Source organism: Bos taurus, chromosome 18 (assembly GCF_002263795.3).
Source record: "Bos taurus isolate L1 Dominette 01449 registration number 42190680 breed Hereford chromosome 18, ARS-UCD2.0, whole genome shotgun sequence".
Classification (NCBI taxonomy): Eukaryota; Metazoa; Chordata; class Mammalia; order Artiodactyla; family Bovidae; genus Bos; species Bos taurus.
The window spans coordinates 2,121,895-2,254,090 of NC_037345.1; the positions used below are offsets into that span (position 1 = coordinate 2,121,895).

General features: G+C 47.5%; 2 protein-coding genes across 8 annotated transcripts; both read right to left on the bottom strand.

Moving 5' to 3' along the window:
* Positions 1 to 1,013: 1,013 nt before the first annotated feature.
* On the bottom strand, positions 1,014 to 24,559 carry MLKL (mixed lineage kinase domain like pseudokinase). 6 transcript variants are annotated; one of them, XM_059877358.1, is made up of 12 exons: positions 24,472 to 24,559; positions 19,938 to 20,403; positions 17,917 to 17,979; positions 16,621 to 16,816; positions 15,500 to 15,597; positions 14,306 to 14,462; positions 11,842 to 11,926; positions 8,428 to 8,579; positions 8,044 to 8,093; positions 7,671 to 7,811; positions 6,268 to 6,382; positions 1,014 to 1,281 (listed from the first exon to the last, which is right to left on the bottom strand). In XM_059877358.1, coding segments are annotated over exons 2-12 (1,512 nt in total). In that variant the 5' UTR covers positions 20,392 to 20,403; positions 24,472 to 24,559; the 3' UTR covers positions 1,014 to 1,280. The 6 variants fall into 6 exon arrangements, with proteins under 6 accessions (XP_059733341.1, XP_059733343.1, XP_059733340.1 ...); XM_059877360.1 differs by lacking the exon at positions 24,472 to 24,559 and adding an exon at positions 24,041 to 24,124 and having other exon boundaries at positions 14,306 to 14,441; XM_059877357.1 differs by lacking the exon at positions 24,472 to 24,559 and adding an exon at positions 24,041 to 24,124.
* Positions 24,560 to 29,276: 4,717 nt separating this feature from the next.
* Positions 29,277 to 83,791, bottom strand: FA2H (fatty acid 2-hydroxylase). 2 transcript variants are annotated; one of them, XM_005218348.4, is made up of 7 exons: positions 83,372 to 83,791; positions 54,728 to 54,820; positions 41,955 to 42,097; positions 40,970 to 41,076; positions 33,625 to 33,797; positions 32,053 to 32,305; positions 29,277 to 30,688 (listed from the first exon to the last, which is right to left on the bottom strand). In XM_005218348.4, exons 1-7 carry the CDS (start codon positions 83,738 to 83,740, stop codon positions 30,609 to 30,611), a joined length of 1,218 nt encoding a protein of 405 aa, XP_005218405.1. In that variant the 5' UTR covers positions 83,741 to 83,791; the 3' UTR covers positions 29,277 to 30,608. The 2 variants fall into 2 exon arrangements, with proteins under 2 accessions (XP_005218405.1, NP_001179384.1); NM_001192455.1 differs by having other exon boundaries at positions 29,947 to 30,688; positions 83,471 to 83,786.
* Between the last annotated feature and the right edge of the window lie 48,405 nt (positions 83,792 to 132,196).

The window sequence follows — 132,196 nt, forward strand, 5'->3', positions numbered from 1 at the left end:
CCTGGTGGGCTGCCGTCTATGGGGTCGCACAGAGTCGGACACGACTGAAGCGACTTAGCAGCAGCAGCAGCAGACCTCACAGGTATTAGAGTTTGCAGTCTCTCTTGGGAGCACTCTGGGACCAGATAATGGAGATGAGGTTGGTGTCAGAGATAAAGGCCTTGGGGATCCAAAGGGAGATTCTGTACTTAGTTCAGTGGGAAAGAGGAAGGATCAGTGTTTGCCCAGCTGTTTACTGCTGTCACAGTTCACCCCGGAAGTTAGTGGCTTAAGACCACAGCCATTTATTTAGCTCATGGTTTTGTAAATGGGCCGTCCGGGCTGCTTTTGCTGTGTGGTTCTTCTGGTCTCAGCTGGATTCATCCCTGTGACAGCTGCTGGCCTGGCTGGTCTAGTATGACGGCTCCATGTAACCTCTCCTTCTCCAGCACCCTTGCGCAGCTTGCTCCCGGTGGAGGAGGGCTCCAAGAGACAGGGTGGAAGTTTGTAAGGCCTCTCGAAGCCTGGGCTTAGAACCAAAACACGATCACTTCAACATTCTATTGGCCAAAGCCAGTTACAGCACCAGCCCAGGTTCAAGTGGTGGGGATGTAGATTCTACTTCTTTTTTTAAAAAAAAAAGTTGTTTATTTTTTAATTTTTAGCTGTGATGGGTCTTCATTGCTGTGCAGGTCTTTCCTCTAGTTGCAATGAGTGGAGGCTACTCTTCGTTGCAGTGAGCGGGCTTCTCATTGCAGTGGCTTCTCTTGTTGCAAAGCACAGCCTCTAGGGTGCGTGGGCTTTAGCGGTTGGGCTCAGTAGTTGCGGCTCCCAGGCTCTAGAGCACAGGCTCAATAGTTGTGGTGCACAGGCTTAGTTGTTCTGTGGTATGTGGGGATCTTCCCAGGCTAGGGATCAAACCCATGTCTCCTGCATTGGCAGGTGGATTCTTTACTATCGAGCCCACCAGGGAAGCCCTAGATTTGACTTCCTGATGGGAGGGGCTGCTAAGTCACAATGCCAAGAGGTTTGGATCCAAAGAGAGACACATTTTTATAAAACTATCAGAGTTATTATCAAAGGTGTATTTTTGACAGTATCATTGGGAGTGGGATGGATTACTGGAGTTGTTTTCTATTTGTAACAGAGAAGTGCTGCTCCCCTGTATCCATAAATAAATCCATGCTGAAGGATTTGAAAGAAAAAGATGCCCAGCTCATGTTCTTCCAGCTCCTTGTTCAGGGACACAGTTTCAGTTTCAACACTTGGCTTAATAAAAGGAAGACAGTCTCTTTAAGATTTCTGTGAATGAATGAACAGAAAGTTAGACAAGCTCAGGAACTGACAGTCACGTTAGAAACAAAGATATTTCCATATTACAAAACAGTGTAGCAACTGCACTCCCCTTGGTCTGGCTGGAGTCTAAAACACCATCAGCCTTCACGCCTTTGGAATGCGATGTTCCCTCTCACGTGGACAACTTCTGCTAGTTTATTTTTATTTTATTTTTGTAATTTTACTTGGACAACTTTTAAAATACAACTACCTTGTGGGAGATGTAAGCTCACATCTTAGTGTGAATTAGTCTCAGGTATTAGATTCTCTAACACCAGGAGGACCTGGGTTTAAGGAAGCCTGGAAAGAAGAGGAAGAAGACAAAGGAGAATTTGAAGGAGAAGAAGCTACTTGTAGAAAATACTGTCAGCTTCTCATCCACCCTGAAGGATAATTCTTCAGGAAGCACCATTGAGTCTGCTCTTCTGTGCTATGAGGGCAAAGAGAAAGTTTCAGGTAGAAGCTAGGCCAAAGTTTTGATTTTGTTAGGGAAATTAAAATGGAAGTAGTCTTGTTCAGGCTTCAGAAGCAGGAGAGCGGGCCGCAGACTGACTTCTGACCCTGCCTGGACCACGTGCCTGCTTGCAAACACACCAATTGTTACCAGGAAGCCAAGCGGCACTTTAGATCAGAGAGGGAATGGGTCTTGGATTTCCTTGAGCCCTTGGAGGTCTGGCCTGCTCCCTAGGGTTTCAGAAAATCTTGTGACTCACGAAGTGAAACAAACAACATTGTAAAAGTTCAAGAAAAACCATCACTGCATTTTTGCAGGCAGACCGATGCTCACATCAGTGGGCAGCCTGGGATTATAAGCAGGAGCTCCCCAAACTGCAATTTGAAGTCTCACCCGTAGGGTAGACACACTGCCAGGGACCTCTTCCCAACTGGGACTCCAGATTGCTGTTAACGAGGGACTTCCCAGCACTTCTGAAGTCTGGAGGTTGTTTGGCCTAATTTGGTGATGTATGTGCTGTTACTTTTCTCTGTTGTTTTTCTCTTCTTTTAATGACTATATATTGAAATGAAATCAGTCAGTCCTCTATTAAATATTGAAATTGTTTATTGTGTGTGTAACGAGTGGTTTCTTTTGTTAATGAATCTTTTGAACTAAAAAGAAAAGTAAAACTTTCGGCAAAATGGATTTTCATTCCAAAAGGTAGGGATGGGGGCAAAGGAAGGGGAGGGATGAGATACCCTCTCTAACATGACTGTTAGAGTGATTCCCAATGGACCACCAATGAACAGGCCAGAGACTTCTGTAAATAGTGGCGCCGTCCTTGGGGGGACTGCCCCCGAAGCCTGGACACCTATCTCTTTAGTTTCTCTCTCAGGCATTTAATCTTCATTTACCAATGCCCTCCACCCCCAGGTCTCTAACTCAGGATATTCTCACCTGTGTGCCTCAGGATACATGCACAAGAATGTTTACGGGTGAGGTTCCTAAAAGGACGATTAAAATATCCGTAGATAGAGGAAGGGGTAAGTAACGTGCATGGTTACCTAAGTGGCCTACTATACAGCAGTGGAAAAGAATGAGTTTAAACCATCACATTAGCATGGATGAATTTCAAAACATTTCTTTATACTAACTGATCAACTGAAGAAAGTTGTGGTAGAATATAGCATGATATCACTTACAAAAGGTCCTTATACATTTGTGCTAAGCTGCTTCAGTTGTGTCTGACTCTTTGTGACCCTATGGAATATAGCCCACCAGGCTCCTGTGTCCATGGGAATTTCCAGGCAAGAATACAGGAGTGGGTTGCCACTTCCTCCTACAGGGGATCTTCCCAACCCAGGGATCAAACCTGCATCTCCTGGGGCTCCTGCACTGCAGGCAGATTTTTTACCGCTGAGCCACAGGAAAACCCATAATTTAGTGTACCTTTGTTATAAAACCATAGACAAACCTTTACCAGAAAGTTAGGATAGTGGCTCCTCCTGGAAGAGGGGAGAGGAATGTAAAAGCAAGGGATGCGGAGGTCCCTTTCTGAGTTAGTGGTAATGTTCAAGTCTTTAACTAGGAGTGGATATGTGATATTCTTTATCTTCGACTTAAAAAAATGCACATATATATTTAATCATTGCTGTACTGTTATACATATCACAATAAAGATAGGAAAAACATGATTTTGTTTCCTTGAATACTGTAGCAACTTCAGTGGAAACACTTCCCCAGTATCTAGATACACTGCATGTGAATCATGTTCTCTTGTATCTGGAGCTTTGTGGAAAGCCTGAGAGATCTGGATCTAGAGTAGGGGAGGGAAACATTCCCATTGAAGGAGATGGTGTAGGGAAACTACAGAGGAGCAGCTGATAACATGGTGAAATAAAAGTCTCAGTAGAGGAAATTACCCCAGGGTGTTGATAAAAGAAAAGGAAGGAAGGGAGAGAAAGTCTCAGTTCATTCGCTGGGTCCTGTCCGACTCTTTGCGACCCCATTACTGCAGCACACCAGGCTTCCCTGTCCATCACAAACTCCCCGGAGCTTACTCAAACTCATGTCCATCGAGTTGGTGATGTCATCCAACCATCTCATCCCCTGTCGTCCCCTTCTCCTGCTTTCAATCTTTCCCAGTATCAGAATCTTTTCCAATGAGTCAGTTCTTCACATCAGGTGGCCAAAGAATTGGAGCTTCAGCATCGGTCCTTCCAATGAATACTCAGGCCTGATTTCCTTTAGGATTGACTGGCTGGATCTCCTTGCAGTCCAAGGCACTTTCAAGAGTCTTATCCAACACCACAGTTCAAAAGCATCAATTCTTTGGCACTCAGCTTTCTTTATGGTCCAACTCTCACATCTGTACCTGACTACTGGAAAAACACAGCTTTGACTAGACAGACCTTTGTCAGCAAAGTAATGTCTCTGCTTTTAGTTTTCTTCCAAGGAGCAAGGAGTGTCTTTTAATTTCATGGCTGCAGTCGCCATCTGCAGTGATTTCGGAGCCCCCAAAAATAAAGTCAGCCACTGTTTCCCCATCTATTTTCCATGAAGTGATGGGACCAGATGCCATGATCTTAGTTTTCTTAATGTTGAGTTTTAAGCCAACTTTTTCACTCTCCTCTTTCCCTTTCAATAAGAGGCTCTTTAGTTCTTTACTTTCTGCCATAAGGGTTGTGTCATCTCCGTATCTGAGGTTATTGATATTTCTCCCAGCAATCTTGATTCCAGTTTGTGCTTCATCCAGTCTGGCATTTCACATGATGTATTCTGCATATAAGTTAAATAAGCAGGGTGACAATATACAGCTTTGACGTACTCCTTTCTCGATTTGGAACCAGTTTGTTGTTCCATGTCCAGTTCTAAGTTTTTGACCTGCATACAGATTTCTCAGGAGGTACATAAGGTGGTCTGGTATTCCCATTTTTTAAAGAATTTTCCACAGTTTGTTGTGATCCACCCAGTCAAAAGCTTTGGCGTAATCAATAAAGCAGAAGTAGATGTTTTTCTGGAACTCTCTTGCTTTTTCGATGATCAAATGGATGTTGGCAATTTGATCTCTGATTCCTCTGCCTTTTCTAAAACCAGCTTGAACATCTGAAAGTTCATGGTTCACGTACTGTTGAAGCCTGGCTTGGAGAATTTTGAGCATTACTTTGCTAGCGTGTGAGATGAGTGCAATTGTGCGGTAGTTTGAGCATTCTTTGGCATTGCCTTTCTTTGGGATTGGAATGAAAACTGACCTTTTCCAGGCCTATGGCCACTGATGAGTTTTCCACATTTGCTGACATATTGAGTGCAGCACTTTCATAACATCATCTTTTAGGATTTGAAATAGCTCAACTGGAATTCCATCACCTCCACTAGCCCTGTTTGTAGTGATGCTTCCTAAGGCCCACTTGACTTCACATTCCAGGATGTCTGGCTCTAGGTGAGTGATCACACCATCATGGTTATCTGGGTCATGAAGATCTTTTTTGTACAGTTCTTCTGTGAATTCTTGCCATGTCTTTTTAATATATTCTGCTTCTGTTAGGTCCATACCATTTCTGTCCTTTATCGAGCCCACCTTTGCATGAAATGTTCCCTTGGTATCTCTAATTTTCTTGAAGAGATTTCTAGTCTTTCCCATTCTATTGTTTTCCTCTATTTCTTTGCATTGATCACTGAGGAAGGCTTTCGTATCTCCCCTTGCTATTCTTTGGAACTCTGCATTTAAATGGGTATATCTTTCCTTTTATCCTTTGCCTTTTGCTTCTCTTCTTTTCTCAGCTATTTGTAAGGCCTCCTCAGACAGCCATTTTGCCTTTTCGCATTTCTTTTTTCTTGGGGATGGTCTTAATCACTGCCTCCTGTGCAATATCACGAACCTCCATCCATAGTTCTTTAGGTACTCTATCAGATGTAATCCCTTGAATCTATTTGTCACTTCCACTGTATAATTGTAAGGTATTTAATTTATGTCATACCTGTATGGTCTAGTGGTTTTCCCTACTTTCCTCAATTTAAGTCTGAATTTTGCAATAAGGAGTTCATGATTTGAGCCACAGTCAGATCCTAGTCTTGTTTTTGCTGACTGTATAGAGCTTCTCCATCTTTGGCTGCAAAGAATATAATTAATCTGATTTTGGTATTGACCATTTGGTGATGTCCATGTGTAGAGTCTTCTCTTGTGTAGTTCGAAGAGGGTATTTGCTATGACCAGTGCATTCTCTTGGCAAAACTCTATTAGCCTTTGCCCTGATTCATTCTGTACTCCAAGGCCAAATTTGCCTGTTACTCCAGGTGTTTCTTGATTTCCTACTTTTGCATTCCAGTCCCCTATAATGAAAAGGACATCTTTTTTGGGTGTTAGTTCTAGAAGGTCTTGTAGATCTTCATAGGACCGTTCAACTTCCACTTCTTCAGCATTACGGGTTGGGGCACCGTCTTGGCATTCTGTGGTATTGAATGGTTTGCCTTGGAAACAAACAGAGATCATTCTGACTCAATGAAACTATAAGCCATACCATGTAGGGCCATCCAAGACAGACGGGTCATGGTGGAGAGTTCGGACAAAATGTGGTCCACTGGAGAAGGGAATGGCAAACCACTTCAGTATTCTTGCCTTGAGAACCCCACGAACTGTATGAAAAGGCAAAAAGATAGGACACTGAAAGATGAACTCCCCAGGTCAGTAGGTGCCCAATATGCTGCTGGAGATCAGTGGAGAAATAACTCCAGAAAGAAGGAAGAGATGGAGCCAAAGCAAAAACAACACCCAGTTGTGGATGTGACTGGCGATGGAAGTAAAAGTCCTATGCTGTGAAGAACAATATGGCATGGGCGTTGTGGCCAGCACAGCAGGCAGGGCTCGAAAGTGGCTGACGCACAGTTTGGGAAAAAGAAACTAGAGACAGAATTAAAGTTTTAAAGATGGGGCTGGGGGACCAAGACCTCTTGGGTCAAGAGCCCTGTTCCTTGGAGCCACACCACTTTTACTGAGTGTCTTGGCAAGCAGAAAGTACCTGTTGTGCTACAATGAAGTCAGCCTCCTGGGTCCCCGGTCACGTCTCCCACTTTACTGATTACTTTAAACTATCTTTGTTATTTTCTTGTACCAGGACTCTCACCTAGCTGGAGGTCATAGACCTGCATGTGCCTTGGGAAAACATCTTAGTGTGTGCACAGGCAGCGTTCTGAACTGGCACTGACCAGGCATTCCAAGGTCCACTCTATATTTTTCCTTAGCTTAGCAGGGTATGATGACCCAACTGATCAACCCAATGTACTTTCATTTGTGTTACGCTGTATTGCTATATTTTGCTTTTATTCTTTTCCCATGGTGATTTTCTCATGGCTTAGCCAGAGCAACAGGTGGCTGACTATTAACCCCTGCACATAGGAACCTGGAATGTTAGGTCCACGAATCAAGGTAAATTGAAAGTGGTCAAACAGGAGATGGCAAGAGTGAACGTCAACATTTTAGGAATCAGTGAACTACAATGGCACTAATATGACACTGAAAGATGAACTCCCCAGGTCAGTAGATGCCCAATATACTACTCCTCTGAGCTACAGAAAGTGTATAGGCTGGAATAATCTGCCTTCCCAACCCACTTTAGACTAGACAATGCCCTTCGGGCAGGGTTTCTGAACTCCAGTGCTACTGATAATCTGGGCCGGATAATATTTGTTGTAGGGGTTGTTCTGTGCATCCTAGGATGTTGAGTAGCTTCTGTCCACCAGATACTGGTGGATATGTCCATGCCACCCCACCTCCCCTGAGCTGTAACAGCCAAAAATGTCTTAAGACATTGTCAGTGTCCCCTGAAGGGCAAAACCACCCCTGGTTGTGATACACAAAGAAAACCTTTCACAAATGTTAAGTAACACGTGTGGTCCATGCTCTTTAGACCAGAAAGAGCCCTACCTTTAACAGAGGGCCTCCTGGAGGGTTCGTAGGCACGGCAATCATCAATGATCTCCTGCAACTCTGAAGGGCAATCTTCACCCACTGGCTCCCGGTGCCGGGACTCAGCCACCAGCTGGTAGATCTTCTTGGAATCACAACCTGGAGTGGAAATGATATGACGGGAGGCTTAAAGATTGTTCTGCACCCACACATCCCTCTGGATGCTGCCGGCTGGCATCAGACCTAGGGACTCTGAGAACTGGAGACATAGGAGCTTCCAGTGACCCCACTGACCAGCGCAGGCAGTGCCCACATTGAAGAAGAAAGCGTCCAGGACAGCATTGATGTTTAACTCTAGTCTACCTTCTAAGTCAGCTTTCACAGTGCTTACCTTCAAATGGGCTCTTCCCAGTGGCGATCTCCCAGAGGACAATTCCAAAGCTAAAAGAGAAGCAAGAAAATGAACAATGATAACAAGTTTCCTTTTTTCCATGCCCCTGTAGCCATTTCCAGAAAACATAGAGAATTTTCTTTTCTTTTCTTTTTTTTTTTTCGCACTGTGTAGCTGGTAGGATCTCAGTTTCCCCAACCAGGGATTAAACCCAGGCCATGAAGTGGGAGTGCTGAATCCTGACCACTAACCCACCAGGAACTCCCCACAGTGAACTTTCCCATTACCATCAATTACATTCCAGGGATGCTCCTCCCTAACGGCATTTGACTTGGACTTTCTTGTCAGGTTCATCTGAGAACTGGCATGAGAACATAGACATACCTGTATATTTCAGCTTTTATGTCGTATTTATTATACACATTTTCCAACCTCTGGGGTGAGATGTATGCGGCAGAACTGACCCTCTCTGCTGCTTTTCCTCTAGTTTGTCGGCTGATGGAAGTCTGTGTTTTGCTCAACTCAAATCCTGCAAGCTAGAGAGAGAGGTGACTCAGAGGCAGAAAGAAATGGCACGATCTTGGGTGGGAAGTAGAGGGCAGGGACTGGTGCTACACGTGACTGTCAGGGGATGGTCTTTTTCCTTTAGGATGTTTCCAGTGAGGTCTCCTGGCCATGTGGCTACTCTCCTGGCTGCATTCTGGGTTCGATCTATTATGGTGCATTGACCAAGAGAAACACAAAGAGGTTTCTTCTCTGTAAAAATGAGACAGTGAGGATTATTTGAAATGATGGTTGTCAAGCACCTGTAAAACTTGGTATTTTTTTTTTTTAATTAATTGATTGATTTTTGGCTGTGCTGGGTCTTTGTTGCCGCGTGTGGACTTTCTCTAGTTGCAAAGAGTGGGGGCTATTCTCTAGTTGCGGTGCTACTCTCTAATAGCGGGGGGGCGGGGGGACTACTTTCCAGTTTCGGGCTTCTCACCGTGGTGGCTTCTCTTGTCAGGAGCACAGGCTCCAGGTGAATGGGCTTTAGGAGCTGCAGCTCGCGGGCTTCAGCAGTTGTGGCTCACAGCTTAGTTGCTCTGCTGCATAAGACTTGGCATGTTGTAGTTATTCTAATATTACTACATTAGATATGCACAAGGCTTCCTCAGTTGATAACTCAACTCCACTGTGTTAGGATGGAGAGGGGTGCCTGGAACTACCGATGGCTCGTTTTCTCTTGGAGGCAGACAAAACAAAAACAAAGAAACAAAAAACCTCCAGCAACACGGGGGATCCTCTCTGTTGTATCTGACCCTATATGGCCAATGCCATGCTCTTAAAGAAGGCACAGAACAAGTCATGGGAGAGGGTGTTCTTGCTCCGTGTACATCTGTCATTAGCACCATTTGTGTGCAGAGGGCTGTCTGTGCCAAATGCAGCTAGGGAGCCAAAGCTAGGGGCAAGAATTAGATGCTTATGTGGCTCCTCCCTCTTATTCACAAGTTCAGGGAGCGCTGACATCCTCTGACATCTGGCTCCACACTAACCACCAGGGGTGAGAAGCTGAATAGCACATGTTACAGTCACACGTGATGAGCACCAGGAGAGTGGTATAGACACCATGCTTTGGGAACACTTACTTATATTACACCAATGGTGGGGAGATCCAACCAGTCCATCCTAAAGGAAATCAGTCCTGAATATTCATCGGAAGGACTGATGCTGAAGCTGAAGCTCCAATACTTTGACCACCTGATGCAAAAAACTGATTCATTGGAAAAGACCCTGATGCTGGGAAAGATTGAAGGCAGGAGGAGATGACAGAGGACGAGATGGTTGGATGGCATCACCGACTCGATGGACATCAGTTTGAGCAAGCCCCAGGAGTTGGTGATGGACAGGGAAGCCTGGCGTGCTACAGTCCATGGGGTTGCAAAGAGTTGGATATGATTGAGCGACTGAACTAAATTGAACTGAGTGGTGGGGAAAGACATCTGAAGGGCAGAAGAGACCTGTCTCTTGTTATTCAGAGAAAGCTATCTATAGATGACAAAGAATATATTCTTTTAGCATTTGGGAACTGTGGACATGGGGTTAACAAAACCCTTTCCTCATCTACAGGACAATCTGAATGTCAGTGAACTTTTTAGTTCTATTCCCCTCGAACCTGACAAAAGCAGACTGTTACTTATGCTCCTAAGTAATATATATTGCTGTTGATTAATAAACGACCAGTGACCAGTAAGTCATTTATGGACGAGAGGTCGGGGCGGTGGGGACTGTGAAGAACTACAGGGGTGCTGGGCTATGTGGTGACTCACACCTGGCCTGCCCCTTTCGGGGACACTGGAAGGCATGCCTGCGGAGTTGCTATAAAAGAATATCGAGGACTTCCCTGATGGCCCAGTGCATCAGAATCCACAGTGGATAAGAATGCAGGGGACACAAGTTTGATGCCCGGTCCAGGAGGATCCCACATGCTACAGGACAACTAAGCCCTTGAGCCACAACTACTGAGGCCCGTACCTAGAGCCCGCAGGCTGCAACTACTGGAGCTCGAGTGCCTGGGGCCTGTGCTCCACAAGGAAGCCTCTGCAATGAGAAGCCGTCACTCGCTGCAACTAGAGAAAGCTCTTGCAAAACAACGAAGACCCAGTGCAGCCATAAATAAATAAAAAACACAGTGATACCACACACACACACAAACTCCTCCAGTTAAAAAAAAAGAATATTGACTCCTGTGAGTCATGAGGCTTCTAAGCTTCTCCTGCACCCACAGAGACGAGCCTCTTTCTCTCGCACTTGGGCTGAGGGCAAGGAGAATATCTCCTGGAGGATTGTGGGGGCTCCCACTGGATGGAAGGATTTGATGCTGCCAAGGAAAGTTATGACCAACCTAGACAGCATATTGAAAAGCAGAGACATTACTTTGCCAACAAAGGTCCGTCTAGTCAAGGCTATGGTTTTTCCAGAGGTCATGTATGGATGTGAGAGTTGGACTGTGAAGAAAGCTGAGTGCCGAAGGATTGATGTTTTGAACTGCAGTCTTGGAAAAGACTCTGGAGAGTCCCTTGGACTGCAAGGAGATCTAACCAGTCCATTCTAAAGGAGACCAGTCTTCGGTGTTCTTTGGAAGGAATGATGCTAAAGCTGAAACTCTAATACTTTGGCTACCTCATGTGAAGAGTTGACTCATTGGAAAAGACTCTGATGCTGGGAGGGATTGGGGGTAGGAGGAGAAGGGGACGACAGAGGATGAGATGGCTGGATGGCATCATTGACTCGATGGACATGAGTCTGGGTGAACTCTGGGAGTTGGTGATGGACAGGGAGGCCTGGCATGCTGCGATTCATGGGGTTGCAAAGAGTCGGACACAACTGAGCGACTGAACTGAACTGAGGTGGCATGCTGTGTTTTCTGCATGATACCCTTCTGATTGCCTCTAGGTGCCAAGTGTGGGCCACGGCCAGTCTGTGAGTCTGGATGCCTCCTTGGACCTAAGAAGACGCCCTCGTGGGTGTTGCAGGGACACAGAAGTGGTGTCCAGGCATCTAAGAGGAGACGACTCTTAGCCTGCCCCTGGTGGGTGGACAGTGGGGGAGACAGGGATCAGAAGGGCAGGGAGGACTGAGTCTGTCCAGTGCAGGGCGTGTGGGGCGCTGTCCAGGCATAGGAAGCGCTGAGTTCAGTTCCACGGTGAAGGCAGAGAAACAATCAGGCACAGGCTTTCAGGGAAACACGCACGCCTCTCCCAGCACCAAACAGTCATATAGGTCAAACTCAGAGGGTGCCCGGAAGGCCACGCTCACCTTCACGTTGTAGTCTTTCGTCACCAGGAAGCTCGTGCTACTGATGTTCCTGTGGAGTTCTGAGGGTGTTTCCGAATGGTGCAGCCTAACGTGACCAAAGGCAGGGTACGTTAGTGACCTTTGCACAGACTTTTTTTTTTTTAAATAACCCTTTTATTTTATTTTTGGCTGCGCAGGGTCTCTGTTGCTGTATGGGCTTTTCTCTAGTGGCGGAGAGCGGAGGCCACTCTCTAGGTGCAGTGCTCCTCTCTAGTTTTAGGCTTCTCACTGCAGTGGCTCTCTCGCTGCGGAGCGCAGGCTCCAGACACGTGCGGGCTTCAGTAGTTGCGGCATGTGAGCTCAGTACTGGCGGCTCCCAGGGTCTAGAACCGAGGCTCAGTAGCTCTGCAGCATGTGGAATCTTCCTGGACCAGGGATCGAACCCATGTCTCCTGCATTGGCAGGTGGATTCTCTACCACTGAGCCACCAGGGAAGCCCCTGCACAGACTTTATTGAAAGGCATGACAGTCACTACCAGGATAATGAGGTTGGTTAGTACCAAGCCTTCTTCCTGGGTAGGTATCCACGGGTTAGTGGGAGAACCAGGATGCAGAGGTGAGATCTGACAACTGTGTGCTGCACGCTTCTGTGGGGCTCTGCATGGGAAGTGCTGAGCAAAGAAAGGGCTGAGGCGTGGCTGGATGGTTGGGCCATACCTAGGACCCTTCTGCTTGAAACAGAATGGAAAGCTGGGGTTTCCACAAACTCAGTAAGTGGTGGGGACTTCCCAAGTGGCACTAGTGGTAAAGAACCTGCCTAAGTTCTTTGGATGAACGGAGCTCCTGCCTCCCATTTTGGGCTTCTATCATAGAGTCAGCCTCAGATTGGGTTCTCCCAGAAGCAGATCATGAGCATGGACTGTACAAGTGACTGATTAGGAAGGTATTTCCAGCAATTAAGCCCTCATGCCACAACTACTGAAGCCTGAGGTCTGCAATGAGAGAAACTACCACAGTGAGAAGTCTGGGCTTCACAACTGGAGAATGGCCCCCGCTGTGCACCACCAGAGAATGCCCGTGAAGCGATGAAGGCCCAGAGCAGCCAAAGATAAATTAGTGAAATTTTAAATGAGAAGATAGTCCCAGGAAACCAGTGAGGGACCTGTGGAAGCAGGGCAGAGAAGGAGGAGAAATCAAGCAAGGGCGTGACTTCAGGTGAAGTTCCAGGCTCAGCCTAATCCCACGGGGACCTCTGGAGAATAACTACCCCTCAGGGTTTGTTCTGCATGAAGCAAAGGAGCTGGACTTCTGTACCCACACTGGTTGTTCAGTGACTATGGGTTGGAGTGAGGGAGGGGAGGAGAGAGACAGGGTCAGGGACAGGGGCTGTAAAGTTCCCGGGCATTTTCAGCTCTCAGGGCCTAGAGGCTCTAGCACCCATGAATGTTCCTCTACAGATGGCGGTGAGGAGCTGTTAGCAGCACATATGCTGAACGGTGGATGAGAGTGCAGATCAGGTAAGGAGGGTCAGCGGTCCTCTGGATAGGCACTAACAGTGTCCCCTACAGTCCAAATCCTTCTCGCAAAACCCACTAGTGTACGAAGTTGAGAAGGATAAACTGTACGATTTCCAAGAAAGAGTAAGGAAGTATTTCCCAAAGTATGGGATAAGTGGCATGCAAGGTGATACATTAAGAAAGGTATTCTTCTTTTAATTCCAATCTTTCTGATTATGTCAAGAAGAAAGTCTCTGTTTGGTGCTGGATGTCTTTGACACTTCTCTAAATCTGCTAACATCTCCTCTGTGAAAAGATAATGCTGGTCTGAATTGTAGATCTTTTGCTAGGCGGCAACATTTAACCAGAATTTAATAACTTTATTTTGGTTTTATTTGTGGTCACCTATTTGTGCTAAGTGATTCTGGTCTCCAATTTATGGTAGTAATAGAAAATGTCCCCCGTTTTTTCCTAACTTATTATTAATATTTTTTTTTACAAAGTGAGCTAATCGAAAGAAAAATATTAAATAAATAATGGCATTAATGTGAATACGGTAATAACTACGTATGTGGTCTGTTAGTGACTGACTTTTGGGGGCCCTTGGGCTAAAGGAACCATAGAGTATATGTGAGAGTAGGCAGAGCTGGTGGATAAAATATAGGACATCCAGATGATTTTGAATTTTGAAAAATCAATACTTAAAAAAAAAGAAAGTACTAAAAAAGTGTAGGGTTTATATGGAACTCTGTATATCTGAAATTTCAGTAAAAGTATATCTGGTGTCATATTTGGAACATACATTGTACTAAAATTGTTTATTGCTTATCTGAAATTCAAGTTTAACTGGACCTCTTGTATTTTTATTTGCTAAACGTGGTGATTTGCTCAAGGAGGCTTCCAGCCTCTTCTCTGCTTCTCTCTGGGTCAAGCAGAAAGGAAGGCAGACTCATCCTCTCCCTCTGGGCGCCCTCTCCCCACGCTGGTACCTGTACAAGCCTCTGGCTGCCTCCACGGCCAGGATGATGCGCTTGGCCAGGGTGAGGTCCTTTTCCCGATCCAGCAGCTCCCTCAGGGTCCCGAGCTCACAGTACTCCATGACGATGGATAACTGAGGGGGCGTCACTGATGGAAAAGAGCCGATCGCTGTGAAGATCCATCCGTGCTCAGAGGTCCTGCTTACTGTAGCCCATCCCACCCTCTCTCCAAGAGACAGACGAAGCTCTGCTGTGTTTCTCCATCTCCATCTCACATGGTTTGACTCCCTGAATGAGTCCAATACCCACAGAGTCCCCATGCCTCTTCTCTGTGGCATTTGGCATGTCAGAACTCTACACTTCCCCTAGTTACTTGAGTAACTGACTCCCCGACTCAACACTACAACCCAGGAGGGCGGGGCCTGCTTTGTCCAGACAGTGCTCACAGGAAGTTGAATAAATATGTTGAGTAGGGGAGCTCAGACAGGAAGCTGGGGCCTCAGGGCAGGGCCATGAGACGGGCAAGAACTGATGTACACAGAGTGAGTCAGTCACCCTGGCTGTCACCCCGGAAGATAAATATTACTAGAGGTTTCCCTTTACCCTGGGATTCTGTGCTCCAAAGTCAGGTCACCTGAGCCTGTGCAGAAACTTCCAGAGGGGACAAGAAGGGAGCTGCTTTGCCCTCTCTGTAGGCAAAAGCAGCAAAACATAACCAGCAGGAGAAGCCACATTGTGAGAGGAAATGCAGCCACATTAAAAAAATAAAAAACAAAAAAGAAACTGAACCTGACAAATGAAGTTCTTGGTAAAAGGGCAGGTTAATTTAGCTTTTAGATTCACTCGACACTAATGATCAAGGTTAGATTCCTTGTTTGGGTCAGTCAGCTTTGCAATGTTTTATTGCAACAAAATACACTCATCACCCAGGTCAGCATCTGGACAAGCATCTCCTTGGTTCCCAGTGAATCAGCAGGAAGAGATGTGGTTGCATTAGTGCAAACCAGCCCTCAGGCTGAAGCCAACTTCAAGCCTCTTCACTTGAAAGAAGATGGGAACCTGCATCGTGAGATGCGAAAAAATAAATGTCAATAATAAAAGCACCGTGCAGATGCCACCCTTTGAGCTGTTGCAGTAAAACAACGCAGTAACGCACAAAGATATAAGACAGACCACAGCATACCCAGTCCTAGAGGCACCTCTTACCTGTTTCATCAATGCAAATCCCAAACATGCGCAGGATGTTGGGGGAATCAAATTTCTTCATGGTTCTGATTTCGTTATTGAAAGTATGCCTCACTACTCTATGAGAATAAAAAGGGAAAATAGGATTTCAGGTTGGGGAGGTCCTTCAGAAAACATTCAGTGTAGTGACCGTCTGTATATGCATGGGGCTTGAGGGATCATCGGCCATTCCTTGGTGGCTCAGATGGTCAAGTGACTGCCTGCAAAGTGGGAGACCCAGGTTCAATCCCTGGGTCAGGAAGATCCCCTGGAGAAGGATATGGCAACCCACTCCAGTATTCTTGCCTGGAGAATCCCATGGACAGAGGAGCCTGGTAGGCTACGGTCCATGGGGTCACAAAGAGTTGGACACGACTGAACGACTTCACTTTCACTTGAGGGATCATCAGCATCTCCCAGGGGTGAGGATAAGGCATATACAACCTGTTCTAAAGAGTCACCTGGTAATTCTTAGTCAACTTAATATATGCATACCCTATGATCCATCAGTTCCTCTCCTGGCAATACAGCCCCAAGAAATTCCCATACAGGGCCATAAGGGATACCTATGGCAGCATTATTTTTGATGGGCAAAAGTTAGAAGCAGGTTGTGTTCCATCATTGGAAAAAGAGGCAAACTGTGGATTTCCACCATGGATAGCAGTCAGAAGCAAAGGACCACAGGCACAGTGTAAGTTTCACGACGCTGAGTGAGAATGGTAAGGAAGCAGGCGGCAGACGTGACGCACTGTCGTCTGTGAACATTTAAAACGCACATATATGATAACAGCGAACATTTTGCAAGAACACATACAAACAAAATATTTTATCGTCTGTGAAAGGGATGGGAACCCAAGAAACAGCAATGAAAGGGAACCTGCCTTTAAAAATATCTAAATACATGAATAAACAAGAGACGTTTCTAGAATTGACTTTGGAAGACGTACCCTTAAGTCTAAACTGTGTTCCTTAATAACAGAGAGCAAATATTTAACCCTCTGGGGTCTGAGTTCCCCCATATCAGAATATGGAGACAGTCTGCCCCTCTCCTTGAGTTACAGACAGGAAGTAACTAGGGGAGAGAACCGTACAAAACAACTTACCCAATGTCTTTGGCCTGGGAGTTGTTGAATACTTTTATGGCCACTGGAGATTCGTGGTATTTTCCTTCATAAAGTGTGCTGGATTCATTTTCCTTTAGTAGGATCCAATCGGCTTCTGGAAGCTCCTCCTTCTTAATCTCCTTGATTTGATCTTGTGGGAACCCCTTCTTGGGTTTCTGTGAATCTGACCTCATCCCTAGGAGAGAAGGTAATAAAGAGTGAACAGCTGAGGAGGGTGTGTTATGAGGGAAGAGGCATCTTAGCAACGCTTGAGGGGGAAGCCCCCGCTAGTGAACCAAAGCTGGGTCTGCCTGGAGCTTCTGATTGCCTCCTTCCAGGAGAGAGGTCCCCGTGCCTCTGAGTGACTGGTAGAGACACAGCCAGTGGTAACAGAAACATCTTGTGTACTTCTTTCTCCTCTTCTTCGGATCCAGCCTGTCTCCAGCCTGCACCCCATCTCTATCCATCTGTCTCATCTCCTCCTACTGCACAACAGCTTGGCGCCTGAGCATTTGGCATCTTGTCTAGTGAGTTCAATTCTAATAGGTAGACACGGAGTTTAAGCTCAGGAACCCCACTGCTGTTGTGTGTCTCTCCTCTCCCTTACTCCATGCCATGGCTGGGAACTCTCAGAAGGCCTTTCTCTGTATCTTAGTTTCCTCTACACTCAGGCTCTAGCATAAAGCAGAGACTCACAGATGTGTAGAATGGATAAGCGTTTTTAATTTGATTTGAATTTCTTTTTAATTTTTAAAAACTTTTAACTTCGTATTTGGGTATAGCTGATTAACAAACAATGTTGCGACAGTTTCACGGGTACAGCAAAGGGACTCAGTCATACATATACATGTATCAGATTTTGAATTTCTTCTTGGAAATTCAGCAAATGAATTGAAGCTTTGATGCTATCTAGAGGAAGTCATCAGGGGACTTCCCTGGAAGTCCCGTGGTTATGATTCTGAGCTGCTACTGCAGGAGGCACGGGTTCAATTCCTGGTCAGGGAACTAAGATCCCACAAGCCACAAGGGGAGAAAAAAAAGAGAGAGAGAGAGGAAGTTGTCAGCACTCTAACAGGTGCTGGAAGATATCTTGCTGGTCAAGAAATCCCCTTCAAACACGACCCCATGCACAAAAGCCTAGGCCAGCCGTGAACACATCCCCAAAACCTGCGGGCTGCTTGCAGCTATCCAGCCCAGAAAATGGACCAGGGTGGGGCGGGGGAGCCCAAAGTTCCTAACAAACTCATGACTTCTAGTTTGGGGCAGCCAGAGGCAGCAGGGCACACGGCAACTCACAGTTCTTCACGGCTTCGATGGTTTCCTCCAGTTGCATCAATAGAGTTTTTACAGTTTCTTTCTCTGCAAGAAAAACAGCAGCAAATACTCAAAAACAGAAATGCTCAGAGAAAGCACACCAAGATACCCTTTTCTCATCTCTCGTGTTCATTACAGTAGAAATGATTACTGGTCACGAATATCTGGCTCTCCACTTCCAAGCAGACAGGAAGTGCCCTGATGCATGACTGTGTGCCTTGCTTTGGCCAAGAAATGAAGCGAAAGAAATTTTCAGGGAAGTCTGTGTCAACATGAAAGTGTCACAATACTGAAACATCCTGGAAAGATGACAGCTACCTTAGAGAGTCTCCTGGACTTTTCTCTGAATGAGAAAAAGACATTTCCTTCTCTAAGACACTGAGGTTTTTTTTTTTTGAACCATGGTATAATCATATCTATCCTGACTTATACATTCAGAAATATGTTAAAAATTGATCATATACTAGATAGGGTGACCAACCATCCCAGTTTTCTCAGGACTGAGGAGCTCTGAGGATATAAGACCTTCAGTGCTCAAACCAGGAAAATCTCAGCAGACAAACACATACATGGTTCATAGCAGTAATATTTCTAAAACCTATGTGGAAGTTAATCTGCCAAACTGTTTCAAAGTTTTAAAATGTCCATACTCTTTGATCTAGCAATTAGACCCAGTAACTCAACTTCTAGGAATTTTCCCTAAGGAGATCCTGAAATACATGCAAAAAGACTCACTGTAGAACTATTAACAATAGTGGAAAACTGGACACAATTTAAATATCCATCAATAGAGAGCTCCTTGAATATATCTGGTCCCTATAAACCAAGGATACTAGACAACTCTAAGGGTATTTATATGCAAGAATATGTAATGAGCTTATTTAATGAGAAAAACAAGAAGGAGGACAGTGTGCTTAGTATGCTATTGATTGTACAACAACAAGAAAGAAAATATATACTTGACTCTCCCAAAGGCTATTCAAGAAACTGGCAAGAGAGCATGTGTCTGGGAATGGAACTTTGCTGTCAAGGGTGAGAGGCAGATTTCCACCTCATGCTGGGTCTTTTTGTGCCTTTTGAATTTTGTCCTATGTGAAAGTATTACCAAGTCCAAATGTTTTCACACAATTGCAGGAAGTATATCCTTTCCTCCAAGTTGATGACACGGAGGTGCCTCCTTCTACCAGAAAGTGGACCAATGAACGCTGAAGATGAGGAAGGCCAGGGACCACTCCTGCTCTTTGGCAGGATCAGCTGATGCAATGCTTTCAACATCACTTCAACCCAATTCCTGACTCCAGTTTTCTTGTGGTAGGTGTTTGGTTGAGGGAATTAAAATGCCTCACTTTTCCTCATCAAAAAAACAAACAAACAAAAAACCATTTGCCTACAGGTCTCTTCCATATCTGGTTTGTGATGCTGGAGAGTCTCCTGCGGACCTGACTGGGGATGCACCGTCCTCCACACCAAGGGTGAGAACGGTTATCCCTCTGAGTTCCAGTGCCTGGACGGTTCATCGAAACTCTACCCTAATTCCTCTCCCTCCACCCACAACCCTAATAAGAGGGAAGGATCTGGAATTAACATCACCACGATCTGCAAAAGTGTAAAGTCATATCTGTTTCCCTTGTTTCCTCTCTAGTCCAGCGCGTATCTCATTCCCTTGGAGCCCTGCCCTCCACTCAGTCCAGCCCCGGCCACTTGGACCCAAGCCACTGCCATGTCTGCACAGCCTCTGACGTGGTCTCCTGACAGCACTCACACGTCCCCTCTTGCCCCTGGCTCTGCTGAGTTATTGGCCCCAAGTCTTCACTCCCATGTAGTCGTATCATACATCCACACTCCGGCTGCAGCCTCATGGTGGGCACCCCTCTCCACTCAGACGTCTGAAATTCTGAGTCTCGTCAACAGATACCTGCCAAAACCACTTCAACCTTCCTGATTTTCCAAAATGAGACGAATACACCTGTATGTGCATCCCCCCACCTGAAAAAAGTCCTCACCACTCAGTCCTTGGATAGCTTTCCTGTCCTCCTCTGCATCCTGTTGATCTTCCTGTTGCCAGGACACTCCTAGGCTGAGGCTTGAAGTATGCCTCCACTGATCCACCTGGAGCAGCAGAGAGAGCTCTTCCCAGACATCGCTCAGCCTCTGGTTCACCCCACCAAAGATTATGCTGTCATGCCCTGCTGTTAGAAACTTCTGGATATTGGACTTATTGCTGAACTTGTCTATCCGCTCCTTAGCTTCCTCTAGGGCATCCTGGAAACGGCTCAGCGCGGCAGTTATCTGGGGGGGCAGGTTCCTCTCTCCTTGGTCCTGGAGCATTTGCAGAGGCTGCAGCAGGCTCTGGACGCGGTTCCCTAGACGTCGGCATTGTTTCTGGCAGTATTTCATCTCCTCACACTGGTTGTAGATAAGCCGGCCTAAGGAGATGATCTGCTTCAATTGATCCATACCTGGAAGAAACTGATGGAATCTGTTTAAGTTCCAGGAATCTCCTTCATATTTACTACTGGGATAAGGGAACATCAAGGGTGTCTGTGATTTAAATGGTTGAAGAGGTCTTCCTATTGTTTTCATGTAAGGTAGAGATGGCTTGCGTCCACCAAAACCTTCCAGTTTTAGCTGGGAAGTACTGGCTTTGCCAGGGGCTTCCCCGGTGGCTCAGCGGTAAAGAATCTACCTGCAATGCTGGAGATGTGGCAGGAGCTGTGGGTTTGATCCCTGGGTCAGGAAGATCCCCTGGAGGAGGAAAATGGCAACCACTTCACTATTATTGCCTGGAAAATCCCATGGATGGAGGAGCCTGGAGGGCTACAGTCCACAGGGTCACAAAGAGTCCGATATGACTTAGTGAATAAACAACAAATTGGCTCAGCTAGGACTACATCTCCCAGACTTCCCTGCAGCTTGATGGGGCCATATGACTATTTCTCACAGAAGGGGTATGAGCAATAAAGTGTTACTTTGGGTTTGAGTCAGGTTTGTCTCCTCCACACACTGTCAGCTGGTTGTATAGGAGGATGTAGCCCTGGGTGTGGTGGAGCCCAAGAATGTAGAATCCTGGATCCCTGGAGGAGAGCCGCTCACAAACCTGGAATGACTGCCATGGACTGCTAAGTGAGCATGGAATAAACAGCTATTGCATTTGAATCATTACATTTTGGGGTCAATTTGTTAAAGCAGGTCAGCCTATTCTAACAAGCATATCCTGCTAAAGTATAGAGCTGACCACAGGACAGTGGGTTGAAATGCTCAGATCCTGTCTAAAGAAGGTAAGGATTACCTAGTAAAGTCAACAGCTGCTGCTCTTCAAGGATAAAGGGCCCAGTGGTAGAAGATCTTCTAGTTTTTAAAGAGCAGTCAGAAATCTGGATTTTTATATTTAATCTCTCAATTTAAAATCCCACAACCAAGTCAAAAAATGTTTTAAAAACTATGCAGTCCAACACTGTGTTGGTCAAATACATTTTGTTTGCCAACCAAAGATTGCCTTTGAAGCCTCAGTTTACAACCTTGGCCACAGCCAGCAGAGGATGTTCAGGACTGTAATAGAAGCCAGCTTCTGTAATCTCAAACTTTTCTTTCTGTCTCTTTTTCCAATGCTTGAGCATGCCTGCCTCCGTGGTCCACACCTTCATCCCTCTATAGTGTGTTTTCAGCACCCTGTAAATCTGCTTCAGCCTCCCCACTGGCCGATGCATCCGTAAGACTTCTTGTTATAAGTGCTGGTCCCTCAGAGGCATTTGCGTAAAGACTAAAAAGCTTTCCAGGCTCAGCAGAGGTGCGGGAGACATTTGTGTTGCCTACACAGTCTCCACTTCTCTGCTCCTAATGCACTGTGTGTGCTCAGCTGTGTCCTACTCTGAGGCCCCAGGGACTGTAGCCCACCAGGCTTCTCTGTCCACGGGATTTTCCAGGCAAGAATACAGGAGTGGGTTGCCATCTCCTACTCCAGGGGCTCTTCCCAACACAGGGGTGGAACCTGAGTCTCTCGCCTCTTGGCAGGCGGATTCCTTACCACTAGTGCCACTTGGACTACCTTCATATTTTCTGTAACAATCAACAGCAATCCGTTTGTGGATTTGAGATCTATCCCATTACTCAATTATGGGCTTCAAGAACCAATAACTTTCTCTATTGCTTAAGCCAGTTTGAATCATATTTGCTGTACATGCAACCGAAAGCAACTGGGTTCAGTTGAATGATGAATGATGCTAACAGCGAAGACCACGACTCGCTCTATTCACCTGCTGCAGGCTAGTGATTCGGAACCAGGAGGTCACAGCGTTATCTTAATTTTGTAGATGAAGACACTAAGTTAGGGAGAAGGTTGCATTTAAATAAGTACAGGGCCACGGAAACACTTTCCAAAGCAGTTTTAAACAAAGCTAATCTCAATAGTTCAATGAAACAGGTAGGAGTAGTAGTACTAGTTTGGAGAAAGTAGTTGGCCTGGAACCAAATCTGGCTTAAAAACTAGTAGAAGTGAAACCAAGTAAGCAACTAATTGATACTTTTTGTTATTGTCTTAGTGTTATATTGATCTAGGAAGGGAAGTAACAGGTGTTGCTGCTGCTGCTAAGTCGCTTCAGTCATGTCCGACTCTGTGCGACCCCATAGATGGCAGCCCATCAGGCTCCCCCGTCCCTGGGATTCTCCAGGCAAGAACACTGGAGTGGGTTGCCATTTCCTTCTCCAATGCATGAAAGTGAAAAGTGTTAGGGCTTGCCTAAAAAAGACTCAAGGGGTCTCAGGCTACCCAGATATTCCTAGCTGCTAAGCAGAGAGATTCAGGGTCATTTGTGGGGACTCCTGGGGGCAGTGAACTTTATGCCTTTCTCTGATCCACTGGAGACAGAAGCAGTGGTCATGCTTCTGTCAGTTCCCCCAGTTGCTCAGGGAAACTTGAGGATTTCAGCTTCATAGCTCCAAGCTCCAGTTATCTTATTCAAAAAAGCCATATCTCAGCAATAACTAGTCAAATGATAATGGGGGAAATATCCAACTCATCAAAACAATGACTTAAAAGAATACATTTCACAGGAAAAGTGATGACGTGGTATGAAGAAAACCATGGAAAACAAATCCTCAAGAAATGGAGAGAACTATTATTTATTTTGGCTGGGGAGATTAAAAATTACAAACCTGGCAATCCTTTTTCAAATATAAATCTAATTTAATGCAGTTCCAGTAAAACTCTCAATGGTACATTTTGGTATTGAAACTAAATGATCCTCAAAGTTCATTTGAAAGAGGAAATTAGTAGGAATAGTCAGGATTTTTGTAATAAAATAGGGACCCATCTATCAGATATTAAAATTATAATAACTAAAATTGTTTAGGGCTTATTGAGTATAGGATAAAGATATCAAAAGGATGAAAGGGAATATAAATACATATACACTTTTACTCAACAATGTGAATTTCTAGGAATTTGTGCTGTAAAGGAGCTCGTATGTGTATAGATAGATGGATGCTAAGGATGCGCACTGAGGTGCTATTTATAATATGTAAAACTGCTAACATCCCTAATAAAGATATGTTCATAGGTTTCTTGCAGGAAAACAATGAGGGGTAAAAGTCACTAATTTTAAAAGTGAAAAATCTTAAAATGGTTAGTAACAATATAAATCCATGAAAAATTCTGATGCCATTTCCCTCTCTCCTCCAAAAACTGGCATCAAGCAACCTTTTCTGATGAGACTTTTAACACAGAGTTATTCCTCTTGTGCCTAAAACGGGCTCTGGAAAAGGAAGGGGGCATTAACCATTAAGACGTGGGATCAGCTCCCGGCAGTTTCCGCACTGACTGCTCGCAGCGGTGCTGTGCAGGGCAGTGGGCCGGCTTCAGGAGGCACCTCCACGGCGACCCCCACGTGTCCCCTCTCCTACACCGCGCCTTCCTCAGCAGGAAGCGGCGGGAGAGGGAGGCCGCACCCTCGGGGCCGAGGAAAAGAAACCAACCTGGTCCTGAGTTCCGGGAAACGGGCCTGTGGCTCTCCCCTCACCGCCCAGGATCCCGGCTGCGCCCTGCAGCCCGCGCGCCCCGGGCACCGCGCGCCCCGGACACCGCGCGCGCCGGGACGACCGCCGGACTCACCCCGCCCTTCCCGAGGCCATCCAGTCGGTCCGGGGCGCGGTTCCCGGAAGGTCCGTCGGCTTCTCGGACGTTCAGCCCCCCGACACGAAGTCTGCGACTGGGGACCCCGGGGAGGTGCCGGGTCGCGCGTCTTGTGTCCCGCCGGCCGGCAGGCCCGGAACGGACGCCAGCGGCGGGGTGCGGGCGTGCCCCTCGGAAGTCCGGCGGCCTTCTGCTCGCCGGCCCTGCACCCCGCCCTCCCCGCGGGCCCCGTCAGCCTGTCGGGCGGGGAGTCTGACGCGCCTCCTGTAGCTGTGACAGGGACCTTGCAGCCGCCCCCCCGGCTCAGGCGCCTTGGTTTCCTAGAGCTCTTTCCAGGTGGTTCAGGCAGAAGGCCCCTCGCTTCCTCTTGGTCTTCTTCCCCCGCCCTGTCCACCTCTCCCCAACCTTACCGAAATTTCTCAGTAACTTTATGGAGTACTCCTGGTGCCACGTCCTCTGCTTGGGGCTGGGGACTCAGGAAAGAATAAGGTCCCGGAAACTAGTATAGCGAGCACCCAGTATGGGAAAGATTAGATGAGCAGAAAAAACAGAACTAGAGAGAAGGTTCTCGTGTCTGCTTCTCGGTGCCTGAAAATACCGAGTGTGGCGGGTAGAGAGCCAAGGGAGACACACAGCTGGGATGGGCTCAGGAGAGGCGTGGGCCGCGGTGGGTGCGGCTGAAGCCAGGTTCCTCCTCTAAGGTCGCCGCAGAGACCTCTGCTTTATTAAAATAGGTTAGCTGGGTCCTTAGCTAGGAAGTCTGAGCAATGTCATTCATTACCTCATCAGACTCTTCCCTCCAAAGGGAGAGAAGACTTTTTGAGTAGGGAAGACCCGGGTGGAGGATGTCTGCGGTGTTTATTCATTTACATTCTGTTGCTACTGTTCTTCGCCTACTGCATTGTCAGTTTTCTTCTTAGGTCGGGTTCCCTAGAAGTCTGAGGAAAAGAACCGGGGACACGTGATTTACTGAAGGAAGCCTCTCAGGATCGAGGGTAGGAGGGGCAGTGGGGGAAAATTAGCTAAGCAAGGACAGCTGGTCTCCGTGGAGACTAGCTTCAGCCAGACTCCATGGAGAGGTCTGGAGCAAGCAGCTCTGCAGCCAGAGGGAGCTCTGCTCTGGATACATCAGAAGTTAGGTCACAACATGTCTTAACAAATTGAAGAGGACTGAAATCATACCAAAAGATGACCATCCACCGTGGTCATCTTTTCTGACCAGAGTGGGATGAAACTAGAAATCAATCGCAGAAGGAAAACTGGAAAGCTCATAAATATGTGGAAATTAAACAACTCTTGAACAATTCCGTCAAAAAAAGAAATCCAAAGAAAATCAGAAAGTACCTGGAAACAAATGAAACACAACATAGCCAAACTTAGACAGTGGGACAAAAGCAGTGCTGAGAGCACAGCGATATGCACATGTGAGTCCACAGCAATACACGCCGACATAACGCAGGAGAAAGCGCCGTCCCTGCTGCTCCAGTGGTTAGAACCTGCCTGCCAACGCAGGGGACAAAACTCCAATGCCTGATCTGGAAGGATCTCACATGCCACGAGGCCACCAAGCCTGTGCGCACAGCTGCGGAGCCATGGGCCCTGGAGCCTACGCTCTGCCTAAGAGAAGCCACTGCAGTGGGAAGCTGAAACACCATGAGGAATAGCCCCGTTCACCACACTGGGCTTCCCTGGGGGCTCAGCTGGTAAAGAACCCGCCCGCAGTGCAGGAGACCCCTGTTCAATTCCTGGGTCGGGAAGATCCGCTGGAGAAGGGAAAGGCTACCCACTCCAGTGTTCTGGCCTGGAAAATCCCAAGGGCTGTCTAGTCCACGGGGTCACAAAGAGTCAGACACAGCTAAGCGACGGTCACTTTCACTTTCTCACCACAACTAGAGAAAGCCCACGTGCAACAAGGAAGATCCAGTGCAGTCATAAATTAAGAAAAGGAGAAAGATCTCAAACAACCAAACTTTACACTTCAAGGAACTAGAAAAATAAGAACAAACTAAGCCCAAGGCTAGCAGAAGAAGGGAAATAGCAGAGTAGAAATAAATGAAATAGAAAAATAATAGAAAAAATGTGAAATGGAGTTTATTTTTTAAAGATAAACTCTACAAACCCTTAGCTACATTAAGGGGAAAAAAAGAAAATTTAAATAGAATCATCAGTAAAAGACATTACAACTGATGTCACAGAAAAAATAATCAAAAGAGACTGTAATGAGGAATTCCATGGTGGTCTAGTTTTCACTGCCATGGGTCTGGGTTCGATCCCTGGGTGGCAAACTAAAATCCCACAGCATAGCCAAAAAAAAAAAAGACACAGAGAGACTCTGATGAACAATCAGTTATATGCCAACAAACTGTGGAACCGAGAAGAGACAGATAAACTCCTAGAAACATACAGCCTCCTAGGACTAAATAATGAAGAAAGAGAAAGTCTGAGCCTGGTGGCTCAGTTGGTAAAGAATCTGCCTACAATACAGGAGACCCGGGTTGGATCCCTGGGTCAGGAAGATTCCCTGTAGAAGGAAATGGCAACCCACTCCAGTACTCTTGCCTGAAGAATACCATGGACTGAGGAGTCTGGTGGGCTACAGTCCATGGGGTCACAAGAGTTGGGCACAACTTAGCAACTAAACCACCACCACCATAATTAATAATGGAGATTGAATCAGTAATTAAAAACCTCCCAACAAAGAAAACCCAGGGCCAAATGGCTTCACTAGTGAATTCTACCAAACATTTAAAAATGAATTAATGCCAATCCTACTTAAACTCTAGCAAAATACTGAAGAAGAAAGAACACTTTGAAGCGCATTTTATAAACTCAGCATTACCCTGATATCAAACCAGACAAAGACTTAAGAAAATTGCAGGCCAGTATCCCTGATGAATATAGATACAGCAATGCACAACGAAATACTAACAAATCAAATCTAACAACACATTAAAAGGATCATACACCATGAGCAAGTGGGATTTATTTCTGGGATGCAAGAATGGTCACATATGAAAATCAGGTAATGTGACACACCACATTAACAGAATAAAAACATATGATAATGTCAATAGGTGCAGAAAAGGCATTTCACAAAATTCAACACTCTTTATTGATAAAAACTGTCAACAAATTAGGAATAGGAGGAAATTATCTCAGTATAACTAAGGCCGTGTATTACACTCACAGCTAACGTCATACTCAATGCCGCAAAACTGAATGTTTTTCCTCCAAGATCAGGAATAAGGCAAGAATGCCAGCCTCCACCACTATTAATTCTCCCACACATTCTAATCCTTCACGTCTGTAACTCTTTATTTCTTCAATTGCCTCCTAAATAAACCACTTGCATCCATATTCTTGTTTTAAGATTTGCTTTTTAGGGAAACTTAATGAAGACAGGCTCCCACCTTCATGCTTTCATCAAAACGATATTTTTTCTTCTTTTTCTTATCACTCCTTTCCCCCGGATATAAGATGATAAGGTGTTTCAGATGGAGAGGAGATGAGAGTCTTGGCATTTTCCAAATTTCACATTCATCCCATAGCATCCTTTATTACTTCTCTGTAAAGAAATCTCTCTCGATTTTTTGCAGCCATCATATCTTTATAGAAAGTTGGAACTGGAAAGTTCATATATATAGATTCAGCTTTTTCTCAAAAATAGTAGATGAGATAAAACAATAAGTGAACAGGTAAGGTGGAAAAGAGATGAAAATTTACAATCACCAGTTCCCAGTCACAAGGGCGCAGAGCATCATGCTGTCATCAGGGGGCAGCAGAGGCCAGGGGACAGGGGGAAACCAAAGCCCAACAATGTACCCTGCCTGAGATCCGACAGAGACAAAATAAGGGAATCTCTCAGTCATGTCTGACTCTTTGGGAACCCATGGACTACAGCCTACCAGGCTCCTCTGCCCCTGGAATTCTCCAGGCAAGAATACTGGAGTGGATGGCCATGCCTTTCTCCAGGAGATCTTCCCAACCCAGGGATTAAACCTGGGTCTCCTGCCTTGCAGGCGGGTTCTTTACTAAGCCACCAGGGAAGCGACAGAGAGGAGACCAACGTTTACTGGGGCCTGTTACAAATTGGGCTCAGTGCTGGGTACAATGAGAAATAGTACAAAGTTCAAGGGCAGAGAAAAAAATCACATGCTCCAAGTTTCAGGCTTTTCCATCACCCTAGATGTGTTGGCATCTTGATAATGTCCCCTGCTGGCTTTAGCATCGAGTCTTTGACTCCTCCTTAGGCCTCTTGCACTTGATGAAATTCTCTAGCTCCAGCAGATGATCCCTGAGTAGGGATGACACTTTGAGTGCCAACTGACTTAAGGTTAAGGGCACTTGCTATATTAGCCTCCTCTATAGGGTGGGGCTCATTCTCTTTCTTCCCAAGGCCTTGTGGAAGTTCCTAACACCCTGGAAAGTTGTACCAGGCACAGCAGGACGCTCTGAGAGACTCAGTCTAATATTCACTGAGTGGACATTTTCATTAACAGATTGACTTCCCCTCTCCCCAAATCTTCTCATTGCCATGCTACAAACTCACATAATTTTGGCATTTCTTCCTAGTTCCGTTTCAATCTCTTTAAAGAAGGTTTTTGTTTTTTTCTCCAATTAACTTTTTGCTCAAACATGCTCATTTTAGACCTGCCTCCAGTGAACTCCTGTAATTTACAACTAGTTGGTCTTCTCCTTTCCCTGGGGGGTGATGCCCCGTGGTTGGATTCCCAGCACGTTCCAGGGAATGGAGGTCAGATTTCTGCTGCTTGGACTGCCCGGGTCCAGCAGCTTGAGGGATGAGTGGCTCAGTCAGGTGGCCCTAACCTTCAGGCTGGGAGCTGCTCGAGCAGGGACCGGCAGAAGGAGCGGGTGTCCCCCCATGGGCCGGAGCCTCGCCAGCATCAGCTTGTCTCTTTCATTTTTGCCTCTGCATGCTTGGGCAGGCAAATCCAGAGCCCACCTCTGCCAGACTACTGAATCAGACCCTGAGTGATGAGGACTTGGAAAACAGTAACGAAACCCAGGAAGAGGATAAGGATTGGTCTGCTTTTTACCATCAACTATACCCCAGCACATCTGCACAAGCTGGTCAGTGACCAAGCCAATACTCCTTCCTGTGGCCCTTGGCCGCCCCCTCCCACCCTTCTGCGCCCCCCTGGCCTTGACTAAATCTGTGAGTTGCCATCAATAACTTGCACCTCATCTTTGGTGGTTTCTTTTCCAATGTTTTTATTTTTCAAAATATACAATTTATTTACACCTTTATTTCACAATGGTAGTTTGTATATTTATTCCAAAATCTTTAAATAACTCCGCAGTAAACACTACAAATCACAGGATCGGTCCAACTGCTTCCCTTTAACCTTTACACACGTTGAGTTTCAAGTAGTAATGGTTTGTGGGTAAGAAGGGAACAAAACTAAGACCAAAAAAAATTTTTTTTTTTTTTTACATAAGCTTGACATGTAGGATTAGAAAGGGCAATCTGAGCAGCTACTTGGTCCGGGGCCCACTAAGGGTATTTATATAGTTTATAAATAAGACCCTCTATGGGCATCGAGGGTTTTGGTTACAGGAGGAAAGGGTGGGAACACACCCGGGGGGCTGAGGCGGTGTTGCTGGGAGATAAGGCACCGTGTCAAGGCTCCTTCTCGGCTCGAGGAGGCACCGGCTGGAAGGGTCCTGAGTGAGGCGGGCGGGGGCCCACCTATGCCAAGGGGAGGCTGAGAACGCCTGGGGACGGGAGCGGGTTCCCACACACGGAGAGGTCTCTTTACCCTCCTTTGGGGAAAAGCTTTGTGATTCTGGAGGCCAGGAGAGATGGGAGAGCCGGTTCCTAAAGAGAGGGCTGGGGGCTCCCTCCAGCCTTGAGCCCACCTGCACAGACAGCTGAGGGCCGCTGTGTGGACGCTGGAGGTGTCTCTGCCCAAGGCACCTGGCGGTACAGCTGGAGTTGGTCATTGGCAGGGACAGAGGCATCGCCCCAGGACTGGCTGTGGGCCGCGAGAGGCTTCATGCTTTCTCTTCTGAGACCGCTTCATCCATCTCCGTGTTCTCCAGTCCAGAACTGCCACACCCTCTCCAGGAAGGGAAGGTGGGCCCCGCAGACCCCCTCTTCGCTGTGCATGTAGCAGCTCCAGGGCGGCAGGGGACAGCTCCTAGGGAGCCCAAGGTGCTAAGACACAGGCCTGGGCCCAGGGGTCAGTTGCCTTCACTCCCCTCAGGAACGTCCCCGCCAGCCGGCTCCTGGAGCAGTCCTGGGGACTGGGGCCCTAGGCGGATGTTGGCGGAAAGGCTGGGGTGCTCTAGGGAAGAGCCGGTCCCCGAGGGCTCTTAGGCCACCCAGCAGACGGGGCACTCCTGCACCGGGTCAGGAGGGCAGGCTCAGGGTCATCCTTGGTCAGGGTCTCCCCAGGACCCTCCACCAAGCCCGAGGGCTGGTCAAAGCCCGCGCTGTCCAGCCAAGCAAACCTTCCTTGCAGGATCTGGGCAGGGTGGACTGGGGTAGTGGCCATGGAAGGGTTGAGGGTGGGGCGGGGCGACGTCACTGTGTCTTCTGGTGGGGCTCTTCCGGAGTGAGGGTGTGGAAAAAGTGATCCCAGAGTTTGCTGCTGATGCCGAACCCTAGGGCGGGAGACATGGGGAGAAGGTCAGGCGCTCTTGAGGAGTGGGATCTCTTTGCTTGGAGGGAGCCCAGGCGGGGCGTGCCCGTGGGCAAGTTTCAACATCACCCCCGACGACCTTCCTAACTCCCAGGGCCATCCTGGCAAAGGTCAGAAGCAGGGTACCAGCGTGCCTAGACTCCCAGGTGTGCTGTGGGAAGAACCTCAAGGCTCTTATCTGGCTTGCCTTCCTGGGAGAGCCTGGCACTGCCTGCCTCTTCCTCTCTCCCCCAACAGTCCAGTCGCCTCCTTCTCTCTGAAGATGCCAACTTCACTCCTGCTTCAAGGCTTCGGACCTATTGCTCCTGGGATGCTCTTTCTCAAGGCGTCAGATGCTGGCTTCTCCTAATTTAGGTCTCAGCTCTAATGGTGTCTGTGTAGTGACGCCTTCCTAGACCACTTCAGCTAGCATTCTGCTCTCCAGTAGGGTAGCCACTAACCCATGTGACTCCTGAGCATTGGAAATGTGGCCCCGGGCTACAGAGGAACTGAATTCCTAATTTTATTTAATTTTATTAATAATTAACTTACATTCCAGTGTAAAAACCTAAACTTGGTTCAGTTATTGGAAAACCTATAGGCACATTTGGAGCAGTTCATATATGTGAATCTACTTTTTTGACTGTCAATTTTATAAATTCTAAACATGGACGAAGTATTTCCAATGGAGATTTAGCCCTTGAATGGAGATGAGCTTGTAAAGTGCAAGATACACACCAGATATCAAAGACTTAACAGAAGGACAGAATGTAAAATCTCTCATTAAAAATCTTTTTAGCCACGCTGCACGGCTTGTGGGATCCCAGTTCCCCAGCCAGGGATGGAACCTTGGCCCACAGCAGTGAGACTGCTGAGTCCTGACCACTGGACCCCCAGGCATTCCCAACAGTGTTTGATCACATGCTAAAATGATGATATTTCGGTTATATTTGGCCTGATAAAGTGTATTATTTACATTAACTTCACTGCTTTAGTTTTACTTGTTAACGTGGCTCCTCGAAAATGTACAATCCCATCTATAACTCACACTGCATTCTATTCGCAAGTGTGGGACCCCCTCCCACTGACACGGTTTCCTGACGGTCGCCTGGCTTTCTTTTCTTGCTGGCACTTATCGCTGCTCTGGAATGATCTTTGCTCTGTATTGGTTTCCTGGTTTTTCTGTCTCTGTACAGCCCCCTGCTCCAGGGCCTAGGATGGGCGTCCCCGGCTTGCCTTTCTGACTGTGAACCCCAGAACCCAGGCTGGCCCCGGCTGGAAGCTCAGCGGGGGCGGTCAGACGGGAAATGAGCAGCTGGGGGAGGGGGTGGCGTGGTGGGTCCTCACCCGACCGATGGTGTGCAAAGTGGTGCTTGACGTGGTGGGCCTTCAGGTGGTACAGGTAGGAGCCCTTGTGAGGGGAGCCGAAGTGCAGGTAGTAGTGGGTCAGGTCGTAGATGACATAGCCCAGGAGGCTCCCCGCAAACACAGTGCCCGCCACGGCCGCGGACAGGATGAGCCGTAGCACCAGGTAGAAGAAGGCTATCACCAGGGAGGCCGGCACGGGCGGGAAGACCAGGCGGAAGGTGTCGAAGGGCGCCTGCGGACAGAGGCTCACGCGTCAGGACTCGGCCCGGGGCCCCGGGGCCTGCCTGCGGTCACACACCGCTCGCTGGCTGGCGACGCTCCTTCGGGACAGGGGCTGGAGCGGCCCAGACGGGCCAGGGAGGGCGCAGGCCCCGTCGGCGGCTTGGGGAGGGCAGGCCACCAAGCCTGAAGCCCTGGAGAGCCTGTCTGGCCCCAGTAAGTCAGGACAGGAGCCGGAAAGCTCCAGGAACGTGGGGGTGGGGTGGTGTGGGCAAGATGCTCACAGGTAGGAGCAGCTTGCCTGAGATGCTCCGCTCTGCGCTCAAGAGGCCACTCTGGCTCTGGAACTTGCTAGGTGTGGAGAGGAGCCCCCACCCCCACCCCAAGGACCATGCAGGGCATCGAGCTCGAGGCCTGAGGGTGATGAAGGCACACATGCTGGGTGACCCTGGAGCTGCTAACAGGCAGGTCTCCCCCCAGGTGGCCTTCTTTGCTCCAAGTGGGTGTTGTCACATTGAACCAGACCGTGAAAGAGCCTAGCCTTTGGTCCTGAGGCTTCACAAGCCAAGGGCCTGGCAGAGGTAAAAGTTTAGAGACTCTGCGAGTATCCCAAGACCCTCTCTGGACTGAAAGAGGAGAGAGCGAGCGATCAGGTGACTGAGACAGAACACTACACTGACGTGGGCCCCGCTCCCCGCTGACCGGAGCAACAACAGGACCTGCGGGGCTCTGTGCCGGAACCCCAGCTCCTGGTCAAAGGGGAAGGCGGGCAAGGGGAGGGTGGGCACCCTGCACCAGGACGGGAACAGCGTGGGGCAGGGACATCCTCTGGATGGACCTGGCTTCCAGTCCTGACTGCCGGGACCCTCGTGTGTTGCCCTGAAGGAGCCCCAGGGTGGGTGGATGACCAACAGTATAGACTCTGGCATCCACAGGGGACGATGTGCTAGGGTGACCTTGGGTGAATGGCTTAGTTCCTTTATTTCCCCAAGCCTCAGTCTGCCACTCTGTGAAACGGGGAGAACGGCAGTACCCGCTTCAGAGGGAAGCTCCACAAGGTCAGTGATTCTGGCCTGTTTTGATCGATGATGTTCAGAACAGCACATGGCACATAGGGAGTGCTCAGTGAGCATTTGTTGAACGAGCAAATGAATGAGCTGTTGTGAGGATTAGCATTGGACACGCATGCTCACTCTGTCCACAGCCGGTTCAGGCTTGGACCCAATCACACGCCCTTGACTTCTCCTCGCCTTCAACCCAACCCCCACCGAGATGGGAGCTCCTGAGGGCGGGCGTCAGCAGCATGGCCTGGGGGGGCCCTGCACCGCTCACCTTGTGGTGCTGGCCGTGCAAGGCGAAGTGCAGCATGATGAGGTAAGCGCTGTCGCTGGGCGGCTTCATGTGGAACAGGAAGCGATGGATGAGGTACTCCAGGAGGCTCCAGAGGAACAGCCCCAGCAGGAAGAGGCCTGGGAACGCTGACTCGGGCATGGCCACTGAGTACTCTGCATCAGGTGCGAGACAGGGAGGTCAGGGGCTGGAGGCCCCAGAGGCCCAGCCCGGTCACCTTGGGGGCTGCCCACAGCTGCAGAGCCCAACCCCACCACTGGGGCCCGACAGTCAAAACAGGAGGGAGACTGTGAGGATGTGTGTGGGCTTATTTATGAGGAGTCCTGTCAGAGGATGACTAATGTGGTGGATCCCATTGATTTCAGGTATTGAACCACCCTTGCGTTCCAGGAATAAATCCCATTTCGTCATGGTGCATAATGCTTTAATATGATTCAGTCTTCTAGTATTCTGTTGACGACTGCTGCATCTTGATCCATGAGTGATAACTGCTCTGGAGTTTTCTTTCTTGTGGTATTTTTGTCTGACTTTGGTATCACGGTAAGATACGACTACAGATCTGAGATCTTCCTTAAAGGGACCGTAAGAGGAACAGCCACGGCCAACGCTGGACCCCTGCCTGGTGCTATGGTCTGCGTGTGCTCTCTCAAATTCACATGCTGAAACCTAACCTGCAAGGTGATGAGAGGTGCTCAGGTCATCAGGTGAACAGGACTAATTCCCTTATAAAAGAGGCTCAAGAGAATCCTCCCCTTTTCGACATACAAGTATTCAAGGAGTCTTTGACCTAGAAGAGGGCTCTCGCCTGACTATGCTGGCACCCTGATCTCAGACTTCCAGCCTCTAGAATCATAAGCAATCAATTTGTTGTTTACAAGCCACCTAGTCTATGCTATTTTGTTACGGCAGCCCAAATGGACTGACACCAGAAAAGACTGACCTTGCTTCAGTGGCATGAAGGAGAGGGCAGGGTGATCCTGATGAAGCCAGCAGATCTGGGGGCTGTTGATGGAAGATGTTAACAACCATCTTCCAAGGGAAGATGGGACTGGGGGGCCAAGAGGGTCAGGAAAACCCAAGGAGAGAAAGGTTCATTGAGAACATCTAAAACCACAGCATATGAGGGAGATGTGAAAAAACGGAAGATGATTAGCCTGGAGACCAGAAGACTGGAGTGATGTCATCATCATCAAGTGAGGCCCCCGCGCCCAGCTCCTGGAGGAGAGCCTACAGTCCGCACGGCCTTTGTTCCTTTTCTCCACTTCACTGATTCTCTAACCTCACAGGGACTTCAGCTCTCACTGTTTCTTCAGGTCTACCATCACCCTCTGAGTTTGACTTCTTTTCTCCACTAGCCACTGCTTTGGTTATACTTTCTCTTTAAAAAAGTGGCAGCTTTATTGAAATATAACTCACGTATCTTACAATTCACTACTTTCAAGTGTACAGTTCAGTGATATTTGGTATATCTACAGTTGCACAACCATCACCACAGTTTTAGAGCCTTTTCATCACCCAGAAAGAAACCCTTTACCTGTTAAGTCATTCCAACCTTTGTCATTTCCCAGAGCCGGGAAACCTCTAATTCACTTTCTATCGTATTTTCTGATTCTGGACCCATCATACCAATGGAATCACACAATATGTGCTCTTTTGTGACTGGCTTCTTTTGTTTACAATATTTTTAAGGTTCATTCATTTGTAGCACGTATTAGAACTTCATTCCTTGTTAATATGGATGCACCATAATTGTTTATCCACTCACCAGCTGATGGACAGCTGGGATGTTTCTTTTTTTTTTTGGCTATTCTGAATAATGCTGCTATGAACAGTCGTGTTTTTAGTTGTCTTGGGTATACGCCTGGGAGTAGAATTTCTGGGACTTTACTGCAACTATGTTTAACTTTGGGGGCACCACCAAACTATTTTCTAAAGCTAACCTTGACTTCAGCTGCCCCCATGACCTCCCAAGCCTGGATGAGCACAAAAGTCTGTCTCTCCACCCCAGACCCAAGCCGCTGAAGATGGAGGAGGAGCCGTGTGTAGCCATGAGTCTGGTGCCTTCAACCTCAGCTAGGCCTCAGACACTGCCTGGAGATCCTTTCCTGTCTGCAGGCCCAGCTCCCTCCTCACTGCCGTCAAACACCCCATTTCCCTCCCATCCAGCCTCCTACTTCACACGAAAAAGACTCCTTGGGGTAGAAGAAAGGAAGGGGGAGAATGGCTCCTCCATAAGCGTCCACCTTCAACCAGCCCTGATTATGCTTCAACCCTGTAACTTCGTGCTCCTCCGAGAAGAAGTGTGCACTCGGGTGCCTGGGCCCTGGATGGTGGTTGGCAATGGTAATAGCAGCAGCAGCAGCAAATGTGTATTCACCAGCCCCTACACGCCAGGTGCCACTCAAGTGCTTTACACGTCACGTTCGTCTCACTCCAACTTGATGAAGTGCTGGCATTGCCCTTGTCACTGAGGGTGTGGAAGTACAGACAACTTATTACATTACTGACCAGCTCACCCTCAGTCTGCCCCCCACCACCCCCTTCATGCAACTCCTCTGGGCATCTTCAGCTTCTCCTCCACTGCTCTTCTGCTCATATTTAAGACTTTCTCGTCATAGACGCAGTCCCTTCATAGCCAAACCCCCTGAAAAGGTCAGTTAGACTTAAGTCTACTTCACCTCTTTCCATTCGCTCAAGCCTCTAAAGTCTGCCTTCTTCAAAAGAACTATGAAAGCCATTTGTGATGTATTTCTTGGCAGATCAAAGTAATTTTTTCAATTCATCTCTAAAATTGGCTGTGGCATATGATGCTGGTGACCACTCTATTTTTGAACCTGTAACCACAGAAGTTCCCAGCCTGAGGTTTAGGAACGCCCAGAGAGTCCCTGGTTGGATTTCAGAGTGAACCTGTTGACATGGTATTCCAAACAGTGCACCTGTGTGCGTCCTTCTGGGGCAGATCCCCGCCTTTTCAGATTCGCAGAGCGCTGGGACCCACACGACCTGAGCACAGAGCTCCGCTCCCTGCCTGCCGGAACGCTTGGCTCTTCTCTTCCCGCCTTTTTTCCCCTTTTCCTTTTCTTTCTTTCCTTTTTTTCCTGCCATGGGGCTTGTGGGATTTTTAGTTCCTCAACTAGGGATTGAACCTGGGCCTTCGGCAGTGAGAGTGCAGAGTCCCAACCACTGGGCCTCCAGGGAATGCCCTCGCCTCTTCTCTAGGGGCCCTCTGTCAGGCTCCACTGTGGAAACTGTCTCTGTCTCCAGGGTCAAAACCTTGACCCTCCGCTCCCAAATGCCCCCGTTTGATCTAGGATGTCAGTCACACCCACCTGTTGACAACCCCCAGATCTGTGTCTCCAGCCCAGCCCTGGATAGCCACTTGCTACTGGCCATCTCCACGCAGCTGTGCACAGCCCCGCCTGCAAGGTCAGCAGCTTCCAAATGAAGCTAATCATCCTCTTCTTCCTTCCCACCCAACCGCACCCCAGGGGGAGGTTAATGACTCCACACATTACCAAAGCCTTGACTTATTCCTCTCTCCCATGTCCAATCTGTGTCACCAAGCTCTGTCAGCTCCCTCTCCTTAATATCTTTTGATAGGTACAGTTAAAAAAAAAAGCCAGACACAAAAGACCACGTACGGAGGAGTCCATTTACATGGCACGTCCTGAAAAGGCAAGTGTCCAGAGAAGCAGGTCGCTGGCTGTCGGGGCTGGAGGAGGGGGAATGAGGAGCAGCTGCTCAGGGGAATGGGGTTCCTTCTGGGGTGACGAAAACATTTTGGAACTAGACAGAGTGGTGGACTGAATCATTCACTTCAAAATGGTTAATTCTGTATGTATCTCATCTCAGTTAAAAAACATCTCTTGGGTCAGTTCACCGCTCTGACTCCCCCATCACCTTATCAGCACCCCACAGAAGCTTCCTGCTCCAACTCTCTGCCCCTACGTGCTGCTAAAACCCTCTTCTGGTACCTCATTCTCAAGTAAAGTCCAGCCCCCGAGCCTGGCACTCAGGGTCCCTTGAGACCAGCCCTGTCCACATCATCCCTGCCTCATCTCCCCGCCACCCCGTCTGGGGTCCACTGAACCACGCTCCCCTCCCCTCCCCACACTCCCCTCCCCATACATCTTTCCTTCACTGGAATCCTCTCCCTCCCTTCCTCCGGTAAGAAATCGCTGCAGATGCCCTTTGCCCTGACCTGGGCAGGGTTTGAGCAAGGCCTTCCACATCATCCTTTCTGTTTCACTCTTTCACCCCCACCGGGTTATGAGCAGAGAGGGTATTTCATGGGCAGAGAGGGTATTCTGTTCTGTCTCCTGTGCCCTTAACACAGCAGATGCTCAGACACTTGTGGGAGACTCATGGGCCAACCCACGCCTCTCTAGAGGGCTGGACATGGATAAGATTTGACCTGTGCTGTTCCAAAGGCAGCCTCTGGTTCTGTTTAAGGAAACAGTTCTGAAGGGCTGTGCCCAGTGTGAATGGCCACAGGGAATCACTGCGGAAGGAGAGAGCCCAGGAAGGTGGTGGGGAGGAGAGGTGACTTTCCAGCTCTCTGGACCAGATTCCGGGCCACTATGACAAACGGTTCCAAATGAGTCTCTAAACTAAGAAGGATTTTTCATGCCTCACCTGGAAACTAACACATAACTCCGCCAAGATTCAACCCCCCAAGGACCCGTCTCTCTCAAATCAGGTGGTAAGCTGCTCTGATGTCTCTCATCAGCAGGGCCTGCGGTGTCCACACCCAGGCTGACACTTGCCTGTCAGCGCTGCCTTGCTGGGCGGCTCTGGCTGACCAGGTCCCCCTCTGAGGGATGGCTGGCCACTTCCAGGGTCCTTCAGGACACCCTGCTGAAGGGCAGGGTTCAGGTCTCCGCCCTGTACTATCTACGTGCTTTCTCAACAGTAAAATATCCTACCACCTGTGAAGGGCTGTTGCTAGAACACAGGGAATATAATACGTGGTAGTGTGATAAGTATGTATCTCGGAGGAGCCTGGTGGGCTACAGTCCATGGGGTCATAAAGAGTCAGACATGACTGAGCGCCTTCACTTTCACTTCACTTACATGTAAGAATAATATACTGTGTATGAACATATCATAATAAATAACACTCTTCATATGTTACAGGTCGCTGCTATGATCTTTAAATGTTATCTGCCAAATACATCCAGCCACAGTCCTCCCCGGGTGGCATCTTCTCAGTTCTTGCAGGGCTCTGGAGGGTCCCTGGTTGGGGGAGGAGTTTCCCTCCTAAAGTGCAAGAGTCCTTTCTTGCTGCATAGCTCACTTCTCGGAAAGGACTGGACATACAAAAGCATTCCCTGGCCCCAGGCTGTGGTCCTGACCTTTGCTGGGGCTCCCACCACAATCCCTGCCTAGGATGTTCCTTGGAACCCACTCTAACGCACCTCCAGGAACCGTGCTGGGGGCCAGCTGGGAGGTGAAGACCCTCTCTGCTTTCCAAAGCATTTTCACACACGTGCAGCTGCGAGTTTCAGCCTTGAACTGCTGCCTGCGCGTGGCTCCCACTGTTCCTTGGCACCCTGAGTTCCTGCATTTCCTGCAGCCTATCTCTTGTCCAGGAGCTGTGCTGGGACCCTGCCGAGTCTCCATTCGCCTCACTTCGTGGCTCTGTTTTCCCTGCCTGGGCCTGGGCCTTGCCTGGCAAGCCGGGGGTGAGGGAGGCATGTGCGGCTCTCTTGCCACCATTGCTGGCATCCTGGTCACAAGCCTACTAACCCTACACTGGACCTTTATTGGCACATTTCAGCTCTCCGCAGCACCGTCAAATCACCCGCCCAGCCTTGCACCAGAGTTGCCTCCTATAGGTCAAGGTTCTGCCCGCCCCCTCACCCCAGCACCACCCCTCTCGGCCCATCAGGCCGGAGCTGGTACCGAGTGGCATCTCCCGAGGACTCCTGCAGAGGGACCTGGGCCAAAGCTCCAGCATTCCCTTCTCCCTCTGGCCCCAGCCCTGTCGGGCCCGCCACTGTTGGCGATTGTTCGGGGAGCGCTGGGCAGAAACAGTGGGCGATTCAGTGAGCAGGCCGTCTGAGCAACAAGCCCTGTGCTGTGCCTGAGCTATTCAGCGTGGGCAGAAGTGGGTAACCTTGGCTTGAGGGGTGCACTCATTAACCCTTGGTGTCTGGGAGCAGCCTTAGCTCTGGGGGACTTCCTACAGTTGGCTCAGCCCCACCCCATCCTGGACCAGGTGGGAAAACTGGGGCTCCCCGCACTGTGGCTGTGGCCCCTCTCATCTAGACCGTTCAGCCCTCAACTTGTCCTCCTGGAGGAGGTGGGCAGGAGAGAGCCCTGGAGCGTGGAGAGAAGGAGCTTGCGTTTGGCGCACACAGGGGTTCAGAGGTTCATAGTCAGGAATGTGACGTGTGATCAGGAGAGGTACCTCTTCCACCTGTCCCCCCCTCCTGGCTTCTGTCTGAGCCACTCAGCATGGGCGAGCACTTTCCCAAGGCAGACTCTGCCAGGATGGGCAGGTTACCTGGGCAGGTGGTCCAGACCTGGAGGCCTGAGGTAGGTGATGAACTGGTGAGGCAGGCTGACAGCAGAGGCCATGCCCACACGGTGCTGCCCTGAGACTCAGCCTCACAGGCTCTTCTCTCTCTCCCCTGCCTGCCTGGGTGACACCTGGCAGCTACATCCTAGCCACGTGAAACTAACCTGCTTGTTTAACTTCTTAAGGTTCCATTTCTTTATCTCTAAAAAGGTGTAATGATAAGTCCCTTGCTTGCAGGCTGTTGGGAGGGTTAAATGAGATGGTCCCTGGCAAGTCCCAGGCACGTGATGAGTGCTCAGCAGAGGTTACTGGAGTTACTCCGAGTCAGGCTTCTGCTGATGGCCCTTTGCCCGGGGAACACTAGGACGCCTTGGATCTGATCTTTGTTTCCAATCTTTCTCCTCTAGGTTCTAATCTCCGTTTTGTTCGTGAACCATTCTGAGTTCAGCTCTGCTGTCCTACCTGGTGAAATGACTTCATTTAGCTTCCTGACAAACAACACCAGGTCATACTTTTTCTATTCTTTGACTCAATGGAAATCCCCTTCTTTATTGCTATACCACTTGATGAAATGATTTAATTTAATGTGTGGCTATTTTTTTTTTTTTTTTAAATTCCTCTTTTGGAGGGTGGGGAAGTCTGACCTTTCTTTCGGAAGAGTATTTCTACAGATAGACCTCATTTTAAAATGCTTGTGATGTGGTTCAGGGTTCTAAGGTCTCAGAAACTCAGGAGCAGGGAGAGCACCGAGGTCCACGCCCCCAGGAGCCACGGGAGCTGCACAGCAGGAAGACCAGACATCACCTGTGGCGAAGGGCGCCAAGAGCTGGACGTTGCCCTGGGCAAAGGCGCCGTAGTAGGACCAACTGCAGTACAGGACCAGGGGGATCCAGATGATGGGGACGCTGTACCTGCAGGAAGACCATCAGGGTGAGAGAGATACATACACAGCAGCCTGAGACGGCCCAGCTTCCCGAGAGACATACCTCTCCACTAGAGGGGGGACGAGAAGGAACTAAAGCAGGTGCAGAGAGCACATGGAGACCTGCTGTCAAAGGGACACTGCTGCGGGGGTGGGGAGGGGGCAGGAGGAGGAAAGAAGAGAGCAGCTGTGAGTCTATCTCCCTCAGTCTCTGAGTTACTGGAACGGAAAACAAAAAGAATCCCTGTGGCTACTGACAGTGCAGTTGTATAGGTGCTGCCCTCTCATGGCAGAGGAGGCAATTGCAGGCAAAACAGCCCCCCAAAGGCTGCTGCTGCTGCTGCTGCTAAGTCGCTTCAGTTGTGTCCGACTCTGTGCGACCCCATAGACGGCAGCCCACCAGGCTCCGCCATCCCTGGGATTCTCCAGGCAAGAACACTGGAGTGGGTTGCCATTTCCTCCTCCAATGCATGAAAGTGAAAAGTGAAAGCGAAGTCGCTCAGTCGTGTCCAACTCTTTGCGACCCCATGGACTGCAGCCTACCAGGCTCCTCTGTCCATGGGATTTTCCAGGCAAGAGTGCTGGAGTGGGGTGCCATTGTCTTCTTGGGCAGCAGAGGCTAAAAACGCCTCATAGGAGTCTGAAACAGAACAGGAGGGACATTCAAAGCAGCTTCTGGCTACATGTTGGGTTGCCACTCGGTGGAAAAAACCATGCACAGGAATAGATTATGCCCATGACATGTTCCACCGTTGCCAAGAACTTGCAGTACCACTCTGGGCTCCAGGGACGGACCCTTCCCCTTCGCATCTGGCTGGCACCATCAGGAGAGGGGACAGCCCACCATGACCCCAGAGCAGGACTCACCAGACGGTCTTGCTGAGGGCCTCGACAAAATCTGAGTGGAAGAGGCGGATGGGCCTGGACACCGGCTGGTGGACCCACTCATCGTACTTCTCTCCCAAGTGTCCGACCTGCCACAGGAGGGGCTTCTGCCAGTCCACCAGGTCCTTCAGGAGACAAAGCCAAGCGAACACTTGAGACTCACACCTCTTTGTTCCCCTGGTTACGGCATCCATCCCCAGCTCCACCTCAACTCTCATGGTCTGTATGGAGCAACCCACACTCCCTACTGCAGAGATCAGGAACTAACCGTTCATCCCAGCCCTTGGGCCACAGAAATGGGATCCAGGACAGGCCTATGGCCTAAGCTGGTGCAGTGAGCCATCATACACCCTTTCCTCTTGCTGGGATGGCTAGGTTTGTGGGGCATGACCCTGGAGTTGCCAGGGGAGCCTGTCTGAGGACTCAGTCAACACAGAGGATGGTCAAGCCAGGAACTGGAGACACCAAATTCTGTTGATGACATCGGAGTGCCCAGATTCAGCACCGCATGCCTGAAGCTTGAAGTCTTAACCAGGATTCTTCAAGTACAGGAATCAATACATTCTGTAGGAAGAATCAAGTAGGCCCTTTCTCCTCCACCAAGGCCTTTTTTAGTGGTGGCCTATGCAATTCATTCATGCATTCAAACAATCATTCATTCAGCACTTTGCCTGATGCACATGCTGGTTGCTGGGGAAAATAAACAACAATGTAAAATATCATCTTTGCTTTACATAGCTTGGTGCAGAAGCAGAGCTCAGGCTCCAGGGGTGGGCGCTGTCGCTTCCTGTGTGACTCTGAGGAAATTACTTGGCTTCTCTGAGCCTCGGTTTCCCTGGCTACCAAATGGAAGTAATAACAGTGCTACTTGCATCAAGTACTCAGCAAGGTGAGACAAGCCAGGCAGGATAATTTAATGGTGATGCAGACAGGCTGAGGTTCGGAGGCAAATGATTGGTACAAATGTCTGAGTCTAGGGTGGGAGAGGAGGGCTTTGCACAGAAACTGGGGTTTGGGTTTGGGTTCATACAGTATGGAAGACTTAGCAAGAGGGACAGGGAAGTGGAGATGTGGAGGAAGCATGGGTGCAGAAGTGGCGTTGAGAATGACTGGGGCCCATTTGGTCCCCTGACTTTGATCTGTGGGGCAGAAGAAAGAAATCTGCTGAGGGCTTTAGATGACAGAACACCCAGCATCAGGCCCAGAGGCTGCCACTTCATCCTCCAGGCTAGCTGTCCCCAAGGTGAGGATGGATGTGTACCGCAGAGGCACACACAGGCTGATTCCCCAAGGTGGGGAGGAAATACTAGAGACTGCTCTTGATATATTTCTCTCATATACAGACCATATTTGAATGCTTTCTAATGTACCTAATACAAGAATACATAAGTTTATGCAAATAATTTGTGGATAATTAAAATGGACATATAATGAAGAATATGCTCAAAATGTTTTACTTATATGGACGCAAGATCAAAAAAGTATGGAGGCCACAGCTCTGGGCAATGAGCAGCCCTTGAAGATTTCTGATGAGTTGGTGTAGTGAAGATTAATCTAGACCAAAATCAGTCAAAAAAAAAAAAAGACCTTGGAGTCAGGTGACCCCCTTCAAAGCCCAGCCCTGCTGTTTATGAGCCGTGGGATCCTGGGCAAGCGTCTACCTCCCAGAGCCTCTCGCCTCTCGTGTCTGTGAAGCCAGGTGTGCCTGGACCCCCACGCGTGATAGGAGAGAGGGGTCCATGCACCCTGTGTCTGGTGCTCAGGGGGTTCAATGAACCTCCAGTGCAGGGGGTCAGGCTGCCACCGCGAGTGAGAAGGGAGGTGGTGTCCGGAAAGGAGTGGAGAGAACAGATGTGGATACGTGTGGAGGACAACCACGGAAGCCAGGGAGGAAGCATCAACTATAGTCCACAAGCCCACCTTCCCACAGCCCCAGCTGGAACCTACTCCTTGCACAGGCCTCCGTGCCACAGCTGGCCCGGGCCCAGCAAGGGTCCCCGCCCTGCCATGACACCCTTGTAGCAGGGGGCGGAGGGTCTCCGGGCACGTGGGGAAGGTCCCCAAGCATTCTCTCTGTGCCTGAGCCCAGGGGGAAAGGCCCAAAGATGCCGTGGTTCTGGCCACGTGAGCCTGGCAGGTCCCAGGTGCTGACAGCCTTCATGCCTCTCAGGCTGGAAGATGACCCAGGGCAGCCCAGAGCCATCCCACACAGCATCAGTTACACCAGGCGACCGTCCAAACCCTGCCCGACTGTGACACTCCTCCTGGCCCCAGTCCTCACGCCTCCTTGCCTTGGGTCTAGCAAACAGATCACTGGGCGCCGACTGACTCATTCCTGCCATTCCTCGGCCTCTTGTCTCACACACACACATTCTCTCTGTGTCTCCCTCACACATACCAGCAAAGAACTGGAGGAACCAGCTAGTGGCCTGTGTTTACATCTTATCTTGCAACAGACCACAGAAGCCTACCTCAGAGTAGCTCAGTCAGGAGCACAGCAAGCACATGGGGCTTTGTCCCTGCTGTGCCAGCACCGAGGGCAGAGCGTCACAGAGCCCTGGTTGCGTGCCGAGCGTGGCTCTGGACCCTTCCTGGGAGCTCAGCCCTCTGATCCCCGCCGAACCCCTCACGAGGAAGGCGCGGCGTTGCTGCTGGCACGCAGATGGGGAAATGGGAGCAGAGGAACTTGCCAGAGACGGCTCGGTGAAGACACTGTGATGAATTGGCCCCTTTATCACTGGGAAATACAGGCTCTGGTAGGACTTCTTGTCCTGAGCCCATTCCGTCTGATTCTCGTAGAAGCTTCCTCATGCTTAGCGTCTGCATGACCTGCCTTGCCCACCCTTTCACTTTCACCTTGCTCACACTGCGTCCCTTGCAGACAGTGTATAGTCGAGTCTGACTTTTCCATCCAGTCACTCTCTGCATTCTTAATTTTTTTGATCCTGCTGCACAGCATGTGGGATCTTAGTGCCCTGACCAGGGATGAAACCCGCACCCCTAGGATTTTAAGTGGGGAGTCTTACCCTCTGGACCACCAGGGAAGCCCCCACTCTAACTGGAGTATTCAGTCCATTTACCTTTCAGGTTGTCTTGCTATTCGCCTGCTCTGCTCTTCACTTCTTGACTTGTTTGTACTGACCAAGTATTAAAAATATTCTAGATTATCTGCTCATCTTAGTGATGCCTTTTTTTTTTTTGTATTTTTCTTAGTTGCTACCACCTATCTCTGGTTTTTATGTGTTCCACTTTTGCATACACATGACAATTAATTCAGACTCAGCTACCTTAGACAAGAAAAGTTTCCAGCTGTGGCACAGCACTGCGAACAGGTAGACCTCTTTCTTAGCCAAGAAGCAGTTTAGGCAAATTTTTCCTGTTTTCCCTTTATTTTGTGAAGCGCACAGAAAACAGCTTTGGATTTGTGAGCTTAATTCACCTGAGACCCAGGGAGAAATATCTAGGTGAGCAAAAAGCAGGGATTCCAGCCCAAAGGGGAAGGAAAGCGACCCTTCCATCTTAAGCATAGAAATTCAGCTTGGCTGACTTCCTCCCCACTTTGAGAAGGAGGACTCTCAGGCCCAGAGGGGTTAGGTGGCTCTTGGGCTGGAGCTGGCTGGTGCTGTAGCAGGAGCCTCCCTTCCCGCCTCCCCCAGCTCACAGCGTCCCCCACACACTCTAAGAGACCCACGTGTGCCGTCCCAGTTCTCTTCCAGTCCTGCTCACCGAGGCTCCCCAGGTGGTGCTTGCAGTAGAGAACCCGCCTGCCACTGCAGGAGACGTAAGAGACACAGGCTCCATCCCTGGGATGGGAAGATCCCCTGGAGAGGACATGGCCACCCATTCCAGTATTTCTGCCTGGAGAATGCCAGGGACAGAGGAGCCTGGCGGGCTACAGTCCATGGGGTCGCAGAGAGTCAAACAGGGCTGAGCAGCAGCAGCATCCTGCTCACTGATGAGCGTCTTAGGTGGGTGTTGGAATACACTCAACACCGCTCACTTGCTGGTCATTTCCAACAGGCAACTGGCCCAGAAGCCAGGACAGCAAGACACGAAAGAGATGACAGCTTGGACCCAGTGAGGTGGGAAGGGACTCGGGATAAATGTCACTTCCTGCTCTACCTGGCCAGGACAGCTTGGCCACTTCACACACGTACACACACACGTGCGCACGTGCACACACACACACACACACACGGCTCTCTTCCTCCGGAGCTGAACCTGCTCCTGGCCCCTTCGCACCCCTACTTCCTGAGGCTTGGGACACAGGGAAGGTGTCAGCAAAAGTCTCCCCGCCTCAGAAGAAGGTTGGGTGAGGGACAGGAGGGGGGACCAGCCCAGGTGCATGAGGGGCTTCCATTGCCCGCCTCACAGTAGCAAATCCTCCTTTTACAGCAGTGGAACCTGATGGTCAGAGAGCGTGGCATCGACTCAGTGCAGCCACCTAAAGCCAGACCGCACGGATGAGGGCGAGGACCAGCCCAGACACCGCTCTGGAGTACGCTTGTTGGGGGACCTGTGTGTGTTGGGGGGAGAGGCTGGGATGAACGCAGAGACCTGGGGCCACAGGCCAAGCCCCAGGAAGCGCACAGCAGTTAGTGTGAGCGTGGCCCTGCGTCCCCCTCCCTGCCCCACCAGCAGGCAGAGGGCGGGAGTTTCCTGAGTATGCCAGGAATGCAGCTGCAGCAGGGCTGGCAGGGGGACAGGGCAGCCTGCTGCCCGGAGGGCGGGTGCAAGGGTGCTGCCAGGGTGGAGGGGGCTTCTCTTCTTGACTCATCCTCTCCCCAGTGGCCCCTTGTCCTGGGCGGTGCGGGGCCGGGTGGCACAGTCCTCTTTCCGGGGCAGTTCGCGCTCGACAGTGGGAACCTGCTCATCCCCGGCGAGGCGAGGCACAAACGGGGTAGGGGGTTGGGGGTGAGGGGAGCGCCGAGGGGGCAGCGGCTCTGCGTCAGCAGCTCCGCCCACCACCCGACAAGAGCCGAGGTGATTGTTCCCGGCAACACGCACCCAAGCCCGAGGCGCACCGCTCCAGGGCAGCTTTCTGGGCCAAGGAGGCGGGAACGGGAGAAGGGAGAATTCCGGGGAGAATTCCAGCTCCTGGGCTCAGACTCCAGGTGTACTGTTCTTGGAAGCCAGAATGTTGCTAGTCGACGCCTTTGATGAGCCCATCTGACAGATGAGGAGACTGAGGCTACAGCCCAGCTGTACGTGCCGCTCAGCTCCGGGCCGAGGTCCTAACCTCAGCTGGCTCAGGACCCCCCCAGGGCAGTGAATTCTCCGGCACAGAGGCTGTGAGGGACCCAGCACTGGAGTCTAGTGTGTGACCCACGGGGGCTCTTGGTGGCCTCACAGGGGTCGCTGCAGGCCCGTCCCATGAGGTCTAATTGGGGTCTCCCAGATGGACAAGCTCCAGCCCACAGGAGGGGTTCTGCCCTGCATACAGGCTCCCTAACCTCCCTGAGCCAGAGGAGGGGACCTCAGGCTCGCTCTGCGCGCTCCAGGAGAGGAGCGCTGGGAGGCCCGCAGAGAGTTGGGACAGTGCACAGCGAACACACCAGCGCCCTGCAGCCCGGCCCAGGCGCCCAGCCCACACCGGCCGGTGAGAGCACACCAGTGCCCTGCAGCCCCGCCCAGGCGCCCAGCCCACACCGGCGGTGAGAACACACCAGCGCCCTGCAGCCCTGCCCAGGCGCCCAGCCCACACCGGCGGGTGGACTTTCACCAGCAGCTCACTTTCTGGTCCCCGTTTGTAGGTTCTTCCAGATCCTCCCGACAATCCCACACAACACGGGGCAGGAATAATCTCCTCCTCTTGTTGATGGGAAAACAGACCGGAATTGTCTGTGGTCACCGGGCGGCTGCTCCTGCCCCCAGCCTGCCTGGTCCAGTGCCCCTGCAGGGACAAAGAGGGCAGAGCCCAGCCTGCCTAGTGTCTCCCTGGCGATAGTTTTGAGCACTGCTGAGCTCTTAGGTGAGTGTTTCCTGGTGATTCAGTGGTAAAGAATTCGCCTGCAGTGCAGGAGACCTGGGTTCGATCTGTGGGCTGGGAAGATCCCCTGGAGGAGGGCATGGCAACCCACTCCAGTATTCTTGCCTGGAGAATCCCACGGACGGAGGAGCCTGGCGGGCTGCGGTTCATTGGGTTGCAAAGAGACTGAGTGATGGACAATGAGCATACGGGGCGGATCAGAGGTGGGGAGGGGAGGAGCAGGGAGAAAACTGGGCCGGGAGGACAGTCTTGGGGAAGCCCCCATGGGTTCCTCCGCAGCCAGGCCCTCCAGACTGCTACTCTGGGTGGGCCAAGGGAGGGAGGAGGCTCACTGGGGCCTGGGGTGACTGGGGGTCAGAGTCCTGGGGAGAGAGACTGGACCATGATGTCAAGACTGGCCCTCTCCAGGGGAGCTGCTGGGGGACCCTGGTTCCAATCCAGGCTCTACTTGCCCGAGTTCTCAGTGACTTACCTGGGGGTTGTGAAAGGATAAAACCCAGGTGGTCAACATCAACATCTTTGCCAGGCAGCCCTTGATGCCAAGGGTGTGTGTGTGTGTGTGTGTGTGTGTGTGTGTAGGGGCAGGGAGGTTGGGGGCCTGCTGGATGACTCTACCTGTCTTTTAAAGGAAGAGAGCGGCTCACTCCCACTGGAGGCCTCCAGGAGCCTGAGGGAAGCAAGCGCTGCTGGAGTCTGGCTTAGCCTGGGGAGGGATGGGAAAAGGCCTCCCGGAGGAGTGCCTGCTCAGACACCCCTCACCTTCTGCCACCCCCTCTCCCGGTCACAGGCCTCAGGGTCTTTCTCTTGGCCAGCTGTCAGGGTAAAAGTGTTCTGGGACCCATGGAGGGGGCAGGTCAGGGGGCTCAGCTGTGACCCCTAAGCTAACCAGCAGAGTGACTTTGACCTTGGGCAGGAGACAAGCTCTTCCTCATGAGTTAAATCAGGATCATTATCTCTGTGTTGTTGGAAGAATGAAACCAGATCTTTGTTCAGTTGCTCAGTCAAGTCCAACTCTTTGCGACCCCCTGGACTGCAGCACGCCAGGCTTCCTTGTCCTTCACCATCTCCTGGAGTTTGCTCAAACTCTTGTCCATTGAGTCAGTGACGTCGTCCAACCATCTCATCCTGCCCTCACTCTTTCCTAGCATCAGGGTCAGCTCAGACTTGAACCAGATCCCTTCCAGCTAAGCTAGAGGGGTGTCCATGAGTGCTCAGTTGTATCCAACTATCTGCGACTCCATGAACTGTAGCCCTCAAGGCTTCTCTGTCCATGGGATTCTCCAGGAAAGAATACTGGAATGGGTTGCCATGCCTTCCTGCAGGGGATATTCCTGACCCAGGGGTTGAACCTGAGTCTCCTGCATCTCCTGCATTACAGGTGGATTCTTCACCCATTGAGCTACCCAAAATTAGATAAAAAATAATATTTTTAAGGAACCTCCATACTCTTCTTCATAGTGGCTGTATCAATTTACATTTTCACCAACAGTGTAGAAGACTTCCTTTTTCTCCACACCCTCTCCAGCTTTTATTGTTTGTAGATTTTTTGATGATGGCCATTCTGACCATGCGGAGAAGGCAATGGCAACCCACTCCAGTGCTCTTGCCTGGGAAATCCCATGGATGGAGGAGCCTGGTAGGCTACAGTCTATGGGGTCACGAAGAATCGGACATGACTTCATTTTCACTTTTCACTTTCATGCGTTGGAGAAGGCAACGGCAACGGCAACCCACTCCAGTGTTCTTGCCTTGAGAATCCCACGGATGGGAGCCTGGTGGGCTGCCGTCTATGGGGTCGCACAGAGTCAGACACAACTGACGTGACTCAGCAGCAGCAGCAGCAGCGTTCTGACCCTGTGAGGTATTTGCTTCATTGTGTTGCATTTCTTTAACAATTAGTGATGCTGAGCAACTTTTCCTGTGCCTCTTGGCCATCCAGATGTCTTCTCTGGAGAAGAGAAGTGTCTAGTTAGGTCTTCCACCCATTTTTTGATTTTTTTTTTAATTTAATTGCATGAGCTGTTTGTATATTTTGGAGATTAATTCCTTATCAGATGCTTCATTTGGAAATATTTTTTCCTATTCTGTCAGTTATCTTTTCATCTCATTTATGGTTTTCTTTGCTGTGAAAAAGCTTTTAAATTTAATTAGGCCCCATTTGTTTATTTTTGTTTTTATTTTCATTACTGTAGGAAGTGGGTCAAACAAGATCTTGCTGTGATTTATGTCAAAGAGTGTTCTTATATTTTCTGCTAAGAATTTCATAGTGTCCAATCTTACATTTAGGTCTTTAACCCATTTTGAGTTTATTATTATTTTTAATAATTAATTAATTTGGCTGCAGTGGATCTTTAATTGTGGCATGTGGGATCTAGGTCCTGGATTAGGGATCGAACCCAGGCCACCTGCACTGGAGCACAGAGTCCTAGCCACTGGACCACCAGGGAAGCCCTGAGTTTATTTTTGTGTATGGTATTAGAGGGTGTTCTGATTTCATTCTTTTACATGTGGCTATCCAGTTTTCCCAGCACCAAGAGACTATCTGAAGAGATATTCTTACTGAAGAGACTGTCTTTTCTCCATTGTATATTCTTGGCTCCTTTGTTACAGATTAGCTGACCATAGGTGCATGGGCTTATCTCTGGGCTTTCTATCTTGTTCCATTGGTCTATATTTCTGTTTTTGTGCCAGTACCATACTGTCTTGATGACTGTAGCTTTGTAGCATATTCTCCAGCTCTGTTTTTCTTTCTTAAGACTGCTTTGGCTATTCAGGGTCTTTGTGTTTCCATACAAATTGTAAAGTTTTTTATTCTAATTCTGTGAAAAATGCCATTGGTAATTTGATAGGACTCGCATTGAATCTGTAGATTGCTGAACTACCATATGATCCCACCACTGGGCACATGCCCTGAGAAAGCCGTAACTCAAAAAGACACGTGCACCCCGATATTCACTGCAGCACTGGTTACAACAGCCAGGACATGGAAGCAGCCTAAGCGTGTACTGACAGACACATGGGTAAAGATTTGGCACATATACACAATGGACTATTACTCAGTCATAAAGAAGAATGAAGTTGTGTCATTTGTAGAGATGTGAATGGACTTGAAGTTTGTCATACAGAGTGAAGTAAATCAGAAAGAGAAACACAAATATTGCATATATTATGGGATCTAGAAAAATGGTACAGATAAACCCACTCATTGGGAAAGACTGATGCTGGGAGGGATTGGGGGCAGGAGGAGAAGGGGGCGACAGAGGATGAGATGGCTGGATGGCATCACTAACTCGATGGACGTGAGTCTGGGTGGACTCTGGGAGTTGGTGATGGACAGGGAGGCCTGGCGTGCTGCGATTCATGGGGTCACAAACAGTTGGAAACGACTGAGCGACTGAGCTGAACTGAAGGCAGGAGGAGAGATGCAGACACAGAGAACAGATGTGTGTAGACAGTGGGGGGCAGAGAAGGCAGGTGGGATGAACTGGGAGATTGAGACTGACATATATACACCATCATGTATAAAATAAGTAATTAGTAGGCACCTGCTGTATAGCACAGGGAACTCGGCTCAGTGCTCTGTGGTGACCTAGATGGGTGGGATGGCGGTATGGTGGGAGAGGAGGGAATATATCTATACATACGGCTGAGTCACTTTACTGTACAGCAGAAACTAACCACATTGTAAAGCAACTATATCCCAATAAATTAGAAAGATAAATAATAGACATAATTGAGAATGACAACTTCAAAACAATAATACCATCAAAGTGTTTAGCGTACAGTGTTTGGCGCAGGGTAAGAGCTTAATAAAAGAAGAATTAATTTGGTGCTAACCCCACTGTCCAGGGGGATCTGGGCAGGGGGTTCTGCAAGTCTCTCAAACCACACTAGCTCAATCTGGTTCCCAGGATGCTGGCACTCCAAGTGGGAAGCCCTGCCAAGGACACAGCGAAACAGCAAGGACAGAGGGACAACTGGGGCAGGTGTGCCCAGAAGCCAGGAGCAGCGGCGCTCCAGCAGCTGCCGCTGGGCAAGGCTCCACACAGGCCTTACCGGGGAGGAAACAGGGAGCTGTGCAGGACACAGTGTGACGTGAGGAGCTTACCTGGTATCTTGTCCCACAGGGAAACCTGGGTTCCTGCCCAAAAGGTGACGGAAGGTATGATTTAAAAATAATTCCAATAAAACCTCAGGCAGAGCTTGAAAGCCAGATGATGCTGCAGCTCTAAGCAGGGCAGGGCCTGCTGGGCTTGCTTCCTGGCCCTTTCCTTTCAGAATCTTTACCCGATGCCTCAGCACCCCATCCCTGTTCCCCTCATTCTTCTCAGCATGGCTGACTCTGTCCCCAGCTTCCAGGGCCGGGTGGCCGGGCCAGGCGACCCGAGACGCCCTTCCTTAGCATGAAGGGTTAGCTTTGGCAAGTCCACCCCAGATCCCTGGCTTCAACACACCTCCTGCCCTTTCCACCTCTCTCGAGAATTCCTCGAGGCCCCTGGACTGGGTCAGAAACAGATGGGGATCTCCCAGAAGGGCTGGGACGGACCACACGGTAGGTGGACAGTTCGTTCTCCCTGGGAAGTGAGCTCCTTGAGCTGGGTCTTCTCGGTGCCTGGGGGAGGCACGAAGCTGACCCCCCATTGCTCGCAGCGGGTCTCCACGGCCTCTTGCGCCCCAGTCCTTGTCCCCCTCTCTCAGCCCAGGGACGCAGGAAGAGGGACAGGAGGAAGAGAGAAAGTGTGTGCAAGAGAGAGACAGACAGAGGCGGGGTGCGTGAGTCAGGTGTGACCTGGGCATGCTGGCGAGGGGCCAGGGGCTGGGCCTGGGGGACGGGAGCGGGGGCTGTCTTCACCTCGATGGGGGCAGGGGTGGCGAGACAGGCCTGGGGGACGTGACTCCCTGCCTCAGGCTAGGGGAGCCCAGGGACACCGGGAGGACCCCTCTCCAGCACAGGGCTGTGATCTGCCCATCCTTAGCCAGGCTCATGTGACAGCCCCCTCCCTTCTAGGGCGATTCTTTCTGGCCACCCACCCCAGGCCCGGTCAGCTCTCTAGAGGGTGCTTTCCTTCCGACATTCAGTCCCTAAGCCAAGCCCCACGCGCTGGCCCAGGGCCCCCTCCATGGGGTCCTCTGAGCACCGCCCACCGAGCGCAGAGCCGGATGTGCTGTGGCTTCCCCGCCCCGTCCTGCCTCATCCACAGCCTCCTCGGCTCCCACTGTAGCACCTCTTCTCTCAAGCCCAGGTCCTGACCTCACTAGCTTGAAGCCCTTGTCTCTTCACACTGGCTGTCTCCCCCACCATCTTCGTCACGTCAGAGCAAGCCCAGAGCCCCAGAGCTTCCAGAGAAGCCAGCCATTGGTACCGAGAACCCCATCCTCTGCCCCGGCCTGGGCGATGAGCAGTCGTGCCTGAGTCTGGCGTCAGGGTCAGGAGACAGGTCCAGTGGGTCCTCTGGGAACATCCTGCCCTCGACCCCGCTTTTGGTCGCAGGCCTCCTTGAAGGGAACGGGGCACAGGGCCACTTGTCCTGGACTCTCCATCGAAGGACGCACAAGCGCCTTTGCCCTGGGCTGATGGGCTTCCCCAGAGGCAGTGCCAATGCCATCTCTGGGCCCCTGGGGTCAGGGCCTCCGGAGTCCCGGCCAGATGGCAAACCACCAGTGGGCCCCTCCGGCCAGCTGTGCTCCTTGGGTGTGCTCCTCGCATCTCCTCACACTGTAATAACACGTTCTGGGGGAGATCTGCCCTCCTCACCAAACTGAGCTCTTTGAAGGCAGCGGCCTGTCCTGCCCATCTTTAGTTCCCAGTGTCGAGCACGGGTTGGGAACATGTATGGACATAAACACTTGCGTCTATTCCAGGAGGAGATGCCAAGATGACAGCGGGCAAGTCCCAGGAAACAGGCTGGAGGCAAGTGCACCCAGTTTGTTTCCCTCCTGCTGCTGCTGCTGCTGCTGCTGCTGCTGCTGCTAAGTCACTTCAGTCGTGTCCGACTCTGTGCGACCCCATAGACGGCAGCCCACCAGGCCCCGCTGTCCCTGGGATTCTCCAGGCAAGAACACTGGAGTGGGTTGCCATTTCCTTCTCCAATGCATGAAAGTGAAAAGGGAAAGTGAAGGCGCTCAGTCGTGTCCGACTCTTAGCGACCCCATGGACTGCAGCCCACCAGGCTCCTCCGTCCATGGGATTTTCCAGGCAAGAGTACTGGAGTGGGGTGCCATTGCCTTCCCTCCTGCACCCCTGGGCAATGCCACCCCGCACGTCTTGGCTCCACCGCCACTGGCGACCACCCAGCCCCTCCAGGAGCCCCTGACCAGCACATGGGTGCGCCTAACCAGGGCCGGATGCTGGTCTGCGAGCGAGCGCCGAGAGAAGCGAGGGGCTGGGCTCCGCACCCGCCTGATGCAGAGGGCTCCCGCCCATCCCGGCCTCCTGCCAGTGGTCACCAGCGCCTGGGCCGCTCTGCCTCGTGCACTGGTCAAGCTGGGCGTGTCTGCCTCATCCTCGGGCCCTTCTCAGCTTCAGGGATCCCAGTGGGGGACCTCCCTCTGGGGTCTTTGCAGCCAGACCTTGCATGTGGTTTCCAGGGACCCACCACCACAGTGGGCTGAGTTTACTGCCTCAGGTCAAGCTCGTGAGCTGTTGGCGCCTGTCCCCGGGTCCTCGTCTACCCTCATCATGACCAGCCACGCTGGTGGCTCCACGCCCCCCCTCCTTGGCTCCTCGAGCCCCAGGTGCCACCCCGCCCTGGCCCGTGCCCGCTACCTTTTCCCAGTCCACCGCCTTGAGCTTTGGCTCCATCACAGGGTCTGTCTTCTGAGTGCTCGCAGAGGCTACAGGCCCATTCTCCACGGGACCCTGGGGAATGAAGACAAGAGCAGATTACCGATGGCGGCAAGGGAAGAGAGCCCGCGCGGCCCTTGCCGAGCGTGGGAGCACAGTGCGGGGCAGGGTGGGCGGAAATAGAGGGTCCTGAGCGCACTGGAGAGCGGGTTAGCACTGAGTGGGCGGTCTTATTCCCGACACTCGTCTTCTCCTTAGAAACACACACTAAAGCAAGAGGCAGAAAGATCCATGGGAGAAGAGAAGCTGGCCAAGAGACTGGAAGGAAACGAGAGCCGTCAGGGGGAATGTTCTGGCCCAGGGGAGCCCTGCCAGCCCCTCCCCAGGCTCCTGGCAGTTGCCAGGCCAAGAGTCGCAGGGTGGCACCCAGAAGGCTTGCCAGGTCACACCTGATGATGACACACCGTGTCTGTTTTCCTGGTGAGTCTACAGGGCTGGTGAGCCACAGGTGGGCATCTAGGGCCACATGCCCGCAGAAGGAGAGCCCACAGGGCACACGGACCAGCCCTCCAGGAACTCCCAGGTGTGGGTCAGCAGCTGGACACGGGGTGGGGCTGGCAGAGGAGAGCCCAAATGGCCTCAAGGTCAAACGCAAAGGGTGCAGAGGCAGAGAAAGGAGGAAATGGAATGTACCTGGAAACTCACATGCTCCCAACTGGCCCTGATGTCATGTGGGGTGAGTCGGAGAGGGCTGGCTGGCACGTAGGCGCGGAGCACATTTCCCTACAGGAAGGGTGGGGCGAGCCCTCGCCAGTAGGAGAGGCCTGTCCTCTGAGTCCCTGAGACCAAAGGAAGGCGTGGGGCTGGGGGCCATGGGGAAGGGGGCCTGAGAGGTTGGGGAATTGCAAGAAGCTGAGAAGACTGCTTGAGCAGCCAGTTGGGGTTTCTGCTGTTACGATTCTTGTATTTTCGCTTCCAAATGAACTGACAGAACCTGATGGCAACAGTGATGCTGTCGTTTACTGGGAAAACCCACGTACAATCAAGTAAAAGGGGCTTTTGTGATCCTGTCTTGGTCTGGGTATCTCAGTATTTTTAATTTGTGTCACCACGTTAATATTTGAATTCTTTTTTTTTTTTTAAAGCATCTCTGAAGATCTCTTGAGGACAGAGAGAATTTTATAGTATTTCATACAATGAAATTCCCTAACTATCCAATATAAAAATGTCATATAATAATCTTGTCCCTTTCAATTTTGTGCTATCCTCAAAACACCCTCGAGCGCCTCTAACCATGGTTCTCTCCCTCCCGGATAGCTCCTGTCTCCCGGTCCCTCCAGGTCTTTTCTTAAGTAGGGTGATCGAATCCTTCTCTGCACCCCAACCCCACTCACTCACTCCAACTCCATCCATCTCTCTCCACAAAAGGCTTGTCTTGGGGTCCGCCCATCCCAAGCAGAGAAGGGGTTATCATTTGAATCAGCGTGTGATTTTTTTGTCTGCGCTACACTTTTCAGACATCCCTGAGTGGCAGACACAGGTCTATCTAGGGCATGTGCCTCGAAACAACCCCCGGAAGCAGAAGGAAGGGTGTCCGTTTACCAGTACTGGACACAACACTCATCTACCCATCCCGTGCTTCTGCTCACGGAGGCCTTGGGGAAGTCTTCCCTCTGCTCAGCAGCCGCAGTGTTCAGGGACAACTTCTGGCTCTTGCCCTCTAGGACTGTACAGGCTGTTTTCACCTGGTAGCTTATATATACACCCGAGAACAGACCACTGCCATCTGCTTTTCCCTAAGATTCTCTCAGGACATAATAGGGTCTCTACGCATAATGACTGGTTCCTGTTCCTCCTCCAAGGTGGGTGTGATTGGGGATGCGGACAGCACACAACAAGGCCCGTGCCTCCCCGTCATGGAACGTCCTATTTCAGGCCATGGGAACAGAGCTCCCATCAGCACTCTGACCACCATCTCATCTCATCTAACTTCTGGCCACCTGAAGTTGTTTGTTTGTTTTTTTTTAAACGGACTGCTGCTGCTGGCATGTGTTGAGAGCTGGTGTGGCCCGGAGGTGATTCGGACCTGCAAACCTGTTCACTGTGAGGAAGACTGGGATGCCTGGAATGGTGATGAACAGGAGGGCATGAGGCAATGGGAATCAGAGGGACCCTAAGAAATGGGGTCATCGAGGGGAGTTTGCAGGGATGGAAGCCCTGGCTCCATATCTGCCTCCTCTTCAGGGGCTGGCGGTGTCAGTGAGCATCACTATGGTCGTTTCCCCTCCTACGCGGATCTCATCCACACCCACTGCCCTCACTGACTCATCCACAGACAGGTGTCTGAACATCTGCAGCGTGCCACCCACGCATCAGCTCAGAAGACTCTGCAACGTCCCTGTCTCTAACACTGGTCCTGCTCCTTATCCCAGGGAGGATGTTCCCAAAGGCTGACAAGATTGTCTGATCCTCTGACCACTTTCCTAAGAGTGACCACACTAGTATCCTCTGCAGGTTGGCTTGTCCTTGACTTCCCTGTATTTCACATCTTTCCCTCATTATTTCCAAACTCTTCTCCCGTATGTCCTTGAATTAACCCAGACTTTTCCCTTCAGCAATAGGGATGAGTTGCCTTTTGCCTTGCATTTTTCTCCTCAAATGTCATCCTACCTATCATGACAACAATGGTTAATGTGCACGAAGCCTTACCATGAGCCCAGCCCTTTCATCTTCATAACAACTGAATGAGAGAGGCATGATTATTCTTCCTACTTGACAGGTGAGAGGACCAAGGCATGAAGCAGACCATAGTTAATGAGAAAGCGGAGCCTGCAGTTGGGCTCGGGAACATTTTCCTGACCACCATATTTTTTTTGCCTAACCAGTCTGGCCAGAAATGATGTCTTCATTTTCCAACTTAGGAAAAAAACAAAACAAAACCCACTTTCATGTGTCCCACCGCCTCGGTTGGTAGTTGTAATCTTCTGCCTCGTGTTGTTTTTGCATGTGTGGGCCATGATCGAGCCTGTCCAATGGTGCAACCGATCCCAACAGGGCAGGAAACTACTGTTTCCCTCTCCTAGGCGCCTGGGGTGGGCGCCTGAGCGTACTTCATGCTCCACTCATGTTTCTAGAGTGAACCATGTTTTGGTGTTGGCTCTCTGCAACCCAGTCACGATCCCCTGAGATTCCAGACCTCTGAGTCGCAGCATGGGTCGCAGGGGACCCTGGCTATGTTACTGGGTGGAGCCCTGAACTTCCACAAGGCTCCTGCTCCTTGGAAATGCAAATCGAATGGTGTGAGCACGCCTGCCTGGAATCGATGTGGTGCAGGACGCTTAACACACCACCTGAGGATGCCGCCCAGGCTGGGTGGGCCGGTGCCCAGACACAAGGGCCGAATCCCAGTAACCTGAGCCGTATATCATCCTCAGTGCCCTTTGCCCCAGTCCATGGGACAGACGTGAAGAGAACTGAAACTACATTAGTCTGATATGAAATGACAAGCTTATTTTGCCAAAATAAGATGTATTTTAAAAAAAGTATTTTTTCAAAAAAATTATCATTAGCAGCGTTTCATAAATGAAAGAAGTAGGTAGAAAATACACCCTTGCAGCATAAAAGGCAGTTCTTCCCGAGGAAGGTCATCTGGCAACTTCACATGAGGATTAAATGATAATAATTTAAAATAAGATTCCATTTAAAAATATTTATTAATGAAGAAAAATGACAACCTAAATTTTTGTTCTGTTAGCATTAATTGTACGTCATTGTTTGCTCGGTTCACGAGGGTCTAATCTCTGTGTAACAGGAAGTGGATCAAAGGCACTCTTTGTTCCAGCTCTAAGGTTTTCTTAACAAATTACTGAAAATCTAGTTTCACTGACAGATGTTGGCTGAAAATGAAAACAGAACCTTCAGGGTACTTTGCTGCTGCTGGTGTTCGGCTGGAAATACTTCAGGTGAAATGAGGGAGAAGGCGGGAGGGCCCCAGGTCCTGCTCAGCGCGGGCTCCCATCTGCCTCCCCGGCCCCAGGCAGTCACGCTGCCCTTGGATCCTGCCCCAGCGCCCGTCTAGGGCTGCCCCGAAAGGTGGGGAGAGGGGGAAGTGGCAGGAAAAGCTGCCTCCTCCTGTCTTCCTGCCGCCTCCTGCCGTCCCAGCCCCAGGTAAGCACAGCCCGAAGGTCGTGGAGGCGCAAGGCAGCCTTGTCGTGAGTGGGATGCTTTCAGCCGGCAGATCCCAGGCGGGCATGAGCAAGGTGCTTTCCGGGTGGCCTCATCTGGACCACAGCCCTCCCTGGGAGGAGCCCAGGTTTATTAACCATAGGATTGTACACGGCTGTAATATGGGAGGAGATTTCAAGGAGAGCCAGAGCAAACAGCACATGGGAACTGCCAGGAGCAGAAATGCCCTCAGGGACAAGGAAGTGTCCTCTGCTGCTGCTGCTGCTGCTAAGTCGCTTCAGTCGTGTCCGACTCTGCGATCCCAGAGACGGCAGCCCACCAGGCACCGCTGTCACTGGGATTCTCCAGGCAAGAACACTGGAGTGGGTTGCCATTTCCTCCTCCAATGCATGAAAGTGAAAAGTGAAAGTCAAGTTGCTCAGTCATATCCTCTAGTTGACTCTTTTTCCAGAGTCTAGTTGTGAGTTTTCAAAAGGTCTCCCGTTCCAACTTGGGCTGCTCCTATGCGAATCAGGGCAGGGGGTGGGTGTTCCAGGAAGGAAGTCCTTCCGGGAGCCATCACATCGCACCACATACACTGATCTGGGCCATGCCTTCCAGACTTCCTGGACTCTGTGTTTATTTTATAGGTGAGCTGGGCTCAGCCTTGAATTCCACGGTCAAACACCAAACATGAATCAGAAGTGTGTAAAGGTCATTCCTAGGGACTGAGGTACAACTCAGACTTTAAAAGGCCTCTAAAAAAATTTCTTAGAAACTTCCACAATGCATTATTTAACAGACTCTCCTGATCCTGGAAGCAAGCCTTAAAACCAAAAAGCCTTAACCAAAAAGCATGAGCAAGTGAAGAATACTTGCGCACTTTTCCAGGTTTAGGACGTTGTTCTGGGTCCTGCCATCAGACCGCATAGCCGCAGACTTTGGGGAAGGGAAGTGAATAGCTCTGAAGTCAGACACACAGTGGCTTTTGTAAGAATGATCAGCCCTCGTGCTGACAGGTGAGGCTTGACACCTGTGCCCGATGACAGCTTTCCTGGAGGGTCTACCCGAGCGACTCCAGACTGTCCCAGGGTAGGAAGGATAGAGCTCTGAGCATTCCACCCTGGGAAGGCAGGCGGCAGATCTGGCTAGAAGCACATGTTATGGTCAGGCCCAAGGCTGTTTGTGAGGAGCTGGTGAGCTCAGCAAAGTCGTTCAGGGGCTGAAAAAATGTTGCTTTGCTGTGCCTCTTGTGGGGACTGCCTCCCAAGCCAGAGTGCAAGCCCCACGAGGGTAGAGACCCTGATGCCCCGCTCCCTGCTGGGCCCTCGGCTGCTGGCACGGGGTCAGCGCGCGAATGTGTCCTGAATGGGATGCTGTGCGTAGACGGTGGCCTGGTTAGGCTCCGGGGGTCCCGGCAGGCAGGATGGCTAACGGGGGAGGGGGGAGGTAAGTATGCCCCACTAAGGAGACTGGGTAGGCGGCACTGCCCACCCCCACCTGGAATCCACTGGACATGCTGGGCAATGTGGAAGGGGGGCCCTGAGCTCCTTCAGGCCTCCCAGGCCACAGGGAGAGAGGTCAGTGAGACGTCAGCACCGGTGTGGTTTCTCCCAGTGCAGCCACTCTCAGCTGCCCATGGACTGCGCTGTCCTCCTGGGCCAGCTCAGGCCCCTGCTTCTGTCTCACGGGGACGCTCTTGCAGACAGCACCCCCCACTCTCCAAGGCTCCCTGGGCCGCCACCTCCTCTCCCATAAACTGAGTTCAGACCTGAGCTCACAGGGGACCCAGGAATGGTTCCCTTCCGGCTCCCTGAAGTTCCAGCCACTTCTTCCAACACGCCTGCCTCTCAGGGAGGCAGCCTTGAGGAAGAAGAGTCCAGGGTCAGCCACCCAGTCCAGGCCCTGCAGATTCACTCTACTGCAGAGACCAAGCTCTAGGTCCAGATCCCTCATCGACCTGCTCTGTGACCTCAGGGTCTTCCTCTTGGAACAAGAAATGCTTCTCTCTGGCAAGGGCACCCCAAGTTCCTGCTCTCCTCAGACGCTGGGCAGGTGCCACCCATGAGCAAAGCAGGCAGAGTGTGGCACATGAATCAGACTCACATTGTTTGTAATGAAACACACAGGAATACTCTTCACTTTTATGAGGAAAGATGCTCGTTCCCATTTTTCTTAAAACAAGAGGCACCAAGAAACAAAAAAACAAGCAAAACCGTGAGGAGCCCTTTTGCTGGAGACAGTGGTACAGAGGGAAAAAAAAGAAATGTGACACGCGCAGTCATCGGTGGTCGCTGTCTTGTGGTCGTGGTATGGGGAAGGCGGCAGGGGAGGGTGGGCACTGCAGCAACCTGCAGGGGTCGCCCCCACGGGAAGGGGGCAGCCCTGACTTAGGTCCAGGTCAGATTAAGATGGGGCCCAGTGCTCAGACCTTCTGATTTCTAAGAAAAGCTGAAAAACTAGATTTCTCTCTGAAATCTCCAGAATTTAAAAATCTGCCTCACATTTAAAACGAATGATGTGGGCCAAACTAATGTGTCTGAACCCAAGCACAGCCCTTGGCCTGCCCGTCTGCAGCACCTGGGGGAGCTCAGCCCTCCCGCCCCGGGGGAGCCGCAGGGAAGGATGGGTGTGGACGAGAAGAGCAAGGCTTCTGTCCCCTGGGAACCCAGAGGGCGTCCAAGTGTGCCCACCCCGCTCTGCCAAGGCCCACAGTGGGTTGGTGACAGACTGGCTCTGGGGGGAGCAGAGCCCTGTGAAGTTCAGTGGATGGCAACTGGGCCTCACCCTCCATCCAGTCTAGGTGAGTGGATCGGGTCCAAGGAAAAGAGGGGGCCAGGAAGCGGAAGCAGGCCAGGGATTCTGACTTTCACCACCCCTCTTCCCCCTCATGATGCCTGGAAAGGAGATGAACCCATGGGGGTGAAGCGACTGCAGGGGAGATGTGGCCGGGCACCAAGGATGCGCCTCCAGGGTCTCTCTCTCCTGAGAGGCCTGACCTGGTCCTCCCCACGCCCAGCCCACCTCCAAACTCCCGTGCTGACATCCTAACCCCCAGCACATCAGAACGTGGCCTTATCTGAAAGTCGTTGAGACGAAGTGATTCGGGTGGGCCCTAACCCAGCATGCCTGGTGCCCATTCAGAAAGGTGAAATGTGGAAAGAGCACACACCCTGGAGAGCACCCTGTGAAGAGTCAGGGCCAAGCACCTGCAAGCCCAGGCCTCCAAAGCTTGCCAACCAACCAGCCGCAGCCAGGGAGCAGCCTGGGATGGTCTCCCTCACAGCCCTCGCGACAAGCCCAGCCCACCACACCTCAGAGCTCTGGCCTCCGGAACTGACACGCCAACTCCTATTGCCCCAGCCACCTGGTCTGCGGACTACACTGCAGCAGCACCAGCAAGCAAATCAAAGGCCTGGACCAGTTTCCCCTGGGTTTGACCCAGGGCCCCAGAAGGAGAATGAGTCCGAGGGGGAGTGAGAGCAGATGATGGAGGTGATCAAGGAAACGTGGGAATGGGACCCAAGGCTGCAGCAGACGCCGGGGCCTTGCAATCAGCACAGCCCTCTGCCAGGCCCCTGGAGGGTGGGCATTCGGGTACCCCCTCCCCAGCCCACAGGCCCCGTGTAGAGCCAGGGGGGCTGTGATCCCCTTCTTCAGGGCCTGAGCGGTCTCGCTCCAGCACGTGGAACGCTATGTTGGGGTGGCAGGCTGGCCTGGGGCTCCAGCGGACTGCAATTCTCTCTGACGTAGACCTCGGCCTACTTGGCCAGCCCCACACCCACCACAGTTTGCGCGGCTTCCATCGGCACCCGCTTCCCAGCGAGGGCCAGTCCCACCTGTGCGTGTGGCCGTCGGTTCACAGCCATCAACACAATTCTCCCTGAGGACGTGTTTCCCGCACGAGGGAAACTGAGGCACAGAGGACCCAGTCACTGATCTAAGGGCTCGCCAACGGCTGCTGGGAGCGTTGGCCTGGAAGCTGCTTCCAGCTGTCCTCACTGATGGCCTCCATGTGCTCACCGTGTCCCCGCCAGGGGGGACTCACCGGGATGCTCCGAGCCCCTGCCGTGGGCCCCCCAACCCCGCGCCCGAGCCCCAGACTGTCCCCAGAGAGGGTGTGCTTGGAGGGTGCGTGAGGGGGAGAGCAGAGAGAAGAGCAGCAGAAAGCCTGCACTGTGTGGGGCACACAAACAAGCCGACCACAGAGGCGCTGAAAGGAGGCTGTGTGCGGCGGGCGGGGGCGCCGCATAAAGGGGTGTTGTTCGGGAAGGCCGGGGCTGGGCACCGCGGGGCAGACAGACGGCCTTTTATCCTGCAGCCTGGGCTTGGCCTGAAAACTCTTTTTGGAAATGGGATGGTGCCCCAGGTCCTGTGTCCAGCTCTGCCCCACTCCCTGGGGGCCCAGCGGGTGCTGGGGGTCCAGGTGTCTCACGATACCTGGGCGCAGGTGGGCCAGGCGGGCCCTGGGAGAAGGGGGACCGCGGCTGCACCAAGGGGCGGCCCAGGAGAAACCTGTGTTAACGAGCCCCGCCCCGCGGTCCCCAGGGAGCAGCGTCCCCGGAGCCCATTTGTTTTTGTCACCAGGAACTTGGGGGCAAAAATGAAGACGGCAGGACCTGTTTGCTTCCATCCCCAGGAGGCTGCCGAGTGATGAAGTCGAAATCAGAAGCCAGGCCCTGTGGCCTACCCGAGCTTGAGGACATTATAACAAACCCCTGACGCGCAAAAACCCAAAACCCAAACCGAAACCAGGCCTGGCAGATGACAGGCCACAGAAGCCCCAGAGCACAGCCACAGGCTGCCTGCCCGGCCAAAGGAGAAGAGGCGATGAGCAGGGGTAGGAAGCGCGTCCGGAGGTGTGCCTCATGCCTCCACTCAGGAGCTTTGGGGATGTGGACAAGACTGTCCCAGCCTCCACGCATCCCTGACGTCCGTTTCAGCAGTGCTGTGACCCCGCATGGCTCCCAGCCTCCACGCATCCCTGACGTCCATTTCAGCAGTGCTGTGGCCCCGCATGGCTCCCAGCCTCCACGCATCCCTGACGTCCGTTTCAGCAGTGCTGTGGCCCCGCATGGCTCCCAGCCTCCACGCATCCCTGACGTCCGTTTCAGCAGTGCTGTGACCCCGCATGGCTCCCAGCCTCCACGCATCCCTGACGTCCGTTTCAGCAGTGCTGTGACCCCGCATGGCTCCCAGCCTCCACGCATCCCTGACGTCCATTTCAGCAGTGCTGTGGCCCCGCATGGCTCCCAGCCTCCACGCATCCCTGACGTCCGTTTCAGCAGTGCTGTGACCCCGCATGGCTCCTAACTGTGAAATGACCCCCTTGGATGACGTCACCATGGCTCCTAACTGTGAAATGAGCCCCTTGGATGACGTCACCAGCAGCCCTGTCACCAGAAGCAGGAGCCAGCATAGGTGGGCATTCCAAGACATCAGGAAAGGGGGAGAGTGGATTGAAAGTACTAAATTACCACCCCAGACTCACGACAGTGTCCCACAAGTCTCTGGGCTACTAACTTGACTCTCTACCAAGTCCTGATATGGACCGTCTGCATCCACGCAGATCACTTCTGCTCAGATGAGGGCACCATTTCCAGGAAGTCACCAAGAGGCACCTCCTGGGTCCTGTCGTGCCAAACCTGCCTCTCCTGTAGTGGTCGGATGGGCGGGACCAAGAGCCCCAGCTCTGAGGAGCAGCATCAGCAAATACAGGAGACAAGCTGCTCAAGCTCAGCCTTTTGTAGATTCGACGGGACATTTCTAGACTGTGGTCTCTCAAGTCCGAGACCTCAAAGCACCTCAGGTAGGCTGACAGAATGTGTTACCCACAGGGAAGACACGCTTAAGCCATCTAAAATATGTTATCTGCTCACTGACCCAACTTATATAAAAAACCAATTTCAGATGTAACACTCTTTTCTGTAAGGATTAACCTCAAAATACTATTTTGCTGTTTTATTAAAAGAGAAGCAAGACCATGGATTTACAAATAACCTCAGATATCACTATCCCAGAGGCAAGATTTCAAAATGTGCCTATTATAATCTAATAATTTAAGAAAGAAAAACACTGCTGTTCTCCTCTGTTTACAAAATGGCAAAAGATTATATTGCCAGAAACGATACAAGTCACTGAGCTATTTTATAAACAAAGCAATAATAATAATAAAAAAAAAAACCCTGTCTTAAACCCATTACTTCTTTTTACTGATTCAAGCAATTTCCCCTCTCCCTGCCAGGCATGGAATTTTTCCCCATTTACAGATGAGGACGCTGATGTACACAGAGGTTGACTGGCTTATCTCCAGTGATACGGTTAGTTCGAGAACACAAGACTGTCTAACTCTAAACCTGTTTTCTTTTCCACCCTCATCTGACCTGACAACTTCCAAATCCACTGCATGTTTCTTAAATTAGCCAAGTCCACACAGTGAGCTCTAGAACTAGTACCTCTTCACGAGTTATAGCCTACACTCCCAGTTTTATGCTCATTAAACACCGTATTTATACTCATCACGCTAATGGTGCTCACCCTCAGGGGGTGAGGTCTTGAACAGCCCCAGGGCAACTTGGCCTTCTGTGTGGTCAGTGCCTCTCCAACAAGGCCATGTGTTGGGGCATCACTGAATACACGATCTGGTGTGATCAAGTAGAGGGAGAGATGACAAGAAGGAACCAAAGGTGAAGGAGGCAGGGACATCAGCTTCCTGGAGCAGAATCACCAGTCAGGATGCCACCAGCCTGGAGAGAAGTGCCTTGGAACTCTGGGCCACAGCTTTTAGACCAATGCTGCCCAAAGGAACTCTCTGCAATGATAGAAATGTTCTAGATTCGCCCTGTCCAACATAGTAGCCACTAGCCACACATGTCTACTGAGCACTTGAAACGTAGCTAGTATGACTGAGGAACTGAATTTTTATTTCATTGAAAATTAAATTGCCACATGTGCCTCGGGGATACCTTACTGGACAGCAGACTTCAACTACTATTTGAAATCTCTCCCTGGGTGTTTCCTGGGCCTCTTACACCCAACAGGGACCCAGTGAACTTTAACTGCGCCATCCCAAACCTGGACCTCCATCCCAGTATTCATCATTCCCACAAATCAACGTGCCTAATTGTTCAGGTCAAAGCCATGATGTTACCCTCAACTCTTCTCTTTCCCTCACTCCCAGCATTTACTCCCTCAGCAAGTTCTACTGGTTTTACCTCCAAGACATTTCTATCTACTTCTTTCCATCCCAATGGCTGTGCAGTCCAGGGCACTTCTTTCTGTCATCTGGACCACAGTGATGGCCTCTCTGCTCTCTTCCTGTTTTCGTTCTTGACACCCTTCAAGCCACCATCCATGTGGCAGCCAGAATGTTCCAACAAGCTACAGAGTGACGGTGTCAGTGTTCCGCTTACAATGCCGCAGCCCACTGTCCTCAGAGTACACTCTGAGCCCCCACAATGACCAGCAAGCCCCCCTGACGTCAGGCTCCGGCTCCCTCTCCACTCTCCCTACCCCACAATCTCCCTTGCCCGCCACGCTCCCAGCAACCCCAGAGCTGCCCTCTGGATTCCAACCCTGACATACCCCAGGGCCCTTGTACTTGCTGTTCCTCTGCCTAGAATGCTTTTTACCCAGTTACTATGACAGCTCCTTTTCATCCCTCAGATCCCAGCTCCCCAGAGAGGCCTTCCCTGATTACTCCCATCAGAAGCTGCAGCTGTCATTCTGTTACAGCCCCTGATCTAAAATTTATTTGCTATCTATTCATCCATCCATCCAAAGAATATTCTGTTACAGCTCTAGCCACAACCCTTAGTGCCCTGTCTTCCTCCTTCATTCCACGGGCAGGGATGCCCTGTGAGGACAGCAACCAGTTGTCTTTTTACCCCCAGCATTAGGCTCAGCGGGGGCATGAGGAGACCAGGACCACTGTCTGCAGCTGAACAGAGGAAGGAGAAGGAGGCAGCCCTACCAGCCCCTGGGACCACTCGGGTGGCTGCCAGCCTCCGTTTTGGAGAGACAAAAGGTCAGTGCAGACCCCACCTGCCCTCGCTGCGGGGAGAGGCAACTCTGAGAAACTGAACGTCGCCACGAGCATGCAACTACAGGGGGTAAGTGGCCTGACCCAAGACAGTCTGAGCACATAGCAACTTAAGACCCTAAAACCACGCGTTCCTCACCGCCTAAGAGAAACCTGCCTTTTCTTGGTGGAAGCTGGGCTGAAAGGGCTTGTAATCCCATGTCAGTTAATCTCCATGCTCCATTTTACTGAGCTCACATGATCTCACTGTAGCCACACAGAATCCTGCAGTGGGGCAGTGAACGGGGAAATAAAGGCCGGGAGAGTGTTCTGACTCATGCGACGTCACGTAGCTGACGAGACGCAGAGCTGGACCAGAGCTACAGGTCCCCGGACGCCCCCACTCTCCTGGAAGGGGACAGGTGCAGTACCCACTGCACAGCTGCTCCGCACTGAACTCCACACTGGGAGCTTGAGATGCTGACTCTTTAGTAATCCCACGAGACCTGCCCACCAAGCCACTTTCAGTGACTCCAGCTCTCCCCTCTCCATTTACTCTCCGCCCTTAAACTTCTAGGACAGTGGGTTGCAAAGTTTATGTTGCTTCTGAGGCACACAGGGAGCTTGTTAAAAGTGCAGGTTTCGAGGTCTTGCCTTCAGAGATTCTGATATTGTAGATGTGGGGAATGGCCCAAGAATATGGAACTATATATACATATACACACATACATCTATCTCCTTGTTGAAGTGAAAGTGTTAGTTGCTCAGTCATGTTTGACTCTCTGTGATCCCCCTGAACTGTAGCCTGCCAGGCTTCTCTGTCTATGGGATTTCCCCAGCAAGAATACCGGAATGAGTTGCTATGCCTGGCTCCAGGATATCTTCCTGATTCAGGAATCGAACCCAGGTCTCCTGCATTTCAGGCAGATTCTTTACCATCTGAGTCACCATGGAAGCCCGTATACATGTATTTGTGTGTGTGTGTGTACACACACATCTATCTCCTTGTTAATTATCTTAATTAATTTTCTAATTTAGTTATATTTGTATTTTTTCACCTCAATGAAACATCAAACTTTTCACAAGGGTCTTAAATAGAATCTCCATTGCTACTAGAACCATTTTTCTGAAATACCACACAATTTCCAGGGCCTATCATATTTACTTCCATCAAGGTTATCTGAGTGGCAGAAGTTATTTAAAGATATCTGTACTGGGAGGAATAGTATCTCTCTGCACAAGACACGAGTTCAGTCCCTGGGTCAGGAAGATCCTCTGAAGGAGGGCATGGCAACCCACTCCAGTAGTCTTGCCTGGAAAATCCCATGGACAGAGGAGCCTGGTGGGCTACAGTCCATGGGGTCTCAAAGAGTCGGACACGACTGAGCGATTAAGCATGCACACATGCCACCCATGTCAAGTTCATGCCCACGCAGAATCTGGTGAGTGTGACTTTATTTGGAAATAGTGTCTTTGCATTCATCACATTGCGATGAGGTCACACTGGGTGAGGGTGGGCTCTAAGTCCAGAATGACTGGTGTCCTCATAGGAAGAGGGGAAATTTGGACACAAATTTAAGACACAAGGAAGAATGCCTGTGTGAGACTGTGGCAGAGACTGGAGTGAAGTATCAACAAGCCAAAGAACACCAAGGGTTGTCAGTCCCACCAGAAGTTAAGAAAGAGGTAAGTCCCCTTAGAGGCTCCAGAAGGAGCCAACCTGGCCAGCTCCTTGATTTCAGACTTCTCACACACAGAACAGCGAGAATAAATTTCTGCTATTTTAAGTACCCAGTCTATGGAACTCTGCTAGAGCTGCTCTGAGAAAGTAATACAGTATCACTAGAAACGGGATGCCTTGTTGCATGTAACCATTCACGTGCTGTTACCTTGTTTGATTCTCCCACCCATTCTTTAAGAATTTGGGGGTGATGTCCATGAGGCAACTACCAGTATTTTTCCAACATTTTATTGTGAAAAAACTTAAACATGCAGCCAAGGTGAAAGAATCTTACTGTGAATCCCTGTATCCCTACTACCTAGATCCTACCATTCACATTCTATTTCTTTTTAAAAGCCTTTTTTGTGTATATCTTGGTTAAAAAAATACTTTAGTGCTAAAAAATCTTACCATCACCTGAGCCTTCAGTGAGTTATCATCTTTTTGCTGGAGGAGGGTTTGAAATACCACAACAATTACCAAACCGTGACACAGAGACACAAAGTGAGCAGACGCCCCTGGGAAAAAGGCGCCAACAGACTTGCTTGAGGCAGGGTTGCCAGAAACCTTCAACACAACAACAACAGTACTGGGACATGCAACAGTAAAGCACAGTAAGATCAGGTCTGCCTACACGACTGTGTGATTCCACTTCTGTAACACTGTTTATGTCTGAGAGAGGAAGAAGACAGGGGACAAAGCAGCACCTCACAGGATGTGGACAGTTCTAAGTAAAACGTTGACCCTGCAGCCCCACCTGCTAACCTCACGGCCCCCGGCTCTTGGAAACCCAGTTCCGTGTCACGGTGCGCTCCTGTGCCCACAGGACACACACTGGGACCTCCCCGCTTCCTAGAGTCTTCCTCCAAAGTCATCCCCTCACCACAAAATCCAAACCAGCATTCCCTCAAGGTGCTCCAAATGTGCCCAGTTCTAGTAGCAAAAAAAAAGAAAAAAAGAATTTACATGATTGATATTAAGATTTGAATGACCAGAGACAATTCCTTTAACCTGTCAGAGTTTCCATGCTTTTAATTGAGCTAGGATTTCTAATCTCTGCTGCGGCTGCTGCTAAGTCGCTTCAGTTGTGTCCGACTCTGTGCGACCCCATAGATGGCAGTTGATACATAATTACCACTAATGGTAAAATGATTAAGACGGGGGAAATGGAGATTGAACTCTTCTAAAGTATTTTCTTCTTTTCCTTTCTCTTATATCAGTAGGTGCCCCAAATAAGTTATTGCAGTTTATCATTCAAGTGTAAAATATTTTGAATCAATAATATATTTTCTGTTTTCTTTTGGTAAAGACTGGCTTTTATTAATGCACTTTCTATCCTCTGTAAACTCTTTTTGTGCTGAATGTTGGGACTGACTACGCTAAATAAAAGCTAAGTAAAATTTGTTGCATAATTTTTCTCTTCTTTACTGAACAAAACATATGAAACAAAATATGTGAAACCTTAAAAAAAATAATGGGGGGAAGTAATTTTTAAAGTCTGGTGCATACCAACATCTAACTCTTACAATCATGAGGTCATATCTTTAGAAGCAAGTTATTTGCCTCCATTTAAAAGAAAATGGGTATTGCGCTTCCCTGGTGTCCCAGTGGTTAAGAATCCACCTGCCAATGCGGGGGACAAGGGTTCAATCCCTGGTCTGGGGAGATTCTACATGCCTGCAAGACAGCTAAGCCCCTGACACGCACTGGGGCAGCTCAGCCCCTGGGCCTCAACACTGAGCCCGGGTGCCTACGGCCTGCGCTCCACGACGAGAGAAGCCAGCACAGTGAGAGCCAGTGCAGCACAACTAGAGAGGAGCCCCTGATCGCCGCACCGAGAGAAAGCCTGCACGCAGCAACGAGGGCCCAGTGCCACCAAAAATAAACAAATGAGTAAATCTTAAACAGAAAGAAAGAACAAACATTGGGTATAAATTTCATATAGAAAAAAGCCACCAATCTTAAGTGTACTGTACGATATGTTTTGACGGTTATATGCCTTCTTGTAGCCAATGCCCACATCAAGATATGGAACACTTCTGTCATCCCAGAAAAGTCCCAGGAATCTGCTTTTAATAAGGCCTCATTTGACTTTGATGAAAGGAAGCTGGAGGGGATAAGTATGCAGTTCCCCTGACCAGAGGGATGTGAAGTTTTAGATTTACAGGGCTTTGCAAGAGAGGTGCGGGTTCCCTCGCCGGGTGCCCCCCGACTCTCTGAGCTCCCTCACCCTCCATGCACGTGCAGAACTTGACCTGATGGCCCTCCTCTGACCACAGGCTGGGGACACAAGGCAGGAAGACACACAAGACCCGCCGCCACGGAGGCAAGGCTGCCTGCACGCGCTCCCTCCACACCTCTCCCCGTCTCTGCAGAAACACTGCCGTTCCACAAGCACTGCACCTCAGTGTGCACGTCCTCCCCACGGACGTGCAGACTGCGGCCACGCCCGGGGTGGGCTTCTCAGAGCCACGTTCCCCCTGCTCCAGCCACACGACCTCAGGGTCAGGGCGCGGTGGTCAGCCAAAGCTCCTGAAAGTCAGACTTGACCGTGTTCCCCCAAGGCTGGCAACATGACCCAGAGCTGTTTCTCAGGTCTTGGCCTGCCCTTTGCTTTCTCCAGTGGAGCAGGTGGGAGCAGAAGTCTGGCTGGAATAGAACAGAGGAGCAAAGAGGGGGAAAAACCTAATGCCTTAAACCTAATAAAAAGTGAGTGGTTTCCAGGAAGCTCAGCCGGGCACTCTGTGACATCTAGAGGGGTGGGAGGGAGGTTCAAGAGGGAGGGGATATATGTATACTTATGGCTGATTCATGTAACTGTACAGCAGTAACCAACACAACATTGTAAAGCAATTATCCTCCAATTAAAAATAAATTTAAAAAATGAGTGATTTCATTACTATAGAAGAGTCCAAGAATAGACCGAAATATGGAACTTCTCTGGTTGTCGAGTGGCTAAGACTCTGCACAGGGGGCCCAGGTTTGACCCCTGGTCAGGGAACTAGATCACATATGCTGCAACTAAGACCTGGCACAACCAAATAAATAAATACTAAAAAAAGAATAGTCCAAAACATGTATGTGAATGTTGTGTGATTGCTTGGTCACTAAGTCACGTCCAACTCTTTGTGACCCCTTGAACTGTAGCACGTCAGGCTTCCCTGTCCTACACTATCTCCCTGAGTTTGCTCAAACTCATGTCCATTGAGTCAGTGATGGTATCCAACCATCTCATCCTCTGCTGCTCCTTTCTCCTCTTGCCCTCAATCATTCCCAGCACCAGGGTCTTTTCCAGTGAGCTGGCTCTTCAAATCCAGTGGCCAAAGTATTAGAAGGTTCAGCTTCAGCATCAGTCCTTCCAATGAGCACTCGGGACTGATCTCCTTTAGGACTGACTGGTTGGATCTCCTTGCTGTCTAAGGGACCCTCAGGAGTCTTCTCCAACACTACAGTTTGAAAACATCAATTCTTCGGTGCTCAGCCTTCTTAACAGTCCAGCTCTCACATCCATACACGACTACGGGAAAAACTTTGACTATATGGATCTTTGTCAGCAAAGTGATGTCTCCGCTTTTTAAAACACTGTCTAGGTTTGTCACAGCTTTCCCAAGAAGCAAGCATCTTTTAATTTCGTGGCTGCAGTCACCGTCTGCATTGATTTTGGATCTCAAGAATATGAAATCAGACACTGTTTCCACTTTTTCCCCATCTATTTGCCATGATGTGATAGGACTGGATGCCATGATCTTTGTTTTTTGAATGTTGAGTTTTTTTTTTAATTTAATTTTATTTTTAAACTTTACAATATTGTATTAGTTTTGCCAAATATCGAAATGAATCCGCCACTGATATACTTGTGTTCCCCATCCTGAACCCTCCTCCCTCCTCCCTCCCCATACCCTCCCTCTGGGTCGTCCCAGTGCACCAGCCCCAAGCATCCAGTATCGTGCATCAAACCTGGACTGGCGACTCGTTTCATACATGATATTATACGTTTCAATGCTATTCTCCCAAATCTCCCCACCCTCTCCCTCTCCCACAGAGTCCATAAGACTGATCTATACATCAGTGTCTCTTTTGCTGTCTCGTACACAGGGTTATTGTTACCATCTTTCTAAATTCCATATATATGCGTTAGTATACTGTATTGGTGTTTTTCTTTCTGGCTTACTTCACTCTGTGTAATAGGTTCCAGTTTCATCCACCTCATTAGAACTGATTCAAATGTATTCTTTTTAATGGCTGAGTTAATGTGTGGAAAGGTGGTTTTTTTTTTTCCTTAGTTAGTGCAAAAAGATAGATTATTCCATAACTCTACTGGGAAAACTAGTTGGTCACTTAGAGAATTTGGAACCCAAAATAATCTCTATTTCGTCACTTATAATACCCCCCCCATTTCCAGTAGATAAAACATTTAAGCAAAACCAAACAAATAACAGAATCATTAAGGATAAAAACTATGAACAGGATACTATTTTTGTTTTTATATATAAAATCATAAAGTAGAGGTGATCTTCCTAAGAATGACGAAAGCTAAAAGCTTTAAATGGAGGAAAAAAACATTAAACAGGGTAAAAGACAAATGAGAGCTGGAAGACAAGTAGTAATATGCATGATGGATAAAGGCTAATATACTTTATATATAAAGAGCGGTATAAATCACTAGGGCTTCCCAGGTGGTACGGTGGCAGAGAATCCACCTGCTAATACAGGAGACACAAGGGATCAGGTTCGATCCGTGGGTCAGGAAGATCCCCTGAAGTAGGAAATGGCAACCTGCTTCAGTATTCTTGCCTGGAAAATTCCATGGACAGAGTAGTCTGGCGGGCTGCAAGTCTATGAGGTTGCGAGGAGTTAGAAACGACTGAGTGAACACACACACACACGTAAACTAATAGGGAAAAGATTAACTATCCAACACAGATGGACGAAGGACCTGAATAGGCAGCCTACCAAAAAGGTGTAAACAGTTCAGAAACGTGTAAAATACACATTACAAGACTTTCTCCTGTAATTCATAGAAGTGAAAATTTGAACAAGGAGCACTAAAAGTGAAATAGAATCTATAATTTAAAAACTCCCTACAAACGAAAGTCCAGGACCAGATGGCTTCACAGGAGAATTCTACCAAACATACAAATAAGAACTTACACCGATTCTTCTCAAGCTCTTCCAAACAACTGAAGGGGAGGAAACACTCCCACAGGCATTCTGTTAAGCCACTATAACCCTGATACCAAAACGAAGCAAAGTCACCACCAAGAAAATTACAGACCAGTGTCTTTGATGAATATAGATGCAAAGATTCTCAAGAAAAATATTAGCAAACTGAATCCAACAACACATAAAAAATATACCCCACAACTGAGTGGAATTCTTCCCAAGTTCACAAAGATGGTTCAACATATGCAAGTCAATCAATGTAGTATACCACACAAACAAAGTCGAAAGTCACATGATCATCTTGTAGTATACCACACAGACAAAGTCAAAAGTCACATGATCATCTTGTAGTATACCACACAAAGTCGAAAATCACATGATCATCTCAATAAATACAGAAAAAGCATTCGACAAAATTTAATACCCATTTATGATAAAAACTCATATCAAAGTGGGCAAAGAGGTAACATATCACAATATAATAAAAGCCACTTATGACAAACCCATAGCGAACACAATACTCAACAGTGAAAAAAAGCTGAAAGGCTTCCTGCTAAAATCTGGAACAAGACAAGAATGCCGACCCTCACCGTTTATATTCAACATAGTATAGGAAGTCCTAGCCACAGGAATCAGAGAAGGAAAAAAAATAAAAGGTATCCAAATTGGAAGAGAAGAGCTAAAATTGCCACTATATGCAGATACTATGATACTATATACAGAAAACCCCAAGGACTCCACACAAAAGCTAATAAGTGAATTCAGCAAAGTAGCAGGATACAAGATTAACATTCAGAAGTTGATTACATTTTTTTACATTAACAATGAAATATCAGAAAGGGAATGTAAAAGACCATACCTTTCAAGATTGCACCCCTCCCCCCAACAAAGCCCAGGAATAAACCTGACCAAGGATGTCAGGAAAGGACCTGACCAAGGAAAGACGCATATGCTGAAAACTATAAAACATTAATAAAGGAAATAAAAAAGGATTCAAAGACATGGAAAGATAGCCCATGTTCTTGAATGGAGAAAACTTTCATGGCTGATGTGGAAGGAAGTACAAAATACATCATTAGGTTAAAAAAAAAAAAAAGCAGCAAGTTGCCAAGGAGCCTGACCATACAACTCCTCTACATGGGAAATAGAAAGAATAATTTATGTGCTTCTCTGAGGTCACCAGGAATTGTTGATAGTGTTTACACAGGGACTAGGTTGGGAGGGGCACCCAATTTTTTTGCACATTCCTTTTAGTGATTTAAATTTGTGTATGAACTATGTTCACAGGTAATTATGACAACAGAGAAAAGGAGGGACAAGCTGATAGCTGGGGTTACTACCATCTGACAATATACAATGTAATAAAATGAACCCAACTGCAAAGTGAAAGTTCAAAATCAATGCAAAAACTTATAAAATTTCATGAAGTCAATGAAAGTGAGAGAAAACTGTTTTAGTTACAATTCCATGGTCAAGTAACGATCTGGCAAATGTAGGCTGTTTAACACTGAAACACAGGCAATCGACAAAGGATGAAGCCCTTCAAAAGAGAAGGGCTTGTTTACCAAGGATCAAAGGAGATCCTCAGCCCTTAAATGCTGTTGCTAAAATGACCCTCTTTACGATCATGCTGTGAACAGCCAATGCAGAGCTTAGAATGTCACATGGCTTTCATACATATTGTCCAAAAAAACCCCACACATCTAAAACAACTACTTGAATGCATTATTTGCTCAATTTAAGAATAAGCAGCCAAGTGCAATCCTAATTTTGCTGTCAGATTTTTTTTTTTTGGCCAAAATCTAACTGCTCCTTATTTCTCCATGGTAGTCAGTCTCAAAGTGTGGACCTTAACTTGACTTAAAAATGTGAGATCCTTCTTAGATTTTTGTGGGTAAGTGATCTTGTTTCATAGAAGTTCATTATTACACAAAACTAGGGGCTATATATTAGCAATTAAGTGGGTTATTATGGACTACTAACATTCGGACTTTATAAAACAAAACTAGCCATTACTAAAATCTCCAGTTCCATTTTCCAGAGGGAAATGTGAACACTGCACAATGCTAAACGATGTGAAAAAGGTTCTGCTGAGCATGTAAGGATGAACAGAGCTATTCCCTTTAAATTCTACTTGTTTTAAAGGAGAAAGTATGACCAATTCATTCAGGTAATTATCAACCACGTTTGATGTAGATTGCATGGCTCACTTTTAAGTGTGTAGTCACGTGTAGTTACATCAATGGAATTTTTGGCTACTAGCTTTCTTCTAACAGGACCTTAAGACATTCTGTATGCATCGCAGTTCAAATATATTAAAACAAGTCCCCTCAAATTTGCTTACTTGGTATTGCTGTTTTAACACCTTGCAATATACTATCGCAATAAAGAAACAATGCATTTGAATAACTGTGTTTTAGGGCAAGGCTTCACAACAACAAATCCTGAGTGAGGTTTCTACTTCTCAATGATAACTTTACAGCTCTTGCTAGCATCAAGTTTGGTATTCTCCAACCTTACTATTATGACTGAGCTTGGTTTCCATCAGAGGGCAAGAGCAGGTGGGAAGAGAGGTCGTTAGAATCTTCTGCCCATTTTAGATAAGCAGGAATTAGAGATGATTGACAATCACAGTTTGGAGATGACACGCTTTAGAGAGTTTTGCATGAAAAGACACAGGGAAGAGTCAACAGAACTGGAAACCCAGGAACCTGGGTTCTACCTCCACACATCATCCAAACACTTACAGACACACGGTTACAAGCCACAGTGCTGAGAGCAAGCAGGACTCTCGATCGGCATTTCCTATGGTTCCTTTGACTTGTACCCTTGCCAGGGACTCGGGTAGGAGTGAACTGCAGTAGCCTCACGTGGAAGGTGTTTTGGCAACTCCTTCCGGCTGATGAAAAACTGAGGGCAAAGGCAGAAATGAGGGACTCACCTGATAGTCCTCCATACTTTCCATCAGCTCACAGTCCTTTCCGCTAACAAAGAAGAAACTGGAAAGAGGTTTGTTTGCGACTCCACATCTTACTACTTGAAGCATCCTGTGCGTGCCATCACCGCTTTCCTTTGCAATTTGGCACGTATCTCGGCATTTGGAAACGCCGATCGAGAGCCGTCCTTGCTCTCAGCAGCTCGTTCATTCATTCATTCAGACATTTATTACTTCCTGTTGGCAGGCACGAGGGTGCTAGTGTCTCCCAGGGAAACCCAGGTGAGTCCAGCAATTTCAGTCTTCAGGGAGTTTACAATTTAGTCGAGAAGATAAGACATGCAGTGAAAGCAGTGAATAGGGAAGAACATTTTGAATGCTGTAATGTAGGTAGAGGCCAAGTGCTGTGTGAGTGTGCGAGAAGGAAAAACCTAGCTCTAGATGGGAAAGGAAGGAGACTGAAGAAGTAGAGTGGATAGTTATCTGAATTAACTCCAAATTTAACTAAGTGTTCTGGGTGTGGAGCCGTGGATGCAGCAATTGGGAGCCACTGAAGATTTAGGAATACTGCTGTAATATAACCACGTTCTTTGGAAAGCTTCGCAGGCCATGGGCTGCAGGGAATGCTGGGAGGGAGAGAACTGCCCAGGGGACTGCTGCAGTAATGAGTGTAACGAGGCTCTGGCCATGGCAGGGGAGTAGTGGGCAGACGTCTGAAAGGAAGACTCAGAAGGCCCGTGAGGATGAGCAAGGGTCTGCCCCAGCCACCAGTCTGCTTTATCCCCCACTCCCTTCTATAGCCTCTGGATCCTTTAGGACAGAGCAGGGAATGGAGTCAGCAGGACAACACAGATCATCTCCCAGATGTAGTACTGAGTGAAAAAAGCTGTATCGAGGGGCACACCACTGTGTGGTTCCATTTAAGCTCTATGTGCCGTTCTGGGAAACCAGGAACAAGAGGAACTAGCGGTGGAGACTGAGCACTAACAACCGTAAGGGGTGAAGCAGGTGGGATAATGCACTCCCTCCAAAATCTACATCCCAACACCTGGAACCCGTGACTATGTTACCTTATATGGCATGGAGGACTGTGCAGTGTGGTTAAACTAAGGACTTTGTGATGAGATGATCCTGGATTGTCCGGTGTGTGTGTGGGAGCGAGGAGCACTGCGTAACCACAAGGTTCCTTATAAGTGAGAGGTGGAAGCAGGAGAATCAGAGGCCAAGAACGAGAAGAGACAGAAGAGCAGAGGAGAGAGCAACGTGACTGGTAGCTGGGGCCAGAAGCCAGGGAACATGGGCAGCCTCTAAAAACCAGAAAAGGGGGGAAACAAATTCTCCCCTAGAGCCTCCAGAAGGAAGGCTGCCCTGCCAATTCATTTCTGACTTTTGACTCCAGAATCAGAAGAGAAGATGGTGTTGCTTCACCGCACTGAGATTGTGGCAATTTGTTACAGCAGCAGAAGAAAATAAATGCAGGTAGAAAGCTAAGGGAGTGAGGTATCCAGAAGCCAGGTGAACACAGCCTATCAAGGACAGGGGAGTGATGGCCATGTCAGAGTTCTGCCAGGCCAGGTGAGGACTGACCATCAGGTTTAGCCAGGGGAAGGTCCCGATGACCCTGACAAGGGCACTTTCAGTACCACGGTGGGTTTCAGAGAGAACAGGATGCTCACAACTTGTCTGTCTAAATGAACGGAAGGCAACGTATGGACCAATGGTGAGTGTGTGTCTTAAGATAAATAATAAAGAAAGTGAAGACGATGGGAGCTGCTCAGGTATCAATTTTGGTTCTCTGCTGGGAATGCTTCCAGAAATGATTACTCTCAGGTGTTTCTGAGATTCCTGTTTCTTTTAATTTCCCCCATAGAGTCCTAACTTCCAGTGACAGTGAAAGTCATTCAGTTGTGTCTGACTCTTTGTGACTCCGTGGACTATACAGTCCATGGAGTTCTCCAGGCCAGAACCCTGGAGAGGGTAGCCTTTTCCGTCTCCAGGGGATCTTCCCAACCCAGGAATCAAACCCAGGTCTCCTGCACTGCAGGTGGATTCTTTACCAGCTGAGCCATAAGGGAAGCCCTAATTTCAACTTTCCCCTTAATTTAGGTCTTGAAGCCCCTTCTCTGAATTCCAGCGTGACACCAGGGAGCAGTCTTGGAGCCTGTGTTTACCCCATGTCACATGGAACCACCATGACTTGGGTCCCTGGCTCTCTCCCAGCTGGCACTAGCTTCATCCTCCAGGTAAAGCACACCTGCCACCACAAGGCCCTGGCAGGTAGCAAAGGATGGTAGCTGCTGATGGGCCAGGCAGGCCCATTTAGGGGGCCCTCCTGTAGGCTAAGCAGAGCGTGACCCCTGTCAGTCAGCAGACTTGTCATGCCCACTCTGCTATGCAGGTGGGGCAGTTTGGCAAGTTCCCCAAGCACCGGCTGTTACCTGAACTCTCCGCTCAGACCTGTGCTCCAAGCTGCGCTGTGCTCAAGCTGTTCCGGAGTCTGGGGTGGGGTGGAAATCCTGAGTCTTCCTGCACTTAGATCTCCTCCTTAATTACTCAAGCTCTGAACCTCTGCATGGCCGGACCCTCAGAACCTGGCAGAGCACACATGGCAGAATCTGTGGATTTCTCAGCCACTCAGAGATAGGTATACCTCGCGGGACTAGGACACGACGCCCAGAGACATTCAGAAAGCAGGGTTAGCCCAACAGCAGGCGAGGCGCTGGGAGTCAGGGCTTGCCTTCCTCCAGGGTCTCCTCAAACAGGGCTTTTCTCCAGGGGCTAGCTTAGATGTCTGCCCACAAGAAGCATTCTTGAGGTCTAGCAGTGTGATATGGTGGGGGGAATATGGTCTGCCCTTTCAGAGTTATTTTCCTCATCGCGGCAGGTCTGGAGTGAGGGAAGGATTCTGTTTGGACTGTGATGAAAGCTGTAGCTCTCTCACCAGAAAAATGCACAACCATGCGTTTTTACACATTATTTCATCTCTTCCATCAATCTCAGAAAATACTCCGCAGGTCACCAGGGTTAAGAAGCTCCGCTTTAGGTGTCTTCCAAAGTGTGATACTCACTCCACTGATGGTGCTCAGGATTTTAGGGGATGGGAGGATGAGTATTTATTTTAACAGCTCTATTTTCAACATGCATGTAAAACCTGTGATTTCACTGGTAATAATGCCCAGGGCAAGTAAGTGGTAAAACAGACAGTGAGTCTACTTACAGATAAACATTAAATAGTTCAAGTCCTATGCCAATTTGAAAAAAAAACTGGGACACTGATTCATGGGAGGTCATTTATTTCTTTAAAAAAAAAAAAAAGCTGGTTGCAGCTCAATCAATGGGGTTCACACCCCCTAACAATGTGAGCCACTCTTACCTAAGCTTGGAGTGAGGAGCCCAGAGCACCCGGCTGAGAAGAGGGCCAACTTCCCTGCTCAGCCATCACTGATTCACCTCTTTCTCAAGTCCAAGGCTATAACAAACCTTGTCTCATCCCACAGTATGTTGGCTTAAACAAGTCTGACTTGTTTCACGTGTGTGTGCTTTCCTGTGAGTGTGAATGAATGTGTGTGTAAGTGTGTATACAGAGGGGGTGTGGTAAAGTGGGGAACAGGGGAACCAATGGGGCTGAGTCTTGTCCCTGCAATTCTATGGCAGAGCTCCAGCAGGCTCCTCGCCAAGGACTACACTTGGGAAGAAGGATTCTGAGGATGGGCAACATTCAGAAATGAGCCCCAGAGAATAGAGCTGGTTCATGATACTCCCTTGCCTGTCAAGGCCCCGCCTTGTCCTCACGTTACAGGAGCTGGGTTCTAGCCTCAACAGGTGTCAGTGTCCCTGGTCAAGTCCGAGCAGAGGAGAGAGGTGGAGAAGGCAGCACAGGGGCTGCTAGGAGGGCTTAACCAGAGAGAAGAACAGAAGTGTCTTCTCTGTGTTCAGGCCTTACATGGAGGGCTTCTCTCTGATGGGACAGCTTCTCTAGATTTCTCGTCTGGCTACCTCTCCTCCTCAATATAAAGACAACCCTACACTTGTTTCCAGAATAGAAATCTGCAGACGGAAGCTGACAAGCAACTGGAGTATTGGGTGATTATGGCCATAGGTCAAGTCTGGGCCACAGGTTTGTAAGTATGATGTTAGTTTTTTCCCCCATATCCTCAGGTGGGAGCCCAGTTATAAGGACACCTGAAACATGGCCACACTGGGACTCTTGGAGCAACAGGTGAGGGCAGGCGTAGGAAGCAAACTGAGAGCCTTCTCTGAAGGTTAGGTAAAGCAAAGCAAGTGAAAGTGAAAGTCATTCAGTTGTGTCTGACTCTTGGCAACCCCACAGACCACACAGTCCACGGAATTCTCCAGGCCAGAATACTGGAGTGGGTATAGCCTTTCCCTTCTCCAGGGGATCTTTCCAACCCAGCGATTGAACTCAGGTCTCCCGCATTGCGAGCATATTCTTTACCAGCTGAGCCACAAGGGAAGCCCAAGAACACTGGAGTGGGTAGCCTATCCCTTCTCCAGGGGATCTTCCTGACCCAGAAATTGAACCGGGGTCTCCTGCATTGTAGGCAGATTCTTTACCAACTGAGCTATGAGGGAAGCAAAGCAAAACAAAGCCAAATCAAACCACAGTGCTGGGTGGCTAGCAGAGCCGGGAGGTGGAGCCATCTCAGGAGAGATACTCTGGACGGTGCTGGGAGGAGAGGTCACACCCTAGGCTCCTGTTGATAGGTTATAGTTACAGTACAGGATGCCATCCATAAGCCATCACATGCCTGGAAGTCTCTAGTATTCTGGCCTCTGCCTCTCATTTCCTGCACTCAGCTTCAGTTATAGCTACAGCTAAACCCCTTCGGCATGACCTGACACCAAATGTCAGCTTCCAACATTAAACTGGGCTCCTGCTGCAGAATAGTGAGTCCTGTCATTTTACCTATGAAGTCTCCCAAATTCAATCTTCCCCTCTTCTTGGTCAAAGCCACTGTTACCTCTCACTTGGGCTACAGGGTAGCCTCCTGCCTGGTCTCCGCACACCCACTTTGGCTCCCTCCTCTCCTTCTCATCATTGCAGCAAGGATGCTCTTCCAAAGGTACAAATCTGACCATGAAACATCCCCGCTTGAATCCATTCCCTGGCTTCTGGTAGTTCTTAGAATCATGCCCCAAATCCTGACCACAGCCGCCTGGCTGATCTCCGGCCTCCTTCCACTTCCGTCTCCGTGCCCACCAGCTTCTGGTCACATTGGTTTTATTTCTGTCCCTTGACTCTGCCAAGTCCTTACCCTTCAGAGCCTCCAGGTATTCTGTTCCCTCTGTCTGGAGTGTTGTTCTCACCACATTCCACCTGGCTAAAGCCAGGTATCCACTGATTAGCTCCCAGAGTAAACAGTACTTTCTCCAGAAAGTTCTCCCTGATTCCTACTCTGATAGCAACAGGCAACTGAAGAATTACCACAGCGTGTTAGGTCCATGAATGAGACCACATTGTTTTGTCCATTGGTACCTCAGTCCATTGGTATCAGTACCTAGCTCAGTGCTGCCAATCATCAACACATCAAGTGAGTGAATCAATGATTAAAGAACTGGGCAGGATGATTCAGTGAAGACACCTGGAACAGTGAGAGTCAAGTCCTTTCATCCAAAGACCTAAAAGCATTTGCTGGGGCCATCTTGAACGAAGAGCTAGAAGCAGGGAGCAACTGTTGGTTTATGTCCAAGCATGATGGCCCCACTGTCCCCAGTCCTACAGCTGGGCCTGGGGTAGCCCTGAAGAGTCAGTTTGCCTCTGGCCCAGGCTTACCTGGAGCCCAATAGATAAGATCATCTCCCACACCCAAAGGTTCTTGGAATGGATAGCGTACTGATTTTGGAATCAGACACACCTGACTTTTCTACTATCTAGCTCAGATTCCCTCAGATCACAAACTGACCTCGAACTACTATAGTGTCTCTTTGGGTCCCAGTTTCCACATCCTAAAATGGAGATAATAAAATACACCCGGGGATCAGACAGAGGTTTGAATATCATCATGAGCCTGGAATGCACAGCTGCATGCAGCCCAGAGTGCTACTTCCCTCTCCCTAGCAAAACTGGCATACCCCATCACGTCACTCTGCTGGACACCCAGGCCAGCTCTCAGGGCACTAAACGAAGGGAGATCTGAAGGGCGGGAGGACACAGGCCGTCTAAGGCACTGCCCCAACTTTTCCACTGGGCCAGGGAAGCCCTGGCGCAAGACAAGGTGGCACAGGGAAATCTAAACTGAGAAGGGTGACCAGCCTTTTGGATGCAGGAGTAGAATGAGATGGGGAGGGGAGGACAGGTGAGCCTGGAAGCTATTATTCAAACAGAAATGAAAAGAAGTTGCAAAAAGGGAGAGGCTGATAAGGGAACAGGAAGGAAAGATTGGGTGTGTGAGGGGCTGGGAGGGAAAAAGTGACCCAAGACGTCAGATGGCCAGAGGCTGCAGCAGGAACCAGCAGGAAGTAGGAGATACCTTGGGAGGTGGGAGAAGTAGCAGACAGCAGAGGGTCAGGGGAAGTGCTGGAAAGGAAGGGCAAATTCCTGGTTGGGGAGCCAGTGGTGGCGGGCAGGGGTTTGTTACCAGGAGAGAAGAAGGTGGCTGTCACCTTGGGCCCTCCTGGAGCGCAGGTGCACGGGGCTCGAGGGCAGTGGTGAGCCGGTGGTGGGGGAGGAAGCAGGGGTGTGGGACCACCGCTCGGCTGTACCTCGGGATCTCCTTGCAGGTCGCCCACGTAGTACTGCTCCAGCCAGCGGCGCGCGTTGGCCGAGTGCTGGTGCGGCGGCCCGTCCAGGTCGGCGCTCACGTCTTGGCCCGCGCGCGCCCACAGCAGCTGCTCGCCTCCCGGGTGCTGCCGCACGAAGCCGGTGAGGTCGTAGAGGCGGGCCCCGCGGCGGACCCAGCAGGCGCCGGCCGCCAGGCGCCGCTGGACCTCGGCGGCGGAGAAGCAGGCGGCGGGGGGCGGAGCGGGGGCCATGGCGGGATAGCGGAGCTCTCGGCTGGCTCGGCGGCTGCCCGGCGCGCCTCTGGCAGCCCTCGGCCGCCGCCGCCTTGACGGGCCGGCCGCCACCGCACCTGCTCATTTGCATGCTGCGCTCCCATTGGCCGCGCGGCGGGACTCCGCGGGGGCCGCTTCGCCATTGGCCGGCGGGACGCCTGGCAGAGCAGGGCGGGCCGGCGAGGGCGCGCTCGGCCAGGTGGCCCGAGGCAGGCCGGGGTCCGCGCTGCACCGGGTGGTCCTAGGCAGGCCGAGGGCGCGCCAGCCGGGTGCGTCTCGTTGTCGAGAGCACAGGGGCAGGCGGATGGGGGTGGGGCGAGTCCTCCTGCCGTCGGCGGCGGTCCGGACAGACGTGCTCCTTGGCCTGATCGCCACCGCCGCTGCCTATCTCCACCGATCTCCCAGATCGCCACCTGGGAGAAACCTTCAGGTTTCCATCCTCAGGCGCCAGGAGTGGGTGACGAGGAGGAGAGGCAGTGTGACTAGAGTAACGCAACCAAGACGCTGGCCTCTGGCGCCCCCAAACCCTGTAATCACAACACATAATATTTTAATAATAAATAGATAAATATTTTATATTGGAGGAGGCAAATATTTTAATATTTAATAATGGGTTTCCCTGGTGGCTCAGAAGCTGAAGAATCTGCCCACCAATGCAGGAGACGCAAGAAACATTGGTTCCATCCCTGGGTCAGGAAGATCCCCTGGAGGAGGAAATGACAACCCATCCCGGTATTTCTGCCTGAAAAATTCCATGGACAGAGGAGCCTGGTGGGCTACAGTCCATGGGGTTGCAAAGAGTTGGATATGACTGAGTGACTAAGCACACACAATATTTTAATGTAATATTTTTAAAATTACGTAAATGTGTTTAGTGCCACTGAACTGTAAATTTTAAGATGGTTTAAAAGGTCACTTTTATGTCTACTTTACCAGAATAAAAATATATATATATATATATATTTTTTTTTTTTTAATAGGAATACTGGCAAACCAGTCAGTGGGCTGGCCACCTGCTTTTGTAAAGTTTTAGTGGAACTAGGACTGGTGAGAGGAGTGAAGCAGGGTAGTGAACATGAAGGGTTGGATCTTGTCTTTAACGCTTTAAGTTTTAGTATTTTGTTCATCATGGATTTTTTTGCACTAGTTTTGAATTTTTTAAATACTGCATTATTATTATTATTGCCATGCCGAATTTGGGATTCTCAAATCCCAGATCCGGGATTGAATCCTTGCCCCCTGCAGTGTAATACTCAGTGTAACACAGGGTCTTAACCACTGGACCACGAGGGAGGTCCCTAAAGTATTATCTTGATTACTGAGATTTTTTGGCATACCCTTAAATTTTGCACACAGAGCGACTGCCTGAGTTGCCTCAGTCTAGTCTCATCTTCTGGAGAGGGCTCTGAAGGAAGAACTGAGAATCACATTGCCATTACAGAAAAAGAAATAGGGATCTAAAGAAGTGAAGCCCAGTGACCATGCTGGATGGGAGGGAAGACCAAGGGTGTTCATCCAGGTTTGTTTATAACACGGAAGAACTGCACACAGCTTTGCCCACTTCAGCTCGTGGTTTGTAATAAAAGGATCCTGGTACTGAGGCTGCAGTCATTTAACTGGCTTTGTTCTCTCCCAGAAAAAGGTATTTTCAGGGTCACCCCTATTTATGCTGTTGTTGGGGTGTGCCTCTACGCTGGGCCAGTGCTGTGGGAAAAGCCTAGCTCAGATGCCCCAGGGGCTATCCCAGCTACAGACATGTCCAAGGTCAGGTGGCGCTAGTTGTAAAGAATCCGCCTGCCATTGCAGGAGACACAGGAGACATGGGTTCAATCCCTGGGTCGAGAAGATTCCCTGGAGGAGGAAATGGAAATGGCAACCTACTCAAGTATTCTTGTCTGGAAAATTCCATGAACAGAGAAACTGGCGGGCTTCAAAGAGTCAGACACAACTGAGAGCACACACACACAAGGTTAGGAGCCTTGTCCTTTCTTCTCTCCCTTCCAAGCCTTTTCTGGCCCACCCTCTGGGAAAAGGCAAGAGTTTGGCTGAGTCCATAGGCTGGCTGTGGAATTGCTGTCCACCAAGCATGGAGGGAGGCCTTGCATCACTAATGTTGCTTTCTCAAGTAGTGAATACCTAAATAGCCCCTCTCACTCCACTTTCACATTTACTCTGTTCCAAATATCTTGCATGTGCAAAAAGCATTCCAGTACTCACAGATGTCCTCAGGGACTTCTTAATGATGGTATCTGTAGGACTCCCATATTTGGGTTTTCCACCATTGCCTTAAACTCCTATTGTCTGAAGTTAAATAATCAATTTAGTCATCTGTTCAGAATTATAATACATTTCTTACCATAGTAATTCCACTACTAGAAATTTAATCTTTCAGCTTACTATATAAAGATGTGTAAGGGGAGGAAAAATAATTTTCCTTCTACCCTTCCAGGTTCTGGGCTGAGATACCCTCTGAAATAAAATAAATATTAACAGAAGAAAAACAAACTTAATTTCATATGTATGGGGCCCCAAATCTATGAGAGCCAAAGAAGTGACCAGGGCAGGCAAATTTTATAATTTTTAAACAAAGAAACAATAAATTTGTGAAGAACTGATAAGACAAGTTTGAGCTTGGAGCAGTAAATTAGTAAAGAAGTAACAAGCTTCGTTTATATAGCCTTCTCATCCCTGAATTCCCTGTTTCTGATAAGGATGTCTCTCTACCTTCTGGTATAGGAGGGCACCTTTCACGTGGGAGATTTATTTCCTCCACTTAAGGTGATGAAGGAGGGTCAGAGTGTTTTTCTTGTACCAGTTGTTTTTTAAGTAAATTTAATTCAAAATAGTCAATATGCCAAGTGAAAGTGAAAGTCGCTCAGTCGTGTCTTACTCTTTGCGACCCCATGGACTATACAGTCCATGGTATTCTCCAGGCCAGAATACTGGAGTGGGTAGCCTATCCCTTCTCCAGGGGATCTTCCCAACCCAGGAATCAAACCGGAGTCTCCTGCATTGCAAGTAGATTCTTTACTAACTGATCTATCAGGGAGGCCCCAATATGCCAAAGTGGGCTATTTTGTGGTGGCCTGTCCTGAACTCCATCAGAGGCATGCATAATAATAACTGCAATACTGCTTATAGATTAAAAAAAAAACAATAATCATCCTTAGGGTGGACTGATTAAATAAATGATGGTGTAGTCAATGGAATACTAATCATTGGAAAGAAAGAGGTATATCTACGTGTACTGATAGGGAACAATCTCTATGCTATTTTTAGTGGAAAACAAGAATATACAGTATGCTAATGATTATTTTACTATTTTAAATTATTTAATTTTAAAAATATTGTAAAGGTTTATAAAAGAGTATATATAAGTTTTAAAGCAAAAATAGTATAATTCAATGAATTTGCCTCCCAACTCAAGAGCTGCATGCATGCATGCTAAGCTGCTTCAGTTGTGTTCACGCTTTGTGACACTATGGACTGTAATCCTCTATCTGCGGCATCCTCCAGGCAAGAACCCTGGAGTGGGCTGCCATGCCGTCCTCCAGGGGATCTTCTGGACCCAGGGACTGAACTCTAGTCTCCTGCAGCTCCTGCATCGCAGACGGATTCTTTATCACTAAGCCACTGGGAAAGCCCCAACCCAGATATCAAAATCTGCAGATACTCAAGTCTTATATAAAATGGCACAGTATTTCCATATAACCTACCTACATCCTCTTATATACTTTAAATCAGATTACTTATAATACCTAGTACAAAGTAAATGCTATGTAAATAGTTGCTGATGCATGGCAAACTCAAGTTTTGCTTTTTGGAACTTTCTGCAATTTTTCTCCCCAAGTATTTCTGATTTGCAATTGGTTGAATCCACAGATGTGGAGAGCCAACTATACAGTTCTATGGGCATCTTTTATACTATTATAAAGATCAGGGATTTTTTGTTTTGTTTTGTTTCTCCTTTTGCCAATACCACATTGTCTTTATTATTATAGCTTTATAATAAATCTTGGTATCTGGTTAGTCTACTGTTCATACCCTGTTCTCCTTTAGCGGGTGTCTTGGTTTCTATTTGGGTTTTCCTTTTTTTCATATAAACTTTAGAATCAATGTGTCAATGTCCATGAAAAAGCCTATTCAGATTATGAAAGGAACTACATTGACTCTATTGACTAATTTGGAAAGGATTAATATGTTTGGAAGGTGGCACTACTGGTAAGGAATCCACCTACCAACGCAGGAGACATAAGAGATGTGGGTTTTATCCCTTGGTTGACAAGATCCCCTGGAGAAGGAAATGGCAACCCACTCCAGTATTCTCAGCATGGAAAAATCCCATGGACAGAGGAGCCTGGTGAGCTACAGTCCACAGGGTCTCCAAGAGTCGGACACAACTGAGTGTGCGCGTGCGCACACACACACACACACACACACACACACACAATAGGTTTACAGTACCAAGTCTTCCTATTTATGAACTTGAGCTATATCTCCACTTATTCCGGTCATATGTGATATTGTTCCATTAAGTTTAAATTTTTATGCATACACGACTTACACGTATGTGTTAAATTAACTTACAAGTATACCTTATAGGGTTTTGTTTTTGCTATTGTAAATGGCTTCTTTTTTAAAAAAAAGTTTTTTCTTGTTGAAGTATGACATCCATAGAGAAAAGTACACAACATCGTAAGTGTACAGTTTAATGAATTTTCACAAAATGAACACACTCTTACCAGAAGACAGAACACTAGCAGCTCTACAGAATTCTCCCTAATGCCCTTTTCACAGTTACTTCTTCCTTTCTTCCCCAAAGAAGATCACCATATTGGCTTCAAAAACTGTACACCAGTTTTGTCTGCTTTTGAACTTTATATTAATGGAATCATATAGGTTGTGCTCTTCTGTGGCTACTTCTTTCACTCAAATTATGTTCATGAAATTCACCCATGTTTTGAGGTGTAGTAATCATTTGTACACTCTTGTGGCTGTATAGTATTTCACTATATGAAAAAGCCAAACTTATTTACTCATTCTATCATTGATAACTATTTGAGTTGCTTTCAGCTTGGCGATATCTAGAGCTGCTAATGAACATTCTTGTACATGTCTCTCTTTTTTAGTATAATTGACCTATAACAATGTTAGTTTCAAGTGTACAATATAGTGATTCAATATTTCTATACATTACAAAATGATCACAAGTCTACCTACCATCTGCGACCAAAGTCATTCCAATATTACTGACTATATTCCCCATGCTGTATACTTCATCCCTGTGACTCGTTTATTTTGTACCTGGAAATTTCTGTCTCTGAATCTCTCTCACCTAGTTCACTCATGCCCCTTCCCTCCCCTGCATCTGTTGGCCATCTGCATGTCTTCTTTGGAAAAAGGCTCATTTTAAAATCATATGGTTTATTTATTTGATGTTGAGTTGTATGAGCTCTTTGTATATTTTGGCTATGTAAACCCTTATCAGATAGACTGTTGGCAGACACCTTTTCCCATTCAGTAGGCAGCCTTTTCATTTTGTTGATAGCTTTCTTTACTGTGCAAAGGCTTTTTAGTTTGCTGTAGTCCAGTTTGTTTATTTTTGCTTTTGTTTCCCATGCCCAAGGAGACAGATCCAAAAAAGAAAAAATACTGCTTAGGCCCATGTCAAATAGTGTATGGCCGATGTTTTCTTCTAGGAATTTTACGGTTTGAGGTCTTACAAGTTTCCCTTAAATCAGTAGCCCCCTCTAGACTGCCTCATTTCTGTCCGTGATACTACCATTTACATAGCCCTGACATGCAAAAGCTTAGAATCATACAGAATCAAGACCTATACCACAGTCTTCTCCTTTAAAATGCATCTACTATAACTCGTATTTTCTTTTCATCGTAAAAAGGACAGAATTAAAAGTGTCCCCAAAGAAGGCACATGGTTCAATTTTATCATTTGATGAGAAAGATGAGACCTGAGACCCCAGAACTAGTAAGGAATACAGCTGGGGGCCAAATTTAACTTCAAATTTAATGCTAGTTTTTCTGTTGCCACTAGATGTGAGCAACTCAAGGGCAGGGGCCATCTTGCCTCCATCATTGTTGCTTTGCTTCTCATAGAGTTTCAGACACATAGTAGGTGCTTAAATGTGTTGAAATGGAACTCCACACTCTAATTCAGATGTTCCCCTGATGTTTAGACTGGTGCTGTAACCTAAAAGTCTATTTTCCTTCAAGCTCTGCTTCTTCTGATTCAACACCACCAAAGAAGTGCAAATTAGTTAACTGAGCACACATCATCACCCTTCTCAGAAACTGTCGGAGGTTCCCTCTTGCAAAAATGATGTGATCCAAATTCAAGCTGGGATAAAGCCCCAGTCACTTCCTCAGACTTGCCTCGCCCTCCTTCAAAGATCGTCTGTCTCTCTGCCTGGTAGGCCTCTGACCGCCTGTATTCAAGGACCACCTCTCCAAAGAATCTTCTCTGACCCCTCTACTGTCTGCCCCACTCCTTCGCCCTCGCCAATGGTGTCCTGTAGTGTCACCTTGCTCCCTAACGAGACTGAAAGTACTCAAGGGCAGGGAATGATTCCAAGTCAGTTTGAATCTCCAATCCTTAACACACACTAGAAAATCAACAAATATTTACTTAGATTGAGTTGGCCAAAACGTTCGTTCCATTTTTTTCATAAGGCGTTACGGAAAACCTGAACAAATATTTTGGCCATCCCAATAATTACGCCAGTATAAACACAAACTTGTCTCAAGTAAACATACACACATTTTAAGTACTCCTTTTTTTGGCCACAAGGCTTATGGGATCTTTGTTGTCCAACCAGGGACTGATTCCAAGTCCACAGCAGTGAAAGTGCTGAGTGCTAACTACTGGACTGCCAGGGAACTCCCTCGAGTACTCTTTTTTGTTTTTCAGTTCAAACCCATTTCCCTTTATTAAAGTCCAAGGTACATCACATGGTTTGGTATTCAACAAAGGAAAACTGGTTCAAAAAAAGGTGATTTGTTGTCACCAGTATTTCTAGGTGACTGTTTATAATCAAGTAGCATTGTCAATAAATCCGTGGGAAGCCCAACCATGAGGTCTACACTTTGTGGAGGCCCAGTTCCTCTGGACTGGAGATTCCCAATTCATTTAAAGTTGGTCTAAGTTCCTGGATGACACAGGGATAGATTTCCTTATGAGGTCCTGCTTTGCTCTTAATGACCTCTATGATGTGAACTGTACTAGCAAAATCATTTAAGCATAGGTACGCTCACAAACCAGCAACAGTGATTTTGGGTTCTGGAACGAGATCATAGCCAGCAAGTATATTCTTCCCTTTACGCAACTCTTGAGCATCAACATCTGACGTTTTGAAGTATGTGACCCAGCGGGTATCGCATTCCTCATCTGTCTCCTGTGACCTGTGGAAGTAGCAGTGAATTGACTGGATGGCGGCGGGAGGGCAGGGTGCAGGAGCCCTCGAGGGCTGGTCCTGGAGATTGCAGCTGCAGCTATCCGGCAGCAGCCAACAGCTTCTCCTATCACGATGGTGTGATGGCTGCCCACAGGCTAAGGCTGAGCTCAAGTACTCTTTTGAACACTGAACATTATGCCTATATTAGGAAATATAATCTTTCTCTTCCACATGTTATTGACTATGTACCTCCTTCATTTTGGGACAAACCCTAGGTTTGTTATTTATTTTTGGTGGCCTTTTTATTTGTTGGTTGGCTTGTTGGTTGATTGGTTTGCTAAAAGTCAACATTGTACATGATGAAGCACTGGTTGTGGGAGGTTTGTTTTTTCGATTTGATTGAGGAGTACATCAAGGCTGTATATTGTCACTCTGCTTATTTAACTCATGTGCAGAGTACATCATGAGAAACGCTGGGCTGCAAGAAGCATAAGCTGGAATCAAGATTGCCAGGAGAAATATCAATAACCTCAGACATGCAGATGATACCACCCTTATGGCAGAAAGTGAAGAGGAATTCAAAAGCCTCTTGAAAGTGAAAGTGGAGAGTGAAAAAGTTGGCTTCAAGCTCAACATTCAGAACACGAAGATCATGGCATCTGGTCCCATCACTTCATGGGAAATAGATGGGGAAACAGTGGAAACAGTGTCAGACTTTATCTTTTTAGGCTCCAAAATCACTGCAGATGGTGACTGCAGCCATGAAATTAAAAGACGCTTACTCCTTGGAAGGAAAGTTATGACCAACCTAGATAGCATATTGAAAAGCAGAGACATTACTTTGCCAACAAAGGTCCGTCTAGTCAAGGCTATGGTTTTTCCTGTGGTCATGTATGGATGCAAGAGTTGGACTGTGAAGAAGGCTGAGCTCCTAAGAACTGATGCTTTTGAATTGTGGTGTTGGAGAAAACTCTTGAGAGTCCCTTGGACTGCAAGGAGATCCAACCAGTCCATCCTAAAGGAGATCAGCCCTGGGTGTTCTTTGGAAGGAATGATGCTAAAGCTGAAACTCCAGTACTTTGGCCACCTCATGCGAAGAGTTGACTCATTGGAAAAGACTCTGATGCTGGGAGGGATTGGGGGCAGGAGGAGAAGGGGACAACAGAGGATGAGATGGCTGGATGGCATCACCAACTCGATGGACATGAGTTTGAGTGAACTCCAGGAGATGGTGATGGACAGGCAGGCCTGGCATGCTGCGATTCATGGGGTCGCAAAGAGTCGGACACGACTGAGCGACTGAACTGAACTGAACTGAGTTGTAATTGACATACATCTGTGTGTGAGTTGAAGGTGTCTAAGGATCTTACTTCTGTGTGGAATCTTAAAAAACCAAAATCATAGAAAATAGGTAATATTTGTGGTTATCAGTGGTGAAGCATTAGTTTTTTAGTTTGAAGCCCTAAATCTGTTAGGGCTTCCCTGATAGCTCAGTTGGTAAAGAATCTGCCTGCAATGCGGGAGACCTGAGTTGGTCTCCCGCACTGCAGGATCCCTGGGTTGTTCAATCCCTGGGTTGGGAAGATCCCCTGGAGAAGGGAAAGGCTGCCTACTCCAGTATGCTGGCCTGGAGAATTACCCTGTATCTATACAGTCCATGGGGTTGTAAAGAGTCAGACAGGACTGAGCGACTCACTTTCAACATTGACCCTGGTGACTGTAGCCAGCTTCTGACACTAGTGAACACTGGTTTCTTTTTTCTTTTTTTAAAAATTGAGTTAAAATTCACATAACATAAAATTCATTGCTTTAACCATTTTATCATGTATAATTCATTGGTATTTAGTATATTCACAGTACTGTGCAACCACCACCTCTACCAAAACACTTTCATCACCCCAAAAGGAAACCTCACAGCCTTTAGCAGTCACTATCTGCCCCCCTTCCCCATTCCCTTCTGCTCCCTACCCAAACATCTGCTCTCTGTCTCCGTGGATGGGCCTATTCTGGGCATTTAACACAAATGGAATCACTCAATTCATGGCCTTTTATATCTGTTTTGTTTTAATTAGCATATGTTTTGTATCTATTATCTCTTTCCTTTTTAAGACTGAAAATATCCCACTGTATGGACAGACCACATTTTTTTTCACATTTTGTGTATCTGTTCATCAGCTGATAGATATTTGGGTTGTTTCTTTTGGGTTGTTCACCTTTTGACTCTGTGAAGAGTGCTGCTACAAATATTTGGCTTCTGTTTAAAAATAGGGATTAAAAAAAAAAAAAATGCTGGTCTGGCTGTTGCAAGGACTGTTGTGAAACCAAATGAGAGCGTGTAAAAGAGCACCTCCTCAGCTGCCTGGCCCCGTGCCTGTGTGTCGCAGGCATTGCTGGTGGTGGAGCCTATGGTTAGGGTTATGCTATGGGAAGGAGCATCTGTTTTGGCCTCAGGGAGAGACAGGGCTCCTGAGCCTTCGTCTGTGCCACCTTGTCATCCATCCAGTGCTCAGCGCTGGGTCTGGCAGAGACCAGCTGCTCACAATTGAATCCAGACATTCCTTCTCAGCCGTTTCAGATAAAGCAATCCTGGGCAGAGGGGCTATTGTGTACGAGGACAATAACTTGGTTTAGGGTTCTGAGACATAATTTTGTCTTGCCACCACTGGGAGTGAGTTATTCATTGGTGAGTGGAGTAACATCTGAGCAGATATTCTGGGCAGGGGCATCTCAAAGGTAGGCTAGGCAGTGAGGGACTGGGGTTGTTGAGAAACTCCTCAGTGCTCTATGCTAGTGCAGAGCAGAGTGACCTTCATTTCCTCCATCCGGGCCAGGTGCCTTTTCTCTCCTGAGCTGGGGACACCAAGACAAGCCAAGAAAATCACCCCCTAAACACGCAAAGCTAGAAGGTATCTGTAAAGGACATCATTTTAAAAATTGTCTTCACTGCTATGGTGCTAAGTGCAGAGCACGATGAGGGAATATGCACACTAAGCGATGGTTTAGGGAATTCTCTGGCCATCCAGTGGTTAGGAGTCCATGTTCTCACTGCTGAGGGCTGGGGTTTGATCCCTCAGGTCAGGGAACTAAGATCCCACAAGCCACACGACATCCACACCTTCGATAGGATATACACAGTGTGAGGTCAGAGGTTTCCTCCCCGCCCTCTAAGGGTAATACGAGCCACATGGCTCACCTCTCTGCTCACACTCCTCCCAGACTGAAGACGGAAAGGGGGCACAGAGGGCCAGAGCCACAGAGCCTCAGCCCCTTGTTGAGAGCAGGGCGCTCTCCTCCGTCACTTCGGCACACCAGTTTCGGCCGCCGTGAACCTGTACTGAGTGTCCATCAGCATCTTAATGATGACAACTCTCCTCCTTGGCTGCTGGACACAGTGTCCTTGTGGATTCTGCCATGCCTCCTGACACTCTTCTGATTCTTTGCCAGCCTCTTTGACGACACCTTTCTTTTTCCTATTTCTGGCATATTTTCTTTTTCTGGTGATCTCCAAGGTGGGGCTCTTTCACAAGGTGTCCCCCACGTCTCCATGATTCCCCTGTACTCTTTTTGGGTGACTGTCCACTTCCCTGATCTCAAGAACCACTTCTAATTGATGAATTTTAAATCCACAGCCCCCCTGCTGATTCTCTCTGAGAGAGGTGTTTCTCTCTTTTTGGCCACACTGTGTGTAGCATGAGAGATCTTAGTTCCCCGACCTGGGATGGAACCCACGCTCCCTGAGGTGGAAGCACCGAGTCTTAACCACTGCACTGCCAGGTAAGTCCCCAAAGAGGTATTTCTGACCACCCTGTGAGCCTTCTACATGCTCAACATGTTGAACTCGAACCCAATCGCTTACCCCTAAAACCAGCTTCTCTTATTTCTGCAGTGACATCACAAGGCTTTAAATACCCAGTATTTACTAATAGCTTAATAGCTGTGTCAATTGCGTCAGTTCTGCCTCTGAGGTACCTCTCTTCTTCCCTGTACCTTCACCATCCACCACTCACTGGACCATCAGATCAGATCAGTTGCTCAGTCGTGTCCGACTCTTTGTGACTCCATGAATCGCAGCATGCCAGGCCTCCCTGTCCATCACCAACTCCCGGAGTTCACTGAGACTCATGTCCATCGAGTCCGTGATGCCAACCAGCCATCTCATCCTCTGTCGTCCCCTTCTCCTCTTGCCCCCAATCCCTCCCAGCATCAGAGTCTTTTCCAATGAGTCAACTCTTCGCATGAGGTGGCCAAAGTACTGGAGTTTCAGCTTTAGCATCATTCCTTCCAAAGAAATCCCAGGGCTGATCTCCTTCAGAATGGACTGGTTGGATCTCCTTACTGTCCAAGGGACTCTCAAGAGTCTTCTCCAACACCCAGTTCAAAAGCATCAATTCTTCGGCGCTCAGCCTTCTTCACAGTCCAACTCTCACATGCATACATGACCACAGGAAAAACCATAGCCTTGACTAGACGAACCTTTGTTGGCAAAGTAATGTCTCTGCTTTTGAATATGCTATCTAGGTTGGTCATAACTTTCCTTCCAAGGAGTAAGCTGGACCATAGACTCTGATATTATATCATTCAATAAAGAGAGTTGGGATAATTAGCTAATTACAGGGCAAATTAACGTGTGTGAGTCAGTTTGGAGCAAACATATTAGAGAAGTGTGGTCGAGCTGCCTATTTGAGGAAGTTGGAAGATGTTACTAGAACTTTATTAAGATGTTACTGGCACTTCATCTTCTGATTCCATATTATATTTCCTGCTTTTATTCCCCTGAAATGAGCACAAGTGGATAATGGGAAAAGGAAGAATAACCTTATTTAGGTTAATGGATTTATTTACATAGGTGATACACAAATGTGTTATTAGTATACGAAAGTTCTATAAGGAACAAAAATCAGATCAAGGGCTAGTGGGGAGGGAGAGGACTGACTACAAAGGGGCATGAGGGACCTTTAGGGGGCGACAGAAACATTCTATGTCTTGATTTTGGTGGTGGTAACATATCTGTGTGTATTTGTCAAGACTCATAGAATTGTACACCCATTCGGATGAATTTTACTGTATATAAATCTGGTTTTGGGCTTCCCAGCAGTAAGTCTTTTTGACTCAGCGGTAAAGAATACGCCTGCTAACGCAGAGACACGAGTTCGAACCCTGAGTCGGGAAAATCCCCTGGGGAAGGAAATGGCAACCTGGCAGGCTACAGTCTTTGGGGTCGCAAAGAGCTGGCTACAACTTAGTGACTACACAACAACAACAAATCTGACTTTAACGGCAAGTGTTACATGAAATAGAAGTTTCAAGAGTGAGTCAAGCAAGCCCTCTTTCAGTGGTCATTCATGTCCCCAGCCCAATCTCCCCAACTCTACTTCTCTGACAAGAGAGAACCACTATTCACAGTCTGGCTCATTTCCTTCTGGTCATCTTTCCACCCCCACTTCTGCCCCACATATACTTTTTTTTTAAATTGAGATATAATTGACATATTACATGTGCTGGCTTTCAGTAAATAACATAATGATTTGATATATGTATACACTGTGAAATGATTACCACGATAAGTTTAGTTAACATCCATCACCACAGGTAGCTATAACTATTTACCCTGTAACGAGAACTTTTAAAATTTACTTTCTTAGCAACTTTCAAATATATAATACAGTATTGTTAGCTCTCGTCACCATGGTGTACATGACATCCTCAGGACTTATCTTATAATTTGAAATTTGAACCTTTTGACCACCCTTACCTACATCACACTCTCCCCCACTCCTATTGGTTGTCTCTGCAACCACTCAATTGTTCTCTGTATCTATGAGTTTCTTTTGGTTTGTTTTAGATTCCACATATAAATGAGGTCATACAATATTTGTCTTTCCATGTCTTTTTCACTTAGCACAATGCCTTCTAGGTCCATCCATATGGTCACAAATGATAAGATTTCCTTCCTTTTATGACTGAATAATATTCCATTATTATTATGTATTATATATAATAATATCTGTTGTAATGTATTTATATTATAGTGTAATATATTATACATATTAATATGTATGTATGTATATAATATATATATATTTCATCCATTTGTCCATGATGGACACTAGGTTGTTTCTGTATCTGTACTTTTCTTTTTCTACTTAACAATATAGCTTAGATGACTCCGTATCAATTCATAGAGATATTCCTTATTTTCTTATACAGCTTCATAGGGTTCCACTGTGGGGATATAACATAGGTTACTGGATCAGTATCCTTCCTGTTTAGATTATTTCCTATAATCCTTCCTATTTAGAGTATTATCAGTATTTTGCAATTAGAAATTGTTTCATAATGTTCTCAGGCAGACATTTTTTCGAAGGCAGGGAGAGGAGGTACATTGAGGTCATCCTATGACACGGCCTTATGCTGCTAGAAGCCTTGCTCAAGCTTGGGCAAAGCCCTACGTGCCAAGAGTCCTGCAGTTCTCAACACCCACATCGTGTATATCCACCCGTCACCCCACACACTCATTCTCATTCAGTGCCTTAGTCTACCCTAGTTCCATCAGATCCATATTCAAACTCTTTTTCTCCTTTGGAAATCTTGTGGGTAAGTCTTGAATGGGGCAATGTGTAGCCCTGAGGGCCAAATCCTGGCACAAAAGCCAGGGCAGGGGCCTGCTAAGGAGGATATTGGCCACATGGTGAACTTGTGGGAATGAGGCCCAGCAAAGCCCCTCTTGTCTGTGACCACACCCTTCTTTGTAGTTTCCCAGGCCAACGACACATCTAGGAACACACCGAGTGGCTTCCCAGTGTCAGCCCACAAGATAGACTTGAGGTCTAAATGGGGTAAAAGAGAAGCCCTGCAAACTGTTCTTCTGTAAATAACCCATCCCGCCAGCACCACGAGCATTCACCCTGGATCTGTACTGCAGAGCTCTCTCCAGGTGCTGACATGCCACCAGCCGCTGTGTCTTGCCTCTCTCCACGTTCCCCAAAAGGGGGGATGATCTTACCATAATAATACTGAATGCCGTGTAAGAAAATCATTCCCTTGTCAATTTTTCCTCCAGTCCTTCTGGTTATGTCAAAGAGAACACTTCTGTTTGATGCTGCTGCTGCTGCTAAGTCGCTTCAGTCGTGTCCGACTCTTAGCGACCTAGACACAGACGGCAGCCCACCAGGCTCCCCCGTCCCTGGGATTCTCCAGCAAGAACACTGGAGCGGGTTGCCATTTCCTTCTCCAGTGCAGGAAAGTGAAAAGTGAAAGGGAAGTCGCTCAGTCGTGTCCGACTCTTCGCGACCCCATGGACTGCAGCCCACCAGGCTCCCCGTCCCTGGGATTCTCCAGCAAGAACACTGGAGCGGGTTGCCATTTCCTTCTCCAATGCAGGAAAGTGAAAAGGGAAAGTGAAGTCGCTCAGTCGTGTCTGACTCTTCATGACCCCATGGACTGCAGCCTACCAGGCTCCTCCGTCCATGGGAGTTTCCAGGCAAGAGTACTGGAGTGGGGTGCCATTGCCTTCTCCTTGTTTGATGCTATTAAATACTAACAGCTTGCTGAAGCTTAGAGTCTTTGGATCAACCAAAGCCTGGCTAGTATTTATTAACAATCATGTCATTCATTTGCTTTTGTTGTGTTTGTCTTTATAGTTACCTTAAATTTTTGGCAAGGTATATTGCCTTTTCCATTTGTGACAGTGGTATAAAGCTTTCTTTTTATATGTATTTATTTCAGTAAAAAAAAAAAAAGTGAGTCCTTTAATGGCTATATATCACAGCAAGAGGAAGCAAAAAGAAAAATAAAGGAACAGAGTGAACCGGTGAATACATCTCACAGAACAGCCTTTGCCTTCTCTCCAGCTATGGAGCCAAGGAAGCAACTTCTGCTTCCAACATTGCAAAGAATTTTCATATATTCTTTGCTCAGATTCACCAATTATTATTTGTTTCATTATTTTCTTTCTCTCTTTTTATATGTATGCACAATTGTATTATATATGGAATACAAAAATGCACATATCTGTATCTATGTCCATGTATACACACATACTTTTGCAAAACCATATGAAAGTATATTAGACACATTATATTCCTTTATCCCTCAACACTTCAGTGTTTCTTTCCTAAAAGCAAGGACATCTTATATAGTACCACTATCAGGATCAAGAAATTTAACACTAATATAACTCTACTGTTTGGATATTCAATTCCATAGCCAGCCATTCAAATCCATATTCAAATTTCACCTATTTCTAATAAAGTCGTATAAAGCAAATTTTTTTTCCTGGCCCAGGATCCAAGCCAGCTCATCACATTGCATTTAAGTTTCCATGTCATCTCTCCTTCCATCTGCAGCTATCTTTCATGACCTTGACATTTTTGAAGAATTCATACCATTTATTTTGAGACTATCCCTGGATTTGGGTTTTGATTTGCAACATTGTTGACCCTCTCGTGGAGAATGACATCAACTGCAAATCCCACAAATGGACCTAAACTTATAAGTTCAGAAAAGAAGTAGATGGGAATTCGCTGGTGGTCCAGTGGTTAGGACTCCAAGCTTCCACTGTAGGGGGCATGGGTTCAATCCCTGGTTGGGGAACTAAGATCTCACAAGCCCCTCAGCACAGACAGAATAAAAAAGTGGAGGAAAGGAGGAAGTCCTGTGGGGATGCAGAAGAGGGAGAATACGATGAGAAGCGCCCCCCAAGCATGGGAAAGCGAGCCCTGCAGCTCTGTGCTGGGAGACTTGCACTTTACTGCTAAGCTCTTCTGGCTTTGGGCTGCTGCTTTGGGCCTGTGAGAAATGGTTGCACAAGGCAAAGATTTTGACAGGAGGAAACATTCTGGCTGGGGGTCAGGCCCTAGGTCCATTCCCAGGGGTTCCCCTCAACCAGGTCTGTAGAAAAGGGGGAAGCTGGTCCTCTTCCAGCAGCACCGCAGGCTGAGCAGTCACACATCTGCAGGTGGAGTACCTGGGCTCAGACCTCCAGGAGTCTGACCATCGCCACTGGTCCCGGGGAGTGGCACTGCCTAGGTCAGGGGACCCGTGGGAAGATGCTGTCTCATTCCTTTTCTATTTCTCGGGGTCACCTTGGTGAATGGAAGGTAACTTTGAAGATCCATTAATATTTGGGGCTCCTGTAGGGCACTTGATCACTGCGCCTCTGTGTCCAGGGTCCTTTGCCGCAGGTGGACACAGTGGTGCTGGTTCGCTGGCTCTGTACCCCGCCCTGCAGAATGCACCTACTCTAGGAATGCCAGGGTGGCCACATCCTCACCCGCCCAGCTTGCCCACCTGGGCTCCCCAACCCCTCCCCTGCCAGCCCCAGAGCTTTCACCTGAGCTCTGAAGCAGCTCTGGACTTCCCCCGAGGGCCTGGAGCTGACGGTACAGGGGATCGACATCAACTCGTTTAGGGGAGGCAGAGCCATGAGGGACAATGGCCATTGTCTGGCACTCTCCTGGAGGAGGGCTGGACAAGGGCTAAGTATTAAAAACTGGCAACTCTTCCTTGATCTGGATGCCTTCCCCAGCTCAAGCTGACTCTGCATCCTCTTGCCCTCTCTGCCGGCTGGAGCCACATCAGCAGCAGCAACCCCATCGCACCACCCCAAGAAGACCAAATGGTCCTGCTCCCCTGCTTACCTAGGTGTGAGCTCCCAGCTCCCCCAGCTCCTGCGCTGCTCCTAAAGGGAACTGTGGGGCACTGAGAACTTTTCCACCTCCCCATCCGCTCCTTCACAAACCAAGGAAGTCCGTGTTTGGGGCTGAAAGTGCATTTCCCTGAGAAACCTCTTCTACTCTATATACACAGGCACACAGGTGAGAACCATTTGTCCTGATGGTGTAGTCTAGCAACTTCCAGATGAAATTTTCCCTCCATCTGATAAGTCCTCTTTATCTCAGAGATGGTGACGGTGCAGAATAGGGACGGCTGGGCGAACAATGGCAGGTGCTCCAAAGAGCAGCCTGATTCTTGTACGGCTGTGCGAGACACCACAGGCAGGACTGTGCAGCCTAGGGGTTCTCCCAAAGTGTGACTGTGGCAGAATTGTCGGAGTCCAGCCCAGATCCCCGAGCTGGGGTGTGCACTTGTCCTCCAGCCTTAGGGTGTTGGCTATTGAATGCTCACCCCTACATCCTCCTCCTGGCCTTGGGCAGCCACTATTGCTTTATCTGGAGATGCCTGGAAGGGTTGGCACCAGCCCCAGAGGCCGTCCGCGGCCAATGACTGCTCAGCTCTGTGGGAGTGTAACAGCCTGGCTCCCTTGTGTCTGGGTGCGTGTGGGAGGACACCTCTGTGACACATTTCACAGTCTAGAGCTCCCCTGGGCCCAGGCTGAGGCGATGCTCCATCAGAGCCTGTGTCTCTCCTTGGCTCACCCCCTGCCCTAGCCGCCATCCCTCATCACCTTATGAATTTCTTCTGAGACCTTTCTCTGCATAAATCTCCTGCATAACAATCACCCTTTCAAATCCTGCTTCTGGAGAGCTCATCCAATAATACTGTCCTGCCCCATACCAGTCTTAGAGACAGATATGTAAGAAATAAGTTCCACAGTCAAATAAGTGGAAGTAACCCTGCAAATTCTGTTCCCTTTCTAAAGGACTAAAATGCATATTAAAGGTTCAGCGAGATCTTGCAATAAAGAAACCTGCTTAATTCTGTTAGTACTTACTTTTGCACATCCAAGCCAGTCAGATTAAGACTAAGTAGATTGGGAGTGAGAAGGGGATATTAGGAAGAATCATTTGATCAAGAATATTCTAAGACTAAGTCTATTCTGAGGCTGGCTTTGGGGTTTGGGTTCAGTTCAGTTGGAGATTAGAGGGAGGATTTGTTCTGTGTAACCGTGGGGAAGCTCCCAGAGCAGTAGTCACCCAAGCCCAAGCTTAGACACAAATGATAAGACTAGGGCCAGCTCGAATCCCAGGGCCTGGGTGTAGAAAAGTCATCCCTCTTGCCCGGCTGGCTTGACTGCTGACTCCAAGCCGTGACTCCTGTCCCTTGCTCTATACAAGGACTGCTTGGGATGACCACCTCCCCTCCTTTCACTGCCAACTGGGAAGAGTACTGTTTGACGAAGGAGAACGTCTGGCTTTTTATCTTAACTGAAGATGTTCCAAAGCCAAATTGTGTCTAGGAGATTGGTTTGCCAGAGTTCATCTTTTCTCTTCTCCAAGAGGGTGTGAGGGAAATTATTCTCTATCAACAACAACGTGTTGGCAGGTCCACAGTGATGGGGAAAACATGAGATCAACGTGAGCACGGCAGAACTGGAAGATCAGACGATCACAAAAGGCACGGGGGAGGCCAGATGGAACCGGTCTCCTCTCCACTGACTGTCCCTGTTCCTGCCTCAGGAAATGCCAGGATGTGCTGCAGCCAGTGCGTGATCCTGAGCCGTCACAGTCCCCTTTCAAGGCCCTTCGTGTCCTTTCCACTCTGGATGCTTCCATCTGATTGGAGGAAGTGTACTGCCTGGAGAATGTAGGGTCCAGCTGGGTGAGTGGTGAACCCAAGTGCCAAAGGCCCTCCTTCCAAGGGGCTCAAGGCTTCCCAGAGCGTCTGAGTGAGGTAGCTGGCTTTTCCGCCCAACCTCTAAGGCTACCATGAAAACGTCTAACCACTGAACCTCCAAATTGCTAACAAAAAGCCAACGCACATTGAAAAGAGGAATCTGAAATGCCCGATTATCTGAGTATATAATTCCACTTAAGATGACAAAGTCAAAGATGAAACCTGCTTGAACAAGCCAGTTTAAATTTAACCAATAGTTGAAATGTCTCCAGATATTAAAAAGCCACAGAAACCAGTGGCTTGGATATAGGTCTGGAAAGAAATAAAATAGGATTTCCATGGTTGTTCAGTGTCTAAGACTCCACTTTCCAATGCAGGGGACTTGGGTTTGATCCCTGGTTGAGGAACTAAGATCTCATATGCCTACTGAGCCCACACATTCTGGAGCCTGTGTGCCACAACTAGAGAGCCCATGCACTGCAACAAAGACCCAGCGTAGCCAAAATTAAAAAAAAAAAAATAAAGAAAGAAAATAGAAATAAACTTGATCGGAATACCAGCCTGTGGTGACTGGTGTACTAGCATAGCGAGCTTGAGTAGAACCAGAGCCTGAGTTTTGTAGATACTCAGTGATTAACTGCCTACAGTAGTCCTTGCAAAAGCCTAAGACCAAGAAGGTAGGAGTATGGGAGGAAGCCTGTGGTGTGTTCGTGGAAGGCTGTGTGCTTCTGAGTGGAGTCGCGGTACAGACACAAGGCTGTGCGCACTTGAGGGGACTAAGGTGTGACCAGAGTGCCGCAGCGAAGACCTGATGCAACCAAATAAATAAAGCCATGTGAGCGCAAAGGCACATCCAGTGTGGCCCCCGAGTCTGTGCAGGTGTCTGAGGAAAGCGGTGATGTGGACAAGGAAGGCTCCAAGAGGACTTGTGTGGTGCATACGAGGGTGTGTGTGCTCAAGACAACAGGTGGCATGGAAGCAGAAAGCCGTTTGTTCCGAGGACTTCCCTGGCGGTCTAATCTTTGACTCTGCACTTCCACTGCAGGGGGCATGGGAGTTCAATCTTTGGCTGGGAAACCAAGATCCCACATACCTGGAGGTACAAAGAAAGCTGTTTGTTCCCAAGACGATATGTGGTGTAGACAGAGATGTGCCAACATGCGTCCCTGTGTGATGTGGGCATAAAAGTCCCTGAGGAGACTTTCTGTGTGGAGACTTGTGACGTGGACACAGAGGCTGTGTGTGTCTGAGGAAACTTGTAGTGAGACAAGAAAAAGGCTGTGTGTATGAGAGTACTAGCGATGCAGACACAGTAGAACACAGAAGGTGGTGTGCACCCAGCTGGAATTGCAGCGTGCGTACAGGAGACTCTGAGTGCCTGAGGAGACCTCTGGTGTGGTCACAGAAAGCTGTTTGCATCCAGCAGACTTTAGGTTTGGGCAAAGAAGCCTGGCATACTGCATTCCATAGGGTTGCAAAGAGTCAGACACAACTGAGCAACTGAAATGAACTGAAAGTAGGCTGTGTGTAACCCAGAAGACATGTAATGGAGACACAGAAGACTTGTGTACCTCAGAATTGCATGAACACAGCAAGCTGTCTGTACCCAAAACAATTTCTGTGTTGGACAAGAAGGCTGTGTGTATAGGAGGCAAGGAGGTAGAGTTTCTAAGCATCTGAGGTGACTTGTGGGGTCAACAAAGAAGGTTCTGGATACCTGAGACTGTGATATCCAGGCTGTGTAACACAGTAAGCTGTGTTACCCCCAGGGGACTCACACGCCAGGCAAGGCTGTGTGTGCCCAAAGGGGACAAGCGGTGAGGAGGCCAGAGCCGTGAGGGGCTTGTGGTGCTGACGCAGCAGGCTGTGTATGCCCAGGGGTCTAGTGGTATGGATTCAGGTCTAACAAAAGTAATACAGATAATAACAAACGTTGGTGAGAAGGTGAAGACCCATCATCTGCTGGCAGGAAAGTAAACCAGTAGAGCCACTTTGGAAAACAGTCTGACAGTTCTTCACAATGTTAAACATGAAGTCACCAGATGACTCACATACTCAGGGAAAATGAAAATATATGTCCACAGAAAAACATCCACCTAAAGGAGATCAGTCCTGAATACTCACTGGAAGGACTGATGCTGAAGCTGAAGCTCCAATACTTTGGCCACCTGATGAGAAGAACTGACTCACTGGAAAAGACCCTGATGCTGGGAAAGACTGAAGGCAGGAGCAGAAGGGTCAACAGAGGATGAGATGGTTGGATGGCATCACCGACTCAGTGGACATGACTTTGAGCAAGCTCCAGGAGTTGGTGATGGACAGGGAAGCCTGGCGTGCTGCAGTCCATGGGGTTGTAAAGAGTCAGACACGCCTGAGTGACTAAACTGAACTGAAATATTCACAGAAGCATCATTCATAATAACCCAAAAGTAGAAACAACCCAATGTCCATCAGCTGATGAATAGATGAATGAAATGTGGTGCATCCATATTTGAAACATTATTCAGCCATAAAAAGAAATGGGATTCAGATATGTCCTACAAGAGATAAACCTTGAAAATGTCACGTTAAGTGAAAGAAGCCAATCACAAAAGACCACATGGAGCCTATTATACAGAGTGAAGTAAGTCAGAAAGGGAAACACCAATACAGTATATTAACGCATATATATGGAATTTAGAAAGACAGTAACGACAACCCTATATGCAAGACAGTAAAAGAGACACAGATGTAAAGAACAGACTTTTGGACTCTGTGGGAGAAACTGAGGGTGGGGTGACTTGAGATAATAGCATTGAAGCATGTATATTACCATATGTAAAATAGATGATCAGTGCAAGTTTGATGCATGAAGCAGGGCACTCAAAGCCAGTGCTGTGGGACAACCCAGAGGGATGGGGTGGGGAGGGAGGTGGGAAGGGGGTTCAGGATGGGGGGAACACAGTTATACCCCTGGCTGATTCATGTGCATGTATGGCAAAACCCACAACAGTGAAGTAATTAGCCTCCAAGTAAAATTAATTTAGGAAAAAAAAAACCCACGACTACATGAAATATATACGAAATGTTCACAATGGGTTAATCTATAAAGACAGAAGGGCTTCACTGATACTTCAGCTGGTAAAGAATCCACCTGCAGTGTGGGAGACCTGGGTTTGATCCCTGGGTTGGGAAGATCCCCTGGAGAAGAGAAATGCTACCCATCCCAGTATTCTAGCCTGGAGAATTCCATAAACTATACAGTCCATGGGGTCGCAAAGACTTGGACATGACTGAGCGACTTTCACTTACCTACTTAACTTATAAAGACAGAGAGTAAACTGGTGGTTACCAGAAGCGGGGGAAACTGGGGGGTATCTGGAGTCTATTTGTTTCCGAGGGCTGCCATGATAATTACCGCAAACCTGAAGGCTTAAAACAACAGAAATGTACTTTCTTCCGGTTCAGGAGGCCAGAAGTCCAGAACCAAGTGTCGGCAAGTTCAGTCCCCTGTGGGGACTCTGAAGGAAAATCCTTCCACGCTGCTCTCCTGGCTTCTGGCCGCTGCTGGTGGCACAGGCGCTCCCGGCTGGCGGGGCTCTGTGCCTCAGCCCCACCCCCAGCTTCACACTGCGGCCTCTCTGTGTCTCTGCGTGGTCCTTTCCTCTCTCTTTTGTTTGTTTGTTTGTTTGTTTTTTTAATTTAATTTTATTTTTAAACTTTACAATATTGTATTGGTTTTGCCAAATATTGAAATGAATCCGCCACAGGTATACACGTGTTCCCCATCCTGAACCCTCCTCCCTCCTCCCTCCCCGTACCATCCCTCTGGGTCGTCCCACTGCACCAGCATCCAGTGTTGTGCATCGAACCTGGACTGGCAACTTGTTTCATATATGATATTATACATGTTTCAATGCCATTCTCCCAAATCATCCCACCCTCTCCCTCTCCCACAGAGTCCAAAAGACTGTTCTATACATCAGTGTCTCTTTTGCTGTCTCGTATACAGGGTTATCGTTACCATCTTTCTAAATTCCATATATATGCGTTAGTATACTGTATTGGTGTTTTTCTTTCTGGCTTACTTCACTCTGTATAACAGGCTCCAGTTTCATCCACCTCATTAGAACTGCTTCAAATGTATTCTTTTTAATGGCTGAGTAATACTCCACTGTGTATATGTACCACTGCTTTCTTATCCACTCATCTGCTGATGGACATCTAGGTTGCTAACCCTAACCCAATGTTCATAGCAGCACTGTTTATAATAGCCTTTCCTCTCTCTTATAAAGACTCATCATTGGCTTTAAAAACCCTAATCCAGAATGATCGTATCTCACAATCCTTACTTTAACGACATCCACAAAGACCCTCATTCCAAATAAAGTCACTTTTAGAGATGCTAAATGGACATATCTTTATGGGCCACAATTCAACCCACACCTCGGGTGCTGGCAATGGGGTACAGGGTTCCTTTGGGACATAATAAAAACTAAATGTATGGATGTGACAGTTGGACTATAAAGAAAGCTGAGTGCTAAAAAATTGATGCTTTTGAACTGTGGTGTTGGACAGGACTCTTGAGAGTCCCTTGGACTGCAAGGAGATCAAACCAGTTAGTCCTAAAGGAGATCAGTCCCGAATATTCACTGGAAGGACTGATACTCAAACTGAAGCTCCAATACTTTGGCCCCAATTTGAAGAACTGACTCATTGGAAAAGACCCTGATGCTGGGAAAGACTGAAGGCACGAGGAGAAGGGGACGACAGAGGATGAGATAGTTGGATGGCATCACCGACTCGATGGACAGGGAAAACTGGCATGCTGCAATCCATGAGGTCACAAAGAGACACAACTGAGCGACTGAACTAAAAAACTAAATTCTAAAATTGATTGTGGTGATGGCTGCACGACTTTATGAATATACTGTAAGCCACTGTATACTTTAAATGGGTGAACTGTATGGTGTGTGACTTCTATCTCAGTAAAGTTATTATTTTGAAAAAAGAGTCGCAGGAAACTCCCAAGTGGTTGGGACTCTGCGCTTTCACTGCCAAGGGCCTGAGTTCAACCCCTGGTCAGGGAACTAAGGGCCCACAGTCCTTGCAGAGCAACCAAAAAGACAGTCAGAGTGTGATAACACACCTGCTATTACTCAACTGTAAGAAATCTGTTTCTTCATAGATCCATGAATGATTCAAACAAATGAAGCATTACCTCACTCCACACCTGTCTAGCACAGTAAGGCTCCTGAAAAACAGAGCTGAATATCCCACTCAAAAAGGGTTTTTGAAAGAGAAAATTGGTTGGTTAGCAATGTCATTTCAAAGTCCCCTGGAATTCAAAGATTATCACAGTAGCAGCTGAGTATGATTTCCCAAACCAAACTGAGTATTAAATCAGTGTAAATTTGTACTGTATTTTTAGAAAACATTGTTTAGATGTCCTTGAAAGGAGAACAACTTTTCCAGAATGTTTATCTACGACTCACTACATGACATAAATACTACGTACATCAGGCCAGATACTGAGATTAAGGTTCAGATATCAGAATATCCCTTACCTTGATTCAACCCTTTTCTGGAAAGCCAGGACTCGTGTGGCTGTCGGGTTTTCATAGAGCAGAGGTATATGATACTGTCTTCCATGCTTTCAGAATGGAGACGAAAGTTCTGAAGAGAGGAAAGCTCACAGTGAGTCTGTACCCTGGAAGCCCTTGCTGATGTCTGAAGAAACTGAGTACCACCTCAGACGCCACTCCTCCTTGAAAGCCTCCCTGACGCCTTGGGCACAGCTCTCCTCCCAGTGTACTCCAGTGATACCTGATACATTCCTCTCTGCATGGCCTGGTTCAGGATAATCATCAATGAATTGCTTAAGTATAAACCTAATAAAGTATGTTTTACAGAAAATTATGTGGAGGCCACCAAAGAAAACTTAAATTGTATAGTAGTCATACTGAAAAGATAAGGAGAAACAGGTGAAATTAATTTCAACAATATATTTTATTTAACCTAATATGCTTATGAACTGTGGTGTTGGAGAAGACTCTTGAGAGTCCCTTGGACAGCAAGGAGATCAAAGAGTCCATCCTAAAGGAAATCAGTCCTGAATATTCATTGGAAGGACTGTTCCTGAAGCTCCAATACTTTGGCCACCTGATGCAAAGAGCTGACTCATTAGAAAAGACCCTGATGCTGGGAAAGATTGAGGGCAGGAGGAGAAGGGAACGACAGAGGATGAGATGGTTGGATGGCATTACTGATACAATGGACATGAGTATGAGCAGGCTCTGGGAGATGGTGAAGGACAGGGAAGCCTGGTGTGCTACAGTCCATGGGGTTGCAGAGTCGGACACAACTGAGTGACTGAATAACAGCAACAACAGTATATCCCAAATATTATCAAGACAATATGCCATCACCATAGAAAACTTTAATGAGGTTTTCTGTTTGGTTTTTTTTTGGCTAGGCCATTCGGTATGCAGGATTTTAATTCCCTGACCAGGGAGGGGTTGAACCTGCACCTCCCGCAGTGAAACTGCAGAGTCTTTAACCACCTGACTGCCAGGGAGTTCCCCACAACAGCTATTTAACACAAACAAAGGCTGTAAGAAAGGTGTGTTTGAGGAAGAGTTCACCAGACGCAGAAGTTTGGGAAAGAGAACTGTGCAGTGTGAGAAGATAAAATCAGAGATGTGGGTGGGATCCTCATAATCATGCAAGTCCAATAAATCAGGGCAGGGAGTTTGGAGTCTGTTCAAAGGGCAAAAGCACAGTGGATTCTGTGACTCTGTCTCTCCCTCTGGCTTTCTTTGTCTCTCTGAAATAGAGAAAGTGAGTAGCACGTAGAGTTCTGAGGGGGCCTCTTGTCTCTTGGGGACCCCTGACTGGCACAGTATAAACAGAGTATAGAAGACAATCCAGCTAGGTTTGGGTTATCAAATAATTAATCAAGGAAAGAACAACTTCTTTGAACGCATAAGTTCAGTTCAGTTCAGTTCAGTCTCTCAGTCATGTCCGACTCTTTTTGACCCCATGAACCATAGCACACCAGGCTTCCCTGTCCATCACCAAATCCCAGAGTCCACCCAAACCCATGCCCATTGAGTTGGTGATGCCATCTAACCGTCTCATCCTCTGTCTTCCCCTTCTCCTCCTGCCTTCAATCTTTCCCAGCATCAGGGTCTTTTCAAATGACTCAGCTCTTCACATCATGTGACCAAAGTATTGGAGTTTCATAAGAGTAATATACAATTAACTGTTTTGATGTGCTGCTATAAAGGTGAACGTTTATACAAAATTTCAACAATTTTCCTGCACTCCAGCTTACACAGCTCATTTATCCAATTGCATTTCATGTGAAGTCTAAAGTCTACTTCGATGCCTTCTGGAGTATTATGGTGCTGATTAATGAGACTTAATTTTATAAAATACCTCTTGATGACAGCCTGAACTAAATCCTTTCAAGTGCTTTCCTAGTGTCTCTTGGCCTCTCATGAAAGGTGAAGAAGCCACACTAATCCTTGCTCTCAGTCGAAGTTGCAGGAAACAGGGACAGGATAATTTCCTGCAAGCGTGTCACCATGTGAGCTGAGTAACTGGTGACCTGGAGGGGCTCAGGGTTACTGTGCTTGAAAAGCAGTTGTTGAAGAGACTTATAGTGGAATTCATAGGAAGCTTCAGAGGAGGCTGCAGACCTGCACCACAGATTTAAGCAGAGGAATTTTCTTTTCTAATTATACTTTTAAGAATTTTTAAAATATTTTTTCAATTAAAATTTTTTTAGTTTTCTTTAAAAAATTCAGAATGACAATTAAAATTTAATTTTCAAGAATGACAGTTATCCCATGCCTTGTCTTTGTCAGAGATTCCACTTTACAGCAAGTACATCTGGCAAGTTACAAGAAGAATTTAAGTGGAAAACTATTCCGTCCCACCTCCCTTTCTGTAATTCTTATCCTCGTTCTTATCCTACTTCCCACTTTTAGTCCATCCTTCTTAAGATATGTTGACAGCTTATGGGATTTAATTTATTCACTCAACAAACAGTTAGTAAAGCACTACCCTTATCTTTGGCTATACAAAGCTGTCTGTGTTAGTCGTGATTCTTGGGTATAAGCAGCAGAAACCAACTCAACACACAGGAAAAGAATATTCTGGAAGAAACAGATGGGAGGGAGGAAACCTAGGTATGGGAAATGGACAGGAAATAAGGCAGTGGTGGAGGGCCAGCAAGCAGGAAGACACAACCATTTTCAGCAGAACCACTGCTCAGGTTCCACCACCACAGAAGACCACTATGGCTGTGAACAAGGCCTAACCATCTCACCTTCTTTGTGCTGTTAGTTCAAGACTCTGTGTTGCAGGTGGGAGAAGTGATTGGCCAAGCCAGGTCCCGTGTCCACGCTCTAATATCTGGAGAAAAAGAAAGGGTGTTTCTTTTACGCTTTCACAGGGGAGGTAAACTCTACAAAGGCAGCACGAGGGGGAGCTCAAAAATAGGAAGGAATGTGGCAGCCAAAAGCAACTACACACTTCAGTACATAAGGCACTGACTTTGTCCTTAAGAAGCCCTCAGTCTTGAAGGAAAGACACACAATAAACAGATGAAACTCAACACAGAATAATAAACAGAGACATGATCAAGAAAAAGTGCAGGGCCAAGGCTCGGAGCACAGACTGCGGACAGGTGGCTACCTCTTGGTTCTGCTGGGTGTAAGCTGCATGACCTTGAAAGGGTGTTTAACCTCCTGTTGCCTCGTCACTTGCAAAGAAAAGTTAATATTAGTAATCTCTTCAGAGGACTGCTATGAAATAAAGCATGCAAAGCAATCAGCATAGCGCCTGGTACACAGTAACACTTCAGTACATGTTAGCAATGATTATTACTATAAAGGGCAACTGGGACTCTATTAGAATTGGCAAAAAGTCCATCATTCACTCATATAAAATGCCGAACTATGGGCTCTATCTGTTCCAGAAAATGGATTCCTTTTACTTTTGTCTTTGGGAGCAGATAGCCTAAAACAGGGACATAAATTGTCATCATATCTTTTCATCTTTTCCCCAGTTCCTCATTTAATATATAGAAAAATGCGTTGGGTAGGGTGGAGACAACTCATAATGTTTGCATCAGATTCTTGAAAGGTTTAACACTAGGGGCCTCCACACTACAAGGAAGGTATGCAAAAAGAGCTTTTAAGAACGATTATGCTGAGAGAGGAACTGGAATTGCATACATACACCTGAATATGGAACCAGAGGAACCAGAGATCAAATTGCCAACATCTGTTAGATCATCGAAAAAGCAAGAGAATACCAGAAAAACGCCTACTTCTGCTTTATTGATTATGCCAAAGCCTTTGACTGTGTCAGTCAGTCAGTCAGTTCAGTCACTCAGTCATGTCCGACTCTTTGCGACCCCATGTGTGGATCACAACAAACTGTGGAAAATTCTTCAAGAGGGAGGAATACCAGAACACCTTACCTACCTCCTGAGAAATATGTATGCAGGTCAAGAAGCAACAGTTAGAATCAGACATGGAACAACAGACTGGTTCCAAATTGGGCAAGGAGTACGTCAAGGCTGTTTATTGTCATCCTGCCTATTTAACTTATATGCAGAGTACATCATGAGAAACGCTGGGCTGGAAGAAGCACAAGCTGGAATCAAGATTGCCAGGAGAAATATCAATAACCTCAGATATGCAGATGACACCACCCTTATGGCAGAAAGTGAAGAGGAACTGAAGAGTCTCTTGATGAAAGTGAAAGAGGAGAGTGAAAAAGCTGGCTTAAAATTCAACATTCAGAAAACTAAGATCATGGCATCTGATCCCATCATTTCACGGCAAATAGATGGGGAAACAATGGAAACAGTGACAGACTTTATTTTCTTGGGCTCCAAAATCACTGTAGACAGTAACTGCAGCCATGAAATTAAAAAACATTTGCTCCTTGGAAGAAAAGCTATGACCAACTTAGACAGCATATTAAAAAGCAGAGACATTACTTTGACAACAAAGGTCCATCCAGTCAAAGCTATGGTTTTTCCAGTAGTCATGTATGGATGTGAGAGTCGGACTATAAAGAAAGCTGAGCATCGAAGAATTGATGCTTTTGAACTGTGGTGTTGGAGAAGACTCTTGAGAGTCCCTTGGACTGCAAGGAGATCTAACCAGTCCATCCTAAAGGAAATCAGTCCTGAATATTCATTGGAAGGAATGATGCTGAAGCTGAAACTACAATTTTGGGGGCACTTGATGCAAAGAACTGACTCACTGGAAAAGACTCAGATGCTGGGAAAGATTGAAAGCAGGAGAAGGGGATGACAGAGGATATGATTAGATGGCGTCACCGACTTGGTAGACATGAATTTGAGCAAGCTCCGGGAGTTGGTGATGGACATGGAAGCCTGGCATGCTGCAGTCCATGGTGTCGCAAAGAGTTGGACACGACTAAGTGACTGAACTGAACTGATCCGACCTGAATATGGATGTCCAAAGAGGCTGGCTGAAGTTTCAAAAATATTACCACCTTTCCCTGGCCCTCCACCCATTGTCCTGCCATTAACTAATATTCTGGGATTGTTTAAGCAATGAGTGTTTCTCCTGATGGTTCTGCAGGCTTGTCATTTGATCTCTGCCAAGTCAGAGAAGTTTTGCACCTCTTGGTTTCATTCTCCAAAGCAGTGCTGTCCACTAGAACTTTCTGTGAGGATGGAAATGTTCTCTGTCTAACATGTGGCCTCTAATTAGTGAGCATTTGAACGATGGCTACTATGACTGAGATACCAAATTTTTAATTTTGATTATTTTTAAAGATATAGACAATGTGGCTAATAGCTACCACATGGTTAATTCCATGTGTTCAACTTGACTGGGTTAAGAGATACCCGAAGAACTGGTAAAGTATGATTTCTGGGTGTGTCTTTATAAGAGGGTTTCTGGATGAGATCAGCATTTGAATCAGCACATTGAGTATAAAAGATCATCCGTACCAACATGCTGCTGCTGCTGCTACCAAGTCGCTTCAGTCATGTCCGACTCTGTGCGACCCCATAGACGGCAGGCTCCTCTGTCCCTGGGATTCTCCAGGCAAGAATACTGGTGTGAGTTGCCATTTCCTTCACCAACATGAGTGATTAGCAAATAGAACAAAACAAGCAGAGCAAGGGTGAGTGACAGCACTGCCTTGAGGGTTTTAGAGCAAGACTCTGACATCCTCCACTTTTAACTACCCTCCTTTAGAGAAAGAGCTCTCGGCTGCTACTGGGACTTAATGCAGACCGAACACTTGACTGTGGGTCACCAAGTTACCACATAACCTGAGTAGTCCATCATAAAATGGAGGTTATTAATATCTGGCCCACCATGCCATGATGATGGGTGTGCATAGCAACACTCCATCATCAAATGTAAGTGATACATAAATGATCTGTCCTAAACAGGCCCTGAAGGCACAAGTAGGTTACATGACAAAGCGGCCCAAATGCCTGTGGTCCCCATCGCTGCGACACTGTCTTGTCTCTCCCAGCCTGTGCTTCATGGTTTCACGGGGAGTTCCATATGATCAATTGGCAGAGAGAGTATAGACTCAGACTTGGCTTACAGATGGTTCTGTAGATATGTCCACCACCTATAAGTGGACAGTTGCAACACTATAGCCCCTCTGGGGGACATCCCTGAAAGATGGTGGTGAAGGGGAATCCTCCCAGTGGTCAGAACTTCCTGCAGTGTACCTGGCTGGACGTTGAGCTTGGAAGGACAAATGGCCATATTGCAATTCTATACCAATTCATGGACTATAGCCAGAGGTTGGGCTGGATGGTCAAGGACCTAGAAGGAACATGATTGGAAAACTGGTGACAAAGAAATTTGGGGAAAGAGGTATATAGATAGGCCTCTCTGAATGGGCAAAAAGTGTGAAAATATTTGTGTCTCACATGAATTCTCACCAAAGAATGAACTCAGCCAAGGGGAATTTTAATAATCAAGTGAATGGGTTGACCTTTACTGTGGATACCAGTCCGTCTCTTTCCCCTGCTACTCTTGTCATCACTCACAGACTCATAAGCAAAGTGGCCAGGGTGGTCGGGATGGAGGCTCACGCATGGGCTTGGAAATATGGACTTGCATTCACTGAGAGTGACCTGGCTATGGCCAATAACTGTCCAGTCTGCCAGAAGCAGAGACTATACTGAGCCCTTGAGATGGAACCATTCTCTGGGGTGCTCAGTCATCTGCTTGGTGGCAGGTTGACTACATTGGACTGTTTCCATCATGGGAGAGGCAGCATTGTGTATTTATCACAATACAGGGAGACCTCAGAGATACTTTGGGTTTGGTTCCAAACCTCTGCAGCAAGGTGAATATCACAAAAAAGTGAGTCACATGAATTTTTTGGTTTTCCAATACAAATAAAAGTATGTCCACACTATATTGTAGTCTTTTAAGTGTGTAACAGCATTATGTTTTTTTTTTTAAATATACCTGAAATGCCTTAATTTTAAAATTAAATGCCTTAATTTAAAAATACTTTATCGCTAAAAAATGCTATGCATCATCTGACAACACAGGGTTGCTACAATCTTCAATTTGTAAGAAACCAGTATCTGCAAATCACAACCGAGTGAAGTGCAATAAAACGAGGTGTGCTTGTAGATCCTCTAGATACGGATTTGCCTTTCCTGAACCCACTGCTCTGTCCCTGGACTTACAGGATGTTTTCTCCATCACCACAGTATTCTACACACACTTCTGATCAAGAACCTCACTTTACAATAAAAGAAGTACAGCACTGGGCCCATGCTCATGGAATTTATTAGTCTTATCATGTCTCCACCATCTCGACGCAACTGATTTGACAGAATGGTGGCATGGCCTTTTGAAGAGTTGGTTACAACGCATACCAGGTAGCAATACATTGCAGGACTGGGGCAAGGTTCTCCCTACCCGCCTGGGACTGTGCCAGACCTGAGATGTGGAGGCAGAAAAAAGCAGACCTTTTCCTGGGGGGGGGTGCTTATGGTCTAGGGAGGGAGGCAACTGTAAAATGGGTGGGGCTACAGTGCGAGGGAAGGAAGCACAGGGAGAGAGGGGTGGGAGGCACCGATCCTGGGGACCCCGGAACACACATCCATCAGGGTCTTTCCTCTCTTGACTTCAGAAAGCCTGTTTTCCCCCCAGAAACCCTTTATTTAAGAACTAAGAAAACTGTCTCCAGGGCTCAGCTTCATTCTTTCATTCTTAGCGTCACCACACATAAGCTAATATATTCTTTTAGAATAAAAACAGAAAAGTGAAAGTGTTAGTCGCTCAGCTATGTCCAACTCTTTGCGACCCTGTGGACTATAGCCCGCTAAGCTTCTCTGTCCATGGAATTCTTTAGGCGAGGAAACTGGAGTGGACTGCTATTTCCATCTCTAGGGGACCTTCACAACTCAGGGATCGAACCTGGGTCTCCCGCATTGCAGGCAAATTCTTTACTGTCTGAGCCACCAGGGAAGCTCCAAAAAAATCTTTGTTAGGTTACTCTGGAAAAATACATTTGGCCACCTCTGCCCACTTCATCCATGCTTCCCATTGAAGGTGGCTAAAAAAAATACAAACTTCCAAAAGTTTATACCTTTTTAAGGTGGTGAGAGGAGCAGCCCCATGTCCAAGGAGTGGTGGCTGTGGGGGCACAGGAGGGCTGAGAGGAGTTACTCCATGTTCAAGGTCAGGAGGGGCGGCTGTGAGGAGATACCCCTCATCCAAGGTAAGAAGCAGCGGCTGCGCTTTGCTGGAGCAGCCCTGAAGAGATGCCTGATGCCCAAGGTAAGAGAAACCCAAGTAAGACGGTAGGTCTTGCGAGAGGCATCAGAGGGCAGACACACAAACCATAATCACAGAAAACTAGTCAATCTAATCACACAGACCACAGACTTGTCTAACTCAATGAAACTAAGCCATGCCATGTGGGGCCACCCAAGATGGGCGGGTCATGGTAGAGAGGTCTGACAGAATGTGGTCCACTGGAGAAGGGAATGGCAAACCACTTCAGTATTCTTGCCTTGGGAACCCCATGAACAGTATGAAAAGGCAAAACGATAGGATACTGAAAGAGGAACTCCCCATGTTGGTAGGTGCTCAATATGCTACTGGAGATCAGTGGAGAAATAACTCCAGAAAGAATGAAGGGATGGAGCCAAAGCAAAAACAATACCCAGTTGTGGATGTGACTGGTGATGGAAGCAAGGTCTGATGCTGTAAAGAGCAATATTGCATAGGAACCCGGAATGTCAGGTCCATGAATCAAGGCAAATTGGAAGTGGTCCAATGGGATGGCAAGAGTGAATGTCGACATTCTGGGAATCAGAGAACTAAGATGGACTGGAATGGGTGAATTTAACTCACATGACCATTATATTTACTACTGTGGGCAGGAATCCCTTAGAAGAAATGGAGTAGCCATCATGGTCAACAAAAGAGTTCGAAATGCAGTTCTTGGATGCAATCTCAAAAATGACAGAATGATCTGTTTGTTTCCAAGACAAACCATTCAATATCACAGTAATCCAAGTCTATGCCCCAACCAGTAATGCTGAAGAAGCTGAAGTTGAACGGTTCTATGAAGACCTACAAGACCTTTTAGAACTAACACCCAAAAAAGATGTCCTTTTCATTATCAGATCAGTCGCTCAGTCGTGTCCAACTCTTTGTGACACCATGAATCGCAGCACACCAGGCCTCCCTGTCCATCACCAACTCCCGGAGTTCACCCAGACTCATGTCCATCGAGTCGGTGATGCCATCCAGCCATCTCATCCTCTGTCGTCCCCTTCTCCTCTTGCCCCCAATCCCTCCCAGCATCAGAGTCTTTTCCAATGAGTCAACTCTTCGCATGAGGTGGCCAAAGTACTGGAGTTTCAGCTTTAGCATCATTCCTTCCAAAGAAATCCCAGGGCTGATCTCCTTTAGGATGGACTGGTTGGATCTCCTTGCAGTCCAAGGGACTCTCAAGAGTCTTCTCCAACACCACAGTTCAAAAGCATCAATTCTTTGGCACTCAGCTTTCTTCACAGTCCAACTCTCACATCCATACATGACCACTGGAAAAACCATAGCCTTGACTAGATGGACCTTGGTTGGCAAAGTAACGTCTCTGCTTTTTAATATGCTGTCTAGGTTGGTCATAACTTTCCTTCCAAGGAGTAAGCGTCTTTTAATTTCATGGCTGCAGTCACCATGTGCACTGATTTTGGAGCCCAGAAAAATAAAGTCTGACACTGTTTCCACTGTTTACCCATCTATTTCCCATGAAGTGATGGGACCAGATGCCATGATCTTAGTTTTCTGAATGTTGAGCTTTAGGCCAACTTTTTCACTCTCTTCTTTCATTTTCATCAAGAGGCTTTTGAGTTCCTCTTCACTTTCTGCCATAAGGGTGGTGTCATCTGCATATCTGAGGTTATTGATATTTCTCCTGGCAATCTTGATTCCAGCTTGTGCTTCATCGAGCTCAGCTTTTCTCATGATGTACTCTGCATATAAGTTAAATAAGTAGGGTGACAATATACGGCCTTGACGTACTCCTTTTCCTATTTGGAACCAGCCTGTTGTTCCATGTCCAGTTCTAACTGTTGCTTCCTGACCTACATACAGGTTTCTCAAGAGGCAGGTCAGGTGGTCTGGTATTCCCATCTCTTTCAGAATTTTCCACAGTTTATTGTGATCCACACAGTCAAAGGCTTTGGCATAGTCAATAAAGCAGAAATAGATGTTTTTCTGGAACTCTCTTGCTCTTTCCATGATCCAGCGGATGTTGGCAATTCGATCTCTGGTTCCTCTGCCTTTTTGAAAACCAGCTTGAACATCTGGAAGTTCATGGTTCACGTATTGCTGAAGCCTGGCTTGGACACTGGTTGCTTATGGCCTCTCTGCCCTATGAACTAGCCAAGGTATGGCTGGTTTCATACTCTGGGATATTTACAACTATACTCTCAAGATTACACAACACTCCAAATGACAAAGTCATTAGGAAAAAAAAAAAAAAGAACAGAGTCCATGAGGAAGAGGAAGCTTTTACAATCATAAAGATTTACAAAACCCTTTTAAAGTCACCCCTATGAAAATAATAAATGCCCAAGCTAAAATGCCTTAATGTAGATTCACTCTCCCATTCTGCCCTTTATTTACCTGTTTATTTTTGGCTGTGTGGCTTGTGAGATCTCAGGTCCCTCACTGGGGATCAAACTGAGGCCCTGGCAGTCCTACCCCTGGATGGCCAGGGAATTCCCTTTCATTCTGCTTTCAAATAACTATATTGAATTTTTAAAGCTAGTTAATACAGAATTAGGTAAGTATATAAAATTATTTTACACTTAGGATTCTCCAGAACAGACTACTACTACTATTGTTTCAAATGCAATAGAAACTGCAAATGTTTCTATAAAACAAGGACAAATCAACAACAGAAATGAGGTAGGTGAGTTGAGAGACAGTAGTAATCTCCATCTTTAGACTGGACATTTGTTGCTTAATAGTGAGGGGAATAATACAGGTTATTTTAAACAATATCTTTACCTGAATGCCTCAAAGCCACCCAATACCCAAGGTCAGTGGATGTCAGCATTTTATATAATTTTATATAAAAGAGATTTTCTGTGTTCAAGATATGCAGATGTCATAATCAACTTGTTGTACCACCACTCTTTGTAAATGAGCTCATGTGTTTTCAGTGATCTTTTACCCATGAAGAAGGGAAGAATAAAAGGTGAGATAGGGGGCTAGACAGAGTCTGAGACACTTAAGATGAACAACCAACAGCATCCAGGTCACAGAGTGCCTACGGCTGACCTAGTAATGGTGGAAAAGTAGTCCTGAATTACAGTCCTGTCCTCTCAGCTGAAAACTTGAAACAAGTTTCACAAGCAACACGACGTTTCACAAGCAACATCTGCTTAATTCCTCAGTGGTGGCGACATTCCTGGTGGTCCAGCGACTAACACTCCTGCTCCCAACGCAGGGGACCCAGGTTTGACCCCAGTCGGGACCCTCGATCCCTATGTAACTATAACATATAAACTAGATCATCTGCTGCAAGTAAGAGTTCACGTGCTACAACTCAAGAACACACTTGTTGCAATGCAGATCAAAGATCCCCAGTGCTGCAACTAAGACTTGACACAGCCAAATAAATTAATTAATTAGTTAAAAGCAATTCCCAGCTGTTATTTCTTTACCTGAAAAATATCAGTAAGAATGAGATACTTGACCTCGGGACACTTTTCACATTTCATCTGGAGTTCTAAGGTTGCCTGTTAACAAACAAACCATGAAATCGGTGCTGATGAGTGGATATAGAAGCAAAAACGTGCAGAATCCAATGAGTTCTTAACAGGCAGCAGGCAAGTTGGCTACAGCTCACATGGGGAGGATGGGAAGTATTGCCAAATTCCATCTACCTACATCAGAAAGTAAAGATTCGTGAGGGTGAAATTTGATAGATGACCAAGACTGTATGATGCTCTGGACTAACAAATTTATAATTAGCTGCAATTTGAAGATGTGGACTTGAGAGCCAGACACAGGCCTGGGCTTGGCCATTTGGGATTTGGTGGATCCAAGTTCCCACTCTTGGAAGTTCTGGCTGCCTTTCCTGGCCGGTTGCCCTGAACCACTCTAAGCTGTGGCAGGAAGCTGGCAATGCTTACTCAGATCCCCTTAAGTGGGAAGTGAGTCTGCAAGTCTAGAAAGCCATAAGTAATAAACATATAGATGGTGAGAAAGAGTTTTCATACAAAGTGTATCAAATCTAGTGTGAAAAGCTATATAATTGTTGTGCTTCTTTTTAGAAGCTTTATTCAGCTTTCAGTGCTTTCAACCATTTCAGATAAACTGATACAGTAGGCAATTTAAAATCTAATTTTAATTGTGATCCTTAGGAAGATTTAACTAATTTAAGTGTGCTGTCAACATTCAAATGCTGAAGAGTTCTGATTTTCTAAAGGTATATGTTTGATTTTTAACATCTAGAAATGCTTTAAAAATGTTACCTTACTGAATATTTTGATTTACTGGATTTGTAAGAGTTATCTAAATCTTTAGCAAGATTTTATTGTTAGATTTATAAGGGTCTCTCGTAGATGCTTGCAAAATTCTGCCTTAAGGAAAAAGCTTAACTTTCCTACATAAACTGTACAGAAGAGTAAGTTCTTTACAGAAAAATGCCAGCTTATAAATGCAGAAGAAATGATAGCCCTGGAATAAATATTCTGCAAGCCCTAATAAATTATTCTGGACAATGATCATTAGTTTCCAAAAATCATCAGGTAAAAAGCTGAGGGGCTGTCTTAACAAGGGATGCATCCAACTGCCTATGGTGAGAAATGGTTTTAATATAAATGGTAACATAAATATGAACCCCTGTGTCATTTCTCACACCACAAAAAAAACAACCAGATCTTATGTGTCTCCTGATAGAAGTACCCAACACTAAATTGAATGTATTCTTGCCAAAAACCCAAGATTGTCAAACTTAGCAAATAAAAACACAAGATGATAAAATATTGCACAAGTGAGCACTTTTACACTAAAAAGTATTGTTTAGTTAAGGGTAAAGCATCTGCCTGAAATGCAGGAGACCCGGGATCGATCCCTGGGTCAGGAAGATCCCTTGGAGAAGGAAATGGCAACCCCCTCCAGTATTCTCGCCTGGAGAATCCCATGGACAGAAGAGCCTGGTAGGCTACAGTTCACAGGGGTGCAAAGAGTTGGACACGACTGAGCGACTTCACTTTCCTGTATTTTATCCGGAAACCCTACTCTAAGTCTAACTACCAGCTCACAAGAAATAGAATGAATACAATCAGCAAAATCTAGAATGTAGAAAACTCTCTAGGACATATGTCCTTCTACAGATAATTTGCAAAGAGACAATACTTCATTTGATGATTGGAAGAAAAAACAATTTGTTCTCTGACAGAAAAATTGCAAGCATGAAAAAGGGAGGAAACCTATAGATCCTATCAGATTAAAAGAGACTTAAGAGACATGGCAATAAGTGTTTGGATCCTGATCTGAATAAATATCTGTAACAAAATTTAGGAAATTTGTAAAGTAACTGAATATTTAGGAATCAGTGTTAAAAGTTTTAAGTACCATGCTGGCTTACACAAGAGAATTTTTATCTTTTAAAGATAACATACTGAAGTGTTATTGATGAAACAATATGATATCTGAGATTGATATCAAAACAGTCCTGTGGCAAGGTGGGAGGGGTAGGTTGTCAAGAATAGAGATAAAAATGGGATAGGTGGGTGTTGACAATTGTGAAAGCTGGTGAGGAGTATGTGAGAGTTCATTATACTATCCTACCTTTATAAATATTTGAAAAATTTTAAAACGTTTTAGAAGGGAGGTATTTAAGAAAAACTGAGGCATGAACATACAACAAATAGAAGATTAATTATGATCCAATAAAATATAAATTTGCATGCCTTCACAATAACATGTTGTCAGCGTGGGTTCTTTTTTTTTAATAAATGCGTCACTCTGGTGGGGGACGCTGGCAATGGAGGAGACTATACACGTGTGGCAAAGGAGGTGTATGAGAATTTTCTGTACGTCCCACTCAACTATGCTGTGAACTGGAGACTACTAATAGTCTCTTTTTTAAAAAGTGAGGCTCCCTTTGATTATCATTGCCAGTCTTGGTCTCCCTGCTGTTTCAAGGTAACCATAGTTATTGGCTTAATGTGTGTCCTTCCAGAAAGTTCTCTATACATTTATAGATATATACACATAACAGAGAAAACGCATAGCATCATAATGTGTTTTTGTTTGTCTTGTGTTCCTTTCTTGCTGTCATCTGATTATTATATGACCCTTGATTAAAGGTTAAGGGATCATTAAGATACTGACGGAAAACATTTTGCTCTGTGGCCCTTTTATATACCATTAGTTAAAAAAAAAAAAACTCTTGAGAATAAGAAAAGCTACCAAGTTGCTAAGGATTTGATTAAGTAGATAAGTGGCATTAGGAACTTCCTTGCAAGTCCAGTGGTTCAGAGTCCACGCTTCCAATGCAGGGGACATAGGTTCAACCTCTTGTCAGGGAACTAAGATTCCACATGCTGCACAGCGGATCCAAGACAAGGATGCGGGGGGCGGGGGGGCCGGGGAGGGCGGGGCGGGGGGCGGGCATCAGTCTGACAAAATTGATTGTAATTGTGAGTGACACAGAGGAAAACAGTTCCTTACAGCCAAAGGTTGGTCTGACTCGATCGAGGTCTCGTTGTTCTCTTGGTGAGCACAGACAATGTTGCATTAACACTGGACAGGGCCACTCTGCGACCACGTAGAGGAAGACGAAAACAAGATCACCCAGGAATCGTGTCTGAACACAGATAAAACCTGAACACCATTCAAGCCCCCAAATACCAATCATCACCCTCTCCCAGCCAGTATGAGTGATGGCTGCTTCTTTACCAAGTATAGCCTCACTCTGGCCTCTCCTCCCTCTTGCTAAGTTTTATTAATGTATCAAATCATAGAATTACCCTTGCTTTTGACAGGAACAAAACATCCAACCCAGAGCTAACCTCCACTTCCATGAACTCACAACAAACTCACCCAACACAAGCGCAAATTCTGTAAGAGGGTCCTTGGAGCAGCCTCTCACCAAGACACCCCAGGACCCAGGGTGAGAAGTCTCCCTCTCTGCAACAGAAAATAATCCCAACGTGTTCACCTACAAGTGTGGTTTTGACGATCTTCAGCTGAACGGTATAGATGGGGGTTTTCTTTAAAACTTTAAAACCAGATATAAGACAAATAAGCTGCTGTTGTTTAGCACTAAGTCATGTCTGACTCTTTGGGACCCCAAGTGACCCCATAGCCCGCCAGGCTCCTCTGTCCATGGGGTTTCCCAGGCAGGAATACTGAAGTAGGTCGCCATGCTCTTCTCTATAGGGTCTTCCCAACCCAAGGACTGAACCTGTGTCCCCTGCACTGGCAGGTGGATTCTTTACCACTGAGCCACCAGGGAAGCCCCAAGACAAATAAATGCCAGGATTGTAACGTACAACATGAAAAAGAGTAGGACCCAACTGAGCAACTGAACTGAACTGAAGGTTATATATGTAAGTCAAGAGAGTAAATCCTGAGTTCTCATTAAAAGAAAAGATATTTTTTCCTATTACTTGATTTTGTATCTAAATGAGATGATACTCAACTTACTGTGATGATAATTTCATGATGTATGTAAGTCAAATCATAAGGCTGGTCACCTTAAACATATAAAGTGCTGTATGTCAATTATATCTCAATATAAAACTAGAAGAAGAAAAAACAACTTTTAAAAACAATGGATCCTGGGACTTCCCTGGTGGTCCAGTGGCTAAGAATCCACACTTCCAATGCAGGGGGCATGGGTTCAGTCCCTGGTCAGGGAGCCGAATCCTACATGCCTCAACTAAAGAACCTGTATGCTGCAACTAAGGTCTGAAAGAAAGAGTTAGTTGCTCCACTGTGTACGACTCTGCGACCCCATGGACTGTAACCCACCAGGCTCCTCTGTTCATGGGATTCTCCAGGCAAGAATCCTGGAGTAGGTTGCCATTTCCTACTCCAGGGAATCTTCCCAACCCACAGTTTGAACCCAAGTCTCCTGCATGGCAGGCAGATTCTTTACCATCTGAACCACCAAGGCAGACCAACGAAGGCGGTGCAGCCAAATAAACAGATAGAAATAAATATTTTTTTAAAAAGAATCACAACTTAAAAGACATTTCGTTATTTAAAAAAAATAAAAACAACGGATCCTGCCCCCAAATACATACTCGTAGGTCAACTCTCATTAATGACTGCTTCCCACGGTGAGTGGATTTAGTGGTTGCTCCTCCAATCTCCATTTCCCCTTGCTTTTGGTAACCACTACTAATCGCTCTTTTAGGTCAATGCCCCCACTCAGCTTAGGTGGTGCAGCAGGAAAGAATCTGCCTGCCAATGCAGGAGGCTCAAGAGATGTGGGTTTGATCCCTGGGTTGGGAAGATCGCGTGGAGGAGGAAATGGCAACCCACTCCAGTATTCTTGCCTAGAGAATCCCATGGACAGAGGAGCCTAATGGCCTACAGTTCATGGGGTCACAAAGAGTCAGGCACAAGTGATCGAGCACGCACGCCCACCCAGCTTACCTGCTCAAGCCCTATCCCCATCTTCTCTTGGGGCCAAGGAGCCTGCGGGGCCGCTGCCAAGCACCTCCCCAAGGCTCGAGACCCGAGTCCTCGCTACACCCCACAGCCCAAAGGCAGAGGGACTGGGGTGGGAAATGGAATTGTAGTCCACGATTTTAAATGTGTGTATGCGCTTTTTTTGGTTTGTTTTACAAAATTAGAATACTGCCATAAATATAAGCTCTTGATCATGTCTTTTATACTTAATATATTATCATTATTGGCTCCAAATTGCTGCAAACTTCTTGAATTCAAATTTCAGCTAGCCTGTTTGAGATCAAATCTCTCTTTCCTCGTACTCTTTATGATTGTCTTTCAAGACTATTTGGGAAGAAGAGTCAAGTTTTCTTCTTTTTAAGAATTGTAACATACATGATGCCAAAACTCTCTAGGAAGGACTTTCAAAATCTGACTTTAGTTGTCACTGCCTATTAATAAAGTTATTAACCTTCAAGTTAATTACTTCAGGCCAATTACTGAGAACAAACTTGATATTGCATCTGAAACATGAAACACACCCATAGAATTTACCTAGTAATAAATCTGCTCAATAGAACGCTTGCAATGTACACACATATTCTTTGGGTGTGTACCTTTCTGAGCCATGTAAACATTTTCCCCCAGATGTAGCGATTTTGTTGAAAACAAAATTGAGGAACTAGAGTCGTTTGCTCCCAGCTGTCTCCAACACACAAAATTCTTCTCAGTCAAGCATGGAGCTGCCAACAAAAACTTCTCTTTTTATATTTAAAAAAGTTGCTTGTTTTGTTTTTGACAGAGAAGCTTTATAATATTTAACTTGCTTTTTGCTACGTTAAAAAGTCAAAGTAACATAAAAAAATCAAATAGTCCAAAAAACTAAAAATAAAAAGTAAAATATTTTTCATTCCAAGCCACTCCTGGCCTATTCTCCAGAGAACATTCCTTCTAATAGTGTATCCTTCCAGATAGGAAGAAAGGACAGTTAGTGAGTTTGGGACAGACATATACACACTGCTATATTTAAAATGGATAGCTAATAAGGACCTACTGTATAGCACATGGAACTCTGCCCAATTATGTGGCAGCATGCATTGGGGGAGAATGCTGCTGCTGCTGCTGCTAAGTCACTTCAGTCCTGTCCAATTCTTCCTGACCCTATGGACGGTAGCCCACCAGGACCCTCTGTTCATGGGATTCTCCAGGCAAGAATACTGGAGAGGGTTCCCGTGCCCTCCTCCAGGGGATCTTCCCGGCCCAGGGATTTAACCTGCATCTCTTATGTCGCCTGCATTGCCAGGTGGGTTCTTTACCACTAATGCCACCTAGGAATGGATAAACGTATAAGTATGACAGAGTCCCTTTGCTGTTCACCTGAAACCACAACATTACTAATCCACTATACTCCAATACAAAATAAAAAGTTTAAAAAGAGAGAGAAAGGAGAAATATGGATCTCATAATCTCATAATACAGGTCTCAGTTCAGTTCAGTCGCTCAGTCCTGTCCGACTCTTTGCGACTCCATGAACCACAGCACGCCACGCCCACCTGTCCATCACCAACTCCTGGAGTTCACCCAAACTTATGTCCATTGAGTCGGTGATGCCATCCAGCCATCTCATCCTCTGTCTTCCCCTTCTCCTCCTGCCCTCAATCTTTCCCAGCATCAGGGTCTTTTCAAACGAGTCAGCTCTTCACATCAGGTGGCCAAAGTATTGGAGTATCAGCTTCAGCATCAGTCCTTCCAATGAACATCCAGGACTGATCTCCTTTAGGGTGGACTGGTTGGATCTCCTTGCAGTCCAAGGGACTCTCAAGAGTCTTCTCCAACACCACAGTTCAAAAGCATCAATTCTTTGGCACTCAGCTTTCTTTGTAGTCCAACTCTCACATCCATACATGACCACTGTAAAAACCATAGCCTTGACTAGATGGACCTTGGTTGACAAAGTGATGTCTCTGCTTTTTAATATGCTGTCTAGGTTGGTCATAACTTTCCTTCCAAGGAGTAAGAGTCTTTTAATTTCATGGCTGCAGTCACCATCTGCAGTGATTTTGGAGCCCAGAAAAATAGTCTGTCACTGTTTCCACTGTTTCCCCATCTATATCCCATGAAGTGATGGGACCAGATGCCATGATCTTCGTTTTCTGAATGTTGGCCTTAGGCCAACTTTTCCACTTTTCACTTTCACTTTCATCAAGAGGCTCTTTAGTTCTTTTTCAGTTTCTGCCATAAGGGTGGTGTCATCTGCACATCTGAGGTTATTGATATTTCTCCTGGCAATCTTGATTCCAGCTTGTGCTTCATCGAGCTCAGCTTTTCTCATGATGTACTCTGCATATAAGTTAAATAAATAGGGTGACAATATACAGCCTTGACGTACTCCTTTTCCTATTTGGAACCAGCCTGTTGTTCCATGTCCAGTTCTAACTGTTGCTTTCTGACCTACATACAGGTTTCTCAAGAGGCAGGTCAGGTGGTCTGGTATCCCCATCTCTTGAAGAATTTTCCACAGTTTCTCGTGATCCACACAGTCAAAGGCTTTGGCATAGTCAATAAAGCAGAAATAGATGTTTTTCTGGAACTCTCTTGCTTTTTCCATGATCCAGCAGATGTTGGCAATTTGATCTCTGGTTCCTGTGCCTTTTCTAAAACCAGCTTGAACATCAGGAAGTTCACAGTTCACATATTGCTGAAGCCTGGATTGGAGAATTTTGAGCATTACTTTAGTAGCGTGTGAGATGAGTGCAATTGTGCGGTAGTTTGAGCATTCTTTGGCACTGCCTTTCTTTGGGATTGGAATGAACACTGACCTTTTCCAGTCCTGTGGCCACTGTTGAGTTTTCCAAATTTGCTGGCATATTGAGTGCAGCACTTTTACAGCATCATCTTTCAGGATTTGAAATAGCTCAACTGGAATTTCATCACCTTCACTAGCTTTGTTTGTAGTGATGCTTCCTAAGGCCCACTTGACTTCACACTCCAGGATGTCTGGCTCTAGGTGAGTGATCACACCATCATGATTATCTGCGTTGTGAAGCTCTTTTTTGTACAGTTCTTCTGTGTATTCTTTCAGTATCCTATCATTTTGCCTTTTCATACTGTTCATGGGGTTCTCAAGACAAGAATACTGAAGTAGTTTGCCATTCCCTTCTCCAGTGGACCACATTCTGTCAGATCTTTCCACCATGACCCGCCCATCTTGGGTTGCCCCAAGGGCATGGCTTAGTTTCATTGAGTTAGACTATGCTGTGGTCCTAGTGTGATTAGATTGACTAGTTTTCTGTGTGCATGGTTTCAGTGCGGTTTTTCCTGTGGTCATGTATGGATGTGAGAGTTGGACTGTGAAGAAGGCTGAGCGCCGAAGAATTGATGCTTTTGAACTGTGGTGTTGGAGAAGACTCTTGAGAGTCCCTTGGACTGCAAGGAGATCTAACCAGTCCATTCTGAAGGAGATCAGCCCTGGGATTTCTTTGGAAGGAATGATGCTAAAGCTGAAACTCCAGTACTTTGCCCACCTCATTCGAAGAGTTGACTCATTGGAAAAGACTCTGATGCTGGGAGGGATTGGGGGCAAGAGGAGAAGGGGACGACAGAGGATGAGATGGCTGGATGGCATCACTAACTCGATGGACGTGAGTCTGGGTGAACTCCGGGAGTTGGTGATGGACAGGGAGGCCTGGTGTGCTGCAATTCATGGGGTCTCAAAGAGTTGGACATGACTGAGCGACTGATCTGATCTGTGTACTCTTGCCACCTCTTCTTAATATCTTCTGCTTCTGTTAGGTCCATACCATTTCTGTCCTTTATTGAGCCCATCTTTGCATGAAATGTTACCTTAGTAGATCTAATATTCTTGAAGAGATCTCTAGTCTTTCCCATTCTATTGTTTTCCTCTATTTCTTTGCATTGATCACTGAGGAAGGCTTTCTTATCTCTCCTTGCTATTCTTTGGAACTCTGCATTCAAATGGGTATATCTTTCCACAGGAGCGGAGGCTGCAGGAGTGGCCGAGAGGAGCTACTGCACATCCAAGGTCAGGAGCATACCCCACATCCAAGGTAAGAAAAACCCAAGTAAGATGGTAGGTGCTGAGAGAGGGCATCAGACAGCAGACAGATTGAAACCACAATCACAGACAACTAGCCAATCTGATCACACAGACCACAGCCTTGTCTAACTCAGTGAAACTAAGCCATGCCGTGTGGGGCCACTGGTCCACTGGAGAAGGGAATGGCAAACCACTTCAGTATTCTTGCCTTAAGAACCCCATGAACAGTATGAAAAGGCAAAAAGATAGGACACAGGAAGATGAACTCCCCTGGTCAGTAGGTGCCCAATATGCTACTGGAGATCAGTGGAGAAATAACTCCAGAAAGAACCAAGGGATGGAGCCAAAGCGAAAACACCCAGTTGTGGATGTGACTGGTGATAGAAGCAAGGTCCGATGCTGTAAAGAGCAATATTGCATAGGAACCTGGAATGTTAGGTCCATGAATCAAGGCAAATTGGAAGTGGTCAAACAGGGGATGGCAAAAGTGAACGTTGACATTCTAGGAATCCCCGAACTAAGATGGACTGGAATGGGTGAATTTAACTCAGATAACCATTATATCTACTACTATGGGCAGGAATCCCTTAGAAGAAATGGAGTAGCCATCATGGTCAACAAAAGAGTCTGAAATGCAGTACTTGGATGCAATCGCAAAAACGACAGAATGATCTCTATTCATTTCCAAGGCAAACCGTTCAATATCACAGTAATCCAAGTCTATGTCCTGACCAGTAACACTGAAGAAGTTGAAGTTGAATGGTTCTATGCAGACCTACAAGACCTTCTATAACTGACACCCCAAAAAGATGTCCTTTTCATTATAGAGGACTGGAATGCAAAAGTAAGAAGTCAAGAAACACCTGGAGTAACAGGCAAATTTGGCCTTGGAGTACAGAATGAAGCAGGGCAAAGGCTAATAGAGTTTTGCCAAGAGAACACACTGGTCATAGCAAACACCCTCTTCCAAAAACACAAGAGAAGACTCTACACATGGACATCACCAGATGGTCAACACCGAAATCAGATCGATTACATTTTTTGCAGCCAAAGATGGAGAAGCTCTATACAGTCAGCAAAAACAAGACTGGGAGCTGACTGTGGCTCAGATCATGAACTCCTTATTGCCAAATTTAGACTTAAACTGAAGAAAGTGGGGAAAATCACTAGACCATTCAGGTATGACCTAAATCAAATCCCTTATGATTATACAGTGGGAGTGAGAAATAGATTTAAGGGACTAGTTCTAATAGACAGAGTGCCTGATGAACTATGGACAGAGGTTCGTGACATTGTACAGGAGACAGGGATCAAGACCATCCCCAAGAAAAAGAGATGCAAAAAAGCAAAACAGCTGTCTGAGGAGGCCTTACAAATAGCTGTGGAAAGAAGAAAAGCGAAAGGCAAAGGAGAAAAGGAAAGATATACCCATTTTTCCAGTCGTGGCATAACACCATATGAACACATCACAATTTAATCAGTCCCCCATTGATGAGTATTTAGGTTGTCTAATTCCTTTCCACTATAATAAATAATGTGAAAATAAACATTCTCATACAAGCATTTTCGTGCATTTGTGTAACTGTATCTGTGGAATAAATTCCTAAAAATGAAATTGAGTCTAAGGGTTGGGGAGTGAACAGTTTGAAAGCTACTGACAAATTGTTTTCTAATAAGGTTGCACCAATTACCCATTGGTTGCACCCATTCGTGTTATATAATGCTGCATGTTCTCTCACATAGCCAACATTGGGGTTTTTTTTTCCAACTTTTTTGTCTTTGCCAGTCTGATAGGTGGAAAAATATTTTCTGTGTGTTTGTGTGTATGCCCGTCCACCATGAGTGCATGGTTCTGCCATTTCTGAACACAGTGACTCAAGTAAATAAAATCAAGGTAGTAATAGGGATGGATGCTATTTCAAAAATTTATCCTTATTTCTAAGAGTGATTAATTGGCTTTGCAGCCTATACTGGAAAGATTAATTATTAATATATACCGAGACTATATAGTAAACAGTGCTTGGGAGTTCCTTTCTGACTACTCTTTTATTTTTCAACGTGTTTATTTTTTACTTTTTGGCCATGCCACGTAGCTTGCAGGATATTAGTTCCCCAACCAGGGATTGAACCCGCCCCCTCAGCAAGGAGTCCTAACTACTGGACCACTAGAGAATTATCTTCTGATGACTCTTTGATCTTAAAATGTCAAACTAAGAATTGAGGGAATTATCAAGATTACTTAAGAAATTAATTCAATTATTTAGAAATGTCAGCACATGTCATTTGAAATAACGATGACTGAATAATGAATAATGATGAATAATGATCATCTTAATAATGTTGAATAATGTTATAATAATGTTGAATAATAATGTTATATAATAATAATAATAATACATAATAATGTTGAATAATAATAATAAAATATAATAATGTTGAATAATGATGACAATGTGTATTGTATGTGCATGTATAACAGGCAGTCTTAAGAAGAGGCTTGTAGAAAAGGGAGTACAGTACATCTTCAAACTGTGTCTTAGTCTTATGAATAGTTTTGGAGGAAAGTTATTACTCCCGCTAAGAGAAATTTAAAATTCCTTACTGAAATCATTTAAATAACTTTTATTTTAGATCATAATTTTTTTCCCTTTTTTGTGGCTACAAAGCACGTGGGCTCTTACTTCCCTGACTAGGGATTGAACCCATAGCTCCCGCATTGGAAATGTGGAGTCTTAACCAGCGGATGGCCAGGGAAGTCCCTAAATAACCTCTCTATTTTAGAAGAGACTTAGAGAAAAATTGCAAAGTTACTACAGACGGTTCCCATACACCCCGCAGTTTCCTTATTTGTTAACGCCACACAGTAATACAGTACGTTTGTCACATATGTATTGATTGACACTCATTAACTAAAGTTCATACTTCACTCAGATCGCCCTAGTTTTCCCCAAATGTCCTTTTTCTGCTTCAGGCTCATACCCAGACTCCCAAGTTACAGTTACATTCTGTCATCATATCTCCCTGGGCTTCTCTGGGCTGTGACAGTTTTTCGTTTCCTTGTGTTTGATGACCTTGACGATTTTGAGGAGTCCTGGCCAGGTATTTCATAGGATGTTCCTCAGCTGGGATCTGTCTGATGTTTTTCTCATAATGAGACTAGGGTTATGGATTAGGGAAAGGATGGCCATACAGGTAAAATTCCTTATATTATCATATCACACTGTCAACATGACTCATCACTGTCGCTGTTGACCTTAATCATCTGACTGAGTGAAAT

Coding starts and splice junctions, on each gene's coding strand:
- MLKL (XM_059877358.1), bottom strand. CDS start 20,391: ATGGATCAATTGAAGCAGATCATCTCCTTAGGCCGGCTTATCTACAAC. Junction 11,927..14,305: donor GCAGCCAGAGGCTTGTACAG/GTACCAGCGTGG, acceptor TGGTCACGTTAG/GCTGCACCATTCGGAAACAC. Junction 6,383..7,670: donor CAGGAGGCCCTCTGTTAAAG/GTAGGGCTCTTT, acceptor CTTTTCATACAG/TTCGTGGGGTTCTCAAGGCA.
- FA2H (XM_005218348.4), bottom strand. CDS start 83,740: ATGGCCCCCGCTCCGCCCCCCGCCGCCTGCTTCTCCGCCGCCGAGGTC. Junction 41,077..41,954: donor GCCCTCAGCAAGACCGTCTG/GTGAGTCCTGCT, acceptor GTCTTCCTGCAG/GTACAGCGTCCCCATCATCT. Junction 32,306..33,624: donor TGCACGGCCAGCACCACAAG/GTGAGCGGTGCA, acceptor CTCTGTCCGCAG/GCGCCCTTCGACACCTTCCG.